This window comes from Zosterops lateralis (assembly GCF_965231275.1).
Source record: "Zosterops lateralis genome assembly, chromosome: 1".
NCBI lineage: Eukaryota > Metazoa > Chordata > Aves > Passeriformes > Zosteropidae > Zosterops > Zosterops lateralis.
In genome coordinates this window covers 68,370,941-68,502,786 of record NC_139762.1, presented here as the reverse complement: position 1 = coordinate 68,502,786, position 131,846 = coordinate 68,370,941, and the positions used below count along the sequence as shown (strand labels likewise).

Here is a 131,846-nt window from a genome sequence, read left to right as displayed (position 1 = left end):
TAAAAAAAATAAAAAATAAAAAAAAAAAAAAAAAGAGAAAAAGGAACAACAACAACAACAAAAAGCCTGTCTGCAACATTTTCACTCGCCAGGCTGATTTCCCAGGATGTAAAAGCACTGTGGGTAGGGGGACTGCGGAAAAGGCGGCAGGGCGGGTGAAATGTCAGCTTGCAAGGTTGTTCACAGTCGCTCTCGATATTATAGAGGAGGAATAGCAAAGACATAGTCAAGAGTTTGTTTAATGAAGCTCAGAGGATCAACCCAGTTTTATCTAATGTGTCCTCTCCCGGCTTGCTTTTGTAGTTCCCATCCTCCCACTCCAAGGTCGGGTGTGAGCGCTGTCAGAGCCTCTGCTTTACGCTATTGAAGTGGGCACTGATGAAAGAAAGTCCTGGTTTCCTTGCTAGATGCAGAAGGTTGCAAAAGCCGGATAACAAAAGCCCAAGGGAAAGACTCAGTAATTTTAATTTATAATAGAAAATATGTGCTTTTGTGGGATGAACTGCAGCATAGTTTGTGGATCATTAGAAGGTTTTTTCTAAAAAGAAACTTGCACCCCTGCCATGGCTTAGCATCGCATTTCACAGAGATCCCACTCCTTGTCCGTGGCACCTCTCAGAAGGATGGAAACTCCTTACAGACCTTGAAGTCATGCCCAAAGTCCCAAGAGAGGCACCTAAACCTTCTGTATGTTGGGGGGAAAGATGCTGTATAATACAAATATTAGAAAGCAGTTTGTACCCTCATGAACTGAGGTCTTAGACCAGAGAGCAAGCTGGACATCCAGGGTGGCTCATTAGGTCATTTAGGGCAAACCAATATTGTGCTCCTCAGCGTGAATCATTGTAACTCAGCAGAGGATCAGCGAGGGGTGGGCTGGGAGGACCCTGTGTACATTTGAGAGGAACTCAGGGTGGTACAGGTGGAGAAGGAACATTTTGCAAACAAAATTGTGTTGAATATCTCCATTTCCATGTGTCTTCATGGTTTTGCATACAAGGTTGCTTGCAGTCTGTGTCAGTGGCTGGAGCCACCTGTGCCAGCTACTGGGAAAGGACAAGGCTGGTAGTAGCCACAGCTGTGTGCTGTGACCCTCATTACCCTTGCTCCCAACAAAACCCCTGGCTGTAACACAGCCCAACTGCACTGCCGGGACTCAGACTGCTGAGAAAATTGCTAAGCTGTGGGAAAGCCAGCAGCACAGCCCCCTGCCTAACAAGAAAAGTTACAAATGCAGGCAGGGAGAAGATTATAGGAACATGATTGTCAGTGGCTGAAGGGCAGGGTAGAATCAACACCAGCATGGAAAGATGTGAGGTCCTAAAGTAAGAAAACAGGGAAGCAGCAGAAAACTGCAATGCATCAACACTGGGGGTGCTTTCATGGGAGCAGCAAAGTCCAGCCCTCCTCCCTCTGCCTGCAGCTGCCTGGCCAGCACACCAGAGTTTATCTCTGCCCATCAATGCAATACTTAAACCCCATAGCTCATCAAGGCCAAGTTGCCTTCAGGCCACAGTACCCAGGGTTGATGGCATGAGACACACAGGGTGATCCAGGGCTGGACAGTGAGGAGTGGTGTCAGCAGTGGCCCCACACCATCCTGTCTGCTGGGTGCCTCTGGTCACCCAACAAGGCCCAGTGGGTGAGATCTGGGCCATGGGCCTGCTGTATTCACAGCCCTCGTGTCCTCCCAGGCAGCGCCTCAGGGGAGCAGGGACACCCCTAGAGTGCTGCCACACTTGCCAGTGGGGCCCAGGACCAGGGCAGCTGCCCTGTAGGCCCTGCCAGTGCTGCCCCCCCTGAGCCAGCCCTGGCCTCATCCCTGCTTAGGCCAGGAGCTTCTGGTGCATCGTCCCCACAATGGGCTTCAGCCAGATGACAAATTTTTTTTCTCTTTTACTGCTGCTACAAGTCATTGCTCCTAGCAAATAGTTAAAACTCTGTGACTGTTTAACTCTTTTTTGAGAGCACCTGCGTGCTCACCAATTCCTCTTCATTACAAAACGTAAGGACTACTTTCACAAAATGAAAGCTGGAGCAAGGCTGTCAGCCAGAACCCCACTCAGTACTCCCAGAAAGGAAACCCCCAGCCCTCAGCTTAAGGACTCTCACTGCAGCACTACGTCAGCAAAAATTACAGCAGTAAGAAGCCCCAAAGGAGGCTCTAAAGGACATCCCAGGACCACATGACCCCTTTCATGTGCATAGTGCCACATATTGTGCACTTGGTTTCCCATACCACATAATAGATCTGAGACGGTGTTATTTCCTGGTTCATCTCATTCACACTAAGGCTGATGGGCATGCCCCCCTATAAGCAAATTATAATAATAATAATAGTTCAAGCATCTATAAAGTCTTCAAGAATATATAATACGTGGGAATATAAACCACAGAAGTGCAAAAGAGAAATGAAAAATGGTTTCTCTAATTAGGAAATTACTAAATGACAAGAAGCAAAGAATGGGAAAGAAGAGGCAAAGGGCAGTTTGCCTACTACTAGGTGAGAGTGTTGATGAGAAATTGATCTGCTCTCTAATAAATTCACTTGCCTGGCCACCAAATGTGGCAAGATGTTGAATGGACGCTGGGGTCCCTGAACCAATGATGGGAAAGCGTTTTGATTCCTGTGTGCTCTGCTTGCCAGGCATAAATATTAATAAGGTTCCAGCCTCAGTACTGTTGCTGATGCAGCTGTTTCTACATTCATGTGGAACAAATTCAGTAAATGCAAAAGAGCAAGGCATGAAAGAAAATGTTCACTTGCTTGTCTGAGTTATTCTTGAAATCTGGTATTGCTCCTTTCTTTCATAAACAGGATTTTTTTGGGGGTGTGTGTGTATATATGTTAGGGCAAGTACAATGGGACAAATTTGCACAGTTTGAGGATCTTGTTGCAAATGGCAGTGTCAGAGGGTAGAAACGCTGGCAAGACCCTCATTTGCAGCTGTCAGGTCAGAATCTGGAACGCAGTGCTAAAGGAGCCACATGCTCAGCAAATCATCCCTTTATGTTTAGATTCTCCTTAATTTTTTTCTTTCCACATCAACGACTCATCCTTGAAACCCCGATAGTAACACGCTGCCCTGCATCAGTACTAAGTCTAATTTCTACTGAATCCGTTGCCTCCCTCGACCAGCTCTGATTTGGTATGTTAGGGAAGCAGGAGTCTTTGTAACCGGTTTGAACAAAGAATTTTTTTCAAGGTCTTCTGCCACCACCCTGCTCTCTCCTCCCTGCAGTTACATTGCGGCTGGCAGCGCTGCTTGCTGTAAGAAAGAGTGTGCTTGTCAACGCGTTAACACTTTCTTTTTCCCTTTGCTAAAGCCATGATCGTGCAAATTAATTGTAAAGACCTCATCAAGCAGCTGCGTTCGCCTCTCAGGTGCCTCTGATATGCATTTTCAGAAGAGCAGAAAAAAAAAGAAATATGATTTTGAAGGCTGAAAAAAACCGGTCCCAGATCACTCACATGTATATTAAATATCTGTCTTGCTGGCAAAGACAATGCCTGAGAGCTTTCTCTCTCCCTGGCACCAGTTGCTGTCCCGTGTTGGGCTGGAGGGACATGATCTGGGTGTCAGGAGCTTGTAGCTGAGAAAAGCAGGGTTTGGAGGAGCTGTGCAGGGCTGTGCCGTGCTGTCAGTGCAGCAGTACACCCGTTCTCCTGATGGCAGGATTTACACAAAGGCTTTGATCGTCTGGCTTATTAAAGCTGGAAGCATCCTCACCAAGACAGAACCAAGAGCACAGCTGAAAGCATCATTTGCACCCCTTCCTTCCCCTTGTGCTTTAAGGAATTCCTGCTCTGGAGTTGCAGTGATGAGGAAAAGGCAGCAAAATTGGGGCGTGGTGGCAGAGGACCACTGCAGCAGCAATGACATTGTCACCTGGGGACGTCAGCGTAGGTGATTGATAGGCACTTGTAGGGGATCAGGGGAGAGAGTCGACCTGTGCCTGGAGAGTTGCCGGGGTTTTATGGGCTGAGGCGTCACCTTGGCACAGGTGGAGATGCAGGCAGGTAAGCAATCCATCCTCTGACACACACTGCAGCGTTTTACACAATGGCTACGTGAGGTTCATCATTACAAGGTTTATCTTCTGCTCACAGGAGCAGGTATTTTTTCAATTGATTTGTGAAGAGGCTGGCTCAGATTCTGAATGCATTTAAAAAAGATATCACTTCCAAATGGCATGAATTCCTTTGTCCTGCTCTCTCCTTCCATTTGCCTCATGAGAAACATATAACTTCATACACATGAATCTTTCAATCCTGAAGAAGGCCACCATCCACCCCAGGACACTGTAACAGCAGCAACAGTGCCTGGTACCAGCCTTTTCAAACACAAAAGCAGAAAAGGGAGATAATCTCTCATGCTTTCTGAGGGGCAGCAGAGAAGGATATTTTTCAGCTGCTGTTCAAGGGCAGGACACAGACTTTAGGATGCAGTTTCAGCCTCTTGGAATCATATTTTGAAAATGCAGTAAAGGGACTGGTAACATTTTCCTGAGGTGACGTGTTCTGACAGCGAAACTACTCTGTCAGTTCTGTTGTCATGCAAATAGGGAACACCCCCATCTTTGGCTACTAGTGTGAATTATTATTTTAAATGTTTTTTAACTCAGGAATGTGGAAACAGATCACTGAAGTGATGTTTGCAAAAGTTATAATCTGTGTATACACCAATAACATCAGATACACTGATGAGGTGTCAAACAGTAGGTGCTTGACATACTTGTGCTAGGAAATAAAATACACGCCAGACCTATATCATACTTTTCAAGAACTGTACTAGGAATGTGGAGATCCTGGCCAAAGCAGCCCTATTCTTATGGATCAAGTGACATTTGCTGCTCTCAAATAATGTACAAACTATTGTTTGAGATATTCAATCTTTCTGCTAAACCACTGTGTTCAAGAGAGCTGGAAGGAAAAACCAAGAGACAAAACTGGATTGAGCAGAGGAACTTCTGAGTGAAGATGAGGAGGCTGCTAAGGGACAATGCCAGGCTTGTTAGCTTCCTGCCTTGCCCATGGAAGAGGATGCAAAACAATCAAAGCTGATTTTGTACAGCTAGTTTTGCTTGCAAATGGAAAAATGAAAAGGCCATGGCATCACTTTAAGAAGTAATGAAAGAGAGTGGCTGTTTGGAGAACCAGACTGAGAGGCAGGCCCTTGCTGGCATGCTGGAGAATGGGACAAACCATATGCAGGCACGTCCAGTTGGACCTGCAGGTTAAGGGTCTTGCAACAGAGACTAATAAGTCCAAGGCTCAAAGGCTTTTGCTTTTGTAAAGAGCAAAAGAAGATTCATGGAAATCCTGGCATCAGCAGACAGAAAGTACCCAGAGGGGTGGGGAAGAGACCAGAAGTGCAGCAAGTTCCATAACCATGGCAACAGCAAACTATCTGTCAAAAAAAGGAATTTCATTCCACTCCCAAAGCAGCCTGAATCTCGGTCAAACCTTTGTTTATGTGGCTGCCAGTGCTGCATGTTGAATCAGTAATTTCCATGGCTATGAACGTGACTCTCTGCAGCCTGAGCAGACAAGTGAGCCCTTGAGTCTGCAGCAGACTGATGTCCCCTCTGGCTCAAGGACACCACACACCCTCTGCATGTTCTGTACCCTGGCCTTGCACCATGCTATGTGAGCCAGGAACAGAAAAATTTCAGGGTCCACCAGGTGTGTTGTATGTCACACATGATCTAGGAATTGAATTGAGCAATATAAAGGAAAACATTTTTCAATAGTATCTCATGGGTTTTTTTCCTTCCCTTCTTAGTCTTTCAAAAAGTCAATTCCATTAGGCTTTCACACCTGTGCCCTTCCCTGTCAGGTCACAGGTGTGTAATAACCCATTGCTCCTGTAGATCTCACTACACTGCTGACATTTATGTAAGAGAGTTGGTGTTGGTAAGATGCTTTGGGATTCTCCACCATGAAGTGGTCTATCTGCATATAAAATATGATTTCCAGTTGACTGAACAAACCTCTTGTCCCCAAGGGGAGCAATGAGTCACTCCATGTTAGTGCCTCCCATCCAGCAGCTACGAAACCACACGTCTCAAATGCTCCAACAGATCTGAGACAAGGTCCTCCAATGACTCATATGACAATGAAAGGAAACTGTCTGATTTGATAACAGCAGAAATTTAGGCTGGGCTTACAAAGGTCCTTACAAGCTGTGTGTCACACAAAGTTGTGTTCTGAGTTGTGTGTCTTCTGCTGGGAGATAGGCAACCGTTATTGTACTCTTCCAGTCTGCAGAGGAGTGAGATAAAGCAGGGTAGAGGGGATTTGCAGGAGGCCACTGGGTCAGTCAGGCACAAAACCTAACAGACACAATTTCTAATTAAACACACTGTGCAGAGGATCACAGCTGACAGAGAATTGCTGTGCCACCTGCATTCCAGGCTTCATCCCACCTGTACAGATATCCTAACAGCGGAGATTACAACACCCCACCCCCTAAAAAAAAAAAACAAAAACCCACAAAAAAACCCCCAACAAACTCAAAAAACCCAACCAACCAGAACAAAACCCTGTCATCTAAAGTCTTTTGGAAATCAGGAACTGAATATCCTTATAGCAATACCTGCCTAGGTACCAGTATGTGTGCTGAGGAGGTGTTGCAGTAGTTCTGCTAACACTGTCACAGTGGCTCCTGCAGATGTGGAATTGCTTGTACATCTATATTTTGGATTTTCTTACTAGTGGTTTTCAGACTTTTTTTCAGAAAGGGCTGGCTTTGACATTGCTTTGGATTGCAAGATTCATAGCATGAACTTGGTCCAGTCCCCTTGCAGATCTCTTAAACTGCTTTTCATACAAGTTCACAACTGATTTTCATACAAGTAGAGAGAGACAAAAGGGCCCCCTCAGCCATCAATGCCACTGATGGAAATCCACATACAATGAATATCCAAGTCTCGAAGTAGATCCCTGGAAGCCTGGGACTGCAGCACAACTACCGCAGCAGCAGCCTGGTGTCATGGAGCCTTAGCAGAGCAGCTGGAAAGTTTTGCTTGGCTTTATCAAAAATCATTTGCTCCTCTGCAGAAGGATGACAAATCAAGAAAACTAGAACATCTTAGGCATCAACAGGAGGCTCACTAACACACACTAATGGTTACCTGCCTTCTCACATGTCACATTCACTCCTTATTCATGCAGGAGCCAAAGCACAGAATACATTTTGGAATCAGAAAAAGATTGCTGCTCTCAGTGATATCCTAGTTCATAAATGTGCTTTATGGGTCTTGACTCCACAGTTACCAGGAAGAAGATTTATTCCTCACTTAAAACTGTACTAGAGGGGAGATGATGGTGAGTAAAACTCAAGGTTTAGGATCTAATGGTTCTTATGGGCAACCTAACTTTATGAGAAGAACAAGGTAGATAGAAGTACATCCCTTTAAATCACCTCTCCTGGAGCCTGGATATCTCCTGAGCAGCAATACCTACACATCCATATAAACATGCAGTGCTTTTGCTAAGGTATATTTGCTTTATCATTATTTTTCTCTGCAGTGTCTCACTACAGCTGAGGCTCATTCCACTCTCATACCTGACAAACAAGGCAGACTTACGGGTGCTGCTTTCAAGGCCAACAGAAAAAAAGATGAGCATTTTAAATGAAATGCAAGAGGTTTATACACATATAGAGTGCCTTCCCCTCTCATTTTGTAGGGATTCTCATGACCTTGCAGTGCTGCAATCAAGAAATTCATTTCACACTTGATGCTCTGGTTCTGCACAGCCCTATTCACACACCTGCACTGCAAATAAAAATGCTTAACCAGCATTTTCGTCGCTAGATTAATGTTTTTCCTTTTCTGAGCTTAAGCAAGGATTTAGCACGATTTACAGAGAACAGCTGCATTTCACAGAAAAGCATTGAATACACAGAACTGCTAATGTGCAGAGGAGCCCTGTGACTCACTTTTAGAGGTCTGCAGGGTTTAGGATAAGGGAAGTTACACTTTGGAGAAGACTCTTGGTGAGAAGAGGAACAGATCACAGCATGATGAAATAGGGGCAGTTCCCTGTAGGGAGAAGCAAGGCTGGAGGCAGCCTCAGAAGCAACACCAGACATTTGTACCTGACGTGGAAAGACCAGTGAAGAAAACTCTTACTTCAGTCCAGCAGATGATTTTAACAGAGGTTTGGCACGCAAGGAGGCCCGAGCTTCTATTTTGTGGGAAGACACACTGAGTTGGAACTTTGTTAGAACAGATCCTCCACTAGGACTCCATTACAGAAGCCAACTCTGACCCACCATAGCAAAGAAACTGGCTCTGAACACTCAGAGAAGGATTTGCCTGCATGAATAAATCTGTCTGCAAAGCTGTGCAATGCCTCACCGTTCACCCTCACCTCCTTTCAAGTCAATGGAAACCAGCCAAGAGGACTTCTTTCTCTCTCAAAAGAGAGACCAAAAGTAGCTCAGGTGAACTGTGACCCAGTATTTCCTCTTCTCCACTGATCAAGCAAGCCTGGGGCAAATTCTTCCATCACCTGCAGGCATCTAACCGCAGGAATCTCGCCACCACCACCTGTGTGGCTCCCAGCAGACATTTTATCCTGTTCCTAGATTTTTTTTTTCCTGCAATGCTCCTGGCTCCTGGCTGTTTTAGCTGGCAGGCCTACCTACCCAGCTGCAGAGTGAACCTGCAGCTGCAACAAGCAGAGAGAGGGAAGTGTTTGGTGCGTGCAGCCAACACTCTCTCCCTTCCAAGGTGGCTCTTGTCACCTGTTTGCCTGTCTGTTTTCACAGCTGCCACATGCAAGTTGTCAGTTTGCAACAGGCTGTGGGGACATGGAAAGGCTGATTTTTGAGCCCCAACACAAGACTCAGCTTCTGCAGTACCCTCACCTTGTGGGAGGCCAGCTCATGTTGAGGGAAAGAGCTGGGACTGGCTGTAGAGTGGGGGGCACGGGGGGACCAGCACAAGCCTGATACTGCTTCAGCAGTGAGGCAGGGGACAGACATAGTGTGTCTGTGGGGTGGCACCACGCATCCCATAATGCTTTGTGCAAGAAGCAAGTGACAAATGTAGGGCAGGGGAGGTGGCGTGCGACCCCCCCTCTCTCCAAGCTGATTCTGTGCCATGGGATGTCGGGGTATGGCAGCTTAACCGGGCTTAGCTGCGTCCTGGGGTTTAGTGTCAGTGCAGCAGCATGGGCAGAAATTAGCAGGGCTGAGGATTTTCTTTTGGCAGATGCCAGGAGAGCTGGAGCTGCTCAGGGAAGAAAAGTGAAGAAGGGCTCCTTTTCCTCCACTCATTTCTTCAATGGAAAAAATGAAATTTTACCATTTAGAATTGGAAATTTTGATTTCTAGCGGTATGTAGGAAACTGGAGGCAGAGGAGATGCTGATTAAAAAGCCAATCTGTGCCCTTTACGTGCTTGTTCTTTGTGCAGCGATGACTGCCCTGCCGCTGGCGTGAAGATACGTGTTTCAAATTGTAAAGGGCCCACGGCCATCAGGGAGCCGACAACATTCTTATCAGGAACAGACGGCACAGTTACTGAAAATCCTCTTCAGTAATGACCGACTCTGCTGTGCTCCGGCGGAAAGAGCGATGAGCACAAAATTCACGCCCAAAGTAGGGCTTTTAATTATTCACGGCTCCATATTCTCCAGAGCTACGCAAACCCGAATCGCTCGCTTTGTAGATCCCCAATGCTGAAAACCTCCAGAGCTGAATGAAGCCAAGGTCGCCGTGACCTTCCTCCCCCTTCCCGAGGCTTCAGAGCCCCACGCCGTCCCTTTCCCTTAGTCTGGAACCGCGGGGAGGGCTCCTCTGGGGCCGCTCCCCGGAGCCGCCGGTGCTCCAGGCGCCGCCCGCAGGCCGGGGCTCACCTGCCACCTACTGGGGCTTCCCCATCCCTGCGGCCGCCTCCGCTTTATCCCCATCCCGGGCGGGCGGGGGGCAGAGCCCGGGGAGGGAGAGCCCCGGGAGGGCGCGCACGGCGCTCACCGGGGCTGTTCCCACCTAGCGGGGGTGTCTGCGCACCGGGAGCGGGCTGTGTCTCTTGGGATGGGAGGGGAATAGTGGGAAACGGAGGGGGTGTGCAGGACCGGGGGGAGCGCAGGTTCAGCAGGCGGTGGGGGCACGGAGGGGGCGCTCCCGGGGGCTGTACCCGGCCGGGCCTGTTCCTGCTGGGGCTCTGCACGGGGGGCCCGAGGAGGGGCTCTGTGCGCGGAGCGGGCAGGGTGTGAGCGCCTGTGTGCCTGTCCGGCTGTTCCCGGGGAGCGGGCAGCGGCCCCCGGGCCGGGCGGGGCGGTGCCTCCCGGCGGGGCGGGCCCGGCCGAGCCGAGCGCAGCGAGCGCCGCCTCCCCGGGGCCGGGCCGGGCCTCCCGCTCGGGCCTGGCGCGCTCGGGCCTGGCCGCGGCTGGGCCGGCGGCGATGGAGGCGGCGATGGAGGCGGCGGGCGGCGGCGGAGCGGCGGGCGGCATCGCCCTGCACGACTTCAGCGGGCAGCTGGGCGAGCAGCGGGTGCACTTCCACGCCATGCGGCTGCGGGACTCGCTGTTCCTGTGGGTGGGCGCGGCGCCCGCGCTGGCCAGCCTGGCCGTGGCCATGTGCAGCCCCCGTGTGAGTGTCGCCCCCCGCTCGGGCCCCTGAGCCCCCGGCGCCGCCCGCGCTAAGCCCTGCCCTTGCTGTGCTCCGCTTGCAGGACACCATCCCGGTGGCCGCCTCGCTCCTGGGGGACCCCTCGGACACCGCCTCCTCCTGCCTGGCGCAGCGCTTGGGTAGGTGCGGGCTGCGGGAGCCGCTCCCGCCGGGAATGCCGCGGTCGGGACGGGCCGGGCCGGGCTCTCCGCCGGGCTGGGGGGCGCGGGGGATGTGGTGCCCCGGCCGCAGAACCTCCACTGCTGCAGGCTGCGACAGCTTCCAGCCAATCCACCCACTTGCCTTTTTTTTTTATTATTATTATTATTTTTTATTTTTTTTTTCCATCCCTGTACGAGCCTGCGGCACCCGAGTCAGCGGCCTTAGGCACGCTGTGCGCTACCAGAAGTGAATTATTTGATATCCCGGCTTTGGGTGCGAGGCAGGGGCAGCACATGTGCGGTTTCAGGTGACGTCCCCTCTGTAACCCTCGGACACTGCTGTGCTGGTGGGCCAGCTGGCCTCATGCCAGGCCACGGGCATTCTACCTGAAGGTGAAGCCGACCCTCATCACATCTCGCACCTTTTGGCCCTCACATTCCCAGAAGTTTTGGCCTGGGAAGTCCAGGGTTGTCTCACAGAAGCCTGGCCTTGATCTGGCTGACCCAAATGGGCCCTGCTCGGGAGGCTTCCACTTCCACCACGTGCAGTGTGATACAGCTATTGCAATCTGAAACCCCCAGTCTTAACGACAGCTTGCAAACTCCCATGTCCATACTAAAAAGATTAAAATACACGGCCTAGTGCATCCTAGCACCTTCCCAGCTCTGCCAGCTGTGTCATGCTGGTTACTCATCATCACCCACCAGTGGCCGATGCAGCTCCAACAACTGCTGATGTGCTTGTTACCAGGTTTTGAAAGCAACATGCTGAGCTGCACAGTCTCACCTTACTTCCTCTGTTTCAGATAGGAAGGCCACGGAATTATTAATGATCTGTGTGGTGATGACCATTTCAGATAGTATGCCCTGAGTTTATATTGCTAGGCACTTCCATGAATCTACACCTGCTTCTCCTCCATGGCCACATAGAGAAAAGGGTTGCTCACAAGACTGATCTCTGAAAAACAGTATTATCATCTTTTCTTCTTCACAGTAACTTCTCTTTTAATAGACACTTGTTTTAGTCGACCCTGGTGGCACAATTTTCTCTACACACCGAGTTCAATCCTTTCCACTTTTAGTAATAATTTTATGGGGTGCTGTGTAACACGACTTCTTTATGTGTAATTAGTGCCTTATCCTTAGGAAGTCAGTAAAAATGTAGTCAGAGAGGATATACTTTGGATAAAGGATAATAATTTATTCCACTTTCCATTTGGTCTCCTTGTAACTCAGTTCTTCCGAATCTCGCTCTGATCTCTGATCTTCTGTGCAGCATTACAACCCAGCTGACAGCTCTAAGTTATCTTAGTGATTCCCATGCTTTTTTTTTTTTTTTTTTTTTTTTTCTTTTTTTTTGTACATGTGCTTGCTATCTTCACTCTTAAAAGATTTATTACACATTTCATAGCTGAAGTTCACAATAACTTTTTTTGCTGCCTTTTTTTTTTTTTTTTTCCTTTAAGGTGCTTTTGTTATTTCCATCACTAATTTCCCATACTTTGTTACTGAGAACTGATACTGTTGCTTGGTACTGGTCTATAGGTTACTCTTTATCTTTGGAGTATAATGCACCTTCCTTTTTTCTTTTTCTTTGCGTGCTTTAGGTGTCTTTTTTTATTTTATGTTAAACTTCTGAGCCAGCTGTGGTCCGGTTAGACTTTTGGTCCATGTTCCTCTGTATCCATGACATCTATCCACTGGGTTGCAGGTTTCCTTGCTAGTCAGCTCCTTTGATATTATTTTTATATACTGTTCTTGCTTGTGTGATCCTGATTAAGGCATATTATTTTAAGGAAGGCCTATAGACCTTTTTCACCTTTGGTTCAAAGGGGAAAGTCAATAATACACTTATGGCTTTGAATAATTATGTGCTTGGTCTTTGGCTGAGCTTCTGGGAAAAGAAATACATCTTTTTGAAATCTCACACCATAGTCCTTAGGCTGGCTTTTGACAGTCCAGCAATTTAGGTCAACTCATGGTCACTTAGTCCAAATTTATTTATTTATCTATTTTTTAATTTATTTATCCTGAGACCGGTAGATCTGCAAGATCATCAACAAGCATCGCTGTATCTTTGTTTCACAAAAGTGCTTGGTAAGGAAATGTGTGCTCAACCTCAGCTAGAAATCCCCAGCTCTGCTGTTATTGCTGTTTAGTTTTTCTTTGGGAATTTAAGTCCTTGTTACTCCCACAAAATCTGTAATAGCAGGGATGTTATTCACAGCTGAGTCTGACTTGTCACCATTTTTTCTGTGCAGTTTCTTGTCTCCACAGACAGTAGCAGGAGTCGCACATGATGTCATTTGCTCGTAACTATTTCCATTTCTTACACTTGCCAGTTGCGTTCCATCATCTGCTGTGTGTTCCTGCAATGCCAGGTTTCCTGCCCTGGAGCAGGAGTTTCAGTGCTGCTGTGCATCACAGTGTACACATTCTCCTTTTGTTTTATTTATAGTTTGGTAGGGGTCCTAGCCACAACAGCTGCATTTCATGTATTGGCTCTATCTCCTTCCTTATTTCTGATTTTTTTTTCTCTTGCTGAAGACACATGTGCTTCATTCTTATTCTTGTTTCTACATATATCTATCCATATCTGCTTGTATGAGGTGCAGGGACTGTTTCCCACCACCCGGCCTGATTGCTTTGGCACAAGATGTGTCTCACTAGTCAATAAACCCAAATTCTAAAAATGTTTCCTGGATACTGGAGGCCAATTCTTGAGAAAGTCCTTGTCCATTAGTGCTTCTCTCATATGCATATCCTGAAATCACAGAGCTTTGGGCTGCAGTACTGGTTAGTGCCATGTCTTCAATCTTCTTTTTGTAGGGACTGGCACTCTTTGTGAAGATCACCTCAACCTTTTCTTTGAGTATTTCTCAGCTGGGCACTGGTCACTTTCATCACCACTTTTCCAGCATAAATAGTTTACAAACCCATGTCTAACATTTGTCCTGCCTCTTCTGTTCCTGCTGGGCTCCTCTTCAACCTTTGCTTTGGGCCTTTGATCTGTACATGAAGTTGTAGGAGCAGATCTGTGCTGCTGTAGTTTCTCCTGGTACATTTCTTGGCACATCCTGGACGATGGCTGTCAAGGATGTTTTTCCTGCACTTTGAAGAGCCAGTGGAACAGGGGTTATTAACCAGGCTGCACGGGAAGCAGACCTGCCAAAGGGCTTTTTAGGTAAGGCTTGTCCTTTGCAGTTTTGTGCTTTACTCTGAAGCTGCAGATGGTCTTCCACATAGGCATAAGATCTATCCTCTTTTGTCCTTTCCACAGGAGTGCACATGTCCAACTGAATCCTTAGGAAGCAGGGACAGGAAAGGTCCCCCTGCTCCCCAGAGCTGGGGCAGAGCCCTGGGAGCAGAGGTCCTTGGACAGGCAGCCCAGAGGGACTCCCAGATTCAAACTGTTCCTGGGAACTGGAACAGCATCCCAGAGACTCTAGTAGGCAAACATAATTAAGAAATTGAGTTTTGACACTGCAGTGCACTATATAGTTTTGTTAGCTAGGATAATGGTATTAATTAGTTCAGAATCAGCATTGCATTCATTTAGAGCATGATGATGAAGCACTAGTGCTTATAAAACATGCTGCTGTATACCACAAAAATCTAGTGCCAGGTGCTAATTTTTGCAATCAGAGCACCACGCTGCATTATATCAGCATTTTGTAGTGCCAAGTCTGAAAAGGCAAATGAATCCTTGCATTTCAAAGGCAGCTCTACTTACTGAGTCAGGAAGCTGGTAACCTGTAGAATAGAAAATAATAAAAAACTAATTTGCATAATGAAAATGCCTTAAAGGAGTTAACTACATTTTATAAATACATAAATATGGGTTTTCTGTATTTACCTACTTAGTTTCCTATTTAGAAAGGATTGAGATCTTAGGAGTCTTAGTGTCTCTATTTTGAAGTTTTAAAACTTCAGATGATTTTTTTGAATATTCAGCAGAGCAGTCTGATTTGTGTCTGGGATCATTAACTCCCAGCTCATTCCTGGACAAGAATATCTCATGACCCAAAAACTATTTTTTGTCTTCTATTTTACAGAACTCAATTTAAATTTAGTGCCTATTTTTCCCATATGGTGCTTACATTTCTCACAAAGTTTAGCTTCAGTAATATATAAAAAGAGCCACAAATTTGCTATATTACTGTGGTAAAATCTAAGTAGGATGGCATTTTATTTATAAAACACTTCTTGGTGTTATCTCTTCTACTCTGATAATTAAGTCTTCTTGTCCCACTGGACAGTTTTTTTTTGTTACTGTTAATTAGCTCTGTCAGGCAGAGCAGCTCTTAATTTGGTAGCACCTCTCTCTAGGTGCTTGTCATTACAGTAGCCTGGAACTTGTGCTTGGCTTCATCATGTTCAGCAAAAGCTCTCCAGCGTCTTGGAGCATTCATGGACAATGTATGAAAAAAGGTTAAAGGAAACAAAATTGACAGCAAGCTTAGACAGAACTGGTGTATAGCTTTTTGGGGCCTTTAAAGACTGAATTTCAGTGGTAAGAGGTAGTACAGTCTGTGGTTTCTTTTACAGTGTAAGATATTTAAGAAGTGTCCAAAAATCCACTATGAGCACTGCAAGGCTTTCCAGTGACTAATGGTGTCAGGTCAAAAACTAGTTGACAGCCACCAGTCTTATATTGTTCACTTCTGTGATGTGCAAAATCTTGCCCAACTCCCCAGTGGTCAGGGACATGTTCTGCTGTTCCTTTATTACTGCACCCAGCACAGCAGGAGTGGAAAACATCTTATAAATCTGCATGATGTGGCTTTTAAAGAGGCTGGCTCAAATATCATCATCACTTTTATATAAAGATAAACTCTGGCTGACTACTCTGTTTTGTGTTTTAGCCAGCAAGACCAAAAAGCAGATATTTGTCAGCTACAATCTTCAAAACACAGACAGCAATTTCACCTTACTCATAGAAAACAGGATCAAAGAAGAAATGACAGCTTTTCCAGAGAAGTTCTGATTGTGCATCCTTGTAAAAGAAGATGGAGGTTTTGTTTCAGAAAAACTGATTGCAATTTTCACACTGACATTGTTAGTTTCTTTTGTATTATTTTGATTGAATTTGTGGTTGTTATTAAATATAGATACACTTGACTTGGATTTTCTTTTTTCAAATAGAATTTGAATTTTCAAAGCAAATTTTTTTGCTACCCTGCCAAGTAGGATAGCAAATGGATGCTGCAATGGATGAATACTATGAATACTACTGAAAGAGTGCATGTGGTGTCTGGCCTCCGTGCAGTACTGGGATCTGATGGCAAATCAGTTCCAAATGCTTTCTGTACAATTAATCTCTGTGTACCAGCATTGAACATAGTATAGCAGCTTTTAGTGTTCGAATAAAGAAACCCCACATTTTTATATGGTAAGGCTGTGACATGAGTGGTACTTTTGTCCTTTTAGTAACCCTCTTGGTTGCAGTATTGGTGCTAAACAATGGATTTCCTTCCATCCCTTGGGCACTAAGAACACTAGAAGGATTTCACAAAGGGTTATTTATGCATCCCTGAGGACTACACAGAAGGAAAAAGCACAAGCTGAGTTCTGGAGCAATAGATAAATCTGTCAAGGCTGCTAGAAGAGCATCACATGTAAATTGAGCATATACATAAAATCAGAGAGGTCTACTACCACGACCACCAGTGAAAAGCATGCTGCTGCTACATCTATGGACTTGCTTTCAGGTAGGATGGGTATCCTTTCAGAGGCAGATCCAGGGACTTTTGTTTAATGAGATGGCAGCTAGGAGTTAACTATCCAGGTTTTCCAGGTTTTGGTGGTTTTTGTTGTTTTTTATTTTTTTTCCCAAGTTGACCCCTGGTTCGAGTCAAGCATCAGCTTCTGATACAAACCAAAACTAAACTACTGGTGATGCTTCAAGACTGTCCTAAGCACCTACAGAAAAATGATGAATTTACCTTGCTGTAGTGCCACAATCAGCAATTAAAAACTGTAACCGAGAGGCTGCTGCTGTAGAAGGCACAACTGCTGAGTCTCTTGTCCAAACGGGTTTGAACACCCAGAAGCTTCAGTGTCTCAGATTTGGTGGGTGCAGAGGGTCTCTCCTTACCTGGTGGGAACAACTTGGCCACAGTTCAAGACCAGAATAGCAAAAAGCAACTGTTGAAGAGTATTTTCTTTTTAATTTACACCACCCAGGAAACAGAGTCAACTATCCTTCTGTAACTGACTATAAAGGATAATTAGCTGCAAATCAATGTGCTTGTTTTAATTAGCCTGATTTACAAACAGCTCATTCTGTTTGTAGAGCAGGGTAGGGCTATTTGCTGAGGCTTCAGCTGCTGCAGGGTGTTTGAGAAGTCCCTGCAAGGGAGCCAGACCAGGGAGAGCAAACTGATGAGACAACGTCATTTTATTCTGTACATTTACATACAAAGTTCTTCTCAGTAGGTACAACAGATGTAACATCATGCAGACATTTAGCTTGTAAGACTGTTTTCAGTACTTGATTTAAGCTTGTGCTATGAGGAAGCACCACCAGACTATTCATGATCAAAACATACAGTAACACGATTCTTTAAAACTTCATCAGAAACTGAAATGGGGAGGGAGATCTCGCCCACTAGACAAAACACACTGTACTCCTTTCCCAAAACATTTTACACAATACATTTAAAATGAGGTTTGTAATTTCATTCTTTTCTTAAAAAATAAAATAAAAAAAAGTTACAGTGGGGGAGATCATCCCCCACTCAATAGTGTTGTCTTATGTGCCAGCTACAGGCGCGACTTGATTTGACATTCACAGAGTTCAGTTAATGGCACTTCTGCTTCCAATTTGGTGACCAATAAAGTGTGTGGCTCCAGGAAGTGGCAACAGTTAAGTAAAATACTTCCACTAAAAAGAATGACAACAAAAAAAGCCTGCTCAGTGAAACCCAAAAGTAAATCACACAACCCCCTTTCAGAGTGGCCACAAAACACTTGCAAACAGGTGACTGTCATTGTCTGTTTGCAGCGTGTCTGGCAACAAAAGCAGTACTGAAACCTTAAAAGGGGGACAAAACCCCCAAGATCAAGCATAATGTCACTTCACATTTTTGTTTGAAGTTGCAAAGATGGAGAAAGCCCTTAAATGGTAAACCCAAAGAAAAATCTACTGATGGGCTTAGAGGTTACTGAAGGTTCACAGAAAAAGGCCAAAAATGGACAAGACAGCTTGGACTGCTTCCCCTGTTGTGGTGGCCAGAAAGAGGCGCCTGAGAAAAGCCTTTCCTGGTGATGGCTGCAGAGGAGACATGGCTGAGGAGCCAATGTTGCAGCAGGCTGGGACCTCAGCAGGGAGCCCTGTCCTGCTGCAGGATGAGACAAGGCAGGACAAGCATCCCCATGCTTCCTTTCTGCCCTGCTGCACCACCTAGTACGTGGCTCCTCCACGCAAGAGAGGTTTAAGTGAAAGCTTTCCAACTCTGTAAGCATGTGTGGAAGAACATAATCATCACAGAAGTGTTCATGTTTTCAGGAAAAGGAGCAAAACTGGAACTGCCAAGGCAGGAAATTAGTTTTTGCTTTATTGTCGTGACAGAGGCAGAGGGCCAGACCGACTAGAGAAGCTGGGGCTCCCTTCGTTGTAGATCAGTACCAACTACCTGGTTTCAAGCAAAAAACCAAAAAAGCAGCAGATCAAATCAACTTCATAAGATATTTTTCTTAAAAAAATGTTGCTGCATGTTCCTATCACCTAGTGTATTTACTGTCTAAATGTCGATGTTTAAACAAGCATTCTTTTCCCTGTGCCTGTCTATCATCAGAGAGCAACCACAAGAACAGGAAACAGTAAAGCGCTGTGGACAGCAGCTGTGAGCTCACCAGGACCACTGGCAGTGCTGGAAGCAGCGAGATTTACAGGCTTGTGGATGGTCTGCAAGAGCTGTACCGCAGCTTGAGCACACGGGTCATGAAGAAGACCACGAAGGAAGGAGCCACTGGGCTCCACAGCACGATGGATGGCAGGACACTGCTTTCTGCCTCTGTGGTCACTCCTCCTCTCTCAGGCCCTTTTCCTCTTCCCTGAAGCCTTGTTTTACTTCTTCAACTTTTTGTCATGAACCCATTTCTTTCGTCCTGGGATGTGTGTGGCTTGCAACAAGCGTCTCACGTCGAAGGTGAAAGGTATTGCACAAATTTGGTGTGTGAATACTGCACAAGTGGGGAAGGGCTGGGTCCTCTCCTCAGGTGAACACAGACTGCAAAGGTCTCGGCACAGAACAAAAAGATGTGGCCACACTCAAGCGTGACAATAAAACTTGAGTGTAAGGAAGATCAGGCTCTTGCTGTCATGGCAAGTTTAGCTACAGGTGAAAAAAAACCAGTAGTGTAACTCTGGGCGAAACTACCATCAACTGGTCCAGTGTTTCTTACTGGGCTCAAGAAGAACCCAAATGTCCACATCATCCTCTGTAAAAATTAGCAGCTTTAGGACAACATTGTTACTCTGAACACAACCACCTCTGTTGCTTCTGCAGGTCTACCTGTCCCCTTGCATCTGTCAGTGTCTGGGGCTGTGCTACTTTACTGCATGGCCTGCCGGGGAGCATGGACCTCTGATTTACTGGAGACTGTAAGAGAACATCGGCAGCCTAATGGAGGATAGAAATCGTTAGGTACAGTAGTTAATTGACAATATATACAGCAAGGGAGGAAGGGGGAGGGAAGGCAGAGGAGGAAAGTGCAAATGAGCACTTCCTCCTGCATGTGAACGCAAGATATACATCAAACAAAGTGGCAATCATACGGACACTCAGTACAACATTGACATCCTGCTGCTCTGTTTGAACGTCTGCACTACCGAGCAATCACAAATGGATGGCCTGAGTGAGAAAGGAGAAGAGGGAGGGACAGAGGGGAGGGTTAACTACAATGCAAGAGAGCTGTTTACAAAGTCCTTGCATTGAACTAGATCCTCACTATAGTCTCTTGAGTGAGAACCAAAAGCCAATGGCCAAAGGAAATAGTTGGTTTGGGGGCTGGAGGAGAGAAGTCAAGTGGCTGTTATCAAAGTGCCATCTGCACAGCAGGAGGTAAGGTGGATGTTCACTTTGTGTAGAATTAATCCAATTTAAGTAAACTTTTATCCTGAACTAAAATTTTACAAGAGCAGTCGGGAAGTGGGGAAATAAGGGTGAGTTCATTGTATATTCTTGGGTCAGAACCAGAACACATCTCTAAGAGCCCAAGACGGCTCAGTACATCATTATTCACAGGCTATCAATTAATTCCTTTCCAACAGTCATTTAAGTAGTTTTTCCACTTAAATTGAAAACCCAAACCCTGGTTGGTTCTAAAACCACTTAAGACCATACCAGGACACTCATTTCCCAGGAGCAGAAATCCCAGCTATGCTACCTTTTGGAATAAAGGTATAGATCATTGCCCATGCTCCTTACTATTTATCACTGCTGGTCTATGCTTTTTTCCTGGAGCAGTCACAGATCCTGGGCCTCCTGATAATTATAGCCATTCTAGGCAAAATTCATTTTTGCATCATTAGTCAAATCATTTGCATCATCTACATTACTATTAAGGACCAGTGGCAACCACCTAAAATAGATTAATATACTCTTAAAATGCAGAAAGCTGATTCTCATTGAAAAATCAGCTTGCTTGGGTAGGATTTTCTCCAATGCATTCAGTGAAAACAAAAAAAGGACTAATTTAGAAAGTAACTTTTAAGTGCACATGGGCTATAAAGACAAATATAAGCTGCATAAAAGGCAGTCAGAGTTTGAGTCACAACAGGTTTTGCTTTGCTTTTTCTTCTTTTTTTTTTTTTTTTTTTCTTTTCTTTCCTTTCTTTTAGTGTATACAAACACAGCAGGCAATCTGGGCACTTGGACTTCCTAGACAGGCAGAAGAATGTTGCACAAGTCTAAGTTTAAGTCAATTCAACTTTGCAGTAAATCCCTCTTTCCTTTAAAGAAACACAAAAACAAAACAGAAAACAACACTCCCCCTCCCCCCATGGTTTCTTTCTTGGAATGGCTGCACCTCTTGTAAGATGGCTTCATTTTGTGATCTATGAAAGGAAAAGGAAATAAAGTGCTTCTTGAGAATAAATCAAAATAAATATACATATTTAATGGCAGGAAAAAAAAGAGTTCTGAAGGGCTACCGCCAGCCAGGTCTTTTCTCAAAAGAGTCTTTTCCCCCAAAACTTTTCAAGAGTAATCTGCACAACCATTGGAGATGCCAAAATTTGCTTTAGTAGCAGAGTTGAATTCTTCTAAGTTTGTGTCTGCTCCATCACTGGTTTGTAAAATCTGTGCAAAACACCTTTGCCCAAAGTGCTACTCCTCCCACACAACAGCATCAAATAAAATACAAAAGGAAGAGAAGAAATATAAGGAGAAATAAAATAATTAAAAAAATAAAAAGGAGAAGGAAAAAAATCCACCCAGTTACGCCTACTTCATCCCGTTGGCAGTGGTGTTCTCCGAGATGCCGTCACTCACAGCTGCTGAGTCATGGAGGCCAGAGTAATCCTTGAGTTCAGAGTTTGTCAGGAGCAGGGGCTGCTCCCCCTTCTTGTGCGGCAGGAGGGGCTGCCGGGTGTAATGTTCCCCGTCCGGGATGTTCTCAGGCAGGTTCTGGTTCTTGCTCTCGGGCAGCAGCAGGATGCAGATGATGCAGATGAGTGTGCAGCAGGCGAAGATGACGTGGTGGAGGAAGTAGCCTTTCTGGTTGTGGAGCTCCATGATGGGGGCGGTGAGGCGGCCGAAGCCTGCGCTGGCCAGGACCAGTCCCAGCCCTCCTCCCCTGCAAACACAAGTGGGAGGGGAAATAATGACACTCAAGTATCATTTCACACCCATTTAACTGCCCCCACATAAGAAGCGAACTTTTACTGTGTGTGTAGACAGCCCTCTAAAGTACTTCCAGTTCCAACTATTCCCACATTCAGTGAGGGAAAACCGATTTTGCTTAGCATGCCACTCTTCTCTACTTAGACAAGATATACCAAGGAGCAGTAAGTGCAGAAGTCAATTTTGGCTGCCTCTGAAGTATCTGGCACCATTCAGCAGTGGAGGCAGGAGATTAGACTTTACAAGCCACTGCCTTGATCCATTATACCAAACAACGAGTGCTGGAATATTTCCTAAATAAAATCATGTTATGGCTGGAATGTCTCAACACATTGGAGATGTAATAACATGCATTATTTTCAGAAAAAAAATAATTGTGTGAAAATAGACTCATCTTCTGTGCCTCCAGCTGGAGGCACAGAAGCTGCTTGTGAAAGGCCAGTTCAGTGCTCTCTCCTGATGCTTGGCTATGCAAGCAAACTCTCTTGCAATTCCCTTGGTCTTGCTCGTCAGCATCTCTCCAGGCCCTGGTGCAGGAGGCCTGGCACAGCTCACAGTCTTGTCTCTGCTGGGTGTCCCCACACAGAAGTGGCACTGCAGGTGTTTCTTTGGGGCAGGCCATTCCCTCCTGCTGTGACACAACTGAGGTCTCCTGCCAGCACAGTGTCACCCTTAAATAACTCACTTTAACAAAATCTGTGAGAGTGGCAGCTCATCCTTCTTTTTCCAAAGACCTTCATTTTCCAAAGACCCTGCTGCCTGCAGAGGGAGACCTCCCTATGAGTTTAATCACTGGCACTGTGCTTCCCTAGCAAGCCTATGAGGGCAAAGCACTTCCTATGTTTCCTCTGGGAGATGTCATTTATTCCCAAACCCTCTGGAGATCAGAGGGGCTCAGGTGTTAATTTCCTGGCCCAGTGCAGAACTGTTACTATCAACAAAAACTGGTCCTTACAAAAGATGACTTGCAGAAGGCAAATGGACTGCTTTATGTCAAATACTTGGGAAAAAAAAAAAAAACAAAAAAAACAACAAAACAGTTTCCCTATTAAGCATCCTAGAAATCACTCTACAAATAAATCTACAAATGCCAAATTCACTCAGCCAACCACAGTGTTAAAGCTAATCTTCACTCAATCCTTTCCAAAATCCACTGCTGCTTACTTGACAGCTGAAGGACAGCAAACAGGTTTCAAAAGATGCTCTTGGGACACTGACTGGATCAAAAATTCACATATGTATGTTTCAGTGCTTCAGACTCAGCAGAGCATCTTTCATAGACAACAGTGACTTCCCCAAATGCTGCAAAAGCCCTTTTTAAAAACCTGCCAGCTTTCCGATGGCAATTTAGAAACCCAGCTGAATGCAACTATTGTGCAACTTGCCTCCCTGCAACTTCATTAATACACTCACATGAGTAATCGACACAACCAGTCCCAAATGCATGGCAAATCTCTCTCCAAGCTGGCTCTGGAGCAACAAAAGCCTGGCTCATTTGCATCAGTGATTGCAAGGGCTAAATTGTATCTCAACCCCCCCTGAGAAGGACCTGAGGTGAGTTTTAAATGCTGCTGTAGAAGGACATCAAGCAAGCTGAAAGAAAACGGGAAAAGGCAACAACAAAGACGGCTCTGTCATTTATGGGTCAAGTGGCTTCAGATTTGCAGGGAGGAAAAAAAGTTTTTCCATATGACGTCAGTAATTAGAGTGGGCATTACTTTTTCCAGTGCCATCAAAACCTGGCAGAAGGCTTGAAGGTACATTTTGGTGTGTGTCCTTTAAAGGGGTGTCTTTAAGGTTTAACTACACTGCAGATGTGAAAATGTGAAAGGAAGAAAAAAAAGAGAAAACGGAAAATACTGTCAGGATTTTTTTGTTGTTTCTGTGCATATCAGGAAACAGGCTACAGTGCAAGAGGCAGCACCCTTCACGATTCATGCTGTTTTTGCAGGTGATAAGGGGCAGCAGGTGGAAAAGAAAACCATTTGGCATGCCCCGGGGCATTGTTCCTCCTCAACACGAGGAATTCCATGGCAGGGGCCAGTGTCTGTACTTCAAACACTTTCCAGATGCAGAGTGGAGCCTGGAGAGGGAGTGCGAGGGCTGCTGGCACCCACAGCCAGTCCCAGCTTTCTCCCTCATCCCTCTGCCAGCCAGTGGCTGCCCTGGGGGGCTTTCCTATGGTATGACCCCATGGATGATCAATCAGGGCCACTTTCCCAACTCCTGCTCACCCACTGACACTGGTCCTAATGTGGGCAAATCGCAAAGGGACCTTTGTTCAAAATTCTGTCCTCAGAAAGGTACTGCTTGTTCATGGCGTAGAATTTCCTTGCTTGCTACCTTAGTGTTTGCCAGAGAGCAGCAAGGCATCCTTAACTAAGGGAAGGGTCTTGTCCTTCTCAGCATTTGTCAGGAGAGCAGAGAATTGTTAATCCTGTCTTCAGACAGCCATGTCTGCATTGAGCAAATGGCTCAACACACAACATGGCTCGGAGTACAAGCAAGCCAGAGAGATGCCCAGGCTAAAGGAGGCTTTGGGAGAGCACCTGGTTCAGCCTCCTGCACAAAGCAGGGCCAGCACTGAAATCAGACAAGGTTTTCCAGCTCAGCCACTTCTCAAAGTCAGTCTCTGAAAACCTTTTCCCTGCCTTTACATAAGAGACATTTTGTGCACTCAGTCCTAGGCCAGAGAGTCAAGTAATACACCAGGACACCCTTGGCCTCATGGAGCAAGCACCACCTTTGAGAAGAAGCCAGGCCTTATTCAGGTCCCAGTACACAGTCCTGCATCCCACCATGTTGAGGAATACATTCAGTGCAGGCAGCTGAGTGGGAAAGATGAGGTGTCAGCTGCAGATTGAGCTCTGGGGGGCAGGACCCCAAGACAAGAGGCTGTGAACTGGTGCAGACCCTCTGTGTGAATGTGACTGCCCAGTGGCTCCTGGGTGGTGAGACAGGAAAGTTTCCTCAACAACTGGAAATTTGGCTTGAGGCAGCTATTGATGGGAAAAGACTAATTCAGCCATTGCTGCCTATTCCTATTTACTAGACATGCAGGCTATAGTGGTGTGAAGATTATTCCATATGGATTATCAGTGACACTTGGTGCTTTAATTCAGCATTTGGATGGAGAGGTCTGCACTGAAGTCCTGGGTACAAAGAAGTGTAGCTCCTGATGAAGCCCCCCTGGCTACTGCCAGAAGACTGGGGAGCAGTGCACAGATCTGAAAGACCCCTCTGTGACACATGTGGAACACATGTTGCTACACCTCCTAATTACAATCCTGAGTGGTGGTAGGATGGCAAAGCAGTGCAGAGTGTCATCATTTCTATAAATAAACAGGACCCTGAGGCATATCTAGCTGTTGTCGCTTGCCTGGTGTCACCCAGCAGAGTCAGGGGAAGCAGAATTTTGGCTCCAAGCCAGGATTTTGTCCCCCTCCTGGTAGCAACGTAAGTGATTTAAGGGAAAAAAGCTTGCTATGCTCAGACTGCACATCTGACCCTACTTGGCAGATTCTCTTCTGGCTGACATGGTCAATTCCTTATCTGTGTGTCTTTCAAACAGAGACAAGGAGAAAATTAAAAAGGCATAAAAACACCAAACTGACTGACACACACATAAACAAATAGCTGTTAGTGTTTCAGGCTGCTGTATAATCTCACTCCTCACACTGCCTTTTCCTGTGAAAATAATGTTATCCGTAAAATGCATTCACAAATTTAGGTAGCGTGAAAAAAAAGGCCATGGAGCAAGGAGACTCTGGCTGCTCAGATGACAGTTTTGCAATAATACTTTTGCAAAGTTATTGAAAAGACATATAATTTGGAGGGGACAAATAAAAGAGTATCCTCTTTCCTCCACTCTCTCTCCCTCCCACCCACATGACCTACATTCCTGGGAAATTCAGTGAAGTCGGAGCAAACTCCTGAATTGCTGTGGCATTGCTGAAAGCATAATCCAGAACACAGAAGCACAACCCTTGTGCTGTGAAAGATAACAGTGCATGTATAAAATGATACAAGCTCCTGACCATACAAAGATGTGTTACAGGAAACTGTCCAACAAAGATCATTTGTCTGAGTGCTCCTCTTTAGAAAAACTTTGAGCCTCTGCTAAGGTAGGTCTGTATGTGAAGAGAGAGACAGCTTTATCTGCAATAAAGGGCTTGCAGAGGACCTCTATGCACCAAAAGCATTTACACCACACATTTCAACACCTCCCTTCCACTGAAGCACCCCTGCAGCTGCCCTGGTTAACCTGCCCTATGGAGGCAGGGATTGCTGGCACCTGTGTCCTCCTCTGCACAGCCATGGAATTTCTCCTTTAATATCAAGATGCAGATTCACCCAACTGCTGCTTGAACAAACCCCGCAGAGTTGGTGATGCAATGACAATATTCAACCACACAAACTGGTTCAGCTGAGTATTTAAGACCCTACCAAGCTGCAATTCATGTGCTGCCAGGCGTGCTGATCATCACCACAATGGGACACAAGGTGGAGCCATGGAAAACAAAGCCTCTCTACACACACATTTACTGGCACAGACTGACTACAGCTACTGTAAAAAGCAGCCCTTATGTTGCTGTGAGGTCTCCAATTACATGGGGCTTCCCCTCCCATACAATATGTTAAGTTACACAGCCCATGATCAATTAAACGAGGATAATGTTGTCCCCATCTTTTGAGGGGGGCTCCAAGGTCTCACCTGATTACTGTGGGTGTGATTTCAGCACAGAAGAACACGCTGAGGCTTCCAACAGCATGCGAAGAAAACATACCCACGATGGAAAACGCAACAGAGAATTTGTCTTTGACGCTGTCACTCATACCTGACAAGACAAGTGTGTTCATGAAAAGTAAGAATGAGGTCAAACTTCCAAAAAAGAAAACAATTAAAGACATTTATATTACTCCTCTCTGTCAACAAGAATTTGAGTAATTTTGTAAAACTAATTTAAAACTGGTATTTATAAAACCCACTCCCCAAGATACAAACACATGAAAAAAACCGTAAGATCGTGCCAAAAAATGGCATGATCTCTGATTTTTTTTATGCTCAACCACCACAGAAAAGGTAAAACCTATGAAAAAACAAATCTTTGGGTAGTCTTTTAGGCACCAGCCTCTTCCCTCTCATTTTTTCACAGACAAGTGGAGGTAGGCAGCATCCCTCAAGCTGCCAAACATCTTGTAGAGTGGGGCTTGGACACTGGAGAGGCTTCCAGGACAAGAAAGGAAAGAACTAGAAGTGCTCCCATCTCTGTGCTAAGTCTCTGCATGTAATCAGTCTGCAAACTCTGTTGTAACTCCCAGCTTGACAACTGGGTGAGAACAGCCGATGCCAAGGACGGTGAAGCACTCCCTCAAGTCAGGGCTGTTTGCTCAATCATTTCATGGCTGGGTGGCAGCAAGGTTTCCGGAGCAAACGGTGCCTATCAAGCACTTGCAGAAACCCCAGTAAATCTAAACAAAGCTCAAGGAAACTGTCTCTGGCCATGATGGCAGTACATCTCTCACTTGATCCCTGCTCGCCACCTTCTGTTGGCAGGGGTGATATCTCTGACCAAGGTTGTACAAGCTCATGTGGCCTGTCCTGGCCAGCAAGAAGATCACATCACTCACAGACACTATTGCACCATACAATGGGAACACATCATGCCTGACAGGAGCACTGGGGAAAGGACTGGAACTTTGCAGCCAATGCTCCCTTCACCTTTCTACATGCACATCCCAAGGCCTGCCTAAAGAAAGAACTGCTGTGTGCAGTCCCAAGCAGGCATACTTTCTGGGTTGGATCCAATGAAAATTAACACCTGCTTTTGTTCTTGTTGAATATATCAGCTGCCAGGAGAGCAAAAGGTATTTGGGAGCTCTTTGGTTACATCTTCTGAAACTTGCTACAGCCTGCTCAGGGCTAAGCCCTTTCTGCATTGCTCCCCAAGTCTGGGGGAGAGAGCAAATTTCACCAGCTGATGAGGATGTGGGCACAGCACCTTGCAAACCATGGATCTTTGGCCACCCTTGCATAGTGGGTGAGGCTACACCATTGATCCCCTCTAGGAGTCATGACTGCTCAGCAGAACAGACCTTGGAAAAGCTGGGCAAGGACAGGTCCATCAAATCAGATACAGAAAGGTAAATTTAGTTCCCCTGTAGTTTGTCACTACATTGCTCTTCAGCTTGGGAAAGTATTTTTTAAGGTATTTAAGTCCCCTTATCAAAAGCATCCTTAAGGTGTTTTAGTCACCTTTTCTTTTCTGGGGAAAAAAAAGAAAATAAATCAGAGATTCCTGAACTGGGAATGCTGCTTCTCAGATGGAGACTTTCTGAGAAAGCCTTACCCTGTACATCAGACCCTGGGGGACCTCTGCATCCTCTCTTGACATGCAGAGGTGAGCCTACATGGAGGAGATGCTACATGAAGAGGCTGTACATAAATGATCAGGCCTGCCTGCGAGTGGGGTCTCAAGGCACTGCACAGAAGTGGACAAGTGGACTTTCCCCTTGCACCCCACTTTGTGGCAGCAGCTCTGCTCTGGGTGCTTTGGCCCAGGCCTTTTGGATCTGCCCCTTCCTGCAGGAGTGCTTCCCACTAGATGCAGATTTGTCTGTAAACCATACCTGAGTCTGGAAGTTGACTGTATTTTCCAATCACTGGATCCAAGACCATGGAAATCAGAGAAAGGTAAAAAAGAGAAAGGGAAAGAAAATAAGAACATGAGGTTTTTATATGTTTATTTATCTGAAAGAAATAAAAGGGTAAATCCCACATGCCACCCTAGCCCCACCCTCTGACTCCCAATTCTTTCCCATGCCAAAACCGTCACAGCTTTCCCTGGCCACCAGATAGGTCATGCTGTTTCCAGGCACATCTCAGCAAGGGGACAGCATGCTAATGAGACAGTGATAACAAACAGCAGTAAAGCATATTTAAAAGCCCCAGAATTACCACTGCTTAACACAAAGGCCTCTTTGTTGTTAATGAAGGGGGAGAAGAGAAAATGCCCTTCTGCTGCAGCCCTGAGGGAATGGCCAAGAGAAGCTTGGGTTAGAGAGCAAAATTGGGGCATCAGTGCTGTCAGACTGGTGGGATACCTATTCCTCTCCAAAACCATGAGCTGATGGTCCGTGTGTCACACTACCACCAATCCTAACCACACAGGAGCACACAGCAGCACTGGGCAGCAAGGGGAAGGGCATCAGCACAAGCTGGGCACAGCCCTGCTGGTCGTCTCCCACCAGGATTCTGTGACTTCCTAGGTGACACTCAAGAGTCCAAAGGAGGGGTCAAATAAGGAGAGCTTCAAGGTCTGCTGCAGGTGTGTGGCTGGTGGAAAATACCCCTCTCTCTCACCATTCTCAAATTCTGATTTCATTTTCAATTACAATCAAATTATACTGAATTAAAACATGCAAAATGCTGTGACAGATTTCAAAATAAAGAGGGTCACTGCTTATCTCCAAACGACATCTAGTTCTGAGGAAGAGGGGGCCATGGTCAAGAGTGGGGAGAGCTGCTCTGAAGTTCGAGGCTGCCTTTCCCTCTTCTCACAAAGAAAAGAGTGGAGTCAGAAAGGCTGACAAGGGCACTGCACTGAGAGTACCAATGTAGCACAAAGCACCTAAAGCCATGATTGATCTTAGTTTTGGCAACTTGGCTCACAAACCCACCTAAACCTGTTATGGAAAAGGTTGTAATGAGTCCTACAGGGTATTGCCTGCAACCTCCCTCAATTTTGAAAATATGCAATCAGAATTTCGTGGCTCTGGAGCAGACTAAAAGCTCTGACACACTGTCTCTCAACTAAGCAAGTGTGTGTTTATTAACAGCCTCAGCAAACATCTTCCATCCTTAAAACAAAAATTAAAATGGGCAAATTCAGTGTAGAGAGACCCTGATGGAGACCTCCAGAAGAACATGGAGCTTTGGGAGGTTGTACACACGCACAGCATGAATCTGCATGTGAATAGTCTCAGTCCATCAACAGACATGATGAGGAGCAGCCATGGGACTGCTCTTACTCTCAGCTGGGATTGCTGGACATGGTAAATATGTGCTCAAAGGGAATGTAAACATCTGTGCCAAGCTGGGAGCAAACACACACGATGCTGGAGTTTCCTCCATGTCATGAAAGAGGTTCCCTGTTTCCCTCCTGCACTCCCACAAACAGCTTGCTTGCTGAAGGTTAACTTAGTAAATGCCTCCAGGAAACACAGTCTGTAAATATGAACAATTCCTGTTGACTTGGAGCTGCCTTCAGTGTGTAAGAATGTGAAAACTTTTCATCCTCAATGCAAAAAGCTCTTTCTTATTAAGGCCCTCCATTATTTCTAAACTTAGAAATTAAAACCAGCAATAAGCAGTGTTCTGGTGTTTGTCTCACATCCAGTTTGTCAAAAGTATGTCTCAACCCTCTTCCCCCTTCCTTGGGGTGGGGTTTTATGGGACAGGAGTCTAATGATTGGCAACTGTGAGAGTGGCAAAGCACATCCCACATTCCCTCTGCTTCGACACCTCTCTAATTCATCAAGTTCAACCTCCTTAACCAACAAAAAAAGAAGAGAATGAAATAAAATAAAATCGAAAAAGGAAAGGGAGTATTTCTATAGCAGTTTTAATAGCTGAAGCAGCTCAAAAGGGCCAGACAAAAGTTACTGTCTGCAAAGGAAGAGGTAGGACACTCACACTTTTCACAGGAATAACCCATTTGAAATGCTGTGTCACTTCCCAAAATCATGTGTATACATTCACATGGACCAGGCATACACAGTGTGTTAAAACTAGGGTCTTCCAGCTGCACGATTTCCATGCTACCTGCATATTACTTGTTCATAGCAAGATGCTGGAAGAACAGGCAGAGAACATACACCTTCTACTCTAACTTCTGCATGGTTTAGTGGCCACTTGAGAAGCAGACTTGAGCGGGAAAGTTTTCCCTTCCTCATCTCTATACAGCTCTTTCCCTGGGGGCTATTTCACTAAAATAAAACTGAAAGCATTTGTTTTCTTGGTGACTACCCCGGATACAGTGCCAATGCTCAATAAGCTTCACCATGGGAATCATCCAGAATACAATGTCTTTTGTTAATGAGCCTGAGAAACAAGTGTTTGGGGAAACCTTCAAACAAATTCCGATTCTAAAACTATGCAGGTGTATACCATGACAAATCTGGGAAAGGCAAAAGAAATGCTAGTATTTCCTGGCCCCTTATTTGCACGTCAGGCTTGTGTGGTCCTGAAAAGCCCTCATCTCCAACTTACAGTTGAGAAGGCCCAGCTGCAGAAGTGATGCCAGAGCTGTAAGTATCATGAAGAGCAGGAGTCCTCCTCTCCTCCCCAGGAACCCGACCACGGGGCACATGGCCAGGCAGGATGCCAGTGCAATCCCAGCCATGGTGTAGTAGTCCGCATAGAAGTTGTGGGTAATCGCCATCTTCGCCTCGTGCCCCATCATGCTTTTTGCAAAACAGTGGTGTATGCCATAGCCAGTCAGCCTGGGGGAAACAGCAGAGGGCAAGAGAGACCATTGCTGAGAGGGCAGAACACACACTGCAGTGTAATTCAGTGTGGGGAGGCATTAATGCAGGAATACAACACCTTAAGTTAAGAAACCTATCTCTAGGTGCTACTGTGAAAATAAGCATTGATAAAAAGAAGCAGAAGAAAAAAAAATCCATTCAACCAAATATTTGCTGATTTTATTCATATAGCTGCTGCTCTTGGCATGATCGAGACATGGGGAATTTTACAAGAACTCCTAGTGCATGATAGGTTTTCCCATTGTATTTGTGAAATCCCATTGCCAGAAGAGCACATCTCTCTGTTCCCAGTGCACCTGCTGACAGCTACAGAGCCAGCACTGCTGTGACAATGTAGACTGCGCTTGGACAGCAAAACACTAGTAACACTCACCTGCCTGTGGCATTTGGTCATACTGAATACAAGCATTACACTTCACTTCCCAAGCTAGCCTGTTAAAACTGAAAGCCCCTGAGAAAGGAATATTTGAAGTCGTATGTGCTGCAATGATTATTACATTTATGAAACAATAAGCTCTATTTCAGTCTACACATTCACAACATCCTTTGTAGCAATGTGTCTCCTCCTCTTTAAAGTTTCTTTGAGATGCCACTGATCAACATCTCATCATTGCATTTCACACCTCTGTCTCCTATCTCACCTTGTGCCTCCAAAAATAGAAAAGAAAAAAAAAAAAAAAAGGAAGAAAGAGAAGGGGGCTGGAGGTACAAAAGTCAGATGAGAAGCCCCAGCATCACCCCTGATGTGGTACAAAATAGCAGCAGAGGTGCAACAGGAGAGAGGTCAATGCTCTCAACTGCACCCATCACAACTCAAGTACCTCTGCCAGGAAGAACCTCCTGTCCCTGGCACTTATACAAGACAAATCTCATGGCACAAATTAACAGTGCCTGAGAGAGTGGCAGGCACAGATCCAGGTCTCAAAAAAAGAAAAAGAATGGCAGGTACATTATACTGATACATTTCTATCTTCGTGAAGGTCAGGAATTTGAAGCTCTGTCAGTGTAAACTAGATATCAAAATAAGCATGGGGGGGATATGCAGTTGCTGAGTACATGACAGCCCAGAGCCTGAGGAGCTTCTCTTGCAAACTTGTGAATCAATGCTCTAGTTCAAAATCCCACCCTCAATACCAAACACCTTGCCCCTGATAAAAACCTAATTACAAGAGCTTGCTGTTACACAAAAATGACATTTGCTTTCAATTACTGACTCTTCCCATAAGAGAAATATAAAACAAAACACTAGTAATGAAAGGGCAGGGTTAACCAGCTTTTCTTCTGTCTTTCTCTTGTATGCATGCAAACACAATTGCAGAAGTTGTTATTGAGGCCATGATCTATAAACTAAATTATTGTATCATCTGGACTTTGCTTTCCAGCCTATTCCCTAAGAATTACTCTATTCTCTTAACTTGGTGAGCAGCTCAGAATAGTTACTTTTAAAACTAAATCCTTGTCTCCCTTAATTTCTTTTTGTTCCCTGCAAAAGGTTCCTTCTCCATGTACTAAAAATTCAGCACAGCCCCGTCTAACAGGAATAACAGAAGTAAAATTAAATATTTTCTTTTCACCCCTTAAAAACAAACATGAAATCTATTTCCTCAGATGTACATCTGCTTCATGCTCTGCTTGGATGGCAAACAGCCTCTGTGTGCTAATGCCAGAAGTTATTCTTTGGGCTGCCTAGTTCTGATTTAGGGAATTTCCAAATATGCAAATTAATGTGGGTGAGGGAGAAGGGGAGAATTCCTGTGTAAATAGTTTTCACAAATACATTTAACACTGTCTAATAAATGTATTTGGTGAGCCTAAGGAGAAAGCTCTCTTTCAGAACAGAGGGAATCCCTCACTGGTGGGTGGAAGAGACACAAACCTTGTAAAACCAGAGTTGGTTGTGCAACCAGTAACACTGGAGACTGACTCCTGAAGTCTGTGTGCTTCTGGGTGACTATTTGCCCAGCACAGAGGCTGTCCCCTCTGGGTGATGACTAATCCATAAGCCTGCTAACATGAGTGAGGGCTGCAGAGTAGTGCCCTGACGTGAGGAAGAAAAAGCCACAAGAGAGCTACATACTTTGAAACCTGGCAGAAAAAGGGGACTCCCAGTCTTCCTCATCCCCACCTCCCACTTGAAAAAAAAACCAAAACAAAACAAAAAACAAACAAACTAAGCCCGTGAAAAATTCAAATGGGTATTTTACAAGATGGAAAAATTAGAAAATGCACTGCTGGTGCCCTGCCAGAATTTGCAAGCCAATATATTTCCTCTTTATAAGGTGTTCAGTTCTGGACAGAAGGTCTCAGAACCTGTAACCTGCAAAACCCTCAGGTTGATGTTTGTTTTTGCCCACATGAGCATGTCCTGAAGCCTTAGGAGGCAAGCATCACATTGTTCTGTTGGAGACTGCACATTGTCCCTGTGACCACCTGCACATAATTTGGGAGTGCTGAGCACTTTGTAATCTGCCTCTGAAGACCCACCAAGCACAGCTTGGTGTTATATGTTATATGAGGGAGCAACTTGTATTTACTGCCAAGCAGCATCTTCCTCTGCACCACAGCCCCATCAGATGTAAACAATTTGAAACTGCACTCCTGGGGCATAAATGGTTTCAAAACTCCCACCTGGGATGCCAAGCAGATGCCTGCACACACGAGCACCTACCAAGCACGTGGCCACAGGAGACCACTGGTGACAGTAATGCAGCTGCAGCATGGCACCTGAGAAGATGCAGCTCTGCTGCCTGAAACAGCCAATGAGCTCCTCCACATTAGCCATAAAAATACAGTTCCCTGCAACAGCTGGTGTTTTTCCAGGATCATTTATCAGAGATGTTACGGAAGGGTCCCACAGTAGGAAATAGTGGAGGTCCCTCATCACTTCCCATTGCTACTCCAGTTCACTGACCACACAACTATCTAAACAAACAGACTGGACTTACGAGTTCACACACAGGACTACGATGTTTTTCCACAGGTTCCTTGTTCCCACCACTTTAACAATGCAGACTTTCTTCGGTCTCCTGGTGATTTCCTTTTCCAGCTCTGAAACAAACCAAATCAGAATTATAATTTCTCTGAGGAGAATGAGAAGGAGAAGATTTACTTGTGAACTAAGATATTCTGAGGGATATTCTGGAGAGCACTGTTGATTACATTAACAGGAACCATAAAAACACTGAACTACCTGCCTAAAGTCCAGCACAGGTTCCTCCTTTTCTTCCAGGCTTCCCTTCATAATTTTTGAGCAAAAGAACTAAGAACTTCTTCATACTCCAAACCTTCTCCCAGTTAAAAATATGTATGTAAAGTGGAGCATTGAGCTTGGAGCTTGACCTCAACAAGCACGATAGCAAATTTCTTGAAGAACTTCAGGATTCTGTTAATTTTTAAACCTCTCCACAGGGAGGATGGCACTCATGCAGCTACAGGCTCTGCTCCCTTTGTGCAATGCATACCTAAAAAGCCATGGAAAGGACTGGAGCTCAAACTCATTTTTCATGGGTAATCTTTTGAAATTTGTTCAAATGCAAGTTTCAGAATGAAGTGGCTAGAACATTAAGTCAGCTCATCCATCTTTCACTCAATTCCCTTTTGAAATATTTAATTTTTTTCTGATGGACGTCCTAAACGTTAAGACATTTCCTTAAAGAAAAATCATTGGGCATCAGTAGCTGTGGTGTCTTTGCATTTCAGAACTAAAACCCCACCATGTCCTTCCAGTGCTGGGCAGCTTCAAGTGAACTTTTCTTTGCAATGCTGAAGAAACACATAAGACCTTTCAAATGTTGCATCTGATACCCTTGTTGGCACGGGACAATAACGAAGGGAACTGCTTATTTCCCAATTATCATTAAATTAGATCTTGAACACCTACCTAAGAGTGCCGAAGCAGCCACTGTTTCCAAGCTACCAGATCAGTGAGTAACAAGTCCAATAAAAGCAGGAGAAGCTGTAGCTATAAAGAAGCATCACAAAAATAATGCCCTCCAGGAGCACAGACTAGGTCTGTTTTTTTGGGGTAAAGGCTTTCAGTGCTGCTTTCTAGCCTGATTGTGTTTCAAAGGCAGCAGCGTAGCCCTGTGGTGAAGGGTGCACGCGTTCCCTTCGTGCATACACAATGAGCTTGGGTGTCCTCAGCCGCCCACACTGGCCTGCCCTGACCTCTGCCTTACTCTGCTGAATAGCAACCTCCTAAAGAGATGCAAGGCAGGAGAAAATAAAAGCAAGCTGGGGAGGAGGAGGTTTAAAAAAAAAGTCACCTGAATTTACAAACTAAACAAAAATCACATTTGCCAGCTATTATTTGGAAAGTGCATTGCAAAAATAATAAATCAAGCGAACTCTATTTACATGCAAATACTTGAGCTATTAACTGCTCACAGGTCACTCCTGGCCTTCTCTCTAGAGTAACTACTGTAAAGGCTTCCGACAAAAGCAGCAAAGGGTATTTTATGTTAGTGATTGTACTTAAGCAGAATATTGCTATATTACTTTCCTAACAACCTGATAATGACCATTTCTCCCCAGAATCCATGCAGCATAAAGCCCACAAAAGCAGAAAAACTAAGGCAGAGTAAAAGAAGAAACTGGTTAAATTAATATTTGTATTACAAAAAACCTCTTCATGCTCAGCAATATTAAAATATAAGCAATTAAAAATAAATGGAACCTAATCTCAAAGAACAAGGTCAAAATAATTTTTCTAGCAAGATTCTAGGAAGGACTAAGTGGAAACAAAATAATTCAGAACAATGGAAGCAGTTAGATAAAACATAATTGTAAAGCCCATGACTGAGCCCAGGCCAAACCTTCTACAGTAAAAAAAGTCAAAGCAAGCACTAGAAGAAGCACAAGGGTTTTGAAAGGCTGTTGGTGGGTGTTTACTATTTCAGCTGAAGGCTAACAATGAAAATCACTACTCGAACAAAACATACTGCACAGATTTCATGTGGACAAAAGGCTTCACTCTCAAACTAAGAATGACCAGTTCTGGCCTACAAAGTAAAACATCTCATTCTCTTACAGCAGAAGGTACACACTCCATATTCTTCAGATTTTCTTAATCTGATCAAGTTTTTTGTTTGTTTCTCAGAGAAATTATAATTTTTTTCTTTCAGGACAGAGAGCAGACTTGCACATACATGCTGCATTGAGCCACAACTTAATAAAATTAAGAGAAGCAACACTCAACTTGGCTACATATTTATTTGGAACCAAATATTATTTTGCCCTCCACTCCTGCTTTGTTCATACATGAGGGGTTCCTGTAATCCATATGTTGTTTATTGTCATGCATCCTTCTCATGTGCACTCAGGCCTTCCCAAACTTCTGAACTAGTTCCCATCAGTGTTTTTCACTGAATTGCTGTTCTGCCCTCAAGTAAAGGCTCACTTGGCTATGTGAGCTGTCAAACACCTCCTGTGTCAGCTGCAGTGAGAATCACACATGACAGGGGAACTCACCCCTTCTCTACCCTACTCATGGAGCAGTCTTTCTGCAGTGGACCCTTGCTTCAGCTCTCATGGGGGTTAAACTCCATGGATGCATCACAGCGTTATAAAGAAATGTCTCGATTACAGATGTAACAGCCTTACAAGCATTAAAAAAAAAGGGGGGGGGAAGGGAGGGGAAAAAAAAAAAAAAAAAAAAAAAAAAAAAAAAAAAAAAAAAAAAAATCTGGCTTCAAGCCTTATACCAAAGAAAGCGAACAGAATCTGGCTTTTTATAGAGAGCCTTGTGACTCTACCAGCTATTTATGCCTCCATCCTTCTACGATGTTAAAACTCCAAAACTAAGTCACCTGCTTTAGATGAATGACTTGTCTCCAAGTCTCCAACACAATCCATCTTTCTGATGGCTTTCTCTCTCCTTTGTTTCTATGAATACCAGTGAGATATTCACCAAAAATCCCCACTGCACTGCAAAATCAATGGCTTGCAATAACCAAAATATCATTCCAACAGGAACAAATAAGCTATGTGACTTGCAAAAGAGTCATCAGCTATAGAAGCGTCTCTCATGTAAGTGACCTGCTGTCTTTGGAGGGAGCCTGCCTGCCTAAAAGGACCTGCTCTGACTGACTTTGATGAGCATCAGGAGAGTGACAGCTCTCAGGCTGACTGACTTTGTAAGTCAAAGTTAAGATATTAAAAGTCAAGCCAAAGCCTTTTAAAATCTCATGGAAGCAAACTATTGCTCTCTAAGGACAAACACCAGAAAAACTCCCTGTACACCAAACTTACTCTTTGATTTTACACTGAAGTCACCAGTACAGAAGGAATTTGCATTAAATGTTTCAGTTCTGGTTTACCAAAAGGGAGAGTGTGGAATATAAAACTATTTCTATCCATTTATTCAGAGCCCCCAAATAAGTTTTCCCATACTCCAAAGCCCACACACACTCTAGGCTTCCTATTCAGGGACTCAGTAGGAAAACTGTCAACAAGCTAACTCTTTATATCTCAGTGAAAATTAGAACTATTCACTGGCAGACTTTAAAAGTCTCATGGGAAGAGGAACCCTACCAGCTTCCAACTTGAAGCACTGTTGAAATTTCATGGGACCCTCTGCATTTCAGGAGCATGCCTTTCAAAATCAGAAAGTATCTTTAAAGCCTTCAGATGAAGCCACCCATCTCGGCGTCACTTGGCATAGACAAAACAGACAAAAGCCCAAATCAAGCCACTGAAAAATTATGTCCAAAATGACAAGTGTCCTGTGGTGATGGACTTCTGCTGGATTTTTCTGGCTGCCAAAAGATACTGTCAGTAGCTCTTTGAACATGAAAAGATCTATGGAAGCCTAGCAGAGAGACTCAATCAATCCCTGGAGCATGACAGCTCTGCAGCAGGAGGTGGACCAGTCCAAAACACAGAGATGAAGCAATCTACTCCCAGGCAGGCAGGGTTACTGGTACATAGTTTTTTTATACCTTCCAGGACTTTTGTCTAGCTCTCAAGCCATATAGAGAAATTATGAGGTAGATAAAACACTGACTGATGGGCAGAGAACAATAAAGGATAGAAAAATAGAAATCATAACTGGATGGCAGGACATTAGTAGTGGGATGACTTGTCTTATTTAAAAAAAAAAAAAAATTGTTTAATAACCTGTGTAGGGAGCTTGGCAAAAACCTCAGAAATATACCAATAAGGTCTGCTGGTGACAAAGTGAGGCACTACCTTACTATCAAAGGTAAAGGCAATACAAATGGGCCATCAGAGGGAATTGTGTGAGCTTGAGATCTAGTGTGTGGCAAAAGCAAGTGAAAATGTGAAACACAAGGCAAAATTCTCAGTAATTAAGGTGAAATATTTCTGGTGGAAGATAAGCAAAACCTGTGTTGGACTTGGTTATGCTCTACTTGAACACAAGTGACTATATGGCACCAGTTTAAAGCAGCCATGAGGTATTTGCAATTAGACAATAAAATACTGGAATTCTTTTACAATTCTGGTCATCAATTTTTGAGAAATGAAAGCTCCAGCAAGCCCATTTATAAAAGGAGAGAAGATAGAGGAGAACTTCATCTCAGTACAGGAGTAGGGCTGCTCTATTCTCATATAGCATGAGGAAAAAGAGATTTAAGATAGGCACAGACAGGAGCAATTGGGAAAGGGAAAAAAGAACTAACCCAGACATCTATAGTGTATTTGAATTGAATGCTAAAATGTATCTGCAGTACAAGAGGAATATGGAGATTGGAATGGCCTTCTAACAAAAGTACTGGACATAAATACTAACAGCATTTAAAATTAACCTCCTTTCATGAGAGCGACTCTATAACTCTAGGACTATAACAGCTAAGGAATTATTTATTTCAATCCAGTTTTTCTAATTACATTCAAAAAAGATTGAAAAGTCACACATAAGGTTGCTGTTGCAATCTTCAGTTGCTCATGTGCATTATGATACAGCATTTAGATGATCACACATTAGTTTTTCCCCCAGAATGTTCACTGCAGTCATCTAAAGGGCAGGTGTTAAAGAGGTCTCTGCCTTTCCTATTCAACATGTATCCTTAAGCCTCATTATCCAAACTTCCCAGTGAGTACAAAAAAATCATAGATTTCCTTAGAGACATTCCTACAGTGCTGTCAGAATATACATGTATTTCATAAATGCAAATGAAATAATCTCTACCACCTTCTTGTAAGAGTAAGGGCAAAAGATTACTCCTGTTTTGCAGGCAGGGAGATAAAAGAGAGAGGATTTGTGTCCAGAATGAGCAAAAATCATGCAGCAATACCCCTTGCAGGTATTGATATAAATGCTCCCATCTTTCTGCAAATCCAGCCCCCAAATTACACACAAGAGACAGACACTGAAGAAACTGTGATTAGTGACAGCACTGAAAGGGCCTGATTCCAGGGAAATCTCCATCATCATACAAGAACATCCCTGACAGACCCAGAGAATGAGTACAGCTCTCCAAGAGGTATTCAGCTTCATTCCCCCAACACTGTCCTCTTTCCTTCTGCAACCCTCTGCCTCATTCACTACACACCTTCCAAATTCTGCAACAAATGAGGAACAGACAACAGCTTCATTCCCACATCATCGTCCATCCTATGCACTGATTCGTCCATCCTATGCCCTGTGGAAAAAATAGGTTGTAATCATGTTATTAAAGGCTGTACCGTCATGCCTTCATGCCAGGAGGCCAAGCAGGGGTTGCCCAGGCAACCTGACTTCTTGTGTTTCCCAGAGCACGACTTGTCAATGCTTACATTCTTTTAACATCATCAGTGTTAAAAAAAACCCCAACAAGAACTTGAAGAACACCTCCAATGTCCTTGTGTGGAGCTGTGACCATCAGGAGGTTGCAGGTACCCACACATGCACTGCTGCTCTCTGTTGTGGGAACTATGGAGGGAATCTCAGCAAGTGAGTTGGGCAGCAGGGAGGGGGTGAAGCAAACATTTTAGGACTGGATTTTGCAAAAGAAGAGTTCTGAGGCTGAATTCTTGGGCTTGACAGCTTGCCCTGGAAGGAGAGGGGAGCAAATGATTGCAGCCCCTTCGGTCTCCATATGCTCTAGCTCTCCTCTGTTCTTCCTCTACAGAATGTTCTTCCTCTGTTAGTTCCCCCCAGTCCCTTGTTGTCCTTGCCTCTCTAAAGCCCCCTACAAGTATCTTTATTCTTTGCTCCCACAACTTTTTTAAGTCTCTTATTTCCTCTCTTCTCTGGCCACTGGTCCCCTCTTACTGCTCTCCACTTCCACTTGGTTCTCGAGGTCTCCCCTCCTACCCTTCACACCCATATCTGGACTCACCAGTCCTCTCTCCTCTGGTGCCTGTGGGCTGGGGAAATGCTGGCAGCACCAGGGCTTGCTTCCAGCCCTCTGCACATGGTTCCTGCCCTGTAAAGCTGGCTCCTCTGGGAGGATAGGTAGCACTATGCACAAAGAGCCAGTGTGCCAGCAGGGCACAAATCAACAGGCTGGAGTGCAGCCAGTCAGAGTTTGCAGAGGACTCAACTAGTGAGAGAGTCATTCAAACTGAAATAGGGGCTGACAGCTCCCTCTTTTTTTTTTTTTTTTTTTTTTCCCTTTAAATTTTCTAGCATATTCAGCTTTTCTCAGCAGCATCAAAAGGCATATTCTCAGTAGAGTGCACCCTTTTCCCCTGATCCCTCCAAAAGCTGATACTGTCAGATATCACTACTACTACCTTTGCTAAGGATACAGTCAGGGCATGCATGGGCTCTCCTCTTCCATTATTATAGACCCAGCCATGAGAAGAGGACCTAACTGACCAGTTTTATTCTTGTTAATCACGATCATGTACAGCACATCCTGAAAGAGTTGCACAAACTCTACCAATTCCTGCTGCTGGACAATAGGGGCTCAAGCAGGAGAAACACATGTTTTCATCCTGAAACTGATTTAACATACAAGAGAACAGCAGAAATCACTGGCTGAATATATATTTTTTTTTTTAATTTTTAGATAGAAATCTCTGTGGCTGACACACAGCCTTCAAGCACCACCTTGAACTGTTTTAACTACATTTACCACATTCACCTAACCACCCTCTCTGAGCTGCATGAAACATTTAAGTTTAACACCATTAAATACCCAAGAAACGGATCTGGCAAAGGAGGACATCTGGCAGATTTGTACTACACTATCACATGGAATCACCTGTATTATGGAGCCAGGAAACTTCTTTTTCTTCTCCAGCTAATACACTCTTCATCTATCACAAGCTTTAAACCAGTAGTGTAGTGATAGGTGTGATGGACTAAGGTTATGAATAAAGCTTTATAGGGAAAGAGACTTTCAGACACAAGGCATTTTCACCCTTCCCTCTGCTATTTACTCAGTGGAAAAGGAAAACGCATATAATACATAGATTCAAGCCTCATGCTTAGGAAAAAAAAATATATAGCAGAACAAAACAGAAAAATAGCTTATGTTTAAAGAAAAGTAATGGCAGCATGTTGATCAGCAGCAAGAAAGGTGAAAGATAATTTTTTTTCTTCAGAGGGAAACTCCCTGAAAACCACAGCTTTCCTAACTGCAATCCACACACATACACCGAGTACTTATCACCACTGTACCCCTTCATCTTCTCCATGTTGTGTCCTGCATGCTGAAGTACCAGCAGCTATTTGGGTGCTCTACCTTTGCTGTCCACCTTTCCTGATTACATCAGTATTATTTCTCTACGCTTAGAAGGGAATTTTGGGAAGGAACAGCTATAACTTCTCTGCCCACAGGAGCACCACTGGTTTGTGTTTCCATCCAGAGATGAGCAAAAAGGGAGCTTTGTTTTTCAGCCTGGCCAAGCAGCTATTTTGATGTTAAGGAACACCTGAAATGTCTCCCCACATAATGGAAGTCAAAGAGAGGTGCACAGGGGTGGGTTTCCATGGAAGCATCACGTGTGACACTTGGGGAGCTGCTGATACAGCAGGGTCTCAAGTGGAGCATTTCCAAGCAGAGCATTTCCTGGGACACCCAAACAGGGCAGGGTTGGGTACTGGTACAGCCAAAGTCAGCTGGCAGCAGACAATCTGTTCCAGGCAACAAACAGACACTTCAACCCCACACAAAGAAAAAGAATGTATTGTATAGAAATAATGAAAGCCACCTAAAGTGTAACACACCTTCAAAAGGTGTAAGTATGGTTGGTGCTTTAGGATTTCAATTCCCCTAAACACTCTTTCCTCCTGTTTGTTAAACAATCTTCTTACTTCCTTAGCATTTATGACACTAAGGTGAAAATGACTGTCCTGCAGCTGCATTATATATAATGATATATATATATATATATATATCTTTAGTTCTCTACAGGGGATCAAGGAAGAGATGGTGAAGTTTCTGGAGAAACTGGTAGTAAAAAAAATCCATACTGAATTAATATTACCAAAATGCTTAATTTGCTCATTATTGAAGCTGACTTTTTTGAAACATTTGTCAACAAAATTCAGCAAGCCTGTTTTAAAAACGACATTTCAATACACAGTTGAATAAAAATAATTGCCCTGATGCAAAAACAGATTTAAACTTTTGTTTCTAAAAGAGGGTAAAGTTTGAAGCCAACTGGTGAAATTTTGAGTCAATAAAGTTTTGAATAAAAACTTACTAGGAGTAATTTAACCAGGTCTAATTCACCTATGTTTCTTAAGCATTTAAGAAGAAAATGCAACCACATAAACCCAAAAATCTCATTATAAAGGCAAATTATTCCTGCCCAAAATCACAAGGCACACCAAGCACTCAAAAAATAAAGCCACTTAAAGCTGTTGAGGAAAAAGGCCCCTTTACGCAACCAACACCAGTCCTGGGATAGGCTACTGAAGATAAGGGCAATGTAAATTTACAACACTCTAGAATCCTACCAACATCCCTTGTCTCACTTTTATTTGTTTCCCATGCAAGCACACTCCCCGCTCCATCTTGCTGGCTGGGCATTGCCCATCAGCTGCCCACCCTCATTTTGTTCTGGCACAGGTTGTTACAGCAGCTGCTGGACCTTTCAGCTGCATCTGCATCACTGTCTGGACTTATAGTTCTTGTCTTTAGAGGCATCTCCCAGGAGAGCACTGGCAACCACTCCAACACAGACTGTCAAAAACAGCAGATAAATTTTGCTTCCTTACCCTGCCACCCCCCCCAACCTGGGCCACCTCCCCATGGACCGAAGAGTCTTTACACATGGTTAGTGGCACTCTCCACTAAAGGCAGTGTAGCCAAATGGATGAACAAAAGCTTCCAGCAGGCAGTGGAAGTGGTGTGATTCTTCAGAAAGGAAAATCAGCCTGCTCACTGCTTGGAGAGCAATTCAAAATTAGATTTTCTTGCATCCCAAAAATACTTTGTCCTCTTGAACACTGCTTCTTTTTTTGTGGAACTCATATCAAGTGCCAAAATAGGTATATATGAAATTCCTCTAGCTCCTGCAATGATCTGTTATATCAGATACACTAATTTGACTGGAATATATGAGTAAAGTTACAGTGGGATTTTCAGCTGGAAGGGACTGCAAGTGAGCAGTTTATCATTTAAATGCATTGGGAGTAACTCAATGACAGGAGGCTGTTACAACAATGCAGTGAGGAATAATAAACAGCAACACAATGGCCTCTAACTAGAGCAAAACAGTTTCAGTCCTTTCAGATGGAAAACAAAGAATAAAACAAATCACAAACAAAAATCCCTCCACACAGATAGGAAAGCTTAACAATGGAATCAAGGGAAAACAAGGGATATCTGCCTCAGGCTCAATGGCATCCTTTCTCCCAGACAAGTACCAGCTTTTTACCCATTCCATGCCAGAGCAACTATGGCCATGTTATTACAGAACACAAGAGCAGAGAAAGGGTTCCTCCTCCTTCCTGACCCACTGCAAGATACAAGGCCTGCAGCTTGACCACATTCTTAATTCAAGCATTATACTCTTCTCCTGTCCTGATTCAGACCATCAACACCCCCAAGAGAGGTGGTCCTTCCTTCAGTAGTTTGTAGTTAACCTTATTTCATTCTTTTGATACTGCTCCTCTCTTACTCTTCCTACAGGAATGCAGCTTCCTTCCAGGGCTGCATCAGAAAAGCCTTTAAGTGTGGGGTTGCAGAAAGAGTTTAAAGAGAAAAAGTGAGGGAAGAAATAATAAAAACCCTCAACAACCTCATCATCAACAAGGAGGCAGAAATGACCATGTTCTGAATAATTTATAAATTGCAAATGGTGTTGTACTGACAACTGCTATGTCTAAATGTGTTTGCAGTCAGAGGATCCAGAGTAGCAAGATGTGAAATAATGCTCTGTTTTTTCACCCTCCTTAAACAGGAGTGTACTCCTACCATGAACCTGCTGAGAAAAGTAATCAGTCACAAATAATAGACATAAAAGCCATTTTGACATTTAGCATTCCTTCATGGGCAATATCATTATACATGGCTTAAATAAATGCCTCCAGCACACAGTTGTGTCTTTATTATTTTCCTTAAAGGAAACTCAGGTAACTTGTTTTTTCTTTCTCCTAAAATACACTTGATTTCTTCTGCACGTTCAAGATGCTGACTGACAAAAGCCAAATCTAGGAATTGGTTGGGAAATTCCAAGGCCAGTTGTTGGCTCAGGGACCCATCATTTCTCAAGATCCATCATTTATTCTGAGGAAAACTTGCAAAAATGAGCAGGGGGGGACCCAGACCAACAGGTTAATGATGGCTCACACACCCCTCAGACTTTTAAGAACTTTACCAGAGAAATGGCATTTACACTGCAAAGCCATGTTGCATGATGCAGATCCAGGAACTGTAACCCCAGACACACAATCACATGTAACCCAGCTAATTAACACCAAAGTGCTGACTGCACCAAAAATCACACCAATGACCTGGGCGTGCACACCAGAGATCCTGAACTGGGCCTTTCATCCCCCACTGATGGAGACTGCTTCATTCATTAGGCACTGATGTTAATGGTGACACTTTTCTGTCCTGGATTAAGCCTGTTCCAGTGCTGACGGACACCTTTAACACTGACTGATAGAAACTGCAGTTACCCCAGAGACCTTTGGCAAGGATTAGACAAGTGCAGAAGCATCACTTCTACCCACTGGCAGAGCTACTGGCTGAGGTTCCCCTGCAGCCCCTGGGGTCAGAACAGGTAGTGTTGGAAAAGTGGGGAAAATGTGTCCACCATTTTCTGACAAGTGAGTATTCTGATACAGATTGCAAATGACAGTGCAAAATGAGTGTTTATGGGCAGAATCAAGCCTGTGAGAAGGAAAAGGGAAGCCTGAACCAAATCTGACAGGTTCACTGGTGAGATAAAGATCCAAAAGGTCTTTGCCTTTGCTGTAATTAGACAAACACACATGCACAGAGTCTCTTCTGCAACCTGCAAGATAGGATTTTGGCTATTTCGGTGACAATTTTGGTGATGAGGGGAGCCAACTCTTTCTAAAAGCATCAGTAAGCCAAGAAATTGATACTTTAAACTCTCAAACAAAAACTGTACCCTACCACTGTCACTTGCAGCAAGCCCCTATCCCTAAAGCAGCATCACTCAGGTGATGCAGAAGAGGAAAGCAAAACAGCTCTTGGAGCAAAGCTTTAAAGAGAAACTCTAATGTGGTTTAGGTTTCCCATGGTGCTAGCACTTTAGAATAGGGGGTTTGAGTGCTGCTGCTTCTCCAAACCAACAGAGTAAGTGTTGGGTGATGGGCAGGATCCCAGCAAGCAGCTTCCTTAAAACACAGTTTCCAGAGGCACACAGAGCTGAAGACGCACTCTTGTAGCCGTGGTAAAATTCTTCAAGAGATGTCTCTAAAGACACACGGCACTGCAAGACAAGACTATAATTACTAGGACTGTTCAACAGGCCATGTAGTTTTTAACACAGTGCTGGAATTTGGAATGGACTTTCAAGAAAAGCAGAATGAATGAATGAATGGATGAATGAGATGATTTACAGGCAATAAATAGATAATTTAATTCTGGGCAGTAATGTGACGTGCAGCTTTTAGAGAAGAGCTGGGGATTTGCAGTTGTCTGTCCAACTCACCGGGCACCACTCCTTTGATGTCGCTTTCTGTGTTCATCCTGTTCTTGTGCGTGAACTGAAGGATCAGTTCCTTGCATGCCTCAAACTGTTGTGTAGCCATCAACCACCGAAGAGACTCTGGGAAAATACTTTAAAGAGGGAAAACAGGTTAGGGCTGCTTCCAAGTTTCTGTCAGAGGATGAATTGGTAGAGTTTTAGTTGCTCATTTAACCACTCAGAAGCTGTGCAATTATTTCAGAATACAGAAGAATAGCTTATGAAACAAAAAAGAGGGAAAACAGATTCAGAATATGCAAATTTCTGATATTTCCTTTTACCCTGATTCACAAATCATAGAGGAAGTATCCCATCACATGGAAATACAACACATTGGAATTTTATAACATATTACACGTGCTCTGTCCATTAATACAACTTAAAAAAAAATGAGAGGAAGAGGCAGTGCTGTCTGCAGTAGATATTTACCGCCAAGAAGGGAGTGAATGAGATGTGCAGTTCACACATGGTAATTCACATCAAAGAAAAAAAACAGCTGACAGAAGTAATCTGCGTTCTCTTTTAAAGACAGATGAAAGAGAAGAATTACTTCTTAGAATGATAAGCTTCCCCTACTAAAGATAATATTTCATTAGTTGCCTTAAAAATATATACAAGCATACAGTTTAAAAAGTCCATTTTCCATCCAGTTGTTTCTTTCAAGTGCTGATATTAACCAGATTAATGAACTTAATGGTCACTCTCCCTTTTGTTCCAAACTAGTTTAATACAAAACAAAAAGAAATAGATAGCTCTTAGAACAAACCCGCAAAACTTCCTGTACTTCTAAAGACATGAAAAATTTCAGATCTCACTCTAAGTACATTTTTTTTCATATTAAGACCATGCTTGTACTACTCTTCCAAAAGACCTTACCAAAAACAAATTTAACAACTAATTTTAACTTCAAATATGTAATAAAACCTCAAATTTCCTTCACAAAGCACTGATCTTTGCTGTGGATGCTGCCCAGTTCTTGTACTTCTAAGCAGTCAATTGCACTATTATCATACACCATCTCTGAGGGTTCATACAATTTGGAAGACACCTTAGCAAAGCCTCCAGCTGAGACAGGGAAATGATTTTTGGAATAAGAAATAAAAAGGAGAGAAATCAGTCAGACTAAATCATAATCTAAATGATACCAGCCAATAAAAATATCTAACAACTATGATGACAGCCATTCAGCTTGACAGCTTATTTACTACCCCTTGTCCTGCACAGATCATTTGGCACATCTTCTAGCAGAAAGATTTGTTAAAAAAACAAAAACAAAACAAAACAACTTTTTTTTTAAGTACTAAGAATTTTTTGAATGTAAAATCTCTGCATCCTTGGCTCTGGAGAGGGTACAGCCTCAGCCACCAGATTATAAGTTTTAGATTTTCAAAAGGCTGCTTACAGGTTCCAAACAACAAGTCCTATGATGACCACCCACACGTAGGGAAGGGAAAGGAATCATGAGGATGGGCATCACAGGTTGGGGACAAACATGTCTCTTATCTTCTGGTTCCTGCAGGTTTCTCAAACTGGAAGTGCTGAAGCCTAGGATCTTTCATGTGCTCCATCACTCATGTGAGCAGTGAGAGGTTCCTTAGGGACACTTAAAAATTCATGGGCTCCCTTGAGTCCAGGTCATCAGTCCAGTCACAATCAATATGAACTCCCATGGTCACAAATTCTCTAACAGTGTGACACACTTAGTCTGGTTGCACCCAATGGACTCTCATGGCCAGAGTGGAAGTCCTGTGACATCCAACAAATCTCACGGCCAGATGCAAAAGTGTCATTTATTGAGAAACAGGAATACAGGTTTTTGGGTTGCTGGTGATAAATACACTGAGTGCAGAAGCGCACACCAATAATACTTAAAGTATGAATACTACAGCCATTGACAAATGCATTAAATTGTGAGATGACTAAGCAGCACTGAAAGAATGATCACAAACACAAGCTTGCTTTTTGAATTCCCTGAAGAAGCACTTGGTATTGTTGAGTGTTTGAGTCTTGCACAACAGGTGGTGAGAGAGGAGATAGGTACAGCTCATCGATGATCCCAGGATACAAAGGTGAAGTCTCCTCTGGCCTCCTTCCTCAATTAAACTACATTTATGATGTTTTCTTTGAGGGAAGGGAAAAGGTATAGTTACAGGTGATGCCATTTCATGTTTAGGTCGGAATTTGGGTGATTTCAGTCATTAGCATATGTGGGGGAGTGAAGAGTAATACATATTTTTGAGCCAGTGTGATAAAGTTCAGCTTTTGGCCACCTTTTGGGGCAATCCTTTGGCTCACAGTTCCCATCAGCTGCATTGTTTTAAAGAGAGCATGACCACAAGCCCTCTGTGCCACTCCATCCTTTGTTTTCTGTCTCCCTTAGAGCAGGACACCAAGCTCCCTCAGTGTTCCTGCTCCAATGTGTGCAGAGAGTTTGTCCCTGGTGAACCACAGCCAATGCATGCACTCTTTCCTGCTGAACTTCAGTATTTTCCTTGCACAGCTGGTTGATAGTCTGCTACCTCCAGGTCATGGGGCCACGCTTTTACAGTCAAGGAAAAGAATAGAGGGTGGGGTAGGGTTAAACTTTCATGTCCCATTCCACAGTCCTCCCCTCCTGCTGCTGCTTGGGAGAGGAAAGGGGGATGACTGGAAGGCACCCTGGGTAAAAAAGATTTTAAGTTAAAGAAATCCTAAGAGGAGAGAAGAATCCTTGACAAAGATCAGGAAAGTACCACATGTGATTCTGTGCAGATGGAAAATGGATGCCCAGGGAAAGGTAGCAATGTGTTGTCAATCAGAGGTCTGCCTCAGGTCAACAAACCCCAGTTATTGCAATTTTGTGTCTTGGTGTAAGTAAATCCTATCTAAAAGAACCAGACACCTCTTCCCATTTCTTTCAGTTTTGGTTAGAGTGAAGCAGGAGTTTATTTCAAATTATTGATACATTTACTGACATTCATGGCATCATACTGTCTGGAGCTTCCTTTGTTCAAGGGAGAAGAAATAAGGTCTCTGTATAACTGGAGCTCCCCTTCCCTTATGGCTCTAATACACACACACTTGAAAGGAGTCTAACTTCTATTAAATTATTTCTATACACCTGTCACAAACCCCTGTCTGGCTTTCATGGGTGCCTTTCTGACCTTCCAGAATGACCTAAGATCCCAGTAGGGGCATCTGCCCATCCCTCCTAGACAAATCTGCTGCCTCTCCCTTTTCCCTCCCTCCACACCCTGCTTCCCAATGCAGCCATGCACCTCCTGGGGACAGTCTAGCCTGCCACGTGCATGTGACCAACAGAAGAGCAAAACCAGAGGTGGGAAGAGGGCTCAGGACAGCCTGGAGGGGCAAACAGCACTCTCACAGCAGGAGATGGAAGTAAGGAGAGTACAGAGGGAAGGAGGAGGCAGTGCAGGGGCTATTTACAGCATCTGTTATTTGACTAACTGCTCTGAGTACATGATGGGGAATTAACAAGCAGTGCAGTTTTCCAGTTCTTTTATCACCAATCAGTTAGTTTTCTTCCTTTATCTGTAACACATGCTGCGGGTCCACATTCCGTTCAGAAGGAAAGAAAGAGGTAATAAAATGGTAACACTTCCCAGAGAATATACAACAGATGGAAGCAAAAAGCCTAAGAGAAAAGTACATACTGTACTGACAATATAATTAAAGAGGCATCCCAACCAAGGTTCATTTCTGCAAATGCAAAAACCCTGGGCAACACAAATCCTGATCCTAGGGCTGTTACCACTACTTATCAAGCTGCTGTGTTCCACAATATATAAGGGGGGGCTTATTTACTTGGTTTGCCTGCCCTGCCCAGCTAAAAAGCCACAGAGCTCTTGCAGATTACAGAAAAATCTTTAGCATTTCCTGTTCCTTTCAATATCACTCAGGAATGTGTGAGACCCTACCAAAGCCACCTGGAAAACGTGTGGCCTCCAGAAGACTGCTGAGGGATGCCTGCTCTCCATGCCATCCTCCATGCTCATTAGGCATCTCCATACTACTGTACCATCCTTTCAGACACAAATGTCTGTAATTATTCTGTTTGATACTGTGTTTTATCCAGTGGTGAACATCAGGTATTTCAGCTGGCAGGCATTACTACATGAAGCTTTGGAGCAGACCAGCATGTGTATAACATACAGCAGGTAAAGGAGGGAAGAACAGCATCACAGATTAACAAAAATACCCTTCATTATTCATCAAAATCAACACTGTGAAGATGAGGCTATTTAAAATGTTGTATGTTGGAATACAGGGGTAACCCCTCGCCTCCACTGCCACTATTTTGCAAGTGAGTTGTAACTCTCCTGAGTGTATATTTAGCCCATGCTGAGGCATGTCTACCTTGGGAATAAGCAGTGAAATCCCCACTGGGGGTTACCACTGTCAACATAGGAGGGCTCTATAAGAAGTTAATACAAAAATATAACTGTTACATACTGTAACAAGTTTTTACATGTTGTAACTTGTCAGGCATTACAACTAGCAGCCTAACTCCCCGTGGTGCATAACAAGCTTGGTCCTGCACAGAGTAGTGGCCTTTTCCCTCATTTTTCTCAGTGTACAGTAACTAAATATTTTAGACTTGTTAGTGTTCCTATTCTTATGGTTTGTACAACACTGCTGCCATAAGCCTCTACTGTCTTATGCCACCACTGCGTGTCACCATTAAGACAGAACAATAAAGAAAGATATTTTGGAATGTTTATAAAGTCATGGTGGGGATGGAACCTGGCACTATTCCCAAGGTGAAAGCCATCCTACTTCTCTCGGGACAGCTGTACCAACACCACAGTGCCATAGGCAGAGAGGAGTAGGACCAGTTGGGAGTGGGGAATTCCTTGTAGGAACAATCCCAAGCCACTGCCTGGCACAGACCAGCTACCCAGACTTCAGCATAGCATGTGCTAATTTGGGCAAAATCAGTCTAGTTCAGGGCTGACTACCTCGTGCACACAAAATAGCCAAGTGTGCTTGTTCCAGGGCTGACAGATGTTATCTGTAACTTTCCTTGGATCAAAGAAACCAACAGTGTCAGTCCAGAGCCACAACATAGGTATTAAGGGAAAATATAACCATGCAATCACAGTCTGACAACAGTAGGCTGGGATGCATCCTCTCAAGAACTATTTTAGTCTTTTAAAGGGGAAGTGACAGCCAGAATAATAACAAAGTACAATTCCACCTCAGTAAAAGGCGATCATCTCCCAAGTGCCCATCATGTTGCAGGGTGTAGCATATGCGCATGCTATAGCGGATGAGGAAGTTATTCTTTCTTATTTCAAATCAAGCCTTTGCACAAGGTGAATGGAAGAACAAAGGGAAAGGCTCATACACATTGTGAAGCACACACACTTCCCGACAGTGGAGCATCTCCCAAGTCAAACATCAGGAGCGCATTGGCAGGAGGAAGAAATACTTACACCCAGTAAAACAGCATCAGCAGGAAGGGACAGATGATGACTGCCTGGAGGACCTGCCAGTCCCTGCAGAGGGCAGCCAGCCCTGGCATGAGGAACTGCCCTGCCATCTCGATGAAGCTCGCCACCATGGTGACCATGAACCGGTGCCCGGGAGGACAGAGCTCTATCCCTGAAACACAGAGCACACAGACAGTCAGCCCCCACCAGCAAAGACACCCCCAGAGCATCTCTAGGAAACCTGAAGGGAGTTCACGTCCTTCAGGAGCTTTGGTCAAAGCTATGTAGAATCAAATACATTTTGTTTCCTCCCATATTTAGGCCCTAGAGAAACCCATTAAGAGGTGTCTGTGCTGCAAACACTGCAACTTCAATATAACTGCTGTATCCTCATTGCCAGATTTCCTTTAGTCTCTGCCTAGAGAAGCATTTTACCAAATAATAAGGTATTTATTTTTAAAAGGGCATGTTTAATTAAACAAGCCAAAGATCCTGGGTGATGCCTTTTTCACGCTTCTCAGAGACACCACCTGCCTTTCCAAACAGTTTGCTGGGAGGTGGAAGAGCACAGCTCTCAGCAGGATGCAGGCTCCCAGCTCAAATGGGATGCCACCTGCCCACAGCTTAATATGCTCCGACTCAGCCAATTCCAGGCTGGATTTTGCTGAGCGTGTTGTTTCTGGGTTTGCTTTTCTCAATAGCTTATCTTGATCAACTTTCAAACAAGCCAACCTCCCATCTGTCTTATCCTGCCCCCCATCCTTCCTTTTGTTATGGGGCAATTTACCACCATCACTGGCATCTTTGATTGCCTCAGCTGTCTTGTGACAGGAGAGTAGATAAAACTCAGCTCACTAGATCAAATGTTTCCTTAAACCCTGAATTCTGGCTATCTTTATTCAGTCAGAAGATGAATTTATCAGAATCACAGCATAACAACAAAATTTTAAAGTCACAGAAGAAATAGCAAACACAGAAATTGGACTGGCTTGGGGAAATTTTTTCACCAGTAAGACTGCAATAGAAGCCTCTATTTCATATTTCCCATTTGACCACATTCACTTGCACAGACTAATACTTTAGCTCAATAAACCTGCCACAAATGTTGTGTAGCACTTATTGGAATGCTGATACAGAAAGAGGCCTGTAAACATTCATGATATGGTGCTGTCAGCACTGTTACTTTTCTATGGGGTGTTTCCTATGGTGGTTTAAATGAGAATTTAATGGTTATTAAAAATTTAACTGAAAAGCTGTAAGAAAATAGGAAGAGATGACAGCTGCTCCTTCATTCACTCTCTAACCTGTAGTTTGCATTTATCACTGTAACACAGATTTAAACTAACTGACCAGGAACTAGCTTGTAGATCAAATGTAGGATTAAACACCATACTTTTTGCTCCTTTTCTTTTTACCCAATACAAAGACTACCAATGGATTTTTGCCAATACAAAAAGAAAATGTATCTGTTGTCAGACAGCCCAAATTTTCATTAGCCTAACCACAAGCACAGCAGCTTAGGAAACAAAAGGGGGAGAAAAAGCCCTCAAGACTCTCACATGCTATAAACACCTTTTACATTTTAATTTGGTAAACAAGATTAAAACACAGAGCTCCTTAATACATTAATATGGTTTCATTCTTACTAATGAAGTATCCCAAGCCTAGGAAGTTTTTTTCTATGCAAAGAGGTCACTTCCGTTTTATTTCTCTAATCTCCAAATATAAAGTGCTTCTCTTTGTTTTTCTAAACCTTAAAGTCACAGTTACTCACACTACAATATTCCTTCATTAAGTACAAGGTCGAGTTCTGTTGCTATAGAAACGGGGAGTCTGCATTAGATACATAGGGCTTTGGCATTTTAATTGCATTGCTCAGGTTACTATCAGGTAAAAAGAAAACAAATGAGATATCAACTTGTATATAAAGTCAGGAAGAGGTGACCAAATAATAAAAGTATATTTTATTAAGTCACTAGTGCACAGTAAGAAATTCCATATGCAGTAGTTATTCATTGTATAGAAAGGAAATAGCTTCAGAGACTGTTTAGCATCTATTTTCTTCTCTGGATTCTCACATGCATATGATCAGTTACTGCCCTTTCCTCTAAAAAACCTGGAGATGACAAAAAAATAATCCCTGCTGTAGCTGGGTGAGCGTGACTTTCAAGCAACACCAGCAGCATATGAAATACCACATCTCTGTTGAAGTCTTTTACATAATAGGGCAGCCTACTGACTTTCCAACATATCTGGCTTCAATTTTATATGATAAAAGATTCAGCACTGCAGTTTTTAGCAAGCATCTATCAGTCAACCCTTTCCCACCTCTGCAGCAAAGCCACCCTCTGCAGCAGCCTTGCCCCAGCAGCAGGAAAGGCACCCAGCTGATGCTCACACTGGGGCCTCCATGCACTCAGGCATGAGGCACAATTTCCACCCCATCCACATGATGGAACTACAGACTCAGACAAACCCACTACAAGGCAGAGATGAGCTTTACCCACCCATGGCAAATGGAGCAAGCAAGCTCCAGCTCCCCAAATCAATGGAAAAGTTTCCATCTCAATTACTTTGTGGAGCACAGAGCAAACCCTCGTCATACGCGCTAATCACGGAAATTATCATCAATACCAAAACCTCCCAGATACATCCATTTGCTTTACTTGGAAAATTTTGTGTGGGCAAGGAGACATGCATGTAAAGGATTTTGCTTCCTTGCCCAGCATTTCTACTCTATGCAGCTCAGCCAGAGCAGCAGATCCAACTCCGAGACCTAATTTCCCTAAGTCCCAGGCAAGTGATCCTATGGGCAAGTTGAATCCCGCATGCAAATCCATCCTGCAGTACTCGGGCAGTGCAATCAGGCATGCTCAGGACACATGAGACAGACTCTCACAGTCAGTAGGTGCTCAGCAACAGTGGACAAACCAGCTGGACCCAGACAGCCCCTAAGGCAAAACTGCTGCCAGCACAACCCAGCCTGAGGGCAGCTGTCATACCGCAGGTGTGATCCAGAGCTGGGCCCCACAGGCACAAGACACTGAACACATGAGACTCAGCATATTGCACCTCTGGCTGGGAAATGTGGAAACTGGGTCCTGGGGCCAGACATGTTATGCCCACAAGCTCTCAGGCTCACTGGGGTATGAGTGAGGGAGCTGCTGAAGAACCTCTGCAGTGCCCCAGGGGCTCAGCCCCACTGCCTTGTGCAGGAGGTCACTGGCCTGGGCATCAGCAGGGGTAAAACCACAGGTCAGACAACAGGTTAACCAATGCAAATGCAACAGGCACTGTGGCAAGAGGTACAAGGACTTTACATCAGAAAGGGCAAAAAGTCTTTGCTAATAGCTTCTCTCCCTGGGACTGGGACAGACAAACTGGACTGGTATCCTTTGCAACAGGTTTTCAGGCAACCTCTTCTGAAAAGAAGACAGGAAAGTGAGATAAAATCACATAAGTATGCCACAGCCTGACATCTGAAATGCTGCCCTCTCCCTTTTTCAACTGGCTTTTTTTCTCCTATCCTCTCCACCTGCACCTGTGGAAGGAGCAGTCTATGAACATACAGACCAGGAAGAACTGCAGTATTATTAGGTTAACATCTGCTCATGTAGCCACAGAGCATGGCCCTGCATAGCCCATCTCCTCTAAATCCCACCAGACAAGCTGTCTCTGCCATGGAAGGACTAAGAGCCACATCTTGTCTCTCCTTTCTCACCTGATCTTGCACTTGCACGTTGGTAACAATCTGTTTCAGATTTCAGAAACCCTCTCGTTTGTCTTAAAAGGCTGACATTTATTCTCAGAATATTTGCACAAGGATGAAAGGCAAATACTTCTATTAAAAAAAAAATAAAGAAGTTAAGTAATTTGCAAACAGCATATCAAGAGGAAAAAGAGGCTACATTGCACACTGCTCGAACAACTCTGTAGCATTCACTTGCCCATCTCCAGACCCAAAACACAAAGAAGTTCTTGTTCTGCAGCCCAAGTTTTAGCTCCATCTGAAACCACAAGGTAGCAGCCTTTTGTGCCTTCCCAGTGTGCTCTCCCTGCCCAGTTTCCATCTGCGAGCCACCAAGACTGTAATTATATAGGAGTATCCCTTGGAGAAAATGGCCAACACAAAGCACCTGAAGTCTGGCCAACAGCATTCATGCCGCAAAAAATCCCCAAGGAGACAGTCTGACTTTAGACTCACACTCACTGTTGCACATTATATTAAAAAAAACCCAAACAAAATCCCCCAGTTTCTGCCAGTTTCCCCCATTTTACCACACACCCAATACTATTGATTCCTTCCATTTAAGTGTCCCTCTGAGATGTTCCTCTGCTTCAAAAGGGAAGAAAAAAAAAGAGACTCAGGTGAAAAACACTCATAATTTGAGAAGAATTCTCTGGCAACATAGCTTTAGGTGTAAAATGTGGGACACCAGAAATTCCCAGTGGCAGTAACAGCCTGCAGCACCAAGGCTGTGTTTGCCTCAGCCCCAGTAGTTGCTCTGCTCAGCCAAATCAAGTGCAGGATGTAACCTTGAGAAAGAATTTTGCATTTGGATTCTGCTTTTCATCAGAGCACAAAGGGAAAGAAAAAAAACCTCTAAGAGTATTTAGTTTCCCAAGCTGTTCAGCACCTCCAGCACGTCCCACCACCTCCGTGCTCCCTGAGGTCACCCTTTTGGCACCAGGAGCTCTGCCACCTCCACCACAGTGATCTTGAAGACTGCTGGGAGGTGACCCTGTGCCTACTGCTGCTGTTTCCTAATTCCCACTAAGCTCTCTCAAACTTCTGGGACCTTGTCTTCCTCCAACACTCTCTGTGGGATTTGCCCTCTGCTGTAAACAAATCATCTCACTGGATACTCCCAGAATAACACAGCCCCCAGGCTAGCTTTTGGCTAGCTACCAGATAAAATTCCAGTAAAAACTATCAATAACTCCCAGACAAGTTTGCAGCTGGCTGCTAGGGGGACAGGAAAATAAAATCCAGCATATCTGCTTTTATACACAAATTTCCCCTTGGATACTAGGCACAAACTTCTAAGAGCTGCAAGCCCTACACATGGGCTACACACACTTCTTATCTCTCAATTAGCACAATTCTGATTCAGTCCTGGCTGAAATGGCCCAGGCTAAGCCAGCACTTGCTCCTGCATGAATTTAGACAAGGAGCACATCATCTTGATTGCCTTTGCTGTCACCAGAAGGAAAGAAGCATCACGTGTAAATACAGTTTATTAAGGAACAGCAAATGAAGTAACTCGTGGAAGTAAAGGTTATCACACACACTGCAGTGCACAGACAACCACCAATTGATGTAAGCACAGGACAGAGACAGAGTGAAAGGGAAGGAAAAATCTAATTTCCTCTCTGGAGAAATCCAATCCACTGCCAAGAAAAGAGAACAGTAATAGACTGAACCTCCAACAGCTGAGTAATAGTATTATTTTCCTCCAACAGAACACCAGGACAGAAGTTACTCTAAAATACACCTGTGAAGAGACACAGGTGCTCCTTCAAAGGTACTTTTCTACACATTATCAATTTTGTGAGAGTTCTTTTAAGCACATGCTAGCCCACCATTTAATTAACACATTTAATACATGTCAAATCAGTTGCCTGAGCACTGACATGAGCTGAGCTGTCAGGCTGGCACCAGGGCAGGCAGCCAGCACAACACCTCACCAGATGTGAAGCTGCACACTTAATTTCTGACCTCAATAGAGAGCCTGGATGGAGCTATCTTGATAGGGAAATATCTAATCAGAACAGATTTCTTTCTTATCAAAACTAGATCAGATGATCATTTGGTATACAAAGACTGGGACAGTGCCAAAACTGATGCCAGGCAAAATACCCTTTAGATACACTATGGAGCCTCACAGAGAGGCATAGCATGAAAAAAGTAAATATAGCTACACCTCTCATGAAAAATCCAACTAAAACACACGGTGCAGCCTCTCCTCTCTTTACTTTCTACACGTCCAACTTGCTCTTGTAAGGCACAAATGAGTAACACACCATCCCTATTTCAGGCCTGATACTGCTCAACTGCATCAGGGTATTTCAGGAGGAGCTCTCCTCTGAGTTGCAGTCTGTAGCTATCCACAGGTAGAGGGTTTGGACCACAAGCACAGAGCCAGGTTGGATTCAATGCAGGGTGTTGACTCAATCCTCATTAACTCGGCTGCAGGATCTGTGGACTTCCCAGGCACAATGTATATGCAGCAGGGCAGGGCAAGGCTGACCTCTGCTCCTCCAGGGACAGGAGATCCTGAGCAGAGGCTGCCTGACCAGTGTGTGGGATGCAGAGATGTCTGCAACCATGCCCTGGATGCAAGCTGTCCCCCAAGGAGCATCAGTGGCAGATAAAGAAGCACGTGTCATTCCTACCTTCATCCCATGGCATCTGTATTTGCCAAGTTTTACATTGCACAAGACAAACAACATCTTACAAAACAGACGGCTGACTGCATAAGAAACCTTTAACACACCACACTGCCTGCCATTCACAAAGTAATAAACCCAAAGAAATGTTAAATCTCATTTGAGTCACTGCAGTTGCCATCTATCCTACTTCCAGGGGAAAGAAGCAGCAGCATCTCTGCAGTTCCCAGCCAACACTGACTTTTGGTGACAGTTCCTGTACATGAATAGCAGCATTATGAAACAACACAGGGAGAATGCCCCTGGAAACCTAAACAGCAGTGACAAAGACCACAAGGAATGGGTAGATAGAGAACACACTAATTTCAGTATAAAGATGACTTAATTTAAATGCAATTAAAAAATGATTGAAAAGCTTCACCCTGACATACGTTTTTATATATGTTAATTGCCACCTATAGGAAAAATTCTCATCCACTTCCAGTCTAAAGTTTTCTACCCGCCTTAACATGCCCTCCAAACCCACGCAAATACTTGTTTATTTCTACAAAAAACTAAGATTGCACAGAAATACATGGGACTCTATCTTGATCCAAAAAGGTGGCTTTTTCTAAAGGAAATGCAGAATTGGTCACAGCAATGCTTTGCAAACCTAACACCTCTGCTGTTCACAACAGCTGGCTCCTTTTCTCTTAGCAGGATCTAAATCATTACTGACATCTTTTTGACAGGAGTGTATGAGAGGAGCTGAAACAAAAACTGATGTGAGATGTATCAGAGGAGCTCATTTTCTTTGATGCTTTAGTTGAAAGGGATCTGCATCTCTATTTGTTAGCGAATTTTTAACAATATTGTAGCTACTTAAAATAAGAACAGAGAATAAATTCAATAGCTGGAAGTCTGCACATCTCCTAATTTACCAACTGGCAAACAATATTCCAACAGCAGCTGTTTCAAAAGCTCAGTTTGCAACCTCCAGATGGATGATGGGGTCCTCAAAGAAGCAAGAACAAAGAAATAACAGCCTAACACCTTGTTTCAGGTTTATTAAACACTTCCCAGCTCACTGAGACAACAAGGCAGTCCCTCTCTCTGCAAGCACTGATCCCACATGAAGTGCTCCTCCAAGAAGGATTTTTTTTGCCATTACCATCATGCTGTTGGATGAGTGACTAGATGCACTGAGCCCTGGATATGAGCATACTGCCAGCAGAACTGCATATTGCTAACAAGAATTTGACACGGGAGACTTGAGTTGGCTGTAGCCTAGCTTATCAAACAGAAAAGACAAGCATGGAAGAAAACTAAATGGAGGACCAAGAAATGTACTTAAATGCTTTTTAGGTCATAATAAAGTTTTGCCTTCCCTGCACCCCTTCCCTCAGATCAAAAGGAGACAGCTTGTCTGAAGCATCTCATATCCAAAGGCACAACTCTGGGAAAGCACCTTGGTCTTTTCACGTGTGTCAACTTCATAACAAGCCCTCCATGGGCTTAGACACACAGAGATTGAGCAAACATTGGGTGCTGTTTATTAAACTCTCATAAAAACAATTGTAACCCCACACACGTGTGCATATATATAAACATACATACATATTTATGGATATGTGTATATACACACACCCACATAACTGTAAAGGCAAAAGCCCCCAGCTCCTTTTCCTCCCCCGATCCCCCTGTGTGTCAGAAGCAATCAGTGGAAATTAGGGTGATGCCCTGAATAACCCAGCCCATCTCAGGGGACCTGGATTGCTCAGGTGGCACCTCCACGTCGGGGAGAGCGCGAAACTCCGCAGCGCTGGCTGAAAGCACCGAGGGCCAGCAGAAGTGCTGGCAATTTAATCAAGGGCAATTAGCGACCCTCTTTGTGAGAGCCTGTCACACATTTGGCCCCCAGGGCACTCTCGTTTTTAAAGATTTATGCCATGCACTCTAGATAGATATTTAATGAACACTGTGAAAGGGGAACTGCAGGGATGCAGAGCCAATGAGCTGCTATACTTCGGGTGCTTTAAGCCACACATGCATTCACTGGAGAAGGAGGTGCCACTCAGACACTAAGGGGTGACTTTTGCATTAATAATTCTCAGTCTCCAGGGCTCAGAATTAACCCTGACACAGGTCTGGGGAAGGCAAAGCCAGGCAGACAGAATTGGGACGCCCAATCAACTGGAGAGAACCAGCCAAACACTGCACACGACCACCATGTCTGAATAAGAACAGGCAGGACAGCCCGTGGTCAAATCTCTAATTTTAATCCCATGAGGATACAAAAAGAAAGGCTGTGGTAATGCATAGATGGTGAGAAAATATCTCCTGATGTAAAAGCAGATGGTGCAGACAGTTAGAAGGAGTACAGATACTGTTTTTCCTCTTCCATTTCCCAATGAGCTTTTATCTTCCAAGTAACATTCCCATAAGGAAATAAAAAAATATATTCTAGTGAAAAAAGAGAAAAGACCAGTGAAGATTTCCTTTTGGTCAATTGATGTTAAAGTGAAAAACATCCAATCTTGGGAAAAAACCTGCTTCCTGGAGCAACAAAAACTCTACTTTTAATTCAAAATCAAGTTTTAAGCATTTGGTTACAGACTTTTATTCCTTATGTTAGATGCATCATTTCTATGCTGTAGAGAACACTTTCCACCACTCTGTGCACACAGAGTGCTCTGTATGGTGGGGTTTGCTTGTGGCTGGTTTGTGGGCAGTTCTGCAGCAAAAAATGTAATCCAATGGGCTCAGTGACAGTGCACAAAACTTATCAGGGAAAGAGCATTGCCTTTCCAGCCCTCTCCAAGCCCATCTCTGTTTCAACCCAAGGGTAATTCAGCAGGCTAGCACCTATAGGTGCACACAGCGGAACATTCCTCATGTAGTGTTGTCACATACAACATAAAATGACCTCACAATTGCTAAAACTTAAATATTCCTTAAATTTCTTCCTTGCTATCTTCTTAAATAGCACATGTGAAAGCTTTTTTCCTGTTAAGTACCAGAATTCTTTGATTTGGTAAAACCTGATTAGAACTGAAGAACAATAAAAAGGAAATTTACATTACAATGCCTCCAGCATTTCATATTTCCATGTAAATTGCTGTGCTAAGAATGTCTGTGCAATACCAAACCAGACCACCCAGAAACATCCACTGGGATTCAAAGTTTACCCAGAATCAACCCTGAAAAATGTGTGCGTTTACTCAGGAGCTTTTCACAGCCAAGATGAATATGTGGCTTCATCAGTTTCAAATGCGAATATATCCTGTTAAAACTGAGGTAAGAGATAAATGTTTTTGCTGAATGTATGGGAACCCTCTTATTGCTTTGCAGTAACTTTGGAAAAGAGAAAGACCATGTTTCTTCACATCTTCCCTCCATGGAAGCTGGCAAGCAGGCTGGGAATAGATGGATCTTCCTGAGTAGAAGTCATCCTCCCATGGGTATGTTCACTTTTCTGTGGTGAAAGATCTCTTTCAAGAAAACTCCTGCCACTTATAGAAGAGTTCAAATAGGGCAACATTTGCTGAGTTGTTCCAAACAAAACTAGAATGAATTGCTGAGCTAATTAATAACCCAACATTAAAAGGAAACCAAGCTCCTTGGAAAGAATCCAGATGCAATTCATGAAAGCGGATTTCACTTGTTTCAATTACAACAGCAGTAGACTTTGTACAGATCACAGCTACAGCTAAAATTGTGAAGATACATGCCCATACCCACACCTGGAGAAATGAATTACTGTTAACCTTCCCTTAGCAGTACCTAACTATTTCTCTACATGATTTTCTGTTTCAAATGCAAGCTCCTGCTAAGTGGTGCTTCACTGTACCTGTGATGGTACAAAACCAAAGATAAGATCTGTGGGCAGAGGTAATGCTATCTAGGAGACCACCCAATAGAGCCTGGTGTAGACTTCACCTGGCCTAGGTACAAGTCAAGTTGTACTCTTAAGGTCAGAGTATCTTAGGGAGTTCTCTCTGCAGTAAGTTCTGCTACTGACTTTGAAGACAAATGCACACTGCAAGCAGTTTCTCCATTATTTGTATTTTTGTTTGTGCATCAATACTTAGATTGCTTATAGTACATAAATGGCAACATGGATCTTATGTGCTGTTTATTATGCAAGGCTTGCATCGTGTGTGGTGTTAGATCATCCCTGCTCAGGGAACAGTTTCAGGGACTTCAAAAAAACCTCTTATATTTACCACCCTTCTGTAGCAAGAGAAAAATATATAGAAGATGGGAGAGTGAGAAAGAATGACAGAAAGAATATTGTGGTCATGGGAGGGGAGAGAGATAATTAACAGAAGGATTGCCCCTGGCTCATCATATCAGATTTCCTTCCTACACTCAGCTTTGAATAAATCATTCCATTGCTTGACACAACAGAAATAATTCAGTTACTGTTTCCAAATTTTCCTTTGTGTCTTCTTGCAGAGCCAGCAAGGGCATAAAAAGGCTAAACTGGAAAAGTACAGGAGCTGAGAAACAATTTTCAACTCAAACACCAGTTTGCTTCCTAACCTTATTCAACCACATAAAGGAATGTGGTAAACTACATGAGAATTCCTATCCATGAGAAAAATGCTGAGAGATGGGAGGAAAAAAAGCCTTTGTGGCTGATCCTGCCTTTCCTGGTGTGACAGTGAATCCTCAGCACCCCCATGCAGGGCTCAGACACCACCACCTCCCAGGGCAGGACCCTGCACCTGCAGACACACAGCAAACCTGAGCACACTGTGGGCATGTGTTCCTCCTGCCATAAGCAACACAGGAGTGTCTCAGGAGCTTGACTATTTCCCAAATCACATGTGTGTAACCACACATGCAAGAGAACACAAAACACACTCCAGAGCACCACCAGGCACATGGCTCAAGGGCAAAGCAGACCCCAGGAAAGGAGGACAGAGCCCTTTGCCAGACCATTCACACCACAAACCTACAAACTACTTTCTCAAACACTCCTGAGAACAAGGAGGAACTGATTCCTGGCTACAAACTTACCTAACAAGTTGCACAGTCCAATTAGGAAAACCACCTTGTACCTTATATCCAGATTTTTTAACCAAGTTACCAGCTAAAGAACTATATCCAAAAGGTATTCTGGGTTATGTGGGAAGTAAGCATAACTAAATCTGAAAAAAATCTGTTTTTGCTGAAACTAAGTCTGTGGACATGTAATTTGAAAAATTAAAATTAATGTTCACTTGTATTTGCATACATTTACAGAAGAAGAGAAGACAAAAACTTCTCCCCTGTCTTGCTGAGTGATGTTTTTAATCAAAATTAGAATTTCTCAAGACCCACAGAGAAAGCTGCTGCACAAGGCTGTCTGGCACTGGACAGTAAGCAGGTCTCTTTACATATCCCTGTCCACTTGCACAACATTCCCAGACACAGGGAAGTTTTAATGACCGTTTTCTCATCTGAAAACAGAGCCAGAGCTGGAGGAACTGGAAAACTTGGAATTCAAGCTGAAACCACTGAGCACTTGGTCTGCTCCAGGTGGCTCCTGAGGGCTCTGCATGGGGATGCATCTTCCTTCAGCACTGCCTGCCTCAATGCAGAACACCAAATTTAAGCTCAGATTTTTAAGAATGGAGCCTTCTATTATTATCACTACTTGCTTATTTTAACAGCAATATGAGGCTATATACGGCTATGCCATAATGAAATACAGAATTTAGAAATCAGAGCTACAAAATTAATAACTAAGTAACAATTCAGTTAAGGCATTTCTTCAGCCACTTCCTCACTTTTATAGTTTAGGCAGATGTTTCACAAGGAAGCAGGAATATCTTTTCTACCAAGAGTATGAATAGACAGAAGACAACAAAAAACCACCTCTTTTCTAAATAAACCAACTTCCTTTCCAGCTCTTGCCCAAAGGAGAGGAAATGTCAGGCATTCACAAAGTGAATGGGTGACACAACACCCCGACTTGCTCCAGATGAGTGAGGTGCCAGACATCTGCATCAGAAATCACAAATGTGGGAGCAGCCCAAAGCCACACAGAACCTGAGATTTGTACACAATCTCGGCACAGTGCTGGGAGAGGTACCACTTTATCCCAGAGCAGCGAGTGGAGAAAGGTCCTGTAATTTTGCTCGCTCTGCCTCTTGCACCCGTTGTGCAGAACCAGTGCATTGGTGGTGAAATAAAAAATGACCTTTTCATGAAGAAAAAAAATTCAAAGCAGCTAATTAGCTTTTGCCCTCTGTTTCAGTCTCCAGCACTTCCGCAGCTCCCAGGGTACTGAGATGTGCTGTCATACAGCAATGCTCACTCCCCTGCCCTCACCTCTCTGCTTGTATTTTCCAGCATCCACTGCCCAAGGGTAAATTGCCAGTACAGAGGATGAGTGCTCCAACAACACACAACCAGCCCCCAACAGTTTCACTACCAGTAATGAATTTCCCTCAGCCCAAAATCCAGACACCACACACCTGCATCTTTGTCTACACAGGGTTAAGTCATTCCTATAACCTTCACCCTGAGGTGGTTTTTGTTTCAACCTGACCAGGAGCTGTTGCACAGATCACTTTGCACCTGACACTGTAGGGCTATAAATAATACATCCACAGCACAGCCTTGTACTCACAGGCATTTGATTAAAATAAAGTCAACTAAAAGGCAGACCCCACCTTTGAAATGATAACAAATGGATATGGAAAGGCTGAGGATTTGAAAGAAAATTTCCAAGACAGGCTGAGGAAATTTGACAGAATGTCTGAGCTTGTTGTCAGGCCATCTCCATTGCTGTCCTGGTATCACCAGCAACATTTCTGCACAACCACATAAAGAAAAAACAAAGCAGAAAGAAAATACTAATTTTTTAGAGGGCGTAGAATTAATAATTAAGAATTAATAATAACACCACCACCACCACCAGGGACAACTTAACCACATTAATATATCCACTCATGACTGGCAGAAAGTGGTATGCAGGCCCCTAAAAGGAGAAGACAAACAAAATAGTAAACAAAAACAGAACAAAGCAAATCATCAGCCTCTGCCTTGCCCCAGGCTGGCAGTGCAGTTCACTGGCAGGCTGGAGATGGCTGAGCCTTGTCACCTGTGGCCTTCCTCCCTTTAAGGGAACTCAATTCATAGCCAATTTCGGAACTCCAGATATGAGAAATTGGAGACACTGATAGGTTTTAGGCAGCATAGCTTGACTTTAATATTGACCCAGCTGACTGGCAAAGAGTCATCTGCAAACAGCAAGGAAGATTAAGATCTGAAGTGTGGCAGCAACTTAATTTCCAAATCTTTCTGCAACACAGGAAAGCTCCCTGTGCAGCTCACCACACAGAGGAGAGCAGGGAGCAAAAAATATCCAAGCTGTGTTCAAAGAAGGAAAAGTGTAGGCGTACAGGGCTTGCACTGACTTATTACTGGCTTATCAGTAGCTAACATATAAAACCAACTATAAAAGCAACAGATGTAAAATATTTTCTATTTTAAAAATCATTGCACACTTTTCCTTCCTAGAAGGTACAAAGGCTCAGAGCTGACTTTTCAATTTGAACAAATGCCTGCACAAGCATAACAAAGAGGGAACAAATGTTAAGGAGGAAGAAAAAAAACCCCCAAAACAACAAGCCCTTGGATTTGAGCAAGAGAGACTTGCTCTTGTTCACTTAATCACAAATAATGTAACAAGGGTCCTTGCATTCAAGTACAAATCCTAAATACACAAACTCTAAGCTTTATTTTTTGGGAAACTGAATTCATTGAGAGGCATGCAAAATAAATAACGATGTTTGAAATTGTTGTTAATGAGGACATCTTCATGCCTAAATATTAAAAATGTTTATATCTCATTTAAAGCTCTAAGCTTAACCATTTTCATACATGACACCAGATTCAATTGCCTATTAAAACGATGTTCCCTTTTACTCAGTAGTCAATTATTCACTAACCTCCTAGAAATATCCAAAGAAGGCACAATTTATATCAGAGACAGATAAGAATTTGTAATTATAAAGATATGTGAGTTTAATTTTTTTAACGATAGAAACAAAACATGAGGCAACAAGACACCTAACTGGCCAACATCAAGATGAGCTCCAGAAAAGTAACTTTGGGCATGATTTTTGATATTGAAAGACCCATATGATCACAGCATCTGCAAACATTTTCAGGTAATGAAAGTATGCCCAGCAGAAGTCTTACATTAAAACCACTCCTGCAGCCTATGAAACAAGTTAGCCTGGACCCAACTCTCCAGTAATGCTTCCACTTAGTGACTGACCACATTATTTCTGCTTCAGTAAAACATGTTGGATGTTAAAAGAGCCAAACAGACACTTGTACCACTGTGAGCACCACCAAGTGCAACAGACGAGGCTTAATTAAAACAAGAATACAGAGGTGTCTGGCCACCCGAAGAAGAATACGTTTCTCTTTATTGTATCTCTCACCACCAGGTATTTCACATCAAACAGAAGAAAGTGCCTCAGTTCCAGCCTCTTCCTTCCATGGTTTCACACGTAGACCACTTTAATGACTGTGTGCTGCAGCATATGCAGTCAGTTAATATTTATCCACACTTCCACTACCTACCTTGTATCACCAAAGGAGCCTGACACAAAAACTACTGATTCTCAAAATATGCATCATTCTCATCCTGTTTGCTTAGGGGCTGCGAGCTCCTGGGACAGAGTAGAGCAGATGTGTACAAATCCATTGCATTGCTTTCTTTCCAGCTCAGAAAAGCAGAAAAAAAAAAAATCCAAGCTCTGAAATGAGATGGTGAATGTACCTAGGTATGAATGTGGCCTGTAACATGCCTTCACTATGAAGTAGTCTGGGTTTCTCTTTCACATCTTGCCAGAAAGGTGGTGGGCTGAGGGAAGAGTATTTCATCTTCACGTCCTGACTTTTCTGACTCAAGAAAGGCAACTACAACTGGCCTGTGGATTCTGGAAACAATTTATGATGCTTCAGAAGAAGGGGAAACTGCACATGCTTCAGTATCAGTAAGCATCAGAATAGAGCTGTCTTAAATTGCACTCTCCAAAAACCAGGCTAATTAAAAATATCCAATCTCCTAAAGATTCACAAGCTGGGCTCCACAACATCCGAAGCAAATTTTCTACAGTTCAGGTGGCTAGAAGATTGAGATCAACAAGCAATATTTGAGACATGTTTTCATTCTGAATTCAAGAGAATTAAGATATTGTATTAATTAAAAACATGTCTGAAACAGCTAACTGCAAAATTCTCTGGGGTGTGATTAACAGGGTGCTGTTTGCTGCTGGGACACTTGTACTGTTTGATCTCCTTTTCTGGAAAACAGACTACAGTTCTTCCACTTAAGTGAACTTCTCCCCTCTTTCAATTTTTTTTTTTTTTTTTTTTTTTTTTTCAGTGAGAACAGAGAATTATTTTGGCACTAAAGAGGAGTTTTTATTTGGTTAGTTTTGTTGCTGTCTTTTTTTAGTAAAAACAAACACAAAACTACTACATGCTTTAAGCAGTGGTAAGTAAGAGTAGGAGTGGGCAGTCTCCAGCAAGGGGGTGGCAGATCTTTCTGCAAATGCATATATCTGACAACACCTTGTGCACACCAGATCTGGCCACAGGTTGCCTGCAAGAAGCCATGCAGAGCCATGGTGCAATGAGCAGCATCCCTCCAGCAGAGCAGTTTTTGGGGATTTGCACAGATGCCAGCCCACTCAGGGCTCTCATCCCTACCCCAGATCTTGGGGCTGCTTTGACACCAGGGCGATGATGGAGACCATGTGGGGAACAGGGCACATAGCAAGAGTGGGAGCAGGAGATGAAACAAGGAGAGCAGGGATGGCAGCAATCAGAGGCATCTCTCTAAATATAAAAACAAAAGCCCGAGTTTGAGGCTAACCCTGCCACACCACATGTCACTACTGTCTCAACAGCAAGCTGTCAGAAAGGCTACTGCTTGTGCAGCCCTGGGGAATGATGTTTGTCACCAGAGCACCACAGGCATAGCAGAGGAGACACTTCTTCATGAAATATGATCCTCACCACACCCCTTTGTCGGGTGAGCAACCATAGAACTGAATTCCCAAGTATATGTGCAAATCTAGATGAGATGGGCTGGGTGAGATCTGGTTTCCATAATGCTTTAAGATAACTAGTGATGTCTGCAAGTGTTACAGATTTTTAAATGAAGCACTTCATAAAAGAAATCACAGAAGTCTAATATTACCAGCATTTCCCACACATACTACTCCTTGAACTAACTGATCTCTGTAATAAGTTACACACTGAAGGGTATGAAGATCCAAAGCCCAAGATCTAATGCCCTTTATATAGGATTAGAAAAAAGCAAAGCCATGGCTGAAAAAATTAAGTTATCTGTGACTGCATTCCCCATGAGAAGCTCACTACAAAGTGCTGTACAAGCTCCAAATGCAAATGTCTGTTGGAGTGAATGTAACAGCCTGGGATGTTAAGGGGCTTAACATCTTTGGAATAAAATAAGGAGAGGCAATAGAGAAATAATTTCTTAGCACATTTACAATGCTGGCAGCACAGCAGATTTCTGTATCTTATATTAGAAAACAAAGGCATACCAATCTGTGGTGTTACAGACTTAGTGTTGTGGGCCAAATCTGCTCCTAATTCAAAGGCACAGATCTGAGTCTTCATAAATAATCGCCCAAAACAAGAAGCCTGACCTGCCCTCTTTCCCTCTTCCTATTTGCTTCTGTGTTAAATGCTTGATGATGTTTTTCTCCCAAATCTAGCCTTGCCATTGAATGGATTTCAAATGCTTCAGCAGCCACCATCAGATGCCTCTTTGAGAGATGCCAGAGTCCCCTCTGGACAGCTCTTCAAAGAGTAAGATCTTCCTTTCTTACACATCATAAGCACACAGATGCAAGTGACTAAAGTGAGAATTTGGAGAAGAATAATTTCTTTCTCAGGAAAAAGATGGAGGATGTATTCTGCATGGGAAATCAAGGAACACAAGTGGTGATGTGAAGGAATTAAGACATTTCTCTTCCTTGGAGATATTAGCAAAATACAGAATTTGCCTATTCATTGGTGCAGTCCTGCTTATTTCCAAAACCAGGCAGCATATCAGGTCTCTGCACTGAGTGGAGATATGGAGTGAGCAAAGGGACGCATCCTTGTTCAGAGATTCTGGTTCTCTCCTCCAAAGGAAGTGCATCCCAAGCAGCCCAGCACCCAACCCCTTCTCACAGCCAAATACCATACACCCCCAGACATTCCTTTCTTTTGGTACAGACTTACCCTCCTTTGTACTGGTTTTATAGCTATGGCTAAGTTGTTTCCAGCACCTGAGAATACTTTCTATTCTACTGCATCTTCAAGGTAGACTTTGATAGAAATGCTTTTAAATCATGTCTAAAGCTTGATGAAATCCTAAACTGCACTGAAGTAAGGTGGTGACCTTTGATTTGGCAATTTCATTCAGACATCTCACAAGAAGAAATTAAAACAAAAAATTTAAAATCAAGGAACAGTTAGAGAATGGAAACAACACTTGAAACTGAGACCACTTGGGTTTTCCCCCCTAGAGAAATTCAATGCATAAAATAAAATATCCTTATAATTTCTTCTGAAACCACTGCTTCTCCTTTCCCCACTGGGCACACACTCACCCACACAGATAAACACTGACCTTTCTCCTTCCCAAACTCCTGACAGAGGATTTTTGCCAATCTCCCTGCAAACACCATTCAAAGAGTCTTCCCTCATGCAAGGAGTGCCACACACCACAGGAGTCAGATAAAGTACAAAGGTAAATTTAGAAAGTCAAATGCAGCGAATGACATTCTTGCTGTTGCTCTCCCACACTCTGAGGTGACCCCAGCATTCCTGAGAGGGGGTGAGTGATGCTCCTTCTTACACAAGCAGCAGTTGATGACAGGTTTCAGTTTTAACCTGCTGACAAGTTAAGTGCATTGCAGAGATACCGGATAGCCCAAGAGAACCTCACCTTATTTTCACACATACCCCCTTACCACTTACTTTTCATCTCCAATACTGCACTGCACTATGTGGGACTTGTCTTCCTTTCTAGAAAACTCATTCAGGTGTGTGGCTTTTCATCTGGAGACAGTTCAGGTATGACAGTTGGCTGATTTTTATTTTAAGAAAAGGTTGATAAGCAAAGGCAAGAGCTGCTAGGGTGGGTGAGGGTTTAGGGAGTGAGGGAGAGCCCTTTAAATACAAACCACACTTTTCTGCACTTTTAAAGCTGGAATTATATCATCTCTATTTGAATCTCTAAATAAAATCCTTTTAATTCTACATTTGAAAAACAATACCCTTACAATAAATTAAATTAATTCTTAAAAAATTAAAACTATATTAGTTCAAAACACTGTTCAAGGAAACAATGTTTGTTTCACAAAGATTTCAAGCAAGGCAGGCACGGAGCTTGCAAAAGTCTAGACCAATGCCCTGAAGCAAGAGTTTGCACACGGTCTAACTCAGTTCCTGACAGCTAAACTTTTCCCCAAATGGCCAAAACATGGTATGTAAAGATAAGTTTGTTTAAATTATCATATTTCTGTGGGCTTTGAACTTGCTACTGAAAGCAAGCTATGGGAATTGGGAAGTTCCAGGATGTGGAAAGCTTATGCTTCTCTTCCCTCCAGGGTCCACTATGTTATCTACTCTATCTAAACTCTGAAGGACATGATGACCAGAAACAAAAAACCACAATGCTTCCTTTGTTTAATGACATGTTATCTTGAAAGAGCAAAACCATATTTTGGTAAACTTCTATTTTGCTCAAAGACAAGATCATTTGAACAAGCTTTTGTTTCACTAATAATTAGTCTTTAAATGAAGTGCTTTTTAATTCCATTTTCCATCCAAGCTCATCTTGGCAAAGAGCAGAAGGGAAAAAACAACCATTAATCAGGGATCTGAGCAAGTGTATGCTGAGCCCTAAAACTACTTCAGTGAGCATGTGTAGACACCCAGCATGCACCCACCCAGTTCTCCAGGAATAGTGCCAAATGAATGTGACAACCATATTTAATTACACATCAACACATTTGAATTACTACCAGCCAGTGACCATCTACTTCCTCTCGAAAAGCATCTTAAATAATGAAATTCTGACTTTACCTTTGTGATAAACAGGTGTGTTTTGTGCTGATAAAATTGAAACAGTAATCAATATTTTAAAATAGTAAAATAATAGTTAAAATGTAACTTTGAGGAGAGGGAGGGAGAAGGTCCCCCCCTCATCTCCAGATGTTCAAATGAAGAGCAGGATGGCAGGAAAAGACTAAGATAACGAAGTTATATTTGTTCAGAGGTGGGAAAGTTTTGGGGGAAATCCAGAAAAATGTTAATAAAAATAAAATTTAGGCTCACAGTACTATGGAGCTATTCAGATCTTATATAGGTTAGAATTATATAACAGCAACATAATACACATGTGTAACTCAAGGGATCATCAACTGGGCAGGGAGGAAGACTTTGAGCCTTTCTCACATCTGACCCCTCAAGGTGGGGAGAGTCCTGGAAAGGGGATGGTGGAGCATGTGCAGTAGAGATGGTGATGGGTAGAGATAAGGGCAGTGATGTAAATTTTACAAATCGAAAATAGATGGAAAGGGGTATTAACGCAGAATCACATAGATTATAAGAGTCCAAATGAGATATTTTTGGTTTTGCATGGGGGACAGGAGATCGAGGTCCTACGCTGTACCCCACGGTAAATCTTTTGCACTTGTGTTATTAAGAACCAATATATATATTATTTACTATTGCAAACTATTGTAACTTTTAAGCTGCTAAAATTTAAATTGCTGCTATAATTTATTTTGTTTGGGTTTTCTTTTTGGATTGGATAATTGGGCAGCACATCTGTTTATAACATCCTAAAAGTTTCAGCCTTGCTGTCTGAAGGCAAGAGTATAAAACCTCTAGTCAAATCCTTGACTTTCTGCAAATACCTTGTCTACTTTAAGTTCCATAGTAGGGACTTTGGAGGAACAGGAGCCATCTCACTGACTAGCAGACACTGCTATTTTGGGTATTACAAGAAGCACTCTGTTTATTTCATTTCTTCCCTTTCCCACCAACTTCTTGAATTCTGGCTGACACACAAAACATTCAAGACCTTTGCATTTTAAAACTGCTCTGGCCATTCTTTCATTACAGACAAAAGAAGGTTTTCTACTTCAGATGTTGATGGTTGTCACCAGCCATGTTAAAAACTAATCAAGTGAAGCTTTAGACCTTGCTTCATACAGCCAGCAAAGCCTCAGTCTTAGCACTAAGTTAAACAACAACAACAACAAAACCCTAAAAAAAGCATCAACATCACACTCAGGTATGCAAAACCACTCATGGTTCTCTTACAACAACCAGCCAAGTCCAGTGCTGGATAGGCTTGAACAATACTGTCCAAGGCAGAACAGCAACCTCTGACAGGTAAAGTCACAGTGGTAGACAGATGAGAATGGATCAAAATCATCTTCTGAGGTGGAGACAGCATATTAAAAAAATTAAAATAGATATGTTCTAGTGTATGCAAAGGAAATTTGTCAGTGTGAAACTGTCCTGAATAAACCTATCAAGCCCACATGGTTGCAGGATCCCACATGTGCCAAAATCCATCTTAAATCCAGATTTACTGAATCATAAACTCACAACCTTAACATTCTGGCCCACTGTAACTATATTTTACTAATGTGATTTTTGCTGAGACAAAAGAATTGTGCGGCTATGGGGCAGTGATGGGAGGCCTGACCACTGCTGTAACTTTTTAAATTTTTTACCACTAGAAAAGCTTTCCCTCAATTAGTTTGGAGAGTGGAGTGAGAGGGGGCCTGCTTATTTTACTGCTTTGACATTTTGTTTGGAGATATAAGAAAGACAATTTTGAGAAACAACTCTGTATGAAGCTTTAAATGTGCACTAAAGGGAAAAAAAAGAAACAGGCCCAGACACAAAAAATGACAGTGCATATATAAAACCATGCAAAACCAAGCTAACAGGTAAAATGTATTTATAGAGCAAATTATACTTTTATCAGAGAGATTAGACAAAATATTTAAATACACTAAATAAAATTTAAATTCACTTGCATGTTGGTTCACTACTGTCTTCCTCTTTAAATACATCCCTAAGCAGATCCATGTCATTTCCCAACACAGAATCTTACTGCCAGACACATAAATTCAGCTCAGTATGGTGATCATGACACATCCTTCCTTCTTCTCATCCTCTTGTTTAAGGGGAAGTCTAAAGATCCCATATCCTCACAAACAGCCTGCTCAGGCAAGAAAAATGTGGAATCCTGTCATAAAATGGTCTTTGCTTGGAGGATGGAGATGCCTCACTGCAACTGCTGTGCTGCCCTGGCTCAACTCAGCTGCATGTATTGGGTGTATTTTTTCAAACAGGCACCAGCCACCTCTGACCAACAGATTACCTCCACCTGCACCACTCACCAAACCTCCAGAAGACTTTGTACCAGCCAGGTACCCCAAGCCCTGCCCAGCATGGGTTCCAGTCTCCTGTGAACAAGTCAAAGCAGCCACCACCCTCAGAGCTCCACATCTACTTATTTAAACTAAAAGGAGAGGCCACTTCCTTTCATGTCTGGGCTGTGCTACTTCTTTTAGTCAGTTGCCTTTAGGGGACTCCTCTGCTCCAGGAGTGGGAGATACTTCACATCCTAGCAGTTTGTCCAGGAAGCTCTGAGACACCATAGCATTTTCCAGCTTTGTCAGCCATGTAACAAGGCTTGATCACTAGAGTCTAGTTCACAGAGTCATTAGGTCAGTCATTGCCTTGGTTACACACAGGCACGGGCTCTCAGTGAAACCTCAGTGGCCAACTACACAGGAGAAGGGCGTGGGCTGAGATCTTGTTTACAGGAGCACTCAATGTTCTAAACATGTGGAAACTTGGCAATGGTGAGCAAAGCTTAAATGCCTTATGAGCTTTTACCTATTTAGCTAGCTACTTTTAAAGCACATGCAAATGCCTCCCCTTGCCCTTCAGCAGAAGCTGAGAGCCTTCTGAAGTTGCTGAATGCCAAGAGTGTTGGACTTGGTGGGAAGGTATTGCCCCAAAACAAAACACAAAGCTGGGCCAATATACCTTGCTCTAAAAGTCTGCTGAACTCTCCCATTCCAGATGAACCTCCTCTTTGATTTCTCCTTCTGACTTCCACAGTTGTCAAACTTGGCTTCAGAAAGAAGGCCAAGGTAATGAGGAGGAGCTGCATGCCAAGTTTGTGGTGTGTTGCTGGCAAAGATCCTTGTAAATAAAGGAGGGTGGACCAAATCCCCAGAAAGAATCCATGATACACCATGGTACTTGGGACAGCCAACGTTGTCTTGTCTGTAAGCCCAGCTTCCACTCCAAGTTAGAGCTTAGAAGAAGGCAGGCATTGTTTTCCTAACTATGTTAGTTCTCTAGTCCTGTACTTCTCTCTGGCGGCTTCTACTGAGCAAAGAAACTACCTGCATGCAAAGCCACTAACAAAGCCTGTCCCACGTCCTTCCTTCACCCTGAGGAAAAACCTTGAGGATTTTGGTTTGATTTTGTGTGACTGAATCTGGTCAACAGGCTCAAAAGTGATGCAGGCACAGGGAAAAGGAGAAAGTAGTGGGGCAAGGAGGAGGATACATTGTGACTTAATGGGTTACATGAGTTGATTTTTCTTAGAATAACAAGTTTTAAAAAGTTAAATGGAACAACAAGCACCTTGGCTTAGAGGCACAGAAAATTTAAGGCGAAGTTGGGAAATTTGGAGTACTGTTTCTGACTGTGGTCTGTGGTAGAAGCATGCAGCAAGAGTTCATTCAGGATATTTTTCAAGGCAAGTCCCCACCTGATGCACCCACAAAAGACAGGTTACAAAGCTGCTTTTAAACTACAAAGCCAGAGAAAGGATACTGCTAGAGGAAATGTTCATTGCTTTTGTGAGAGCTGTCACACCTTCATGACTGAGTGCTCTGCCCTTCCTGGCACACGGAAACCCGTCAGAGCATTTAAAATGGCTTGGTTCTGATTAACACTAATTTACTCTGTCACTAACTCAAGTAAGCTGTAAAACTTGCCTGAAAGAACCACATGCAAAAAATTCAGTTGAAGATCTGTGCTGCTAAACTTAGCTACCAACCCATTAAAAATATCCATAATGTACCTTGGTGCAGCAAGGGTGGATATTATGCTCTGATGTCCACTTAGTCCTAGCAGTTACCACAAGCAGCTCATGACACTTCCCTTACATTCTCTACCTATTTTCTACTGGCAGATTTCATCCTAAGGGTATAGAATCAGTTAACATAGGAGACGAATAGAAAGCTTCAATATAGCAAAAAGAAAATTGTTTTTCCTTCAGGTCAAGCTGGTTTGATATTTCAGAAAAAAAGCCCTGCAGTTATGCACAATATGAGATCATATGTACTATGGAGAAGGGAGAATGTGTTGGCAGCACAGAACATGAAATGATATGGGCAATTTGGTTGACAGCAGGAAAGATTGTTGGGATTAAAAAAAAAAAGTCTCGAATGTTTGCTTGTGCCAAGAAAGCTTGACCCCTGCTTTTGAGAGGGGTATATAAATTGGTTCAACAATTTAACAAAGTTTCAGTTATGCAATACTTAATGCCTGGAAAAAAAAACCCCAAAACCAACCTTTTATACTTACTACTTGTGAACTGCTGAATCCTTGCAAATTCAGCAAGGAATTTGCTCAACACTCTTAGAACTGCAAACACAACACCAGGAAGAACTCTTTTTCCCTCCCCACTTCTGCAGAGGTTGTCTGCCTTCTCCAGGGTTTGTTCAAGACTGTCACAGTCAATTGGTTCTGTCTGGCACAGGGCAAAACGAGAGCGAAACAAAGTATTCTCCCCATTCTTTCCAAAGTGGTACAGATAAGCTGGCAAACTGGATTTCACTTCAGTCCCTGAGAAGCACCTCAGATGGAATACCTTACAATAACACACTGGAGAAGCAGAGCTCTTTGCAGTAAGTTGAACGTGACAACGCCCCAAAGAGTTGCACAAGGCAAATCCAGTCTGATATCTGTATTTCTGCATTAATTCTGTCTTGTCCTTCTACTGGTACAAGTGGCTATGAGCATTCACCCTGAGGGAATAACAGTGTTGCCTTACATAAAAAATGAACACTTAATATGAAGACGGAGCTCAAATAGGGAATCAAAATCAAGAACAAATAAAACAAAAGAAAACTCCAGTGAATTAACATGCTTTGTTAAGCTGGCAGCCAAGCTGGCTGTCTTCCCTGCACGCCCGCCTTACTGTCAATTATCTGATTTCACTGCAGTTACTTTTACTTCACATATTCCAAAGTGTCACCTCCCAGCTCACAGGTACATGATGATTACTAATAAAAAAGACATGGGAAATTCTGTTAAATAACAGAGACTCAGTATACAACATGCTGTTTTTTCCACAAGGCAAACTGTGTGACAAACACTGAGAAATATATATTGCAGCAACAAGGAAAAAACCCACAAACACACAGTCAACATACATGCAGCGGGAAGCTTTGTTTGGGAAGCTTTTATGTGTTTTTGTGGGGCTTATGAGGATTTTTTGTAGGTTTTCTTTTTGTTTGGTTGGGTTGCCTTGGGGTTTTTTTTAAAGAATTTTTTCTTTCTTATTTGCAAGTAAATAGAATTGAAGATTAGAGTTTGCTAATGCCTCTCAATTTTGATCCAGAGCTACTTGTCCTCCTCACACATAAAAAAACCAACAACCTTCTAGTGGGCAGAGAATCTCATCCTGAATATGATGAAACTGCAGTTTATGTGCACCTCAGCTCTACATGAAGCAACCTGCCAGTTTGCATCCAGTTACTTCAGATGGCTCTCACACTTGCCAAAGAGTACCCAGCCTGCTGGGAGTAAGATCACTGCTTGCTTACAGGCTAGCACAAACTCTAGTGTAATTACACTGTAAATTAGGAAGTTAAAAGAATAAAAGCTATTAGCTGTTCCCACAGTCAGCCTGCCTACTTCATCTTGATCTACAGCTTAGACTGAAGGAAGAAAAAAAAAAATAGAAGAAGAGAAAAAGTTTCCTTTTCTGCATGGCAGCTCATACAAAAAGCCCATAAATTTAAAGAATTGCTCTATGTTTGACATGACAATCTTTCCTCAGAAGGTCATCTCAGTTTTTCTGAAGGAAGAGTGGAATAACCCCAAAGAACAGGTAAAAATTAAGCAAAACTACATCAGTTTGGTCAACATCCCACTAATTCTCTTTAAAAAAAGATCTGAGTGACACTACAATCAGGAACATTGTCCTCCTACAAGAGGAAGAGGACAAACAATTTAGATCCTGGCAGAAAATACACCTCTTCAGTCAGTGTCACAGCCCTACACCCACAGAGGGCTCTGGCCCCAAATTAGCTGGAACACAAACTAAGGGCAAGAAGCTGAAACTCCATCAAAGGAGGTGCCTGAACTCAGCAGATGGAGAACAGAGGTAAATGAAGCCTCCTGTGACTTGAAAGATACAAGAAATGGACCAGGCTAGAACAACCAATTAGAGTATTGTCCCGGGACACGAGATGATATGAAAATGCAGAAGGACCAGAAAGATGTTCAAAGGACACAAACAGAAGGTCATCCACCAAAACCAGAGCACTTCAGAGCTGCAGCAACACCAGATGACAAAGATAATTACTTAGTTATTGACAGAGTCCAGCAGATTTCTCAGAAGACGTAGGTAGGGAGAATCATTCTGGGGAAAGAAATGTGCACTTGCTTTCGCAGTTTCACATGAAGTCTCTGCAATGTCTCCCAGGCTAGATATAATATACAGAAAAACATTGCTTCCACTGTAAGCCCTGGATGACAGCCTTCCTCTTTTGCAGAAAGCCATTCACACTTTATTTGTAAACCTGCCTACACCTCCCTGCTCTCCCTCCTCCACTGTTATTTTTCTGGTTGAGAATCAGACTCTCCTGCAGTGTGGAAATCAAGATACTGCCAAGAAGCATCACTGAATATAAATGAATTTATCAAAAATGAAGGGAGCCTAAAATACTATCACAACCTGAATGTTTCAAATAAGAATTTCTTATCCCTGAATCAGCATATTTTACACCTCTCTGTATGACTTTCTTTTCCTGTTATTGCTTCAGATGAGCTCTACATATGAGAGATTTGTACCAAGTACACACAGAACAACTTATCAGGAAAAGACTTCTTTCACACTTCCCCCAACCTTCCCAAGTATATCTAATACAAATCCTGTCCAAATTTTTCAGGTTTTCATTTAAAACTGAAATTGATTTTCATTCCTCAGAGAGAAGTTCCCTCTCATGTTTTAAAATTTCTGTGTAAGACTTCTTGAACATATTTTAAAAACAGATCAAGCAAATTCTAAATTTAGAGTTTTAGCTCAGATGATTGTCCAAAAATATTCACATACGTTTTCTATTCATGTCTCTGTCAAAGCTACTTGGAAAATAATTAGCAGTATCTTCTTTGTTGTGGCTGTCTAGGAGCTATATATACATGCACAATGGCAGAAGTTTCCTGGGTCACTTCTAGTTCATTCCATTTCTGGTTCTACAAATCCCCATCCACACAGTGATTATTATTAATTAATATAAGAGACAGAGAGAGAGACAAGTGAGGTCAGGAGGAGGGGAGAACAGAGAAAGGCACAGAAGAACATCGTTGTCCTAGCAAACACATTCCCTTACAGCTTCAAGCATATTAACTACCCTGAATGCAGACTGACTTCCACTCAAGCCCTAGCACTTCTCAGAATTAAATCACACTGCAGTAACATCTGAGCTTGTCATCAGTTAAGACAAGACCTTCATGTTCATGAGGAGAAAAATATTGCCTGAAGCACTACTAGTGACAAACAGAGAAAACAGACTTAACAGGATTTTAAAAGCCCTGCAAGACCTGGTTCTTGAACCCATCCTTTCCACAAGAGCATTAAAAAAGACCAAAATAAACAGGAGGAAAACCTTATCTCTCAGTCATTCTAAAGCTCTCAAAACATCATTCACCTTTGCTCTGAAATGCAAAAGATGCATGCCAATGATCACACTCCAGCAAGAGAGGCAAGGCCGTCACCTCCTTTAAAACAGTCAGAAAATAGACTGTTGAATAGAGATGGTCCAAAAGATAGAGGCTCTGAACTAAAAGAGGAAGCCATCAATTTTTAATACACTGATAGAGACAGATCCAAGCATATATGATTAACAGCTGAAAACAGAGCTGATGCAACAAGGGGACACAGAGGAGGCTGACATCTCAGGGAAGCTTGATATACACATTTACAGGACAAACAGCAAGGAGAAAAACAAATGAGAAAACCTGGGGGAGTTATAAGACAATAGGCACAAAGAGGTTCCAGATTTACAACTCCCTATTAACTAGCAGTGCTGTTCTCTATTGCCAACACAGACTAAATCCTGCTTTATTTAAGCTACTGAAAAACGAGTACAAAGTTGACGAATGCCTGGCATCATCCTTATGCAGAAGGTGCTGTGTGCACTCAGACAGCTGCCAGCACTGAGCTAATTGAGAGTGTGGTCTCTTCCCAAGACCACAACTATAATTTTAGCTCATTACAGCCTGCATTGGGGTGTGCTCAGTTTACATCTTTGTACACTCTTCTTTTAATATTCTGATGAATAATTTAGTTCTGATGGCAAGCCCTTTCACATGCAGGCATTTTTTCCTCAAGCATGTCAATGTGGTTCTAAAGTATTGAACTGGAAGACACCCAAAAGGGACTGTATCTGTTCCTCCCTCCTCTCCCTGTATTTTCCCTATTCTGTAAAAAGCAGAATACAGAACACAGGGCAGCCCAGGACCTACAGCAAGATGCACTACCCTAAGGAAACAGGAAACATTGCACCATCCTGATTTAAGTCACAGTGGAGCTGAAGAACAAAGGAAAGGCAAAGTGCTTTTACCTCCCTGAAAAGCATACTTGCATAATTCATCTTCCCAAGCCCCTAGCATGCATTTGAAGGCCTGTCTGAAACATGGTCAGGGGGTGTTCACAGGGGACTCAGCTCCACTAGGAGCTAAGTGACAGACCTGTCAGGATCAGCCCTGAGGCAGCCGAAGGAGGCCGTGGGGTTTCCTCTCACCACTTTGCAGCAGCTTCCAGCTGGGCAGACAGGTCCTGTTATGGAGATCCAGCATCATTTCTGCTCGTGGGTGCTCCCTGTGTGTCTGTTGCTGGCAGCTGGCACCCAGCTCTTCCTCTTTCCTCTAGCACTCCCTTCCCAGTAGGGAAACTTACCTTGCAGATGACAGTACACATCAGCATTTAATTTAGCAGTGAACCAGCTGATTTCTTGCACCACAGAAGCAAATCCTCTCCTGCAATGTACAGGAGAGATTCCACCCAAATTCACATGGTCAGGACAGAAAAGGTATTTCAAGCACATTTTTTATTTATAAAAAAGAAGGTACTATTACAGCATAACCTTGGTATAATAAACACCCTTCCTCCTACAATCTTGAAGTAAACTCAAATTTCTCCCTTAACTCTGTGGAAAAGAAGGTCATGAATATCCACTTTGCCATCCCTAGCATGCAAAAAAATTCCTTCCCTGCTTCATTTGTCAACCTGACCACAAGGAAGCTGCACTGTGGCTGCTGAAGTCCTCCACACGCAGCACACGCATTCCCTGCAACATGAAAACTATACCACATTTCCAAATAGCATCACAGGTTGTTTACAGAGACAGGCTGACTAAAGATATTTTTATCCTCATCTCCCAAGACCAATTTATAATTAGTACAGCCTTTGAACAAGATGCACTTGCAGCACAGCATCAACACGCTGACTCAAAATAGGGCTTCTTGTAGTGCCAGTGGCCTCCCCAGGACAGCTCTTCTTGGTGGCTTTTGGTACTGAATGAATGCTGGGCCACAATAATACAGACACGGGCTGGCTGCAGGGCACAGCATGGCCAAGGAGCTGGCCAATGAAGGAAAACACCTCGCTGGTAGAGCTGAGAAGTTCCCCAAGAACTGGTATTCCTTCTGCAAGTGGATGATGCAGCTGCCACCACAGCTCTCTCTGGCCTCTATACCACTAGTCAGATGTCAAAGAAGTTTTTTCCAGTTCATGGATATCCTTAGACTCACTTTGGTGTGACATCAATACAGAGAAGCTGCTCTGCAGAAACACTTCTACAGCACTGACAGCCAGTGTGCTTCCATGCAGTTCACATTACAGCATCCTTCCTGTACCCCTAAAGCCTCCCTACAGCTCTGCTGCTCAGCTCAGAGGGTGCTGGCCACACAGATCGTCCCCAAGCACAGTCTCAAACACAGGCAGCTGCCACAATGCTTTTCACAGCATTCAGATACAGCACTCCAGCCCAACAAAGGCTCTCTTGTGCTACTGCTGCATGGCCTGAAACGGGGTGAAAAGAGCATGCCATGGAATATGACTGCCAGGAAGTTAGGGAGAGACATGAGGGGGTAGAAAAGCAGAGGAACGTAGCAAGATGAGGGTGAACAACAGGCAATCTGGATCAGGCTGCCCTCTCCCCGCCCCCAGCTTGGTTTGAGCAAAATACCCACAAAGCACAGCACTCTCCTCCCCTCTCTGCATTCCTGAACAGGGTTGCTGAAATGCTGTAACACTGCAAGAGGGGCCTTCATGGTACCACGGGCTCTGTGGTGCTGGTCCTAAGAGATGTCCCACTCCCCTGGGGGCAGGGAACAAGCAGGCACCACTCAAAGGGCAGCATCTCCTCCTGCCTCTGTCCAGAGGGAAAGAGAAGCACAGATAAGGCAAACCTTTCAAGTCTCATTTGTGGGATAATAAAATTATAACCCTTTGTTTGCCCAGAACCATTCATTGTCAAGGCAGACAGTTTCATCTAGCAATTAACCTTCCCAAATAAATCCATGTAGAAACACACAAAGAAAACAATGAGTAAAATCTATAGACTGCAGTGACATCCACTCTGAATTCTTCTCTTCTTAGAAAAGAAAGTCTGTGGGCCTAAATGCAACGAGAAATATTGATGACAATTCAACAATCCTCCCAGACATAATTAGCAGCCTCATTTTATTCAATTATGAGGTCATGGAGACTTCTTTCTATACTTCACCAGCTTTTGCTATGGGGAAAAAAAAAATAAAAGCAGCAGAAACCTCATGGGTAAAGCCCACATTAAGTTAACTCAGTTGATTTGACTCCTTTGGCTTCAAATAACAAAATCATTGCCTAGGGACAAAGTTTGACACCTGCACTCATGGCACTCTAGGACAGTTTCAGTACAAGTGAGAAACCTGATCGAAACAACCACTGCGCTGACCTGAGAAACAAACATTGTCCAGGAACAATTGCTTAATTAGGTCTGCCCACGCTCTTACTGAGAAAATGCTGTCCCATGTGCATAAAGGAGGCATTTCCAGACCACTGAAGGTAATCCTTCAATGCTAGCTTTGCCCTTCCACCAGGCAAAAGTTTGCTTTACTCTGTTCTACTGTCAGTTAACCAAAAACTAGTATGATCATCTCCTGCAGCACACCCTGTAATCACAAACCAGCAGTGAACCCTGCAAGTTAAACCCTCATATTTTCAAGGAAGACTACAGATCAGTTGCACATGTGCAAGAGATAGCACTTACTATCTGCCATGAATGGGGCAGTGTGCACTTCTGGGCTGCAAACCAAGGTTTCTGAGACCTGAATTAGCTTTTGGTGTCCCAAAACCAACCGTTGCATTGCTTTGCCTAAACCATCCTGACTATAACAACTATAACAAAGAGAAGTAATCCCATGGAAAACACTGGCCAGTTTCCAAGACAAACAAATAGCTCTAAGCTGAGAACAGCTCAAATAGTAATTACAGACAATAATAAGTTGTGTGGTGCATGTGTAGTAGACAGAGAGAATGGATAAAGTGTCCAATGTGAAGGGAAGCAAGAGGGGACACCTTATTATCCCTGCAATGCAGATGGGCTACAGCCAGGGAAGTATAAAAAAATAGTTTGTTGTTTCAAAACAAATCTCTTGAGAATCTGTGGATGCTGTACAGAGAACTGGCTCCCTAAGAGAAGCTGTGTCTAACCCCAGCACACAAAGGCATCCTCTTCAGCTCCTGGAAGGAAGAGTACTTGAGCCTGTGCTAACCAACTCACATCATCAACACAAATTATGAGTTCTTAGGGCTTTAGTCTGATTTTATACAACTATTCCTTACAGAAAGCTAAATTTCAGGCAATAAAATTAGTTATCACTGTTTATAATATAAAATCCGTATGGCCTCACAATAAGAAAGCAATATTTCTGATGACTTAAAGTGTCACTGCTACAGCAACTGGCCAAGCTAAATTATATAACATTGCAAATCTAGAAATTTGTGTGTCCAACCACAGTTAAAATAAAATAAAGAATATTGTATTTCTATGATTGCCATAGGAATGGCGATGACTTTGTTCTGATGGGGCACCCTTGCATTAGTGGTGGATACTCTGCTGCAGACTGACAGAAACAAGGAAAGAAGCACTCCAGATTGAAGAATAAGATTGAAAAGAAGAAAAAGATTGAAAAATAGTACCAGTGTTTCTGCCAGTCATCAACTGTAGCCAGTGCTCCTTGTGTGTGCAGTTACAGAGCTCCACAGGGAGCAAAGCAGCACAGGTCTGGTTTAGCTGAAAAATTGCCCACCAGCGAGGCTGGGCAGTACAACCATGCTGCTCTATTACTTCTACACAACCTGTACGACGTCGTTTGGAGACTGAAGAATGCCCTAACTGAATTAAAACAGTTCAATGAGGCAGAAAAACATAGCTTTTTGCCACTGGAAACCTCGGTTAAAACCAAAGCTTCAGCCATGAGGGAAACATCATGTTCTCTTAACTGCATGGACTGCTGCTACAAATAGGAAAAAACCCACCACCCACCTAGGAAGATTCTGCTCAGATTCAATTGGAGGTGCTGAAGAGACTTTCAGAATTCAAGCTTTGCATACATGAAAAAAAATCAAGTGCAAACACAACAAGGAAGGGATATATTCTAAAGGTCTACACTGACCACTAAGTCACTCTTCATACTAGCTGGAAACTAACCTTGTTAGAAATCAGGACTCCATGTTTTCATCTCTCTTTCCAGTCCTTGTATTTCAGAAATACATGATTGAGTCAGAATTCTGTTATTATTTGTTTCTCTCCTAAGTTTCCTTGTCCTTCCCTCTCTCCAGTGCACAGATGCAGCTTCAGCAGCTCCTATTTTCATTCCTTCTGCTTCATCCACTCTCTCACAGAGGTATCCCTCCATTCATAGTTAGGAGTACTTGCATAACTGGCTGCCCCAAAGCAATAGCCTTCAACAAAACTCTTCCTTCTTAGAAGCATAAAAGCTACCCTGAGATCTGAGTGTGTTGCCTCTGCCACCCTCCACGCTTCTGTTATCCCACATCCCAGCCTCACTTCTCTTCTCCTCTTTATCACAGGAACCAGAAATACACCAAACATACCTTAAAGGATAAAAGACGTTTTCCCTCATCCCAACTTGCCTAGCAGGATGCTCAATATACAGACGGAGATTCTTCCTCCTGAATGACACATTGGAGCATGCACAACATCTAATCCACGGCAGGCATCACTTGCATTTAACAGCACTCAGAAGGGTGAACAGGGCAAAGCACAGCACACAGTATTGATTCTCCCACCTGATGAAAGCAAGAGCTCCTCATTTCAGAGGAACGAGCCATCAGGCAACCTAATGGGATCTTCACAAGCAAATAGGAGCAGATGAGCATCCTGCTTCACCCCACTTTCACTGTAGCAGAGATACTAATTCAGCACTTTACACTGACAGGAGAAACACAAAGCACACAGGCACCAAAAAACTGCAGTGCCTGCTGACAGATCTGAGTAACACCTCACCAAGTAAGGTCTCTCCCAGGAAAATGTGGAAAGGCCCTGAACTGAGTCATTGACATGAGGAATGGAGTTTATCCCATAGGCAGCAAACTGGAGACAGACATGCAACAGCCCTTTCAGTCACGCACATGTCTTCTTTCAAAGCCTAGTTTAGAGAAACCTGCCATTTACCATTGCTAGCTGGTAATGGACCAGCCCTCCAAACTAATGTAGAAGAGATCTGCAGAAAAGCACTGGAGATTTTATGGATTTTATGTCTGAACCTGGCAGCAGAGAGGGATTAAGAATGCTTTCTATGAAGACACACGAACACACCATCAAAGATGGAACAAGCCCCCTGCAGCAGATTCTTGTGGTAGCACTTAAGTTTTCAGGACAAGGTGGTAGGCATGGGGATGTTAAGAGTGCATTAATCCTAGGCAAAAAGCCTGCAGCTTCCAAAGGGTAGATTAATTATTAAACCAGCAGCAATAAAAATATTCAGCAGCTCAGTGACATATACCTCTATTATGGACAGGTAAGAGCTCCAATAACCTTGAACTTCAATTTATAGATTCACTCCCCCTTCCCTGTAGACAGCAACAGTTATATTTTCTAATTTGTTCTTACAAAGGGAAATGGATGAAAATGGTTTAAATTGGCTAAGAGGCACAGTGTACACAGCAGTAGCATTTTCCTCCATCTTTCTGTCTTCTCTCCTGTCAGCACACATAAGAATAGAGTATGTTTGCTTCCCTGCCAAACAAACCAAAAGAGGGATCATAACAATGATTAAGGGCTTTAAAGCACATCTATTTTTCCTTTAAAATAATTGGGATGGCAAATACTGGGATGTAAAAGATTAGGCCTGTTGGAGTTTGAAGAGACACTCCTTAACATCCCTGCCTTTCTTAAGTCAGGTTAGTCACTGGAACACCCGAAACTCAGCTACTCAGAATAGGGATGGGCATATGTGCCCTCCAGACATTGCAATTTTGGGGTTGCTGATATGTACATGCAAAGATCACCCCATTTTGTGAGTGAAAGCAGAGCATATTCTGTGCTTGAATGAAGAATAGTTGTTATCAGCCGACAGGAATTAAGTTTCACCTCAGTGTATTCAACCCAACTGAACTCCAAACCACCCATTTATAGACAGGAAATGCAAAAAAGCAAAAATAATATTTTACAGTGTTTGGCTGTGAGTCATTGAGTTGAGCAACTCCAGCTAGCAGTATTTAACATGGTTAAATGAAAAAGTTGCTAGGGAGGCTGGAATCTCAGCAATTTCTCAACAGATTAATTTATTGTATTGTCCTCGAAGGGAGGAGTTTGCAATCTCTAATGTGTATATCACTATACGCCGAGTATTAAACAGGAGAGGACAAACAATGGTCAAGCTGGCTGTCCTCCAGTTAATCATCCTGCTTTAACTCAGATTCATCTTCGAGCTGCTGTTGAAAACCAATTGCTTGTTTAATGGGGCAGAAAGATGAAATCAATTTCAATATGCATCTCTAAAGTGTCCCTCTTATGTAAAAGTGCTGCCTGAGGGAGCAAGAGACACATACATTTCCTTCTGCTTGTGCCAGTTTCACTTCCAATTTGCTATCCCTACATGTACCAAACTCTAAAGTTACGTGGGGAAAGAAGCTGCAGCTGAATGCAAACCGCCTCTCTTTGGTTCACGGACAGAGCTCCTCCAGGGAGGTGACAGCCATACACCCAAGTGAGATTAGTTAACACTGACTCATCAGGTGTTTCATTAAGGAGCTGTGTCAGGGAAGAAACCAAGAGCGGTGAGCAATGCTAGCGCCAGTGGCGCGGTGCTCTGGGGAGGAGCGGTGGCTGCTGGGCTGGAGGACGTTTCAGGGACAGATGACACTGGCATGGCTGGGAAAGTCAGCCCAGGCCTGTCTCCAGAAGAACAAAAGCCATTAAGTGGCACTGCCCGGAAATTAGGATCAATAGTAATACACACACACACATTATGTATTTTTGGTCAGCTGAGGAGTATTCAAGCCAGATCAAAACAGATTTGCTGACTGCAGGGCATCCCATAATCTTTTTCCACACCAACAATTAAAGGCAATAGCACCATTTGGGACTTCACCTTCCCCCCCCCCCCCCCTTCTTTTTTAAACCAGAAAACATCCCCAAGCTGAAAAATAATTCTTTTGATTTTGCTGTTGTCTTTTTTTTATTATGATTTTATGACAGAACACCCACACACACACAATTTACGTGATCCTTAGCTAACATAATAAACCAGAAAACAAAAAATTTATGCTACTTTAGGAAAGCATAAGACACACCACAGTCTGGACCAGTGGTCAAAACACCACCTCCACAATCCACCCACACGCTCCCTGTGCTTCCCAGCCACATCCCATTAGCCTGTGGCTATGGTACAAGGAAACATTCCTGTGTCACACATGCCTGTGTACTCGCTGGCCAGGCACTGCACGGCATGCATCTTTACACACATTTTCGAGGTGCCAGCCCCATTTTTGCAGTTATCCGGAAAGCAGGCATTCCCAGAAGCATGGCTGGCTCCCTGTGTGTCCACCACCACAGCTCCACGAGCAGCGTCAAGGTGCTTGAGGAAATGCAAGTGGCAGCAGACAGTTTGCCAAGGCGTTAATGCCAAAGGCTCCGGGTTCACAGGGAAGCTGCTTGGTGCCACAGTAAGGAATTTCCATCACTCCAGACAAGCCTAAGAGATCACACACATACACAAAAGTCTCCTCTTATGTCACATGCACCACATTAACATTACAAAAGGAACCAAGCACTCAAGCACTCCAGAATTAAAAAAAGCCTGCATTTACTGCTTGTCAATTAACCACCTTATATCAGTTTTATCATCCCATGAATAATTAAGTTTGCACTGTGCTTTTTCACCACATTATCTTGGGGGGGATAACATACATAAAAAGACTAAATACTTCCAACTGCCTCAAAAAGGAAACAATAGAAATGAAGAAAACAGAAAATTTGCTTCAGTAAATTCCAGCAGTGTGCAGGACACCAAGACTAATGTCTGCAGGTTTGGGGAGCAACTGCCCCTCCCACCAAACATCCATGCTGCACACAAACATCACCAAATCACACAACATATTGAGCTGGAAGTGACCCACAAGGATCGAGCCCAACTCAGCCCTGTACAGGACAATCTCCAGAGTCAGACCATGTGCCTGTTTCAGGCCATTCTGCATTACAGTGTTTTCTAAAAGCCAGTCTCTGGTCACTAAGAACTCAGTGAAGAGGAAGAGATATGAAGGAATTGCATGGGAGACTATGCCAACAATATATTTATTATACATGGTGTCTGTGTGGGATGGGGAGTTTCTATCCCATGAAAAATTTTAATACTTTGACATCTGCTTTCACCTAATCTGTCCTTGTTGCTTAAGGATTCCCATGATGCAATGGACTAGTTTAGCAAGGAAAGAATCTGCAATGAAAACGTGGTCCAGGAATCCAGACCTGGGGAATGAAATACACAGAGCATTTAAAAGTAACACATTATCACATTTGAAAGTAACACATTATCTCCAGAGACCACAGATATTAAATGTGACCTGAAATAAAATATCCACGGTTTCTCCAGCACAGGGAGATGCTAGAGAAGCCAAATATTTTCTGGAGAAAGTTCCTATCACAATACAGTACAGTTTTTAAGGAAGAAATGTGTGTATATTACATACATATACACACACGTGCATATATATATATATATATATATATATATATTTACATATATTTATTTTTGGGCAATCTTCCTCTCCTTTAAGACACATCATCCAATAGGCCATACTTTCTTTCTAGTGCTTCATCATTTGCTTTTGACCTGTTTGTTGCCATGATAGATAGTGAGTGTTCATTCACTCATCTATTTTTGCTAGGTCTGCTGCTAGTATTCCAGAATTCCAAATAAAAAAAGACCACAACTTGCCACTAAAAACAGTTGAGTGAGAGTTTCTTCCTCTCTCTGACCTTCCCATGGGAGTGTGGCCAGCCCAGCTGCAATCCATACATCCACCATTCCTCACCTATCATTTCTTTAGTGATGTCCAAAGACCGTAGCCATGTCAGACAAGGCTGTGTGATGCCATTAGAAAATTTTACACTTCAAGAAATCAAATTTCCTCCCAGAATCATGCTCTGATTTTTTCCCCCTTTTGATTTTGCTTCATCTGAAGTTTACTCTGAAGTATGCAAGAAACTCATCTAAGTACAGTTCATCCAGAACTCACAGAGACATTGTGGTACGAAAAGGAAAGAGCACATTACTGGTTATGGTTCCCTTATCTGCATCAATTCCACTGCTGTTGCAAACACACAATAATCCTAGGAGGGAGCTGCCAAAAAACAGAGCAGAGAAACTGACAGTGGTGGGAGTAATATTTCGAGAAGTATTTTTGATTTATTTTGTTTAAGCCATATCACCTTGCACAGTGGATTTTGAGTGCAACTACAAAACCAGTCAAACTGGCCAAATTCAGGAGGTGTCAATATGCGGCAGAAAATTCTGACACTGGCAGTGTTTTCCGAGAGCTGCAATGTATGGCCACACCTTTGCTCGGTTTTCAAAGCTTCCGGAGATCACGCTGGTCACGATGCAGTTTGTCACCCCACCACCTTCCTGCATTTTTACCTCTTCTGACATTTACCTCCAACATTTGCATCTGTTTGCTCCCTAAATGGATATTTAAACGAAAGAGCAGAAAATTGGCTCAGCAAATTGAATTTTTGTTAATTTGTTGGGTGGATTATGTGGCTGAACAAAGCCAGCGGAGAGGAAGGCAGGTGAGCAGGGCTGCTCCTCCCTGCATCAGAAGCTGCTGGGATCCCCCCAGGTTGAGAGATAAGGAGCAGTTACAGGAATGCAAACACATTTCTCCTGCATGGTGACCACATTAACAGGAACGTTATATCCAGTAATTACTAAACATCAGGATTTTAATAGGATCACAGCTGCAGCACAGTTCCCATGCAGTAAGACTTTTCCTTCAAGACCTTCAGGGGAACACCAGTACTCTGAGGAATGGGGAAATGACCATACAGGCAGCAGCTCTGCTGGCCCCCAGACCCACACCACGCTGACAGCACCTTTCTCATCAGGTACCTGCACTGGGGCAGGATCAGGCTGTGTCAGAGGCACCCTCTGCTGCTGCCAAGATCTCCAGGTACTCACAACATGGAATGGCTTTGCCAATCATATCCTATTCCTGCCCGGATTTACCAGTTTGCAGAACAAACAGAAAATGGAAGTTTCAACAAACTGTATGTTTAGGTTGTTCAAATGTGTGAGTTACAGTTAAATTAAACCTAACGGATTTTACACTGAATGCCTGTCTTGAAATTGTCTCAAGGTTTACATTTCAAAAGTACCATTTCATACCAATTACACATTGTACAAGTGTAACTGCCATGCAGTGTATTTAAAAAATCAGCTTAAATATTGTTTACTTTGGCATTTAGCCTTCTTGCAGTAGTAGCTTTAATTTAAGTCACTAAAATTCTGTTTGAAATTAGAATTGCACACAACATTTTGCAGACCAATATTCCAATTCAGAATCATCAGGAAAAACTTGTTTTCACGTAAATTTTAGTTAACACTCCTAATATATTACAGCAAGTGTTGTAGTGTACCTTTTCATAGTGCTTATTCTTCGGTGAAGACATCTATCTCATTCCACTGCTGAGAAAGTGAAATTCACTTTTCAGTGAGTTTTCAATACTGCCATTTATAACAAAACAAACAGGAGACACAGCTGAAGCCTAAACACATAAATCCAGAAACTTCCTTTTGTACTGGCTATTTTACACAGTACATTTTAAAATAGAAATGGCCATGCTGTAGTCAGACATTCTCAGGCAGCCACCTAATTAGCAATCCAAAATTAATTCAGAAAGCAGAAATAATAAAGCAAAAAATAAAACAAAACCCCTAAACACTGAAATCAAACCAACCAAACAAAAACCTACACACTCTGGCAATCCCAAAGACATTGAAAATGTTCTGATTAAAAGACTAAGATTATAGGAACTTGACAGACAATTCAGCACAGAGAGCATCTTTCAGCATCTTTATACTAGACAAAACATCATCATCTCTGCCCCCAGTTCAAGACCTAACCTTTTCTTATCCCAAAGCCAAAAAATAAAATTTAGTCTCATTGGGGGATAAAATTTACTGAGTAAAACTGATGGGACAGCAACAAAATGACCTTTTCAAAGCAACTCTTTCCAGTACTGAAATATCAGATTGATGGTCTGCATTTCTGCTCTTCAAGGTTAGCATTGCCAAGTTCATGATCAAGATGTTTTGGTCTGAATCACAGATTTTTTGTTGTCATCAGCAGACTGAAGGGTTTTATTTATTCACTAATTTGGATGTTGCTAAGAAAAGGCAGCCAGAAAAGTGGAAATCTCATAACTAGGACCTGATCATATTTGGTTCCCCAACTGAGCTTCAGAAGTTTTCAATAAATCCAAAGCCAGGCTTCTTACTCTGAAAGCTTAAATAAATAAAGTTAAAGCCATAGAGATCTCTGTAAATTATTCTTAAGAATTGCTTTTCTCTGCTGCCAGTTTATCTGCTCTTCTCAAAGTTAGTGCCTGGAAAAGGTGGAAGGACTTCCATCTGCTACTACTTCAAAGACAGCTCTCCTGAAAGGAAGCATCAACCTGTCCAAGACATATGTTTCTCAATGTATCAGACCTGCTGTCTCTGCCAAGATGCAATTAAACACTGTCTAATCTTTAAAAAGCCTGCAAGAAATAAGTTTTAATTCCCACATTTAAGAATGACCCACACCGAATTAAGTCAAGCTTCACCATGACTTGCAACTGACTAATCTGTTTACACCAAGGGAATTTCCTGACCCAAGGTTGCTGCAGTAAGTTTGCAAGAATTGATCCATTTGCAGTACAAGCAAGCCACAAGGTCTAGTAAACTGCTTCTACAGCAGGGCATTATGGTAAGGCAAATTTATATCATGGCCCTTGCAGTCCCTCTTCTCTCCTTGACTCCCCAGGCACATGCTCCTTCTCTCCACCTTTGTCTGCCTATGCTTATTCCGCCCTGCAGTGAGCTTTTGTGAGGAGAAAGACCAGGGGAAAACTGGCTTAAAACCAAAGAAAACAACAAAATCAACAGCTTTCTGCTTGTTTACACTGCTGAATCAGTTCACTGTAGGGCCAGCAGTGAGTGGGAGCACCAGCCAGGGCAGGATGAACATACCCAGCACAGGCAGAGCCAGATCAGCTTAGGCTGTGTCCCTGAGCTGCTGTCAGATTCTCCTGCAGGGCAAAAGCTCCAGCCAGTTCCTCCTGCACTGTCATTTTGAGATTTTAACTACTCCCAGAGTGAGGGCAGAAAGGATCAGACACATAAACAAAAGGCCTTGTCCTGCTTGCACAGGCAAGTGGGTTATTTCTCCCAGAAGCCCACTCCTATGAGGTTTTCCACCTGCACAGCACTGCCATGGGCAGAGCCACACTGCAGCGTTGGCGGGCAGCTGAGCAGCACTGGGCAAACAGAACATGCTTCTGTGGCCTGAAGGAGGGATAGAGATTATAGATAAATAAAAGCATCCTGGTCAGAAGTTAAATCCAAAGCTGTCCTGGCAGGAAAAAGCACTGGTATGGCCAATGCAAGTCCCACCAGGATCTCTCAGCCAGGATCCCAGCAAGGGACAGCACTGAAGCAGCAGAGCTACTCACAGTCACACATGCTAGCATGACATGCTGCCAGCTTTGTCTGGCCATCTTTTTGTTTCCAAAACAACTAGGACACAAAATCTTTAATTGCTGCTATTACTCTTCATTGGATTGGAGCAGATTTCTTATTTTAGAAAAATATCTGTCACATTGTCTTTTATCACAGCATGAGAGAGGAGGCAGCTGTGGTACATACTGTATAGTCTGGGTTTTTTTATTTTCCCTCTTTGGGTCATGCATTAGCTATTCTTCTTCTCTCCTTTGGCACATGTTACTAACCTTAGACTCACAAAAAACACTTATCCTCAGGGAAAGGCCACCTTTAAAGAAAAGGTCAGGAAGGGAGTAAAAGCGCCTGCATGAATGCTTTTTTTATTGAAATACAACGCTCAGTTAAAAAGGATGAAGTCTGTCTCTTGAAAAAGTCAAATCCATCAGGTTAAAGGTTTACAAGATGCAGATTGGCTTTTGCATACTTTCTTTCAGACTTAGCACAGACATTAAAGAAAAAAATATGAAGAACAGGACAACTGATTGGACAGAATGGGACAATGGCTGATTCACTATTCTAAACTCACATATGACATCTGAAAAGACTCATAAGTACAGTCAAGGTTGATATAATCAAAGCTTTTCCTGCCCAAATTCCAAAGCACTGGAGCTCACTAATTGGGTTTCTCTGTTGTACAGATACAAGAGAAACAGGTTTTTTTCCAACAGATGACAAACACTGACAGTTTTATTTATTTATTTAGCTTTCAAAGCAGTCATTTTTAATGGATCTATAATTCAAAAGCTCTTCAATTAATTTTCCTCAAGCTTCCTAGAAAGACAGATTTGGCTTTCTGCATTGGAAAAACAAGTCAGTCAAGTTCTAGGCAAAGAACCCCAACCAAACATTTCAAAGTCAAAACTATAAATGAAACAAATATGGAATGTTATTAGGAACACTGGTTGTAATTTCACCACATAAGCTACTTCCAGCATTACCCAATCTTTAAGTTGCTCTAATTTTTCCTTCCTGCCTTCAATCCATTTTTGTTTGCTATAATAATAGTAAAAAAACCCACAGAAAATTCTTCCCTTATATTGCTTTTTGCCTCACCACATTATTGATTCTGCTTCCTGTGCTTTTTTGGTAACTTTTCTTTCTTTTGACTCTGTTAATCGAGTGCTCCATATCCAGGAGACAGCTACAGTGCCTACAAGTACAGAACTGAAATCTGAGTGGAAGCAACAGTGTAACTGGAAAAAGTCCCTGAAGAGCTGACAGGCTGACACTTTGTTCCTTCTGGACAGCGGTTTCACATCAAGCAGAAAACCAGGGATCTGTTTATTTATTTTGGACAACAACTCTGGTGCTTAAATATCCACTGAACTCAGTGCTTCATAGAGAAAATGCCCTCCTCGTTTCTCCAGGGAATTAATCTCAAGTGTTTGGATTACAGTAACAAAGTGACCTGCCTATGTCTTAGTACCAGGACACACAGGTTCCCCAGTCTGCATTTTTAACAAAATGACAATTACAGTGCACAGTGCTCCAGCAGAGCCTGCCCTCCTCCACGGCACTTCTCAGCCGAGGCATGCACAAACACTGCTTTCCCCTGCTGCTCCTGCCAGAGATTATTCTCCTTAGAGAATAAACAACAGCAGAATGAAATGTTTGTCCTTAACCTAGCACATTGATTATGTGAGCTAAGCCACTGATGGAGATCCATCTGCACTTAAATGCCTGATTGCAAGGGAGAGGGCTGTGGCATTGCTGTACAAGAGGGTGGTCTCTGCCATGGCACTAGAGCAGAAAGATGGAAGGAGAGGCCACAAGAATTGTTAGCCTGCCAAGAATTCCCCCAAGTACAAACCAGTTAGAGAGAAATGCTGGGGCATCCAGGAACTTGGGACATCACACAGAGGTGTAAGAACATGGATCCAGTATTTCTGATGCAAGTACTGGACTGTGCTTTCCTCCACAGCTCAGCACAGGCACCAAGGGACACTTATATTTTCAAGCCACTGAACCTTCTTCAAATATCCTTTTTCTCTAGAATACTATCTGGATTTTTTTACCAGGCCTAAATTCAAGAACTGTTGTAAGAAAAGTTGAAAAGATTCTGTACTGAATATATAGGTGACTAAAGCAGACATACAGCTTATAAATCCAAAACAGGAGTAGTGCAAAGATTTGCACATCATTCATTAGACTTTAGTAAACTGATTTCTTCTCTCATAATTCATACCATAACCAGAATTCAAAGAATGTGAACAAACAAGCTTCCAAGATATTAGCAAGCACTTAGGTCTCAACTTATCTCTAAAACTACATAAGTGTCTGTACAAGTCATTTAAGAACGGACCAGATGTTCTCAAAAGACAAAAACATAGCTCATACTTTTAGGTCCATCATAATTGCAGCATATAACTTTTGAACAAATTCGTTCACAATGCTACATCAAGGAGTTTTCTTTTCAAAAAAAAAATGAAAAATGAGCATTATAAGCACTGGTATGGTGTGTATGATTAAATTCTGTACGCTGTCAACAATTAAAATGAAGGATTAAAACAAAAGTGAACTTTTTATTGTATCTGACTAAATAATATACACTTGCAGAACTACTGCAATAAGCACTGCCTGCAAATTTCATGCTCTGAGTGAAATTTAATTAACTTGAACTAGTAAAAATCCCGCAGGGTTATATTATTTGTAAGTGAGAAAATAGGAGTCATGTCTGTGTGATTGGGGATGGGAATTTGGCTAGTGTTGTCTAATTATGGTTCCTCTTGAAAGGCACATAAATATTTATGTGAATTTGTGCACTGACATTTGTTGCTGGACTTGAACATTCAAAGTCACTACAGATAACTTCTAAATGCACCTTCTACATACGCACGGCTTTTCCTCTATGCACATCCTGTTTCTATAACTTGGCTTGTTTTCCTGACAAGCTAACCTGTAGGGATAGGCAGGAAAGGGAAGTAAAGCACTATTCATTCCTAGGTGATTTATGAACCTATGCGTCCTTCCTTCTGCAGCAGAAAGCTGGCGCACGCACACACAAAAATATGTGTGCCTGTCTGTGCCTTCACTGGAAGAAGCATCTAGGGGAAAAACAAATCCAGCCCTGAATGCTGTCTGTCTGAAGTGCAACTCCTGAGAATGTCACTGCTCATCTCCTTTCCAACACTAGCCCATCCTGTTTCCAAATGCTGTCAAATGCCAGGACACAGATGAGGAACAGGGCAGCTAAAACTCAGTAAGCCAACAGTCTCAGCACAATGGGCTTTATATGTACAACTTCTCCCTGACACTCTGTAAAAATGTAGCTCCCTGCTAGGAAAAATTAAAAAGGTTTAAAAAACCAAAGTCACTCAGAGATGGCCTGCACAGATGCATGCACATGGGTTAGGGGAAGCTTTTGCTACCAGCCAGCCTACACAACACACTGGATCTATGAACACTACCCTGGATCTATGTAGCAAGAAAAGGCCATTTAGCAGCTGTCTTACAGCAAGAGTGGAAAAAAAAAGCCCACCAACAAGCCAGCAGAGGGAACAGACACTTCATAATTTATTCTTACAGTGAGGCTATAACACTACGTCAGCTGAGTCAAAGACTTGCAAGTGGAAGGCAACTTAAAAATCCATTTTAAACACTCACTTATAGTCTAAAGTCATCAGTTATATGAGCAGCTGAGACAATGCAAAGGAATTTGGAAGAGGAAGAGAAAAGCCCCTCTCATTTCCTTTCAGTGGCAGCAAGCTTTCAGCTGTGCAACTGACTTATGAACCTATTTGACATTGCTCAGAATAAAAAAAAAAAACCCTAAAAGTGTAGGGATTCTGAACACTTCTGAACAGTTACAAGCATTTGTGTGACAGAAGGTTAGATTTTGCAGACTGAGCATACCCAGAGTGTGGAGCTGGTCTGAAACAATGAAAAGACAGACATTTTACATGGCTAAAAACACAAGCTGTGTTCTGAGCTGGGGAAATTGCAACTACATTCTAATCTCATCTGATTGTCATCATCACAAGTGTAACAACTGCAGTGTTCCATCTTAATTGCATTCACAATTGACCAGTCATACAAAAAGTATCTCAAATAAAATTAATTCCTTAGGCTTTTTGTCACACTGACAACACATAAGATTTTCAGCAACCTAAATGGAAAAAATCTATTAAAATTATATTCTGCTGCAATATCTGCATCAAACAAACATCTTTTAACCTTCCAAGGAGCTTGAGAAAGAGCCTATTTTTCATCTCCTTTGGCATATTTGAAAACTTGGTATAAATTAATTTCAAATGGGCTGCCTTCAATGGTACAGTTTTTCCAGGATTCAGAACAGTATGTTAGCAACGTTTCAAGGGCACCTCTGCTCCAGAAGCCAGTGTGTAGGGGTTAAAATAAGGATGAGGGCCCACGCCCTAATGGCAGACATTGTGTCCCTTGAAGGGCCTATATCCACTTTGACCATCAGAAAAGGGAAGGAAATTCAGCAGAAGTAGTGAGGAAAAAGAGGCAAACAGATTATTATGAGGTGTGATTTGATTGTAGTGAGGGAAGCAACATAGAACAAGGAAAATTTATACTTATAAGGAGAGTACTGCAATTCCAATAACCTTTTCCACTCTTGCATAAATTGAACCCCCAGGCACCTGATAAACGGCATGCACAGCACTTTTTTTTTGAGCAGCTGGAGAGCTGCTACTGCATACGAATTTTTTTTTTTTAGCAGTTCTCCCACAAAGCTATCGAAAATTGTAGCAGGGCTGTTTCCAGAGAATCACATCCCGGCTCAATGATAGAACAGCCTGTGGTGGCTCTATAAACAAAGTGGTTCTGTATCATTTAACAATTAATGATCACTTTAAGGTGAGCCAGTTAAGATTTCTTTTTCAGTGGATCCCCCTGTGATCATTCCTACCAGATCTGCATCAAGTGACTCAGACAAAGGAAGGCTGGTTACATAAACAGAAGGTAGGTGGCTTAACAACCTTGATCTTATCACAGACCTGTCAGTGGAGAGAACTGCACGTTACTGCAGAGCTAACTCACATGTCAATGCACTGGAAAGGAATCAGATGTTTTCCACATCCTCCGATTTGGGAATGCTTTGCAGGGTTATTTATTGAGCCAGTTCAGATTACACAGAATAGCTTCAGAGCCTGCTGTTTCCAGTCCTTCACCTGCCTTCCCAAGGCCATGCTTGCTACTGAAGTGTATGAGAGGAAAACTGAGAATGAAATAAATTAAAAACTTGGAATGCTTCAAGATTTCAGAGCCTATACACTTTAAAAAAATAAAGAAGGAAAAGACAAAGATAAATCTCACCCTTTTTATTAACACCTGGCTGGAAGCAAAATTATTTTTACAAATTTGACATCATTACAGCCCAGCACTCAGAGGCTCTGTTTTGGCACTTGCTCATTCTTCAGTCAGTAGCAAACTTTCTAGCACTCAGCTCCAGCTTTCCAGGACACATGTTTTAAAAAAAACCAAAAATCTTAAGCCACATTTAGCCTCTCAGCTGACTGCCTGTGTAATTTACAGGAGTAACAGGTTAGATTGACCTAGCTGTAAATGAGAAAGATACATCACAGCTGGACATACTAGCTGGTCTGAAAGCCTTTGCCAAGCTTCCACAGGGTTTTGAAACACAACCTATGATTTTCAACAGTGTTTCTACCTTTTTTCTCCCAACAGTCAAAGAGAAGTAACATGCCCACTCATTCTCCTACTGTGCACTGGAGGGACACCCCTGCTTCCTTGCTCCAACCTGAAATGTCATCTTTCCAGCAGAGCTATTTCCAGAGCTTATTTACCAATTCATTCAAGTCTAGACTTTCTAATTTTGCAGCATAATCTGTAGCTCAGTCACCCATGAAACTACTGAACTGCCTGCAATTGTGTGCAAATCCACACCATGGCTTATGCTGCCTGGGCTCAGGTACACTCATTTGCAACAGCATACAGCATTTTAATGGGCAGTTCTTTAAACCTGCCAGGAGCATTTGCCAGAAAAATATATCTTCCGTTCCTCACCTTCCTCTTAAATAGTTTAATTAATGCCAAAGTCCTATCTTTGGCTCTAGAAAGTGACAAAAACAAAGATCCTGACAGGGAAACAAATACAGCATAGGACAAGAACAGCTGGAAGGGAAGGCTTTTTCCCCTTCATCCATTTAATGGCCCTGCCCAGTGTGAGCCCCCACTCCCACTCTAACCCCCAGGCTCAGGCAGCACAAGAGACATTGTGCCCAGTAGATCTCCCAAAGGAAACAGGGAACAAGATCAGAGGGCACATCCCACTGACAACAGCACACTTGGTGGTCTCTGGAGGGAAGGTGGATGGCTTGCCTGGCAGAGAGCTCAGGCAGGTGCTGGTACCACCAGCCTGACTTGGGCAGCAGCATGTGAGAGGAGAGGGGCTGAAGAGGGAACTCCTGTCCTCAGCCATGAGAGCTCTGGTGTCAGTTGATGGCAAGGAACCCTAAGGAAGGGAGCTGTGCTGAGTCAGCCCAGGATCTGCCCTTCTCCACAAGCACCCAGGAAAAGGCTGCTCTGTGGTCAGGGCCAAGGCAATGACCCAGTGAGACAAAAGTGACCCAGCTGCAACACCCTCCCCACCCTCAAAGTAATCAGATTTGCTCTCTCCCATGACTTCCACATTTGCTGAGTTCAGTTGGTCCCACGTGAGTTGCAACAGCAAGCAGAGCTATCTGCAGTGAGACCGGCATGCTTCACCAGCTGCTGCAAATCCACAGATACCAGCAGAGCCATTACCCCAGCACCCATGACCCTGCTCAGGGCTTCCACACCTCTCCCTCTCAGCCTGCCCAAAGGAGAACTCCTCTCAAGGCCATCTTAGGGCTTTCCACCCCAATTGCTAAACTCAAACCTCCTGTCCTTTGGCTGAGCAGCAGGCTGTGGCACCACACATCCATCTGTGCTGAGCTAACAGGGGCAGAATGCCCATCCCTCCTCTCTGGATGTGCACTTGGCAACAAATACCAAACAAAAGGTACCCTGAGAAAGAAACAGCTTTCTCCCTGCCTTCTCTTGACCTGTCTTCCTCCAGTCCCTAATCTACACTGTCTTCTACATTTAACTGCTGGGCAGGCCATACATGCCCTTTCAACCACCGTGGCCAGAATGTTCCTTTGCATCCCTTCACCCTTTCTCCCTCCAGGAGATTTCACCACTGGTCCTAGAACCATCTTCCAACAAGGGTTGGCCCATTACTGCAGAAATCTGCTCAGCAAAGATAGTAGGGGACCCACCCAGCACATCCCAGCAGGCAGCACCAGCTGTGCATCACATTGCTGCTGAGTGTGGCACACTGGGAGACACTGTACCCTCCTCCTGGGAAGAGCTTCCTGAGGATTCTTGTTGGTCTCTGACCATAGAAAACATATGCTAACTGCTGAGAAGCACAGGAAACCACTGAAGATTGGTAGGAAAACCTGTTTCCAGGCAGGAAAACACTTCTGGAAGACAGTAAAAGCTCCTCCTGTTCTACATCAGAATGAAAGAAAAGCCTTTCAAAGTTGTGTGTGTTTGTTCAGTGGAACAGGATATGCTGCCTTTCATTCGCCTGGATGATGCAAGGACCCACAGCAGCCAGGAGGGGAAAGTCCTGGGCTCACTGGTCCTCTGCTTCCCTCTCTCACAGCAAGCACCATCACCTGCACAAAGCCTGTCTCTTCCTGCAGCTTCACTAAAAATTTCACCTGAAACACCTCTTCCAACAAAACTACAGCAGCTGCAGGAAAATTTTTCAGTTTAACAGATCAACATCCCAAGGTGGTTCCTTCAGATAAGCCCTGAGCAGCTCCAGGCAGAGGCTGTGCTTGGAGGTCACAAGAAGTGATCTCCCCACAGCACTGAGGAAAGCCAAGAGACGAGTGCAGGCAGCTCCGTCCTGTCCCTCCATACAAGGCAGGGCCCATCCCTGGTGCACTCTGCACCTTAGGGCACACAGCTCAGAAAACAGCACTAGTCCGACAAAGGAGAGTGTGGTTTGGATGAAGGCAACTCAGTCTTGGCAGCTCTGTGTTTTAAAGACAGCACTTTGGTGCTCTTCTCACTCCCAAAGCATCCTGAACTGTTATTTACAATTTCCCCCAGGCAGGCTATAAATCCAAGCACAACTAGCAAGCTCAACTCAGTGTAAAAGGATCCCAGAGGCAGACTAATTACCTTCACAGGCTATGCAAGCCTATGCAGTTTTCTCCTGCACAGTAGCTTTGGAAATTTTGGCTAATGGCTGCCACTAACAGGTCAAACTTTCCACTTTCCATTGTTCTGTTCAGGGCAGCCAGCTGGGAGTTCAGGGGCAACAAATCTCCAGGGGAAGAAATCAAGGCCATTAAGGGAAAGGGAAGAGAGTCTGTGAATCACAAGAATACTCCACACACTTTTCTGACTCCAGCAGAAAAGACAGTAAATAAAGACTGAGAGGGAGCCTAATAGATTATGAGGACTAAAATAAAAAACCACCATCAAACAGAAAACCCTACAACTCCCATTCTCTTGAGGCTTTAGGGATTACTTCTCTCTGAGTACTCTATACCAAGGTGATGACTTCTTTTTTGTTTAAATCATTTAATACAGTGAAGACCCACTCTCCTCATCTCTTGAGACAGAAGGTGAGAAGATTCATCAGAGGCACAGGTGCTGCATCTTTCACATTTTCTCACCTCTACAGAAGTGTGCTGATGTTCAGCTTGCAGCTAATTTCACACTCCTAACACCTACTAGATCTGTTTAGGCATTGTCCATCCAGACAGCAGTGGATATAGCAAACACCTGAATTTCAGAGGGGGTGGGGATAAAATATCAAATTCAAATCATTGCTCTGGACCCAGTAGTGCATGAAACAACCAGAATATGCCGTTTTCTGAATGAAGACCTGGGCTGGCAAGCTATTGTCTGGTCTAAAGCAACACACACTCTTTCACTCCAATCATAAAAATGTCCACAATCAAATTTCTACTTAGTTGGCATTTCCCCATGAAAATCATCAGTTGCAATCTCTTAGAAGTTAAAAAAAACCAAAACCCTCATCATATAAGAAAAACTAACATGCTGCAACTGGGCTGTGAAAAATCCCGACAAGCCTATTATCCAGCTGAACATCACACTGGTAATTGCTGAAGCCCCCTCCCATGGGAGCCACACAGGTTAAATTACTTCCCAATGAAAGTGTAATGTTTTCAACGGTAGTTTCATTTTTTGGTGAAAGATTGTCACTAGAGATTACATGGGCAAAGGCAAGAGAATTAAAAAAAATCATGTACCATATCAGGTATAACAATTAAGTGCAGTACAGAACGAACTCTTGTCCATTGCAGTCAGGCCTCTTTCCCCTTGGCACACACCAAAAATAAAACAAAAACTGTGGAATTTAATATTACAAAATACTCTGTGCAAAGTAAAGATACTGTGCTAAATCTTCATGGGTTAGATACCATCCACAACAGGAAGTAAATAAAATTTTATGAAGATCTGTACAGCAACTTCCAGGATATAATTAGATCATACTTTTCCAGAGCCATAATAAAGAGGAGGAAATTTTGTGTTTTCTTTGGTTGGTGTGGTGCTACCTGTTAATTACAAACAGCCAAGGAAGCAGAAGATGCTCTCTGGAACATATCCAAGGGACACAGATTAGGCTGGTGGCATCGTGGATGCACCTTCCAAAGGCAAGGTCTCCATAGGGGATTTTCAATTGTTCTGGCAACAAGTTTACTAGTCACCCCAGATGGAAGCATGTACGTATTTCTTACAAGCTTCTCCTCAAGTTTCTCGCAGAGATTTTTTTTCGCCCCTCATGAAACAGACAAAAACAACACCCAAACAAAAACTCAAAAATACTCAACTAAAAAAATAAAGAGTTGATAAAAGGACTTCAGGGTCTGCTAACATATTTTTGATGTAGCTTTACAATCCTGAGGCAGGGACACAGGATATTTCTGCAAGTAAAAGAGGAAGTTCTGAAAAAGTGCCAGAGTACAAACTGCTAGAGGCAGCCAAAGTGGTAAGTCTCCCACTGAGCTCAATATCGAAGGGTGAAATCTACTCCCATTACACATTATGGCTATGACACAGGTAACTTCTAGGTTTAAAAAACAACAGACAAACCCAAACTACCTTGTAACTTTCAAAATTAACTCTGAGACAGCTTCACAGACTGCTTTATAGTAACCTAAACAGACAACGGAAAAATCCTCCTTACTAAAATTCAGACTAAAGCTTTTGCAATCAATATGATTCTGGTTTGATCTGTTTGAACAAAAGCAGGAAGCCAGAGAACAGCAAACCACATACTCAATAAAAACGCATTTGTATGGGCGATGAAGGAATACTCACGCAGTGCATACAGGGAGAGGACTATTCCAGCCAGGCAAAATCCCTCGAAAAACCTGAGTGTGCTGAACATGGTCACATTCACTGAGAGTGCCACAGTCAGTCCAAATATCAAAATGAATATGACAGAGAAGAGCAGTACAGGCCGTCGACCAACCCTAAAAATAAGGAGGTATGGAGAAACAGTGTTAAAAGCCAGGATGGACATAATGCTGAACCATTAAAACTGTCAAAGAAGGGAACAAGTCAGGCAATCCCTTCCAAATACTGCCACCCATTTTTAATGTTTCTTCCATTCTTCTCTCTTTTTTTCCTTACTAAATCCCAGGTTTCTCTGGCAGCTTTGCATTGACAAGTCCATCTCAGATGGGATTAAGCAGAGACAGCACATTGTATCAGTGCTCAATTTAACCAGCATTTTCGAAACAAAGATAAACAAGGAAGCATCTAGGAACTACTGTAAGGCCATAAATAAATCCCTTGGAGATAAAAATCAACCTCACAGAGCTTTTTGTAGTAGCACAGGGGGATATATGGTTTTGCAGTAGCCCTCTTTTAAGAGGGTAAAAATGATCCCAAGCACAGAGTTCTTGTTAAACACAGCATAGAAACAGTCCTGGGTTATTTCTCTTCATGGCTTAGTCATCTTAACTTCAACTATTCACTGACTCTGGCTACAGCAAGCTTCTGCTGTAGGTTTCCCTCAAAGCTTCTGACTGATGGTTATTTCCTGATAAACTATGATTGCATGTATAGGTTTGCAGACTCTGACTGCAGGCTTTACCTGGCTAGACTGTGACTGCAGGTTCCAACAATAGGCTCTAACTGCAGACCCAACTGACCTCACAGCAGTGATTCTCTCTCCCCAGGTTCCTGCTTCATGATTCTCTCCTTCATGCTCAAGGTTCCTCCTCCACTGTGAGCCTCCCCTTACCAGCTCACTCCGTTTTATCACACTCACCCTTATTGGATAGCTGTAACTCAATTAGGGGCGAGCTGTATTGGTTAGTTAACACAGCTGTTGCTTATCAGGAGTGCAATCACTTGTATTCCCTTCTCCTACATATGGTATTATATGCTGCACGGCGTAATATATTTTTAGCTACAGAGGTCTCCTCTTCCCAAGAGACATGTGCTTTTCAGTTTCACCACAAGAGCAGCCAGCTCAGAAAACTAGTTTTCTTGGTCTCATTTGTTGAGGAAAAACCTAACAAACATGGACTGAGCACAAAACAGGCCTCAGTTCACAGAGCCTTGGAGAATTGATAACACTCACAGGAAAATTGTGAGCTCCAAGTCCCTCCATCTTGTATCCCCATAGCAGCTGGAGAGACCCACAAAACCAGCCCGACTGAGGGTAGGGTGAGGAATAAACCACTTCAAAAATTATTACAGGCAACAGGGGCAGAGGACTTGCAACCCTCCTTTGCAGCTGCAGCCTGTAGTTTCATGTATTGGGACAGAGCTGATGAGGAGGAAGAGTTATGCTACCCATGCATGTGAGGGCAGCTGCTGCACAGTTTGGCTCTTTCGCATCCAAGGAATATGAGATTTTCAACATCTTATTCTATGTTTAGTGTTTATAATTCCCCTTTCTTTCCTGTCTTTCTGTGCAAGGAGAATGATATGAAGCACCAGAGCACATGGCTATTTTTAAGCAAGAATTGGATCATTATGTGGAGATTTCCAAAATTTTTCAACTTGTCAACTCCCACAAGTTTTCCAGTGGAACTGAGGATCCCTTTTAGTCAGCTCCATATGCCATTTTCACAAAGAATACATGAACTTGCTTTTCGTAGGCAGCTTTCACAGACCCATTCAAAGCAGACTGTCAGCTGCAAGCCAGCCATCAGGTTGAATGTCAGCACAATAAAGAACATTTAAATCTCACAACTTAGTCCAGTTTCACATGCTGTAGCATTTCTATTCAATTATTTCAGCAGATTGTCACCACCAGTTATAAAATGCATTATACATATGCATTCCCAATTAGAACTTTGGATTTTGCCGTACTTAAAATAAAATAGGGAGTGAAGGGCTGAAAAAAAGACATCATTATAATTTTTAACATTTTTGGGAACTAGAAGAGTGCACCAGTCATCATTCAGGCTTTTTCAACGTCACACCTAAGAAAGTGTTGTCATGGCTCCTTGTATAGAAGCAGGTTTATTATTATTTTCAGCTATAGTATCACCTGTGAGGCCTGTCAAAGATTTATCTTGTTGGCATTAGCCATTAAAAGCTTTTAAAACAGAATCAGGATGCAAGGTCAAACAGTTTGCTCTCCCATCAGGGTACAAGCACAGCCTACTGGAAGATGAGCTGCAGTGGGGCTGAGGGTGGGAACACAGTATCACTGACTCTTTGATGCACAACATGCTGGGGACACACTGGACATGGGGGCAGTGACTGCTGTCTGTGCTTCAGATTTTGTATTTACGGAACACAGCACTTGGGCAGGGAGGGGAAATACCTCAGGTAAAACTTTGAATACAGAAAAAAAAAAAACCACCAAGAAGAGCCTATGAACTTTGTGTTATCAGCTATCTGCACAGACTTTTGCAGCCCCATTTTTGTTAGGCCAAGCTGTAATTCATACCAATTAGTATTTGTGGAAGTGTTTTGTAGATGAAAGGCATTATGCAAACACTTAGAATTAGGAACTTAATTCTCATCACAAGCCTGACCTGCCATTCCCCGATGTTGATTGAAAAAGACCTCATGCTTAGCATAGTTCAGTTCCCTTCCTCCCCTCCTCCCACCCTCTGTACTCAAGGTTATCCATCATTAGGACACAGAATTTCTTCTACCATTATACAAGTTGCGCAAATGAATGGTTGCTGCTAATGAAAAAAAAAAAAATAAATCAGAAAATCCAAGAGCCTCCTGAGCCTGTAAAACCCAACTGAGGCCAGATAAGCCCTCTGATAAAAGACATTTCCTCACAAACACAAAACTAGTCATCTTCTTCACCAAGGCATACAGCACACTTCTCAAAAAAAAAAAAACAAAGCTCCAGGGCTGCTATCAGCCATATATTTGGTGATCCAGCAGTGTTTTGACAGGATGGTGTCTTAGAGCATTAAAAAAAAGCTTTTTATATGCAGACAGAATTATCTGTCTAACAATACATAGGAATGCTTGTGAGAAATTACACCATACACAATTTCCCTGGTAAAACAGCCCTAGGATGCTATCTGCTGCTATCCAAACCGTTCCAGAGAGAGATTACTGTATCACGGAAGTCTCAGCCTACACTGCATGCTATTATCTAGATCAAATGCTAAATGCTGCCTGCACAGGTAAATAACTAGGGATACAAGTAACCCCAGGCTTTTGAAGAATCTGCAGCCCCCATACGGTATGATAAGCAAATACACGGAACAGATATTCCTAATGTCAGAGTTGCACCACAGGGAGAGAGCGAATGGGCTGAGGACAAGACCTGCTCTTCCCATACTCCTACACGTGTACCTTGCCACCCTGAGATAACCAAGCTTTGCTCTCACAGGTGACCAAATTGCTCTTCCCATGCCATTATTTGCAGGCTCTCTCTTGCTTTTGGGACTGTAACTGACTCTAAGGCTCCAAAAAGGACCAGAGCAGGTGGAAAGCGGGGGCACTACAGGGCAATGAGAGGTACAGACCTACTGTCTTGGTGCTACATGAACACTATGCACACCTGCTCCAGGAGGAAACTTTCCACACAAACCTCAAGAGGCTCTGTCCAGAGCAGGCAGAACTGCCAGCAGCCCTCTCAGCCTGTGGAACAAATAACTTATTCAGGCACTGGACACAGCTGGTCTTCCCACAGCTGAGCATGTTTGCAGACCTTCCTCCTAGAGATTTTCCACACAGAGCTGTCCCAGTGTGCACACCTACTGTGTTTTGAACATGGAGCACTTAGTTTACTTAGCAAATTGCCTTAATACACTCTATGCCTTTGCCTCATTCAGCTTTAAAAGCTTCTTTCAAAGAGGAAAAGCAAAGCCCCTAATGGCACAAAACCCCCAAAGCATCTTCTAATTATCTGAACTGGAGAGTGGTATATAAGTGAAATGAAAACAGATTTTGAATTTTTATAACACTTTTTATGTATTATTGTTTAGTCCCCCTGGTTCTTCCTTGGGACTGACATACTTTTTCCTTCATTTTCTCTTTCTACCAGGTACAGTCTGTACAGCCCCTTTGTATTCATCTCTTTACACAACGCCACACCTTAGCAGAAAGGTGATTAGCTGTGATTAAATAGCAAAGTAAATTCCATTTAGGTCTTCTTTTACCAGCCCCAAATGCTACTGCTAAACAGCAAAAAATCTACTGAGCACAGGAGTCCTGCTGTGTCAGGTGCATTAGCTGGCAATGTGGACCAAAGTGGTCCACAATAAGCACCAACTTCAGTGGCAGCAAACCATGTCCATTCCAGTCATCCAAAAAGGGTGACTGTTCCCTCCAACCACCAAGTTACCCTTTTCCTCCTTTGCATCACAGCTGGAAACCAATTCTCCTAAATTCACTAGACATTTCTAGATATTTGAAAATCAGGGTAATTTTATGCTGCATTAGCTCAGCTAACCAGCTTGCAGAGGGGTCCAACAAATTCATGTGGCAGCACAAAGTACACACTGGGGACAGAAATGGATGGAAGCGCAGGATGTTCCTTTTGGTGGCAGAGAGCTATTAAATCCTCTTGCTGCAGTTCTCTCTCAAAGCCAGCGCCTTAGGCAACAAGTTGTTAGCTTATTTGTGGCTTATTTGTCAATTATAGCAGTACTTTCCTAACTTGGTAATAAGCCTGCTTTCTCCACACTGATTCCATTTTAGGAAAGCCAAGCAAGAACCCTCATTCATTTCTCTCTATACTTTCTATGGGTTCTTAGAGCCCCATTTTACTGTGGTATTTTAATCAAATTCAACTGTATTTCATGCATACTCCCTACTTCATTGAAAAGTCATGATTAGTCTCTTGTCCAAAAATTTTCAGTGACTATTCAGGAATTAAGATGCAATTTTGCTAGGAATGCTTGATCCAAATTACTACAGAGCTGCGGGCCTTTTCTCTCCCAACTGACTGGCGACTTGCTGAGGTTTTATAAGGTTTCCTTAATAGGCAACTCTTCTTCTTTTCCTGTTTTAATGAATGGCAAAAGAGTTAACTTGGGGCCATTAAAAGCACCAACACTGGCAACTGTGCTGGAAGGCACTGAAGTGACTGGGACAGCATTGTAGAACTACTGTTTCAAATGCTTCAGGTTTCCACTGAAATCACTTGAGTCATCCATCTAATCTTTTCCCCCTCTTCCGCACTACAAGACCATCTTCTTAAATTAAAGCTGAACCCTCAGCAACATTGGAGTATCCAATAATGTTTTAACTGCCTCAATTCAAGGAATTGTGATCTACTCTTTTTCAGTTTAATACCTCAATAGTAGCACTACGTCAGCAAATCCTTAGCACTACATCAACAACGTTTGCACAACAAGAACTTTAAAATAAGAACAATTGAAATGTTTGCAAAAAACAGCCTTCAACTAACCAAAAGGTACTATGTAAGCATAGGGTTGACATTTCATTAGTCATGTATTCAGTGAAATCAACGCAGCTTCCAATTTCTTTTGGTCCTCTTACTTCATTAAGAAAACAAAAACCATCTCTAAACTAAAGGCTTTGCTTGCATAATTAGAAAATATTTAATTCTATACTAGCTTTCCAGCTGCAATAAATTGTGTCAGTGGGAAACAAGTAAGCCAAATATTAAATAATTTGTGCTACTTAGCTTGATATAAATTACTCAGGTCCAATTAACACACTTTTACACTGTTGGTCCATCATGATTCTTTCAGAACCTTAAAAATCATTATGCAAAGGTTCCTAATGAATATAAAGTAGAAGGCAATCAAAACAATATTTAATACTGTTATTTATTTACAGTTACATTGGATTAGAAGATTTTTCACTTACCAGTCGGCTATACATCCTGTTATCAAGTGGCCGAAGATTAATCCTACAAGCAGGGAGAACTTAGCAATGTGGACTTTCCAGGCAGAATCACAAACAAGATCCCACTGGAAGAAAAAAAAAGAGACAGATAAATTGAAATAAATGAATATCTCAGATGTGCTTAAACATACTAATACAGTGTAAAGTTTCTTCCAAAGGTCAATCCTAGTACAAGTGCAAAGAAATGGCAGAGGAAAGCTTTCCCCAAGTCAAACCCCAAACCCCTAGAAGCCAAGCAGAGACTCACTTGCCTCAGTGAGTTTTATCAGATCCTTAATTATAAGATGACAATATCCAACACTTAATGGTCCCCCCCTCTCCAGGTCATAGGAGGTTAGCCTAAGGGGAAATCTCCATCAGGCACTGGCAGCACCACTGCTGCAGCTGGAGCATCTTCACCATCCAAGCCCCAGGTACCTATTACCAGAACCCAGGAAGCCCAACAGCAGCAAACCTTGCAATTTAAGAGCAAATGCTCCAGGTGATCTCCTCGGGGCTGCTTGGAAACATGGGGAAAGGCAGCTTCTTTGCCATGGACCCCTAATGGCCATTTGCTCCAGGCTCTCAGTGTCAAGAGGCTTTTGCTTTCAGAAAAGCATCTTGATTTCCCTAGGTGGTGGAAGGGAGATGAAGACTGAATAAAGGCACAGCTTGTCAGGACAAGTCCTGGCATGGAGCTGGACAGAGCAGCTGCAAGTCCCAGTGCAGCCATGCAACTTCTTGGGACAGCAGCCCCACAGTGACTTATCACACCTCAGAGACTGGACAGGATCTGAACCTCCACATTAAAGCTACGCTAATGCTGAAATTAACCTTTCTGTCCAAAGAAAGGGGAAATGGACCATTTCAGGGAAGCTGTCACTAGTGCACTGCCTCATTCCCATGAGAAAGATAGGAACAACAAGGTTTCTAGTGAGGCTTCTCTAAACTCCAAGCCCTTTTCCTCTGAGGCAGAGGAAACCAGAAGAACCAGACTGCATTCCTGGCTTCAGCCCAACATCCTCATTGCCCTCAGACATGCAACGTAATCTTTCTTATGTGTAAAGTGTGGATAGTTACTATTATACCCTTGAATAAATGTAAGAGGATATGCTTGCCCGTGGTTTGTGAGGTGTTCAAATATTGATGGTAATGGCAGCCACACACTTTTCATGACAAGTAAGTACAGCTAACTTTGGAGAGTCAAGATACTCCAGAATTGAAACTTTGCAGAATGAATGGCTGTTTGTGTGTAATGTAATAGTAGCAGCCCTTCTGACACCAGTAGCTGAAGTTTCATAGCCAAAAACACAAAGTAGAAGCATGCAATTTATTTTTAAAAGTCAGCTGCATCTTCAAAAAAAAAAAAAAAAAACCAACTTCCCTCCAAAGAGTTCAATTAGGTACATTGGACTTTTAATCATTTCCATGACACACTGCCCTTCCACAAACAAGGCAAAACTCAGCTCTCTGGTCCAAGGCCACAGATGTCCTTGTGACAATATACCATCTCACCAAGAGGTATAAGAAAGAAAGAAATGGCTGAAAAAAATGTGCCAGCACTCAGGCTCAGCAGTTTTGCTCAAGTTAAAAGTATTTTGAGTTCCCCACTGCACTGATTTGTAGAAGTTGGGATGTATATGTCTCATCTTCCACCTTAAAGACTGCAGGCACTAAAGAACCACAAGCAAGTAGTATGAGCAAGGATTTCTTCCACCAAATAGCTATGAATAAATTTCAGCAAAGAACTCAGCAAGGCACTGTGGATTGCTCTCCAAAAATGTTGACTTTTCAGAAGCAAGTAGAGGAAATGAAATTATTAATACTAGCAATTCTAGAACCAATCTCCAGCTAGAAAACAAAAATATCTGCCCAGACAAGCTGCAAACAAAACAAAATTCAGAAGATACATCTGAGGCAGAGGCAGGCTTTAAAATTCTCCAGATTCATTTTCACAATCCAGAAGGTGTATAAGCTGCTTAAAACTGAGAAATCATTTGCATTTGTAGATAAAAAGTTAAGTTTATTAAAAATATTCCTATTTATATGAGAACAGGTTTAAAAATTCAATAATTCATTTTTTATATTAATTGATGTCAGAGGAAGAGTAGTGTCCTCCAAGTGCAAAAAGAAAAAGGAGATATCCTGGTGCCTTTCCATTTTCACAGCTTGCTGTTGCTGGCCAATGATAGCCGGCCCTCACGCAAGCCCCAGGCAGGGAACGTGCAGTACCAGATTACATCGTGGCTGAAGAGCCAAAATCTCATGAAGGCCTGTTGAGAAATTTCAGTCCAGGACAGCAGATGACAAACCCCTCTGGCACACTGGCACAGAGAGCAAGAGTTTAAAAGCAGGAGAAAAGTCAATCTATCAGCTTGTCCTTCAGTGGCGCCCAAAACACACCCCCTCCTTTTGATAACTTATCTGCAAGTCATCCTTTGTTTGTTTGTTTTTGAGGCTATTGTCCAACTCCCCAGCTGCTCTGAAAATAAAAACATGTATTTCCTTGCAAACTCTGCATCTGGCCCTTTCCTGCCCTCTGTTAAACACTCACTGCAGGCCAGCAGAAACCAGAGCTGATCCCCCAAGCCCACATGGGGACACTCTTGACAGACCAGGCAGCCCCTGAGCTTCCCAAAATATCTCCCTCTGCAAAATCCTCCAAATCTCTAAATACACAAATAGTGAAATATATCAACACACAATTCCGGAGAATCTGCCACGGCCCTAAATTATTTGCTCAGTACTAAGGGCTGAATTACATCCTGGTTTCTCCTCTGGCAGCTGTCACAAAACAGAGAGAGGTCACCATGAAGCAGTTACCCAAAATAAATTTGGCAGGACAGTGGTAGGTGCCACCAGGGCATTCAACTTGCAAAAGGAGATGAGAATAAGGATAAGAAAAATGGAGGCTGGAGTCAAAAGCAGCCTCAGGTGAAGATGACATTAATAGGACAAAATACATATTTAATAGTGAGCATATCATCCCCACATATCTTAACAGCAGCACAGCAAACCAGCAAAGCTTTGTCATGCTGAAAGCACAGAGGTTTTGCCAGAGACCTCAGTTGCCCCTTCCCCACAGAAAAGCCTCAGCTTTGAAGAGCCAGAAATAAAGCAGGAACCTTTATACAGCATCACTGCTGCCTCTCCCCTTACATACAGCTGGGCTCAGCAGAGCAGAACAGAGCTGACATGTGCCCACACGGCACAGCTGTGCCCAGAGCCATGGCAGGTCCCTGCTCCAAGTGCCAGCAGTTTCATCCTGCAGAGATGACACTCAGATTTGCTCTGAGGAGAAAGGAGTGACAAGTACTCATGGCCCTGCAGAACAAAACACTCGGGTGGGCAGAGCTGATGACAGTTCAAGTGGCACTCCAAGTAAATCTGCACTGGGAGATTGTTTTGGCTGGAGACTGGACAGTAATCCTCTACCACCTCTTGCAAAGAGTAGATTAATCTGTTACAAGCAGGGAAACCACTAAATCCTATAACTGCTCTGACTGAATCCTCTGGTATCCCACTTGGGAGTTGACAGGGCCAAGCCTGAAGAAAGAATGCTGCCAAATTTCCCCTGGGATTTCTCTGCGTGCCCCTTGGTTTTGTATGTCTTTCTGTCCTCCATCCATCCTTTCAATACAAGTAAGAGAGCAGCTAAAGTGACTTGGTAAACAAAAAGAACTGTATTGTAACACCAAAACAAAAATAACTATATTTAAAATATGCTGGTGGAAAAGGGACATTAAAGAGCAAAAGCTTCTTTTTCATAGCAGTACAGGAACATAGAGAATTTGCCACCTATGCAGATGTGCAATAGACTGCAAGTGTTTTTTTCATGTTGTGACAGGATATTTTGGTCAAAGCTGAAGGAGTCACACCTCTAGGAGCCTAATGTTTAACTGGTATCAGTGAGTCACCAATGCTGTGACTCACTGTAATTCATGGCAAGATGGAGGGCTATTTAAAACACGGGATGCTTGGGAAGACACCTGGCAAAAGATAACACGCCCAAATAGTAACCATCATGTAACTTCTTTACAAGGGGTGAAAATTCGGACAGGGCTCACATGGTGCTACAAGTTATAAAAGTAAGGTCTACTGCATGTTTGTAACTACAAACACAAGCTGTCTGAATTAAGAGCTCTTGTCTCAAAAGCCCTTATGCTCCAGTGGCCATAAAGCTGTCTGTGGTACCTAAACACACCGAATACCCACTGCTAAAAGGTAAGATGCTTGCTGAGGATTTGGCTGGTTCTACCTTCACCACCTTATCATGAGATAAGGCCCTTCTATCCTCAAAAGGAACAGTGAGAAAGCAGGAGAGATTCTCTGGTACAACACTCACCCAAGAGTCTGGCACAAAAAGCCCACAAGAGGGGAACTGGCCACACACCCCCTCTTCCCACACTGTGGCTTCACAGTCTGCTCCCAATGCTGGATGCCCAGATTGCTGCTGAAAGAAAGCACCCCCTTCCCCAAACAGCCTGCAGGTGGATTGTAGCTCTGCTGTGACTGCTCTCTGCAGTGGTTTCAGCAGTAAGAGACCTGAGGATCACCAGAGCTGCTGCCCTGGAAGGCCCTAAGCCAGGCATGAAGGCACAGCTTTGGTGCTCCCCCAGCCAGGCAGCACCTGGCTGCTGTGACAGCCTTTGCACTCTCCATATTGATGCCCCACACAGCACCTATGCCCTCTCAATCCCTTGAGCAAAGGTCCCACTTGGGAAGCCCTGTCCTCTACGTATCATGTATACCACAGCAGCATCAAACCCTGCCTGAGGAAAAGCCACCAGCTTGCCTGTCCATTAGGGAATGATTTTAGGATCAATAAATGAAAAGAATTGATTCTTCATCACTGAGGTATGCTGGGTCTCATCTTCCTTTGTTCCTCTCCTTCCTGTTTCATCTTTTTATAACCAAATCCTGTCAATTTACCCTGCACAGAACTAGAATCCATCTTCTATATAAACACCTTATCCAGTGAGACTTTGAATTTATGATGCCTTCATATTATCTTTGAGTGGTTTTTCTAAAAAAACACCAACAACCTGAACCAAAGTTATTTTAAAAAAGAATAAAATAATAAAAAATACAGTTCTCTTTCTCATACAATATACATTAAAAAGGCAGAACAGTCTCCAGGTAATTACTTCTGGAGGAGAAGCTCCAAATCAGCAGACCAAGCACTATTAAAAAAAAAACAACCAAAAAACCCAAACAAATAGGAAAGCAAAGCAGTCAGTAGTACTAATACAACATACTTACCAGTAATTCCTTTTCACAGAACTGAATAATCTGAGTAGTACTCATAATTACAGCCACAGGACACCACTGTACCAAGATTTCCCTCTAGGCTGCTAAAGGACGTAATTTCTCTCCTCCCTTTCTCAGCCCCCAGCAAAAAAATGACACTCTGGCAGCATTTAATCTTAAAGAAAGTGCATGAGATCCAGAAAGTGGTGTGATGCTCAACTCTACAGAAAATAAGTGTGCAGTAAAACCACACAAGGGAGGTTGCAGAAGAAGCCTCCCAGAGGGATGCTCCAGTCCAACTGCAACACCTAAAACTGGGGGGGGGGGTTAGTGCCACAGGCATCTTTATATCTCCTTCTAAGCCATGGCAATATGAAAGCATTTAAACTATTTAACCTTCAGGGTTCAGAGTAAGGGTACCTACCTATCCTCTGAGATCACAGCTGGGCAAAGTACTCCTCATCTGTATTTTAAGTGTCAATAAAGTGTTCTTGAGAACACGTGACATTTTCGTGACCATCAGTACAATCAGCTGGGTGGAAAGATCAAGATCACGTTTGAAAATAAGAACATTAAGTAAAGTAAAAAACTAGCAGAATTAACCCTGGAAGACCTGAGAAGAAGGTATAAAAAGTAAAAATTTTATCTTTTTTTTTTTTTTTTTTTTTTTTTACCATCAACATTGAGACCCAAACCTCTCCAAACAACGAACTTTCCTTATGTTTTTAATCAGACACAAGGGGATTGGAAACCAGAAGAATCATTAAAAACACAACACACAAGAAAAACAACAAACCAGCTATTGAGAGGTTTTGTTTTTTGTTTTCTTTGAACAGCCACTCAAATAAGCCTACACTATACCTATGCTGGAATGCTTCAACCCAACACACAGTCAACAGCTGACTTTCAAGCTACTTCCTCTCTGTATGATGCTAGACCTCTAAAAGCCAAGTACATCTAACACTGTGCAGCTTTATCATAAGTGGATGCTTTTGCTGAAATCTTTGACCAGTGCCTAAGCACTCAGAACCTCAATACTTCAAAACAAAATTTTTACTGAGCAAGTACACACTGGTATTTTGAGAGGTTTATAATCATCCAGATTTGCAAGAACTTTAACTCAGGTGTCAAGAGAAATATTGCTGGTACCACAGTATGACCTTTAGCTCAACATCTGCTTTCTTCCCACTCCTAACAACCCCGGGGTCCCTATCCCCATACACTGGAGTTTGGTAACTCAACAGATGTGAGGGCTTATGTGGTTCAGCTTCTTAATCAGTTTGATTTTCTTACAGTGGAAACAATGTTTTCTGTACTTTTCATTCTCAGAAACCAGTAAACCATTTCTGGCCACAGCAGACACCTGGCAAAGAAAACTACAGCCCAGAAAAATGACTTGTGAACAGCAAACATAAGGTCATGTACACAGAAATTGTCAGATTGTTTTAACTACAGACATGACTGACCACCTGGGCAATGCACCATTTGAAAAGTAAAGCAAAGAAACTACTTTTGGTACTACCACAAGGACAAAGGTTTTGAGGACATGGGGGAGGGAGAGAAATGGGGAGAAAAAGAGGGAGTGGCACATGAGCCAGGGGACATGTGCTTAGCTGTCTTCCAAGAAAGATATAATTAGATTATGCAGCATAATATGAACCTATGAAAACAGTTTCCATCCCCACAAAATAGTACAGGACTGCATATCCATGGACTTCACAAATTTCCTTAATAGTTTCTGAAGTTTAACATAGTTTAAGTTGCTGAAATAAATCTCCTTCGAAACCACAATTTTCTGATATACACATCTTAGCTGTGTAATTTCTGCATTACTTTCTTAAGTGCATATATTTGTAGCCTGGTATTTCAGCTGTAAAAATAAAGCACAAAGGCCCAGTGCTGTGCATTACTGTGTGAGCAGCAATACAGAACACAGCACTTCCTCCTGGTGTGAAAACTTTGACTCCACTATCATAATGAGAAACCTAAAGCACAGGTTTCCTCAAGCTGTTTGAGACTGGAGAGGCAGACACACAGTGCCTCTTATATTAATTACCTCAGAGTAAGCAGGCTGTGCCCACTGCGCCCCACAGGGAGATGCTGTCCTGCTCACAAGCAGGATGCCTATGGCTCCATTCCCCCCAGGCAGCTGAAAGGCCTTTCTAAAGCCTTTCGGTCATGGCTCACCTTTAAGGGACATATCCCCAGTGTGAAGAGAAGGCTCAAGCAACACTGCAGTCACAAAACAAGCTCAGAATCTCAAATATGCAAAAGGACATGCATTTACTCCATTTCAATGCTAACTTGGAAAAGATTTTAAACTTGGTGTTCTGCACTAGATTGTTCCTTAGTCCATGCCATAAGCAAAAAAGACCCTCCAAACTTTCCACTGAGCACATCAAGAGAATCCCAAGATAATGCCCCGCCCCGAGACACTGCAGAGCTGAAAAATTTCGTCTACCCTTCAACTTCACACTTTAGTCAGGAGCAATTAGCTCTTCTATTCCCAAACTTGCTCTCATCACAGATCTGTTACTTTTTCCCACTAGGAGAGGGAAGAAGGAAGTTTGCTAAGTAAATAATATTCACTAATATGCTAACAATTAAAATATGATTTGTTAATCATATGACAATCTTCTGAATACTCAACATGATTAAATCAGCTTTAGTAGCATCCATGTACCACCCACTTCTCCATCACTACTTCTTTTATTTTCAGTAGGAGTTCCCTTTATTCTGAGACATTTAGATCTTTTCCAGCCTTTGCCATCCACAGATTAGTCAACTAGTTTCTCAGCTGATGTGATCTGCTTAGTTTTTCTTAACTCCATAATGTCATCTAACATCAAAGAGTTGGGAAATACAAAATCTTGCTAGCAGCTTTCCTGCACAGTGTTCATAATACTATATTAATTATTTTCCACAGAGCAGCATCAGAATATTCAGTATCTCTTTTACACCTCTGTGCTGCAACTAAGTAACTTTTCTACATGTATTCTGACATGATTAGAAGACTTTGCCATAAAACTGACTTCAATTTTCAATCTAGTCTTTGCTATAAGACCTTGCAGCTGTTTGCCTCCCTCTGGCTGCATAAAAAGACCCTGAGCAACCCCACCCATCCCCAGGACTGAGACACACACACTGTAAAGTGGCATTTGAGTACCATTCCTCAGTTTTCAGCTGACAGCCATGTTTATTCTGGACAAGGCATGTGCTGCTGGGACTGACTTCCCAGCCAAACTAAAAAAGTCTAGCTATCAAATTTGTATTTAGAACTGGTCTAAGCACTGTAAATAGAAGTCACATGCAAAAAACCCTGCAACATTGTAGTTAAATATTAACATTCACTATCATCTCATTATCAAAAATAAGTTAATGCTTTGTGGACTGGTATTTTTCAGGCTGCCAAAACACGCATGCACAAAATATGTTGCAGGCTTGACAGGGCTGACATGGCAAAACCTAGTTTACTACTTTGTTGGGCTTTTTTATATCCAGGGGGAAAAAAACCCCAAACAAACTCAAGTATAGCATAAAACTCTGAAATGGAGAAGAGTGAAGTGGTAGACAAAAGGAAAAAGTAATTCCTCATGAGAAATACTTGCCACCTTAGATAAAAAGATCAGACACCTTAACTCTGACATGCAATTATTGCTGCCATGACCTTGCCCTCTCATCATTTGCAAGCTACAGCTATTGCAACTCAGGCAAGAAGAAAAGGAGAAGGAAAAAATCCCCAGGGTCTGGTATTAATTCAGACCTAAATAAATATTAAAGGTAGGGAAGACGGGAGAAAAATATTCTACTTGGTTTACAAATCAGAAGGTGAAACTGGTCTGTCAAGCTTGTATTGTTCAAGCAGACAACATTTTACACAGCCCTGGAAGACACAGCACGGAAAAGGTCTTACAGTTTAGTTTACAGTCCCTATCCTTAATATTTGTAGGGTGGACATTGCAACACTGCACAATCGTGGACTTTGGCCTGAAGGCCAGGAGGAAAGCAGGCAGCTCCAGAGTGCTGCAGAGTAGCAGGGAAACAGTACTTGGGCCAAAGTGAATTCCTCCACCACTGTCTGGAGGCTAAGAACCTTTTTTGGGGAACCAGACCACCCTGCTCTGAAAACAATGCACAAGGGTAACTATAAATCACTTGCTGCTGGAGAAGGCAAACATATCACTTCCCTGCATCTCACAGGCAGCATTCCTGATTCTCACAGCTTTGCTCCTGGGGGATCTAGATAGGCATCCCAGAAATGAGTGTCAGGATACATCCACTTACCTAATCTTTTGTTCTTGTTTTTCAGTGTAACAACTGGTAACTGGGGCTCTCCCAGATTTTAAGAAAAAAATAAAAAGTACTAATAAAGTCTTGTATTACACAATGAACTTTTTTACCCAGCCCATCATGCCCAGAGCACGTCTACCCTCTCCTCGTCAGCTCACAGGACAGGCAGGTGGCTTCACCCCAAGCACGCCAGTCACACCAAGCACAGCACTGATCCTTCTTTGTGGGAATAGCTACAAACCTATTGCATGTTCCCAGCAGGTATGACATGGCATAGATCAGCAGGAACAACTCAACACACGGATTAATTCCTGTTGCCTACCAGTTTTTACAGGCTGGTGTGGACGCAGGCTTCCCAGCACCAACACTGGGTGTGGACCAGTGCAGCTCCAGTAGTGCTGAGCAGTTATCAGACAATAAAATGGGGTTTGCCTGGAAACCTCTGCAACACACCCCAACAACATGGATTGAAAGGGTGTTGAAACTCCTTTCTCCCTCTTTCAGGTTACTTCCTTCCCCTTTGACTTTAATAAGGAATTCAGAACACACACAGAGTCATTTGCTGTCGAAAGTGAGCTGGTAAAAAATTATATAAATAAATTACATTACAAGAGCTAAGCACACATTTGAATTGAGGTGACCACAATCTGAGAGAAACTGTTTTGATGGAATTCGGTGCAAGAACTGAACACTCAGCACTGCTGCAAAGCTGCAGCATATTCCTTCAACAGGCTACTCTGATCCTCTACACATTGTCTGCAGCAAACCCCAGTCCTTTGTTCTGTAGCAAGATCTCAGGCTAATTAATTCCACAGTTACTTGCGGGTAAGCCAGCGCCAGCCTGGCTGCGCTGAAGAAGAGCGGGAAGAGGGAGGAATAGGAAAGGGAGGGAGTGAGAGTAGCTGTCCTGAGGAGGGATGCCAGGTAGGCAGGAACAAATAGACTGACAGAAAACAAAAGATGAGGTACAAAAAGCATTGTGTCTCTTTCAGCATTTTCTAAATTTAGCAGCTCTCTAGAACTGATTTGTTAAGATTTAATTTAAGGATTTTCACCATTAGTATGGCTGAAGTTTTGAAGTTCAAGAAAATCATAAATCTTCTACTATTCCAGATGTTGTTTCATTAAGAAATGAACCCCTGAAGTTTGGCTGTCCTGTAACCTCATCTCAATGTTACCATCAGAACTGGCTCCAAATTACATTCCCTCCTGAGTGCCTGTTCCTTTCTTTGACAAATGCTTTAAAAAAAACATGGGGTCACCTTTTATAACTGCAGTCTTGTAGCCAGGGTAAGAAGAGGTAAAACTGTTAGTGCACCTCAGAAATTTGGGGTTAGGCTGCCTGCACAGCTGGTAAACACTCACCACAGCCAGCAATTTCTGTCACAACATGGGCAGGGTCGGTATATTTAAATTACGTGACAGAGATACAGGATGTATTAGGGAGTGGAAACAAAAACAAACAGAACCCCAAGCATTTCAAACATCACGTCCATCCAGGAGGTTTAAAAAAAAAAAAAAGATAGTTGTTTGACATATACACAAAAAATGACTGACATGAAAGGCTCAATAGCAAGCCTTGGAAAGCTGAGAACGTCTTAAAGAGATTTCAGTAAGGAATTACCTTCCTGAAGGATCATTGTTAGTTCTAGCAACGCTACAAACTATTTATGGTAAGCTGAAATCAGATTCCTGTAACTGAAATGCTTTATCTTAAGGGTGATAATAAACATGAACTGCACATACATTCCCTGTAGTGAGAAAGAATCCATGCCAGACAAAAACTCAAAACTGAGTTCTGATGTCAGTATCAGTCTGATTCCAGTCTCTGTTTTCTAGATCAACTGCTTTAAAAGGCTTTGACCAGTACATAACACCCCCAAATAAGTAAAAACACTATTTGGCTCACTAAACAAGAAGTCTTGTGATATCATACCTGGTTATTTCAAACACCAGATTATTTACTGTTTGCAGACAGAGGACAATTCTTCACATGGGAAGTTGCAGGTGCTGTTCCCAAAACAGCCATCCTCTTCCTTGATGCCACTCAGCCAGAAACTTGCCCAGTTTTTTCAGGGTGTTGCTCACTCGCACCCTGATAACTGGGAGACTCCGTCACCACACTCAGTGTGTGAGAGCAGGAGCCAGGGCAGCTGCAGCAGGACAAGCCAACAGCTCCCTTTTGCCTCCTCTTTAACAAAAAGATTTTTCAGGTCTGTGAAGGCTCAGAGCAGTAAGCACTGACTCTTTATCAGCTAACTTGCAGAGGGAAGAAGGAAAAAATATAGTTTGGGATATCTAGTGTAGCTGAGGAAGCCATGAAATAAAATAGAAATAGATGTTTGCTCTGGTCTGGCAGTATTTCTGGATACCTCTGACCACAGGGACTTGTTGAGCCCTTCAGCACCCATTATGAGCTGAGAGTCACTCCAAAGCCTTGACTAAAAGAAATTTAGAACAGACTTTCTGCCCCTTGCAAGTCTCTGCCTTGCAGGCCCCTACCTCTCCTTCAATCTGTTCAGTGGAAACAAAGTGATGTAGTAGCTTCAATTTTGCCACTTCTGACCCAACTACTGCAGTGGGTACAATAACTCAAGGTTTTCATTGATTTGGGACTAGATAGAAGCCAGTCAGCCAGAAACTAACACTGACAGGACAAATCCTGTCAGTTGCAGGGAAAAAAAAAAGGGAGCATCAGCATTTCTAAAGTCTCTTTGCAGAGACCAGCCAACTGGAGAATATGCAAAAACAAATGAGATTACAGGCACAAATGGGAGCAGATAGGGGTAGCACAGGTCTTATTTTGGGAAGGACCTTGTCAGAGCAATCCCTTCAAAGTAATCAATACCTATATTCTGGAAGTCCATTTAAAATGTATATTTATCTCTACCCCAAGAAATATTATTCTGCGAGCTGTGCCAAATTCATCACCACTATTATCACAAAGAAATTTGTTTGTTTTGTCATTTCTGGCTACTTGCAGATACCAGCAATAATCCCACAGACTAAACACCACAGACTAAAGCACATGTTACCGCACAGAACAATTTCACTTCAATTAACCCAGTAGAACACCCAGGAAAAGAAGAAAAAAATTCTTTTAAGAGGAAGTTTTCTAGCAGGCTAACAAGCTGAATCAGATGAAGGTGTGCCTAGAAAAGTGCCAGAACTGCAATAAAAGCAAGGAGAAGGAAGACCGGTTAAGCACAGACATCTCCCACTGCAGGAGCAAAGAGCACCAGTCACAGATCAATCCAAGTTCAGATATCCTTGCCTCTGGACCATTTGGCTCTTCTGACTTCAGCTCCACTCTCTTTGGCAGGGACAATTTGCAAGAGGCTCAGCCAAATTGGCATGGGAATGTGTTAACCAGTGGCAAATAGGTAAAATGATTGCCACGTTACTTTAGAAAGAAGATGACTCAACCCAAATCAAGTGGGAAGTTGAGAGCCAAGCGAACAGCATTGCAGAGAAACAAGGCATCTGGAACATAAAAGCAGTCACAACAGGAATTCCCTTGTGACTAGACATGAAATATTATTACATAATTGCTCCAAGTGATTAAAAAGCAGCCTTCGACTAACCACTTTCCTCTTACGCCAACCCCAAGAGGTGGAATGATCTGGAACGTTACAAGTGTACACAGAGGGATGCTGTGCCATCAACCTCTGCAATCTAATCAAGCCCAGTCCTTGCCCATCACCAGCTTTTGGTCTCCATTATACAAATCAGCATGCAGAACAGCAAACAACCCCGCCACTTAATGCAATCAAACAGAGGATGGGTCATCCTAGTAACGGACTGAAAAAACCAACAACCATCAATCCTGTAACTAAGAGCTTCCGTGAAATTGTTGTCCCAAGATAACAGCTGGCTTTGCAGATGGCCAGAAGATGCAGGCACTAAAGAAGTTAGGGAGAGAGTTAGAAAAGCCCCTGCTGAGAACACACTCCAGCTTCCTGCTAAGCTTCATGGCTATGTATGTTTAGTTGTCATTATGTTACTCATTGTGTTAATGCTAATAATTTACCTGAAGCACCACTTCGCAAATGGCTAAAAGGAGATCTCGAGTTTCCCACAGAAAAAAAAAAAAAAAGAGAAGTGTTTCTCAGCATCCTTCCTTTGGACACTGGTGAGATGATAAATGAACCATAAGGCTTTTTTAAACTAGCCTTTTGCCTAAGGGCTGGTTTAGGACATACCTTTTAGGAAATACATGTGCACTCTTTGTAACAGTATGGTGATCTTGAGATAAAGAATAGATGAAAATCTTCAAAGAATCATTTAGCAGTGAAAAAGCTTTGCAAGTGAATTGTGCTAAGGGGAGATATTTATGTACAAACCAAGCTAAAGACCAAGATTTATGTGCCAAGTCAGGACATTAGCTCAGAAGGGTGATTTAATATGGCCACTGGAATCCCTGTGGTTAAATTATGTATCTGACCTCTTCCCTACGTGTATTTCAGCAGTGTTAAATAATAAGCACTATGTCCTTTATTACCATTTCCAGTTCCAATAACTGGCAGCACTATAAAAAGCACCGTTCCCAGTGACTCAGTCAAGCAGGTCAGGGTAATGACAGTGTCTAACACGGCAATGCCAGTCTTCAGGAAAGGTGCAAGGCCACCCCTGGCTCCAGCAAACACTCAGAGAAGTGGGGCTAAACAAAACACTGAGCAGGGCTGGAAATAGCAAGACCTCCACTCCTTCAATCCCAAGCATGACGCAGGCTGGGAGAAAATGGGTACCAGGGAAGGGACAACTGAGAAAGCCTGGACAGGGATTCAGCATCTGATGAAGGGTGCACCATTAAAAGAGAAGCTATGAAGACAATGGAATGCAACACAATTTAAGGACAGCTATCCTACCCTTGAGAAATGGGGGGAAGAGTGATGTCTCACGTGCACATACATCAAATATGCTTTGTGCTAAATAACCAGAATTGTTTCATTGTTTCTCAATACAAGGCAATGATGAAGCATCCAGCAGCTATTAGCTCAGACCACTGAAGGTAGGTACAAGAGGATTTACTTGCCAAACAAAAGTACATTTTTTATTAATATACTTTTGGCTCTCTTTATGATATTTCAATATAACCCCTGGCTACTACACAGATGAGCATATATTAGACTAAGATTTAATAAAACTCTATTTAGAAAGATGAGAACATTGCATAATATATTTCAGAAACAAATGTATTTTTGAGGAGAGTTAAGGGTGATCTGAACATCCAGTCTCTTGAATTCATCCAGACCAGCTCTTTCTCACAAAGGACAGTGAGATGCATGTAAGAGGAGTCAGCAGTTACAAGAATTGCTCCCACAGTATCAGAGCTCCTGTGGATTGATAAGAAATTAAGTCCAAATCAAGCTATCATGATGTTCCATCTGGGTTTTTCCTCTCTTTCTTCATTACAATAAAAACAGGCAGCACACCCACCCAGAAAACCCCCAAAACAAAACCAAAGCACAAACTAAGGAGGAATCCTGACCCTGTGAAAACAATCTAATTATAATTACATGGGATTACAAATCAAAGCAGAAAAGCTGCCAGGTTTTTGGAAGTGAGCATACAACAAAAATAAAAACTCCACACTGGAAAAACCCATCGTCTCAAAAGATGATTATTATTCTTTCTAATAGAAAACAAGACAGCAGGGGCCACAGATGTTTGTTTATCCCTTAAAATTGATCTGCCCTTTACCGCAAGTTCTTCCAAAGAACACTTTTTTTATTATCTCTAAAGAAGCACACAAGACAGCAAACTAACTCTCCCTTGACCTTTTGTGGCCAACTTGACAATGACCTTCAAAAGATTAAAAAAAAATTTCTTAAAGTTTTGACTAAAAAAAATATTTCATGATAATATTTTCATGCTAAAACTTCAGTGTTAAACCCCCAAACACATGAATAGCTCAGTCTCTGGATATAAACAGAAGAAAATCTGACCTTCTTAAATGTCTAATTTTCTTATACATTTCTGTGTCACAAATCATTCAGATCTGATATGTGTCTATGTTTTTTCTCATTAAAAGAGTGTAGCTGGGTTGTCTTCCTTTTTAATCCATTCTGGGTTCAAGGTATTGAGGGATTTGCTTTCTCCCTGTTGCACACTCTTTCAAGGGACACAAAGAGAAACCGAAATGATTTTCAATTATTCAATATAAGTGTGTACTGGCTGACCAAAGCAGTTACATTCTTCATTCGATTGTTGCCTCGTTTCTTTATCCCAACTAGATAAACACAGCTAAGCCAAAACACTGCTCCCAGGCAGGAAGTAATTTTTGCTGATCTTAGGAGGGGGTCTTGAGATTAAGGGAACTACTTCCCTGGTGTAACCATTTCATCTTTTATTTCCAGGAGCTCCAGCTGCCTGTTAATATCAATAAGGCCCATCTGCAGCCAGCAGGGCTTTTGCAGGGCCGATACTATAAACAAGCAAAAGCTTTCAGGTGAAAAGGGAAGGTGATTTTTTGATCTGCACTGCTCAGCAACTATGAAGCAAGAGCAGAAAGCGGCACAGTCTCTCCACTAGAAATTTTCCACTTTAGCTATTACACTGGGAAATACAAAACACAGCAGCATGCACTTTCTGCTTCTGGAGTAAAGCAACTCGTGTGAGACATTTCTTTAATTGCTCTGCCAAAACAGTTTTCAAGAGAATAAGTACAAAACTGGAAGAATTCGGAACTTTTGTCTAATTTTACTCACAATACTCACCAGCTTCCCACAAAATCAGCCTGGTTTTTGACACACAGGGCTGCTTTAGTCTACTTGCACAAAGACCAACTGGAGCCCTCTCCACAAGCCTTTCCCCTTATCGGCTGGAGTACGTGCCTACAGCATCTTTCCCACAGACACCCAGAGGCAGCAGGACGGCACCAGGAACCCGAGGAGACACACAGGATCCCGTTTCAGGACAAAACTTTGCAGCTTAGTGCTGCAACCAGTGTGCGGGTGGGTACAAGTCCGCAGGCTGAACACCTGGTGTGATACCCCCGGGAGGCAAAGGGCTGCACGGATGTGGGATTGACTTTCTCCGGGTGGGAGGCGAACCCACGGGGACTTGACTGTCCCAGCCGCAGCACACAAGGACAGATCCGTATCGCGTCCGGCTGCCCCCCTCGCCTTGGAAAGAAGGGGTACCGAGAGGGTCCGCGAGGGCCGGACAGGGAGAGGGGCCAAGGGAAGCGGCCTTTCTCACCTTGCTCACGACGTTTTGGACGAGGCCGGCTCTGATGCTGTAGTGCCACTCGCGGCAGCCGCACTCGCTGGCGTTGCCCCCCGCGGGGGTGGGCAGCCCGGGCGGGAGGAAGGCGCTCCCGTTGCCGCTGTGGTTGGCGTGGATGGGCGCCAGGGTCCCGCTCCAGTTGCCCTGCCCGTCCGCCTCCCGGCACCAGAAGTCGGGCTGGTCCAGGAGGAAGGAGTCCGAGAACTTGCTGAAGCCGATGACGAGCGCCGGGACCCAGGTGAGCAGCACCAGGGTCCGCTGGTAGCGGCCGCCCAGCCCCCCCAGGAAGGGTAGCACCGAGCCGTCGTAGTCGAGGAGCAGCGGGCTGCAGGCAGCGGCGGGCGGCGGCACCGGCAGCGCCTGGATCTCGGCCCCGGCGGCGTTGGCGGGGGACGGCCCCGGGGGGGCGGCGGCGCCCCCTCCCACGGCCCCCGGCACCGAGCCGTTCTCCTCCGGCAGCGGCCGGCCCCCGCCGCCCGCCTCACGGCGCCGGTCTATCGCCATCCAGCCGCCCGGGGAGGCTCACATAGGGGGGGCCGGGGCAGCCCCGGCTCCCTCGCGGGTCCTTCCCTCCCTCCCTCCGCTCCGCGCACACCTTGCAACGTAAGATATCGCACACACGCTCCCAGCCGGAGCCGGCAGGAGACGGATGGGGGAGGGAGAGAGGGAGGAGGGGAGGAAGGGCAGGGGCGAAGGAAGGGGGAGGCACCGAGGGAGCCCCTCGCTCGCCCCGTTCCTCACCCGCGCCCTGCGGCCACGAACCGCTGCAGCTGCCGGCGGTGCCCCCCCTCTCCTCGCCTGCGCGTCAAGCCGCACTCATCCCAGCTCTCCCTTCCCCCTTCCCACAGGCACTGCCGAAAATAAAAGGAAGGATCCAGCCGGATCCGAGCATGCGATGGGCCAAAGGAGAGGAAAGGAGAAGGCGGGGAGGTTGGAAAAGAGAAAAAAAAAAGAGAAAAAAACCAGCCACCCCGCGAACCAAACCCTGCAACAACAAACCGAGCAAAACCGGTGCAGCAAGGCACCGAACACGCCTCCTCTCCCGGTTTTGGTGAGGAGGGGGAGGAGGGACGAGAGGGAAGGCAAAGGAAGGAGGAGAAGAAAATAACAGCTCCCGACGCGGCTTCCCCGCTTCCCGCACGGCTACGGGCTCCCCCCCGGCCGCGGCAGCAGCGGCGGCGGCAGCCCCCAGCACCTCCCCGCCGACCCCTCGCGGCCCCGCGTCCCGTACATCTGCCTCTGCAGCCAGGGGCCCCGCCGGCCCCTCCGCGGCCCGGGCTGCGGACACGGTCACCGCCACCGCCGCCGTGCGCCTCCCGCGGCAGCCCGCTCCCCGCGCCGTGCTGTGCCGTGCCGCCGGCCGCACCTCCCGAGGCTCCTCCGCCTCCCGGCAGCCCCCACCTGCCGGCCCCGCCGCCGCCCCCCGCTCCGCCCCCGCGCTGCCGGGCGGCCGCACCTGCTCCCGCCGCGCCGCCGGCCCAGCCCGGCCCGGCCCGGCCCCCCCAGCCAGGGACCCGCCGCCGGGGGCGGGCCGGCGCCGCGGGGCGGGCAGGGCGAGGGGCGGCTTGGCGGGGGCTCCGCGCCTCCCCGCGGCCGCGCTGCGCTCCGCCGGGCCGGGGCAGGTAGGGCCGGGGCTGGGGAAGAGGAGGAGGAGGCGCTCCGGCTCCGCAGCGCGCTAGCTCCGTATCAATTATTTACGCGCTATGTGTGTGCCTTTAATAACGCGGCGCGGGCTGGGCGGGAGCGCACCGCATCGCCGAGCCGCAGGAGCACCCTGTGTGCCTGAAAAAAGGACGAGACTCGGAAGGAAGAACCAAAAGGTGAAGTGAAGAGGGCATTTCTGAGACCTAGAAGGCGGCGAGGAGACGTGCCTGCATCGCTTCAGTCAGCCTGTCACATTAGTACACTCTTTGAAGAGAATTATATCCTGTTAGCACCTGACGTTAATTGTAAACCAGGCATTTCAAATTTGTGAAGGTTATTTTTACGTTAAGCTAAATTTACTTCGGTGTGTAAGTGCCTCAGACTATTTTCATCGTGGAGCACAGCCCGTGCATTACTGAACTGTGCGGTTATTTTTTCCTTTGTGAGAAGGGAAGGAGAGAAAACAGATCAATATATGCTTGTACACATGAACACAGCTAGTGAGCAGAAAATGCTTGTGTGCATTAGAAGAGAATGGGTGTCACTGCCAAATATAAATGGAAGAGCAAGTTGTTGATGGAATTCCACGTACTTGATCTGGTCTCTGCTAGCTAATTACTGTACACCATTAATGCCTTAGATCTTCCTCCCTTTAGCGCTTTGTCTTACAGAGGACACCAGGAAGGTTTCATGTCTACACCACCTCAGTGTGGCTCTGTGTCCCTTTTGTGGGGCTTCCCTGGGTTCTGCTCTGAGGAACACTCAGTGCTTCAGAGGCTCTACAGCCTCTCCAGGTGACACTCTATCCTCCATCTCTAAATATTCCTTGCTGAAACGTGAATGTGGTTGTCCCTGCCAAGGGAAGTCTCCTCTTTCTGTGTGGCAGTGTCCTTTTACATCGGATGGCTGCTATCGTGTTCCTGTGCCATGTTTTCCTTAAGATGACTAGCTGCAATTTGTCCACTTCTCCTGCAGTCTCTTTGGCCACCGACTGCCTGCAGCTCTGGTGTCTCCTCAGCTGCTGTCTGCAGCCTGTGCTGAGCAGTGCCCCAACCTCTATGCGTGCAGGGGGTAACCCTGGCCTGCAAAAACAATTCCTCTCATTGCTTTTCAGTCCTGTTCTTTGCTTTCTGAGCAACTTCTTAGGGTTACTTTGAATTCTTGTTTCATCCTCTAATGTGTTTGCAGTTGCTCCCCAGTTAATGCCAGCTTGGAAGGCTGCAAATGAAACACCCCCTTTGGAACTGCATTTATAATCCACCCTCTGCTTGTAAACCACTGACAACTGCTGCTTCCAAACTTCTGTACCCCCTGCCCAAATTTTTCAAATAAACTGAACTCCCTTCCTCCCATGCATAGAGCCTAACCAAGGCACAGATGAGTGGAGTCCACTCTCCCCTCTTCCATAAAAAGGTCTGCTCCTCATTGCCAAGGGACGCTTGCCCAGATTGTCCCAGTTTCTAGCTGACAAGTTCATATTAATAGTTGCTTATCCTATTGTTTCCTTCTACCTATTTACAAATTGTGTGTATATTTGTATGGTATGCTTTCTGGGGTGAAAATCTGGCTTATTTATTTATTTTCAAATGCCACTTTTAAAGAGAGGCATCAGTTTGCTTATTTCTTGGCCATCTTCCCTGGATTCTCAGAGATAAACACTAGTGTTTCCAGTGCTGTTTGAGCCACTTCCTTCACTACCCTGGCATAAAGTGCAGCCAGACTGTTGCTTTGAACATCTCAATGTTACAAGTACCTAAGTACTTTTGTAACTGGTTCTGTCCCAGCTGGGGTTGAAGCACTATTCCCTTGTCATTAATGTGTATTATGTCAGTTACCTGATCAAAAGGGGCCTCTTTTAGCCAAGACTGGTGCAAAGAAGGCCTGAGGTAGTCTGAGCCCTCTCTGTCATCAGTCAATATCTTTCTCTCTCTGATGAGTAATCCACTTGCTTTTGACTTCCTCTTACCACTGATGTACTTACCAAATGATTTCTCATTACTTGGGATGCTCTTGCTAGTTAAGTTTTAATTGTTATATTGGCTTTTTTTTTTTTTTTTTTTTTTTTTTTTTGGTATTTGTCCTTACCCATTCTTGCTAAGCAGCACTTCTGCACTCATCCCATGGAAAGAACTGCTTTCTCTGTGCTTGATTTTTGTGAGCTCATGATTAGCCCAATTGCCTGCTCCCTAACATACCTAAATTTCTTCTGCAGCATGAGCATTTGTGACAGGTCTTCTAGAAACTCCCAGCTACCACACACTATCTTTTCCCACAAAGGGGGAAAGTCCTCGTCATGGCTTGGGACTGGCAGAGTGAAATGCTGAGTGGAAGAGAACTTTAGGAATGGAGGTCTCAAGTGGAAGTTCTGAGGAAAGAGAAATTTGACTGAAGAAAGCAAAGCATTGAAAACTGGGGAGAAATGGGAAGGAAGAGCCCTTAGAGAAGCAAGTAAATGTAGTAGATCTGTAGAAAGAGAATAAAAGTCATGTAGTACAATGAAAAGCCTGTAATGACAGGTTACAACCCTTACTCAAACTGATCAAACATTTTCATCCCAAACACCATTTCTGGGCTGCTTCTACATCCTGAGTTTTTGTTTGGAACCGAAAAATTTCAAAGGTAGCATATTCCTGAGGGTTACATATTTTTACATAGTAGGAGTTCTGCCCTTGAAACAGTGATCCTCAAGAGACTGTTTCTGAGTAGAAGGTTGCAGACAAAAGAGGAAAGAAAACACATTTCTAGGAGCTAAGAAATAAATTTTTGATGAAATAAGTACTGCTGAAACAAAACATTGTGGAAAAAAACTTTCAAATAAGAGAAATGCCTTCACATATTCCTGTAAAAACTGGTTTTGGTTTAAATGAGGAAATGAAAATTGTTTTAAAGGAGTATTCCAGATGTGGGGTAGACCCTATACATGAACAAATGCTGAGGTTAAGCATCAAGACACTCTCCTGAGCAAGGCTTCATGAGGAGCTACATTTTGTGATCAAACGAGTTTTCTCCAGCTCCCTATACATGTAGCACATGTATATGCGACAGAAAGTAACCTAACAAGCATAAGAATGGCAGCTCAAAGACTAATTGTCTAAAATGTATTAATCACCAAGTTTTCCAATTTTGCAGGACCTAACTGGAATATCTAATAAAAATGTAACCTATAATCAAGAACCTTATTTGGACATCAAATAGCGCCTCTTTGACCTCAGAGAGAGAAGTAACAGAATATTTGGGGTAATCTTTCACAGAAAAACAAAAAAATACAGTTTTAAAAGATAAGTTGTATTCAAGAAGAAAACAAATCAGTGTATTTTGATTTATTTTATCCAGCTTCATTGAGTTATATTAGAAAAGTTGTGCACCATTGTGATCTGGGTCATCAACTGTTTGGGGTGGAGGAACAGAGAAGGTGACTCTGACCTACTCTGACAGGAGCAGTTTGATTGCCCTGTTGCAGAACAAGCCTCCTGCTGCAGAACAAACATCCTGTCTATTGGCACCCATAGCAGCTCCAGAGGGTTTCAAGCCAGGACCCAGAGAAATATTATCATGTTTACACAAAGGAAGGAAAAAAAAAAATCAAGCTCTCTTATCCTTGGTGTTAACATTTTCACATTCTTGAAAGGCCAGCCACAGTACTTTGAAGAACTCCTGGCATAAATTCCTGGTTTATGTGGAATTTCCAGCAACTTCATTCCATAGCAACCACTGTAGCTATATTTCATTTTTTTATGGGATGCATGCTTCATTGCCTTTTTTGTCTAAAGGAATCCTGTACTGTAGAGGTGAAATTATGACAGTGTAATAAACCAAAGCTACTTGGTACAAAGTTTGATTAATAAACTTACCTATTGGAATGAAGACTATTTATATACTGGAGAAAAGCATGGTGTCTTCATAGGATCATACAAAAATTCAACTTGAAAAGGATCAGGAGGTCTCTACTCTTCCCTCCTCTTGAAGCAAGGTTGGCTGTGGGGTTGGATCTGGATGTGCCGTGCTTTATTAAAATGCTACAAGGAATTTTTCAGCTCAGAAGGGTCAGGTGAGTACTGTTAATGTGAGGTAAGGTAAACCAAAAGAAAGAAGAATGAAATGAAAGTGGTAAAAGGGGCTAAGCCAATGGTAGAAAAGCCTGTGGTTTTTTCAGTGTGCTCTCTTATGATCCTCGTTGAGCCGACAACACCTGACTTTCACCATTGTTCTGATGTCAGCAGACATTGGTGAAACTCACTGGCAAAATGTTTTGTCCCTCCTGTTGCTGATTCATAAAGATGACAACCAATTATTTGTGTCATTTACTCTGCTGGCAGATGTATGTACCCCATATGGGGAGAGATTAAGCAGGAGAAGAGTTCCCATCCCCTGTCTCCTATGGATGTGAGCACACTGAAGAATGTGGATGACTTTATGTATTATCCTAAAACCAAAGAAAATT

General features: G+C 43.3%; 2 protein-coding genes and 1 long non-coding RNA gene across 4 annotated transcripts; 2 read left to right on the top strand and 1 right to left on the bottom strand.

The window, feature by feature from the left end:
* Positions 1 to 10,429: 10,429 nt before the first annotated feature.
* Positions 10,430 to 15,906, top strand: PSMG4 (proteasome assembly chaperone 4; the record flags this gene model as incomplete). Its single annotated transcript, XM_083859458.1, has 3 exons — positions 10,430 to 10,606; positions 10,689 to 10,764; positions 15,651 to 15,906. The coding sequence occupies 3 exons, from the start codon at positions 10,430 to 10,432 to the stop codon at positions 15,770 to 15,772; spliced, it is 375 nt and encodes a 124-aa protein (XP_083715584.1). The 3' UTR covers positions 15,773 to 15,906.
* A 1,267-nt stretch (positions 15,907 to 17,173) lies between these two features.
* SLC22A23 (solute carrier family 22 member 23) lies at positions 17,174 to 126,612 on the bottom strand. Of its 2 annotated transcripts, XM_083858799.1 has the most exons (11): positions 125,735 to 126,612; positions 108,974 to 109,077; positions 103,016 to 103,170; positions 51,683 to 51,851; positions 46,212 to 46,339; positions 39,698 to 39,787; positions 34,130 to 34,232; positions 30,907 to 31,139; positions 28,266 to 28,298; positions 26,350 to 26,473; positions 17,174 to 21,588 (listed from the first exon to the last, which is right to left on the bottom strand). In XM_083858799.1, exons 1-11 carry the CDS (start codon positions 126,263 to 126,265, stop codon positions 21,237 to 21,239), a joined length of 2,022 nt encoding a protein of 673 aa, XP_083714925.1. In that variant the 5' UTR covers positions 126,266 to 126,612; the 3' UTR covers positions 17,174 to 21,236. The 2 variants fall into 2 exon arrangements, with proteins under 2 accessions (XP_083714925.1, XP_083714926.1); XM_083858800.1 differs by lacking the exon at positions 39,698 to 39,787.
* Positions 125,885 to 126,683, top strand: LOC310908134. The gene is made up of 2 exons (XR_014589784.1): positions 125,885 to 125,999; positions 126,610 to 126,683. It is a non-coding gene; the product is annotated as an uncharacterized lncRNA (long non-coding RNA).
* Positions 126,684 to 131,846: the final 5,163 nt, after the last annotated feature.

What these genes read in the sequence shown, in the direction of transcription:
- SLC22A23 (XM_083858799.1), bottom strand. Translation starts at nt 126,265, where the DNA reads ATGGCGATAGACCGGCGCCGTGAGGCGGGCGGCGGGGGCCGGCCGCTG. An exon ending in CATCAAAGGAGTGGTGCCCG is followed by an intron (nt 39,788 to 46,211) that starts GTGAGTTGGACA and finishes TTTTTTCCACAG; the next exon opens with GGCATAGGATGGACGAATCA. An exon ending in TTTGTTGCAGAATTTGGAAG is followed by an intron (nt 34,233 to 39,697) that starts GTGTGTAGTGAA and finishes GGTTTGTTTCAG; the next exon opens with AGCTGGAAAAGGAAATCACC.